The sequence below is a fragment of the Dermochelys coriacea genome, chromosome 2 (assembly GCF_009764565.3).
Source record: "Dermochelys coriacea isolate rDerCor1 chromosome 2, rDerCor1.pri.v4, whole genome shotgun sequence".
Taxonomy (NCBI): domain Eukaryota; kingdom Metazoa; phylum Chordata; order Testudines; family Dermochelyidae; genus Dermochelys; species Dermochelys coriacea.
Genome location: NC_050069.1, coordinates 110,215,082 through 110,359,260, shown reverse-complemented (window position 1 = coordinate 110,359,260; position 144,179 = coordinate 110,215,082). Strand labels below are relative to the sequence as shown.

The 144,179-nt window shown below is 44.2% G+C and overlaps 1 protein-coding gene and 1 long non-coding RNA gene across 4 annotated transcripts; one reads left to right on the top strand and one right to left on the bottom strand.

Moving 5' to 3' along the window:
• Positions 1-58,564: 58,564 nt before the first annotated feature.
• MBOAT1 (membrane bound O-acyltransferase domain containing 1) lies at positions 58,565-139,272 on the bottom strand. Of its 3 annotated transcripts, XM_038390353.2 has the most exons (14): positions 138,910-139,215; positions 108,262-108,407; positions 107,451-107,528; positions 102,761-102,856; positions 100,843-100,854; positions 87,072-87,127; positions 83,382-83,436; positions 81,962-82,145; positions 80,119-80,311; positions 72,130-72,233; positions 66,192-66,256; positions 64,568-64,700; positions 62,941-63,092; positions 58,565-60,702 (listed from the first exon to the last, which is right to left on the bottom strand). In XM_038390353.2, the coding sequence occupies exons 1-14, from the start codon at positions 138,997-138,999 to the stop codon at positions 60,570-60,572; spliced, it is 1,497 nt and encodes a 498-aa protein (XP_038246281.1). In that variant the 5' UTR covers positions 139,000-139,215; the 3' UTR covers positions 58,565-60,569. The 3 variants fall into 3 exon arrangements, with proteins under 3 accessions (XP_038246281.1, XP_038246282.1, XP_038246283.1); XM_038390354.2 differs by lacking the exon at positions 100,843-100,854 and having other exon boundaries at positions 138,910-139,272; XM_038390355.2 differs by lacking the exons at positions 100,843-100,854; positions 102,761-102,856.
• Positions 66,845-67,623, top strand: LOC122458750. The gene is made up of 3 exons (XR_006278980.1): positions 66,845-66,951; positions 67,308-67,311; positions 67,495-67,623. It is a non-coding gene; the product is annotated as an uncharacterized LOC122458750 (long non-coding RNA).
• Positions 139,273-144,179: the final 4,907 nt, after the last annotated feature.

Below are 144,179 nucleotides of genomic sequence, written 5' to 3'. Positions count from 1 at the left end.
AACTGCTCCCTGTCCCCTGACTGCCCCCCCAGACACCCTGCCCTTTATCCACCCCACCCCCTTACCATGCTGCTCAGAGTAGCAGGAGCTCACAGCCCCGCCACCTGGACGGAGCCAGCCACGCTCGCCAGCAGGAGTGGCAGCCCAGAGCACTGGCAGCGTGGCACGCTGCGGCTGCGGGGAAGGGGGAACAGTAGGGGAGGGGCTGCAGGCTAGCCTTCACAGGCGGGAGCTCAAGAACCAGGCAGGGTGGTCCTGTGGGCAGATGTGGCCCATGGGCCATAGTTTGCCCACCTCTGATGTAGGGACTGGTTTGGCCCCTGGCATTCCTAGGATTGGGGGAATAGAAAATATATTGGAGCCAATGTTCCATGCCTTTCTCAGCTGTGCCAGGCATAAGCTTGGTGCAACTGAGGATCAAGCACATTGGTTTTAGTTTTTCTCACCTTCTGATCCCCACACATTTAGAATCAGGTGGTACCTAAGACACCTGGATTTATAAGCAAAGAGATTTACGATACAGCCAAAATATAATTTTAAAAACATTCTATAAACAGTTTCTCTGTAACATATTGTGATATATATAGAATACCTAACAGTGTGAAGGTTTTTATTGGCATTCATTTGAGATGGCCTCACCACTCGTGAGTAACGTAACCATCTCAAACTCATACCAATAATCCTTTATGCCACTTCATCAGGCATTCTCACTAGAACTAAAGTATAATCTGTAAAGTAGCTGTATCTGTGTGTGGAAATGCATGTATGTATGTATATCAATATGTTTGCTTTCACAGGGTTTCTAACATTTGTGGGTTTTGAGTAAAACCACTATATTTATTTGAAGAAATTTTTGGCTGAAGCAACTGCTCAATCCTTTCAGCTTATTTCTAAGTTAACATTTTTTTGCCTGAGAATTTCCTTAGTTTTTTAAGTATTCAAAAATTTCTCAGTGACAGTAGTCCGTGTAGGTCTTACATGATGTATGCAGACTGTGCTGGGCCTTTAAGCTATGCAGAGACTCCAACAGACCTTGCAATCCACTAAGGTATGGATCTCACTTTTTTTCAGAAAGTCTCCCATGTTCCTGTCTCGCTCTTCATTTCCCATATCTGATGGCTTCTCCCCTACATGGCATTCCCTCTGCTGCTCCTGCCAGGCCAGATCTACATGTTCCTATCTGTGTGACATTTCCTTTACTATGGCCACCTGCATCTGGGTTATGCATACTTTGAAAAGTTCCCATCAGCTCAGGCAAATGTTGTAAACTGTGCATCAGACTGATGAATGTATATAATGCACACATCAAGATGATGTGTGAATATAATACATATATTTGCTAAGAACACAGTCAGGTTGCACTTTTGTATGCTCATGAAAATAACTTCAATTGACTCAGTATTTCCAACTGGTAACCCCTTAAAAAAACACTCAAAGGCACATCTGCTTGTTAAGCCTAGTGAGAGAAGTGCACTTTTTTTATTTTACAGCAAAGCTGTTTTGGAGACATAAAGAGACAAATCACTCAAAAATGAACTTAGGATAGATATTTAAGCTTCTATATCACCAAAAAGCTGTTTCTAGTTTATCCAAAACTTTGTAGATGAATTCTGCCCTGGACTAGGGTGACCAGATGTCCCGATTTTATAGGGACAGGTTCCGATATTCAGGGCTTTGTCTTATATAGGTGCTTATTACTCCCCACCCGCGTCCCAGTTTTTCATGTTTGCTATCTGGTCACCGGGCCCTGGAGTGAGATGTGATTTGTGACATTCTAGGGTGATTGGTTTGAAATTGGGGTGATGGTGTTGTCAATCAGGCCTGTTATGGCAGGAGTGGTGCAAACACTTATACAATACGAGTATTTTGTAAGCAGAAATCATATGACCTCTGCAATTCTGTGACCATGCCAGTGCAAAGCCAACAACCGAAGTAAGTGCAGGAAGCATTTACTGTGTGGAGGGAAAATCACAGCCTGCATAACACTGACTACTACTGCTGCTGGGCGGTTCTCTGTGTTCATACCTGACTGCGCTGCTATGGCTGCTAGTTTAATCAAAGTGGCACATGACCAACCAAATCAGAAGTGAATGGCAGTCTCAAAATCATTTCACCATATACATAAAAGATAACAAAGAGCAAGTAAGGAAGCATAACACATAATGGAGGTCTTCCTTGATGACAAAGCAAACTGTTTCCAGCTTATATTTACACTTGTGCCAGCAAACTTGTCAAAGGTGTATTCTTTTGTGTTGGACCTTTACTGCCTAAGTGGAGGGAGAATAAAATACATCCCCAAGAAACAAGTGAAAATATTGCAGCTTTGGCAACCAAGGACCTTGTCTGGAGGTTGATATGCGTCAATCAGAGTTTGGGGTTTGTTTTGTTTCATGTGTGTGAGTTTTAACAGAGTAGCCTGTCAGCCCTCGATTTTCAATGATGCAAGTCTCCCCTAACTGATAACACTCTAAATAACAGGTGAGTGACTCCTGGCAGGAAGGAGATTGTCTGACCTCATTGTTTGCCTTCCCCCCCCCTTTGTTCTTCACAAATAAAGGTTTTTTAATAAACTGAAAGGTCCTCTGCTCCTGCCTGATGATAAAATGAAAGGAACCAGTGAGGTATGGTGCAACGTGGTAGCAAAAAAAGAGAAGCTCATCAGAAAATAACAAAGGTGCAAGTTAAAGATAAGGCAGCTGTCAGAGATTAATCCTGCTGGCCTGATTGTTTTCTTTAATACCGAGGCCTGCAATAGCAAGTGATAAGTTTGCTGAGTAATTTGGTTTTTGGTGAGGAAATAAAATTCAGGTAGGCCTCATAATTGATTTCCTTTTCTTTAGGTTTCTAAACATTAAACAACCCCCCCTCCGTCGCCCCCTAAAAAAACCTGCTTTACTACACTTTCCTTTTTTTCAGGCGGGCTTCCAAGCTGCGTGCGCACTGCTTTCCTGGCTGGGCCTGCATGAAGGTTAGGAAGTTAGATTTGAGGGGGAAAAGCACCCTCTCTTTCAACTGCATTCACATGGGAATACTTTTGTTTCCTTCTAAAATGAATCCACAGCTTTTAAACGGAATCAGTCTCCCTGAAGTCAGTTTCACTTTAGTGTCCAATATGCTCTTCATGAAATGCAAGGTAGAGGAGAGGGTCACAAAGTAAGCATCAAAGAAGCTTTAACTTATCACATGCCATCGGTCAGCTATGCATAATTACGACAATTGGCCCAATCCTGCTCCCACTGAAGTCACTAGGAGTTTGGGCATTGCCATTAGTGGAATCAGTACTGCGCCCAGCACATACAAAGGAGCCAGTTGTGCAATCCTTATTGAGGTAGGGGAGCAATTACTCTTGCTGGCAGTCCCATTGAGATCACTAGGATTACCCAGGCAAGTAAAAATAAAATCACCTGAGTAAAGCTTGCACAATCAGACCCAAAGAAACTCTCGATCTCTCCACTAGGCTACAGACAGTAGACATTGGCTATACAGAGAGGTAAAGTTTACTGGATGGGATTTTCAAAAGCACCCATGGGAGTAGGCACACAAGTCCCCTTGAAAGTCAATGGGACTTGTCCTCCAAACTCACTTAGGCACTTTTGAAAATCCTGCCCATTACCTGTAACTGTCCAAAAGTTATCTACAGCAGAGTCATGAACACATCGGGAATGGAGGTTGTTTGTAACTGAAATGTTCCGTAACTCTGAATAAAACCAGAGTTATGGTGGTTTTTTCAAAAGTTTACAACTGAACATTGATGTCATACGGCTTTGAAACTTTACTATGCAGAAGAAAAATGCTGCTTTTAACCATCTTAATTTAAATGAAACAAGCACAGAAACAATTTCTTTACTTTGTCAAATCTTTTTTTAAACTTTCCCTTTTTTTTAGTAGTTTACATTTAACACAGTACTGTACTGTACAGTATTTGCTTCTTTTTTATTTTTTGTCTCTACTGCCTGTTGGCGTACTTCCGATTCCAAACAAGCTATGTGGTTGACCGTTCAGTTCGTAACTCTGAGGTTCTACTCTATTTGATTGCTTGCATATATACAGCACCACATATGGCCACGGAAAGTTCAAAAGGCTTTGCAATCGTCTAGCAATTAAAACTGACAGAGAAAAACTTACACAGGGAAAACCTTTTTTTTTTTTCCCATAAGAATCTGTAGCAATGAGGCAGAGCGACTCTCAGCTGGAAGGACCGTGTGTGTGTGTATGTGCATGCACACACACACATACACACGAGACAGCAGCAGAGTCTTATTTATTGTGACAAAATGAACAGCCCCCAGGATGCTCATTGAGCAGCTAATTTCTCATCTTATCTATTATGTGAATGAGATGGGAAAACAGTTTCCTGTTTTTCACAGATATCGCTAACATGAAAGATACAGAATGAATTCCCTTGAAAGCCATGCAGTCAGATCCATCCTCAGACTCATTAGTTTCCGTGGGAAGAATTAATGCAGGCAGGGCTGCTCATTGATGGGAAACAAGTCTATAAACCTGTCTATAGAAGCAAATGTGTTAACACCATTTCTAAAACAGCTGAAGAGCTTGGCAGACACTTCTCTTTATATACATGTACACATATATATGTTTGTTTGTTTGGGGACTGAAAATACTGTTGCTGTTTCACTGAGGGAAAAAAAAAGTCAGAATGCAGTTACCTTGGTGGAGAAGGGGAATTTCCACTGTGGGTTTTCCTCTAGTGAAGGAATCCTTTATTTCAATTTTGTCAGGGGAAGAACTAGTTAGGGGAAAGATAAGAAATTATGGGCACATTGTTATGAGGTCTCAGCACTCAGGGTGTATGGGCGGGACTTAAAAAAGCCACATGTCCAGGGCATATTTACGTGCCATCAACTTCTGCAGAAGCTCAGTTTTCATTAAAAAATCCTTTTCTCTCGTATATATTTAAAAATAAACTTCCTACGTCTGCAGATGGGCAACTAAGTACTCCTTTTCTTTTTGTAATGACTCTGTGGCTGTTCACAGCTCTCCTGAGCTGCAGCAGAATTATAACTAAGTAGAGTCTTGGCAGCTTTTAGGGTATTCAGTCTATATTACTTTGCTTTGCACCTCCTTGCATTTCCCAGAAGAGGGAAGCATTATTATTTATAATTATTTGTATTACCGTACTGTCTCGGAGCCTTTGGGCATGTCTACACTTACCAGCAGATCGGCACTGCTGCAATCGAGCGAGTGTCGATTTAATGGGTCTGGTGAAGACACGCTAAATTGATGGGAGAGCACTCTGCCATCCATTTGTGTACTCTACCTCCCCAAGAAGCGTAAGGGAAGTCAACCAGGGACACCCTCCCATCAACACAGCGCAACGTAGCCACCACGGTAAGTGGATCTAACTACGTCGATTTCAGTTATGTTATTCACGTAACTGAAGTTGCGCAAGTTAGATCGATTTACCACAGTAATATAGACCAGCCCTTAGTCATGGACCAGGACCTCCCCCCCTTGTGATGGTTGCTGTGCAAACACAGAACAAAAATCTGGACCTAGGGATTACATAAGAGGAGAAGACATCTGTCTCGATGCAGAGAGCAATAAACTTGGAAATATCAGTCTTATGACAACCTTTGTACAGTGACCCCTTTCCCAAAAACAGATATTGTTAGTGACTCACAGTAAATTGTGTAATATAAATGAATTTTTTTGAGTCATGCACAGCATAAGAACAATAGATCCAGAATAAGCAACGGTACCAGGAGAAAAAAGGCAAAGCAGTCACTTCAGAATCATTCAGTAAACTTACATACTGACACAGTAGGCACCCTGTTTATTATTATTTTCCTTAGAGAAGATCGCTTCGGTGCCCCTATCTTATTATTCCCGATCTTACATCAACCATCAGAAATAGAGAAGGCCAGATTCTCAGAGAATGCTGCTGAGTGCCAACAGTTTCCATTGATACTACTGTAGTTGTGAATGGCTCTGAAAAGCAGGCCTTTTCAGAAGTCCTTTACCCAAGATCTACAGACGGGAAGTAAACTTTCTTTTTGCCTTCTTTCTGCCTCTAACACTGCTAGGCAGTATTGGAAAAGACTTAAGGGGGAGATTTTCAAAACCACAAATGGGAGCGGGGCACCCATCTCCTATTGACTTTCAATGAAAGCTGGGCACCTATCTTTCTTAAGCTCCTTTGAAAATCTCAAGCTGAAGCAGAGGCTCAATGGAGGCTGGAACTGAAGCACTGTTCACTCTTTACCATTTCAGGTCAGAGGTTGCAGGAACGTGCCAAGCCAGAATACACATTTTATTTCATGCAGAAATCCACTTCGGGCTCTTTTTCTCAACTGTTTCAAGTGGATTCCTAGGGCCAGATCATGGCCTCACTGGAGGAAATGGTTCTGCTCAGTGTCCACATCTAATTCCCTCATTTTAAACTTTATGCTATGAAATCAGTTATTTTCTGGGCTCTGCGGCCCCTGCCTTGATTGAGGGACAGGCCTTTTATCATAGGTGGATACCTTCCCCACTCTCCCCAAATGCAAATAGGCTGGAGGAAATGGCAAAACACCAGTGAGATTAGTATTTGACCCATACACTTGAAAAAGTTATATTCCAAAGCAACCCTACTGCAGCATACTTCCTTAGCTGATACATTTTCATCTTTGACAGTCACTGGACTAATCCCAGGTTATAAACTGTATCTGGTTCTACTTGTGTCTTGGTAAATATTAGAAACAAATGAAGAGAAGAGGAAGAAGAAAGGGGGAAATAAGGTTAAGGAGATGAAATGAAAATCTCCATTCTGGTACACTAAAAACAGAAACCTCAGTACCATTGCAGCAAACTACCCTGCAAATGTAGGAGAAATGAAAATAAATATATCTTCAAAGTCCAATGAAGACAATTCCAGAGTGTGTTGAGACCTTAACTGATATAAATGAGGATCGTTATCTTCACTATTCAGCTCAGCATAGGACAAGAAGTGTGGAAAGAGGAGGAGATCACTGGGGATGTAACTGTGTGAAGTACAGCCTTGTCACTGGGAAACTGTCCCTTGACAAAGAGACTTATTTGAATGGCCAGTAATACAATCCTGCATGGACCATGAAAGCTGAGAACATCTGCACACCTCAGCTGTTCCAGTTAGTGGGACTTCTTCCAGCTGACCCAGTATAAGGAGAAGGCTTTTTGGATCTCACAGTAACAGAAGGAATGGTTCGTCTCTAGAGGAATTAAATTAGAATGGCTTTGTGCTGTTCTCACATACATACTTCCAGATCGCTGGCCAGCTGGACAGCATTAGAGAGCTGCTAAGGAAGCTTGTTCAGCCTCAGTAATCTTCCTCTCCTGTTCATTACCTACTTGTGCCTTTATGGTCTGTCAATGTCTCAGTGGAGTTTTGATTCAGCACTGGTAGCTCAGAAAAAATGAGTAAACAAGGAGCCTCAGGGCTTACAAAACAAAGCACTTATAACTTATTAAAAGTAAGGCTTTATTTATTACTCAGACTGTGGGGGAATTTGGTGCACATGAAAGTGAAGAATCTATTATACTCCCAGGTCCTTATTTGTAAGAATGACACCACACATCCTGAAAAAATTCCAACCAGTGCAAAATACAATAGTCCATCTTCTTAGCAACACAGGCCTTAACATCATGCCAGTGCTCCACTCTTTGCACTAGCTCCCCACTGAATACAAAAACTAGTTCAAGGTGTCTGTCATTTATGGGATTAATCCCCACCTACCTGAGAGATCACCTCTCCCTCTGTGATTCTCACTTCCCATGACAGTACCATTCCACTGTCAGTCAACGAGGGAGACCTGTGATTGCAGTAGACAAAACGACGTCAAACCTCACCGCATTCAGAACGAAAAGCAAACTCTTTTTTCTTAGCTTTCCTTCAGGAAGTTCTTTTCACACCCACTGCTAAGATATGGGCACTGTAACAGGGTGGCAGGGTTTTCCCATTGCTCCACTCTATCAGTAGATCTTAGAACCCTTTGGCATGGTTCTTTGAGGCAGGTTTGGCTCATTAAACTCCATTCTGGCTATAAGATGTGTGTAGCCCTTGGCTAAAGAGAGCTGGGCACCAAGACAGACAGAAAAAGTATGTCTTCACTTCAGCGTTAACCTCAGCTTTTACTCAGGTGTAGCCTTTAACCCAGCTCCTGTCCACTCAAAGACCTGAGTGCAGTGGTTGTGGTATTGTCTCTTTAAAATTAGTCATGTGTGATGTGTACAGTAAAATGGCTACTTTTAAGTGATCTGTTTTTATCTGCTCCTGAGGCTTTCATGTAGATGTGGAAGCATTGCTCCCATCTCCTCCAGTTCTCAGCAGAATTACGAACTAAAGATAAAGGTGGGGTGGTTTAGCCATGTTCCCATTTATTTTTCTTTTAATGCTGTTTTCTAGTTTAACTGTTTTACTTTGGGTTTCATTTGTGTGTGCTACTCACTGTGTCCTATGTCTCACTGCTCTGTTCCTTTGGCTGGGTTCCGGCTGGTTTGTTGACTGCAGTTTCTTGTCTGTGTCATGTGTTGCAGTTTGCACCATGCACTGACACACTGTGCCCCTGGCAAAGCAGCTGCCACTTGCCTCATGCATAATGTGGTCACTTTTGACACCACATCTTGCTGTCTAACATAGCAGCCAAAAGTGTCTTCTCATTAGTATGCTGCAGCCTCTGTGCTTCAGGAACTCAGAAAGAGACCAGGGCCATAAATTTCAAACTACAACTCTCTAGATTAGTTACATGACAAGATGGCTCCTACAGACTCTGTGCCAAAATACTCAGAGTTTGCATGCTCAGAGTCTGTAGGAGCCATTTTGTTATATAACTCATAAAGGAGAGCTATGGTTCAAATTTTATATCCTTGGTCTTATTCTGAGTTCCTGAAACACAGAGACTGCAGCATACTCAGGAGAAGCCACTGTTGGCTGCCTGTGTTAGAAAGCACAACAGTGGAGCATTACCTGATTTAGCTGGCCCGGCCTGAAGAATAGGCCTAAAGCCCAAGTGATGCTTACCCTTAGGCTGGTGACCCATCCACTTTGCAGTGCAGCTAAACCACTTGTGTGCTGATTGTCCTCCAATGCCTTCCTACAATTCCCTCCCATGCCCAACAGGACAGATAAATTACCCCATAATTCACTGGGAAAGGATCGTAGAGCGGTTCAGTGTTCTGCAGTGCTAAGGACTATACTGCAGTGCTATGCCCCCAGATGTCCCAGAGACACACACATGTAAGTGCAGAACCAGCATAGATGCAGTTGAGTGGACACACTTAGCTATGGCCTTGCAGTACTGCTGTTCACACCCAAGGTAGGACAACCCATGTGCTCACACGGTGCTGATCACCCCCATTTAACTGCCGTGAAGACGTACTCTTAATCACAAGGAACAGGGTTAGGCAGGTGTTCATGGTGGGTTTTGTTTTAAATACAGTTTTATCTGTAAAGTCAGAACAAAAGAGGAGTGGTTTTTTGTCTTTACAACACACATAGAGGTTTAATTTGGAGTCTGATGGGGTACAGGTACAGATCAGGTAAGGCCTGTGCAATTTGACTTTCAATGCTACACACAATGCTACTGACTCTCCTGGGCAGTAATTGTTCACTATGCCAGGGGAGTTTAGGGAAGTGTGGACAAGTCACCTGGAGGTACTCGGATGAAACCACAAAAGCCATTTGCACTTATGATGCAATCAAGATTATGAACCCGAGTCCCGGGTGACTTGATGTGACCCAGCTTTTGAAGCAATTCAAGATACTGCCTCGCTCGCAGGCTCACACATCTTTACTACTTGCACTAACCCTTCTGGAGCATATTTCCGAAGAGATTTGCTGTAGGTGCTATTAAATCCTATTTACCAGCACTCTGTGGAGCTGTTAGCAGACCTTGAAGTTCAAGCCTCTAAAGATCCATAATAATCAGTACTAAAAGATCACAATGATCCAGAAATACAAGCTTGGAAAAGAAGATCCATTGGGACAAATCCTTAGCTGGCATAATCAGCATAGCTCCATTGAAGTCGATGGAGTTATGCTGACTCATAACAGTTTACAGTCTGACTCTACAGACTGGTCCTCACAGCCAGCATGTGATGTGAGGCACTACAGTGGCAGGAACCAACAGGACTGCTGAAAGCAGAACTTCACATTCAGAACAAGGTCCCTACATTGTGACCTCTGTTTGAACGTGACTTTGGTTTAGTTTTAAATATGTGAAAGGCAAATTTGCAGCCTATTTAATGAGAATGAACCACACTGAGAAGAAAGGAAGAAGGGAGATGTCCAGTAAAGACCAGAACACGTTATTTTATTAATTATTGATATAGTTCCATAGAGGTACATGGTAATTTACAAATATAGGAAGACAAGGTTCCTGCCCTGAGGAGCTTTATGATTTAAATTGGACAGAGACAGCACAAACAGGTCTGGAGAACAAGAACATCAAGAGTTAAAATAGTAAAAATTGGAGTGGGGGAACGAAAGGGATATGAACATTCATGTTTCAGGGCACAAGCCAACCTTTAACTAATGGGTTAGGAAGAAATTTTCCCTGGGGTAGGCTATTTCAGAATTGCCTATTGCAGAGGGTTTTCTATCTGGGACTGGCTAGTGTTGGAGGCAGGACCAGCTGTTCTGATCCGTGATGGCAATTCCTCAATAAGATTCAGGTGTGACTAGACTAGAACAGGGCACTGGACTGGGCTCAGGAGACCTGGATTCTCTTCCCAGCTCTGCCATTAACTTGATGTCTGACCTTGGACAAATCTCTTCGCCTTTTTGAGCCTCTGTTTTCCTTCCCATCTTTTGTTGGTCTTGTCTGCATAGCTTATGAACTCTTCAAGCCAGGGACTGTCTCTTGCTATGTGTCTGTATAGTATCAATCACAACAGGTGATCTTGGCTGGATCTCTAGAGCTACTGTAATACAAAATTATAAATACTACCCAGTAAGGATGCATAGAGAGAGAGAGCGAGAGAGGCCACTGGACTTCAGCAAAAGATTTCATCCTCAATGTTGCAATCAACCAGTATCAGCAACATGTATAAAACACTCTGGGTGGGTGTTGTGTATAGACAAAAACATTATACAGACCTTTCAAGCTACCTGTAATACTTGAAGGTTTTTTAAGTTGAAAAATTGCCTTTTTCTAAAAAATTTAAGTTTTTCATTAAAAATTTTAGATTTTTATCAAAATTTTCCAATTTTTGCAAACTTTCCCACTATATTTTTACTATAATTGTTACTGTAAATTTTTGCTTACTAAACTCTGGGTTTTCAGTAAATGGAAACTTTAAAAAATGATTTTGATACAAATTTCAGTAAAAATATTGTGGCAAATTTAAAAGAAAATGAAAAAATAGTCCATTTTGAACCTTGTAAAATTGGAAACAATATCAACATTTCAAAGTTTTTCACAAAATCATTTTCCCATTTTTGGTCCAGCTCTGTTTTTCTTGTTGTGCAGATCAGGCTTAGATGAGAAGAAAATTCAGTTTCCATGATCCATACCAATGCCTTGACTCTCTAAAGATTAACGAATGTGTCACTTATAGTAGCAGGTGATATGGACACCTGTCCAATAGAAACCGGACTGGAAACTATCAACTCATTTCACATCCAACCAACAGATGGTAATAACTATATAAGCATCCTGAGCTATTTTTGGACCAGTGATTTGATTGTAGAGTCTTGCAACCTGACAGGCCCTGACTACAGGTGTTGGCTTTGGGTCGGAAAACAACCTGACACTCTCAGGCTCAGCTCGGTTTGACTCTTCTGATCTTCTCCAGCCTGTGTGGTTGACATGGCAGTGGCCGCTTGCCCCACTCCTGCCAGCCAATGCCACCTTGCTATGCTGTAGGGTGCACGTGTCAGTGAGTTTCAGTGCCTCTTGCTCTACACCACACACACAGAGCAGCAGGGGGCGATGGACCATGGATGTGAGGCACACAGCCGCCACTACGCCAACCCCAGGGGGAGGAGGCGGCAGCACTGACAGCGTTGGCGGGGAAGGATCAGGGTTTGGTCAGAAAATGGCTCACCCTCTTTGGCTTGGGTCGGTTGGGCTGGGATCCAAATAGTCCTCTGCAGATCTCTGCTTGGAGTTGAAAACTTCCATACCATTATTAAATTCTGAACCCAGTGTACTCCCTCTGCCTTTTAAAATCGTTCTATGTAATTTCCAGGGGATTAACTAGGCTTCCAGGCAATGTAATACAAGTCATTTCAGAGTGAATCCATCACTAAGGACAATGGAATTAACCCAGGACTGAATCTGGCCCTCTCTTTCTGCAATATACTTTTTCCAGTGTAGAAAAAAGTTATGGGAGTGAAGTACAATATGTGCTACTTCATTTGTCTACCATATTTTATACAATAACATCAATACAAAAGCCTTCGCACCCCATCTGAAACTACAGATGAATTTCATGTGTGTACAAATCCCACCCATTTGTACACATTTCCTGGCTACTATCCAGAATGCAAACCTGTCTCACTGTGTAGCAGAAACACAGGATAAACAAGAGTAAATAAGTATTGTGTGAAGAATAAGACTACAACACAGCCACCAATTTTACTGTATCTATGGGACTAATCCCCTCAGACAGTTTCCTCCAGTTTAGGGCTACACCAGCAGTTGACATTGTTGAATCTGGCAGCCATTAGACACAGCATAACAATCAGGAGATTCTAATGAGAAATAAGAGCCACGTTCTTCTTCTGTTATCAACTAGAAACAATCTGCTTGATTTAACAATCGTTGTTGTTCAACCAACTGCTCACCCGTCTCTGCTTCCTATCAGCAATCCCCACCTCGCTGTTCATAGGACACACAAACTGCTGAGCAAAATATAACATGGAGAGACAGCCAGCTCACACCTGCTGCTTTTGCCATAGCTCAGAATGACTACCCCCAATCAAGAAATACTTTAGATCCCAAACTTCTGCATGGTAAACAAAATATTTTCTTAATTTAATTATTATATATCCCTGAGAAACATGAGCAATCATGGTAAAAGTTGAGGGGCTAAATTCAGTTTCTGAAATTCAGATGAGTAAGTTTTTCAACCCAAATCAGAATTTCTTAGCATTGTTCTGATTATTTAAATTTAGATTATTTTACAAAATGTTCTAAGAGAAGACTGGAGAGTCAGGGGATTGGTAATGACTGATATGGGGATGGAACCTTTCATCTCTAGACCTCTGATATGAGTTCAACCTACAATGCTAGTAACAAAAAGCCATTGCCTTCTGATGGCTGGTCAGTAACCTGTATGGAAACAATTGGTGGCCTCAGTCCAGTTCCTGACTCTTATTAGGTAACCGTATTGCTAGACCACCATTACAATGACACGAACTGGAATCCTTGTTTGTGGTCTCAGCAAAGAGGTCCAGGAATCAATGATCAGGAAGACTAAACTACTCTCTTGTCACCAGCTGTGTGCCCTCCAGGACACATATTTGCCATGCAGTGTGAGGAAGCTTCTATTGCTACTATGCTGGCTTTGAGAATAAATAGAGGGCTTTAGTCTTCAGGGTTATATTCAGCAGGGAGAAAAAAGAGACTATACTAAATGTAGGTTAGGTGGCACAGTCCTTTCAATCTTGTCTCTCACAGATGTTTGTCATCCTCGAGAAACCTTCTGGAGCAGAATTTACCATGTTTGCATTACCAACAGACCCGACATTAAGGTAACAATCACGTAAGCTTATGCTCAAATAAATTTGTTAGTTTCCACAAGTACTCCTTTTCTTTTAATCAGAAATTAGGGCATCATCATAGGTGTGCAGAGGAGATTTCACAGCCCCCACTCACATTACGCCAGGTACCATTATCTAATGCCATCAGCATTTCACTTTCACACCTACAAGTTTCACACACATAAACACACACACAGAAAAACTGAAATGCAGGAAACTTCCAGGTAAACAATCTTAGAAAAAAATTCCAATACACTAACATTTTCCAATGCTGTTGAATAGGAACTCAAATATAGCCTTGGCATTCGAGTATTGCTTGTTTGAAGCATTCAGATGTGTCTTGTAATCTAGACAATTTTCACTGTTATCTTTTTTTCTGCTTCATCTTATTAAAATGCCTCTACTCCCTTTAAGCTTTCTTTTTAACCTTGAGTGCACAAACAAAATAGTAAGGGACAAAAAAAGCACCCAAAATGCACCCAAAAAAACCAAAAACCCCTTTCTACAAAAAATACCATGAGGTTTACATGGAGCTAAACAATCTCTGTGACTGGAGGAATTTACAGAAACACACACAGTAGCCCCATAAAACTTACCAGTAAATAAGCCTAGACTTAAAGTGAAGTATTATAAATACCATCTCACAACACCCTCCAAGAAATAGATAGATTGTATTTTATCTCCCTGCCAGTTTGCAACTCTAAGACATTTAAATACATGTTATAGCTAACATGTTACTGGGCTGACATTCTGCTAATTATTTTCACTTGCACATTTTAACCCCCCCCCCCCGCCTCCGCCAAAATAGAAAGATGAAAACTCTTTATTTTATCTGTCAGAACAGGAATAAGAAACAAAAAATGGGGTCCTATGCTCTGCTTTTATTATTTTTTAACTATATCTTGTCATTTTGTTTCTGAATTTTAGTACTCTTCAAAATTCTTTAGGAAGTACTGCCACCTCCTGGACTACCTGCATAGCAGCAGCATCTAGAATTGTATCAGGGAACACGTAGTCCAATTTACATTGATTAGTACAGATGCAGGTTTGCTGTGGCCTGTTTTTTAATTATGCCTGCACAACATCAATATTTTACAGATATCTTTTACCCAGACAGCATCAAAGTATTAATTAGAAATATAATGATACTACTAATAAATAATAATAGTAATAGTATAATACGGAGTACTTTGACCCAATTACGTGAGCCCTTCATTAGGAAAATATTTAATCCCCTCTGACAAGTATGGCCAGATGTCTGGTTTTGATTTTTTTTTCTCATCTCAGACTTCCTACAGCCCAGAGTAACTGTTCCAGATCTCACAGTAATATAAGTACATCTTCCCCTTCCTTCAAGAAGAGACATGTCTCTTCTATCTTTTCTTTCCTTTCTACATGCAATTCTGATTTTGTTAGGTTACATTTCCCCATATTTTCCTTGTGTTCTATGAAGCCTTGAATATCTTTGTAGTGCTTTCTACTGATGAGAGTAGAACTGATCAGATACTAATAGTATGGGGTCCTGTAAGCACCTAAATAAATATATGAGTTTGAGCATCTGCTGCTGTCACTGAACCACAGCACCTATAAAATAATATTGTATTACGCCTCCCTTCCAGTCTGTAGGTGACAGAATGGCCATAATCCAGATTAGGCTTCAGGTTTGGGAACAAAATGTAGGATTGGAAGATTAAGGTTATGTTGGGCCCTATGAAATATAGATCAAAGCATGTATGGCAGAGGAATGAGGATAGCTAGGAGCCTCTCTTTTACTTTTATCATCCACCTATTCAGCAATGCTCTCTGTTAGTCACACCCCAAAAAGGTGCAACACCCACACTTTGAGCCTTGACTCTGTTTCCTTTCTGTTGAAACCCTGAGCGTAGGCTGGCATGCTACTATATATGCAACGGAATACAATTTTTTTGTTGTCTTGGGGAACATTATTTCTTAGAGTAGCTAGCAGGTTCTCAATTCCCACCCCTGCAAATCAGCTTCTCTGCTAGCTCTCCACATCACATTGCACCCACTGGAGTAGATGATGTAACGTCCTGGATGTACGCAGTGTAAATGGATGAGAGAATGATGTTGCCCTGTGATGGCCAGCCCACAAAGAGGATACTATACCTCCTACAACTTTTAGTTCCCTTTCAGTTCAAGTGGCAGAGGCCTTGCATTGGAAGAAGTAGGACAAGAGTTCTAAATCCAGCTTCACTCGTGTGTGTGTTTAGGGGTAGGTAATAGAACAGTCAGTGGCAATATAAATTTTGAATTCCTAGCTTCACTGTTGATTTATAAAGCACAACATGAAACATCAACCAACTAGCACCAACTCAGTGGATTAAATATAACATGATAGCTGAGATGACTAAAAATAAAATGTACATTTTTAAAAGCTCTCTTTTTTGGAGTTGTTTAGCCTCTGGTATGGACACACACACATGTTTGTGCCCCATTGGCACTGAGCTAATCCGGGCCTGGAGGTGCTAAATTGATGCATAGTACTGCAGGCACCCAGGGGCAGAATATCTAAGGAAGAAATGAATTAATCATTGCTGCGCCACCATGCCAATCCGCATAAAGACCATTGCTCAGAGCAGCAATGATAACATGAACAATTCTAACCTTCCCACTGACCACACACAAAGAATCCCCCAGACGCTTCATGTCATTGTGCACTCTCTGTCTGTATGTGTGCGTGAGTGTGTATGCACCCACACACATGTGGGTCTTTGAAGCAATCCTGTGTTTCAAAATGGGTTTCAGATAGTTATAGGGTACGCTGAGGAAAGAAAAAGGTCTGCAATCATTATAAACGGACGTTCTCAGCAACAACAACAAAAAAAGCTTTCAGGGAGAAACAGAAAATAATGTTTTGCAATTACAGTCCACAGCTGCTGCAGTTCCAGTTTTCTTGCTATACACAGGTGCAGCCATTATAACAATGAATAGCACACATTAAAGGTGCCATCCATAGGGGAAATAATACGAGAGCTGAAAAGGTGTTTTCATTTGCAGCCTGATATTAGGAGAGGAAAAAATATCCAATAAAATAAAGCATTTCACAGCCAGCCCTTCTGGCTCAGCTGCCACACACCAGACCCATGTCTCAGCCTAATCTCAGGCTCTGAGGTAAGTGCTGGGAATGGGTCAGAGGTGATTCCTTCAGCAGCTGCGGGAGAGTGAAACCTAATGACTCACTCCCAGCCCAAGGGATGCTTGAGAGGCAATAGCCAGGCTAGTCCTAGTGGAAATATTTGATGTGAAAACTTGTCCCATTTTTCATCATCAAAAATTTTGAAATTCGGAAGTTTTTCCAATCACTTCTGTGTCAGGCCCTGAGACTCCTCTACCTTGCACCAGTGTTACTTCATTCACAGCTATGGAGTTGCTCCTGGCTAACACAGGGGTAACTAAGGAGAGAATCAGCCCAAGCCCACCTTCCTGCCTGTGGAATGTGTATAGGAAAGAGGGAGGAAACTTACTGAGTGAAAGAAAGGAAAGCCAGTATATGAAGGGTGCCTGAGAACTCTACATGTCTGGCTCACCATTGTGTAATCACTGACACTGGGCAAAGGGCTGTGAAACATTGTCTTTCTGGTTTTATATCCATTTGGCTCTGGTGTAAATGGTGACACCAGGGACAAAGCAATGGTGAATTGAGCCTCCTACCTGCAGCTTATTCTGATTCCTTAAATCCCTGCCTCCCAGGCAGTGGGAGAGTCCTTGATACACATACTAAGGAAGAGAAAGCCCACGGGCTTCAGCACCACTCTATCAGCAAAAAAATGATTTCCAGAACAGTTTACCTTACACATGGTGGCCTCCATTAGATGCTGGAGACATTAGTAAAGAGCTTAAAAGTGTAAACACTAGAAAATGGGAAGGAAGGGGTTAATCAGCACATTCTTGAAATCTGCCACCCCTGGTGCCTTGGTCAGCAGCAATGCAGCCTAAGCTAGATTTCATTGATGGTTTGTTTGTTTTTTATCACTTAGCATACAACAGAAGCAGTTTACACACTTCAGGATATATCCACATGTGCAGCTCCTAATGAGACATACTAGTCATGTTTGTGGAAGGGAGAAATAATCAAAGACTTTATTCAACCCCTTACAATCAATAAATAAATCAATCTGGTTTTTTATTCCCCCTGTGTTAATTATATCTTTAATTCATGAGTACCTCACAAACATTGACAGGTTCCTCTGAATAACAGCCCTGTGAGGTAGGGAGCTGTTATTGTCCCCATTTTAGACATGCTAGCTGTCTAACGGCACAGAAAGATTTAAGTGACTTGCTCGAGGTCATGTAGGAAGTCTGTGGCAGAGCTGAGAACAAATACCAATCTCCTTAGTTTCAGAGTAGCAGCCGTGTTAGTCTGTATCCACAAAAAGAAAAAAGAAAAGGAGTACTTGTGGCACCTTAGAGACTAACAAATTTATTAGAGCATAAGCTTTCGTGAGCTACAGCTCACTTCATCGGATGCGAATACAGACTAACACGGCTGCTACTCTGAAACCTGTCATTACAAAAAGAAAAGTAATACTTGTAGCACCTTAAAGACTAACAAATTTATTTGAGCATAAGCTTTCATGAGCTACAGCTCACTTCATCGGATGCATGCAGTGGAAAATACAGTGGGGAGATTTTATATACAGAGAACATGAAACAATGGGTGTTGCCATACACACTGTAACGAGAGTGATCAGGTAAGGGGAGCTATTACCAACAGGAGAGAGGGGGAAAAAAAACCACCTTTGTAGTGATAATCAAGGTGGGCTATTTCCAGCTGTTGACAAGAGTGTGTGAGGAACAGTAAGGGGGGGGTAATAAACATGGGGAAATAGTTTAACTTTGTGTCATGACACATCCACTCCCAGTCTTTATTCAAGCCTAATTTAATGGGTCCAGTTTGCAAATTAATTCCAATTCAGCAGTCTCTTGTTGGAGTCTGTTTGTTACTCCAGTGTCTGAACTGCAAGACCAACCTATCCAAGACACTACATAAACATAATTAGGGTTAGTGACTTTTGTGAAAGAGACACTTTAAAGCTAAATCTAAAAGCCTGTGTGCATTTGATTCCCCTTGGGGTTTTGGAGGGGAAGATGGGTTTGGATTTTATTGCAGATAGTTTCAGAAACTATATAAGTAACAACTGAAAACCCGGGCTCTGGAAGCAAACGGAGGAAACAGTTAACCACACAGCATCAGCCAATCTGCAAAGCTGTATTCTGGACTCATGAACAGGCCCCAGTTCACCAAGGTAGGCAGAACCAATGCCTTTTTACAGGCCTTAAAAGTGAGGGAGGCATTAAAATTAATTTGAAACTTCACAGGAAGCCAGCATAATGAAAACAAAAGTGGATTGATGTGCTGGCTGGCATACCCAAGCCCTGGGAAAGATCTCAGGCAGCTGAGTTCCAGATAGGCCGGTGCCTGCTGGAAAAAATACTGCTCAAGGAAACCTCACAGACAAAGCAGCAACATAGAAGAAATTATAACCATTAATATAGAGCCTGACGTGCTAAGAACATCACAAAAGATAGAAAAGACACAGGTCCCAATCTTCCATTGCCCTGCATCGCATGCAGTCATTTATACCAAGGTGAGCATAAAATGCTACTAAAGCAGAATTGCAGTTTTGTACACCCCCTTTCACTCACTCTGTCCTGGTGCAGATGACAACATACTGCCCAGGGCAATGGAGAATCAAGCCCACAGTCCCTGACCTCAGGAGCTCGCCATCTGTGTTTGGACATAGACAAATGATAACAGACAAAGACAGAGTAGGGAGAAGCATGGGACCCTCTTAGAGAAGCAACCACATTTACCTGGATGAACCAAGGTTTGGGAATAAGAGTAAATCAGGGGCACAGACCTGCTACCAAAGAAGAGATATATAAAAGGGTTACAGAGGCTACATTTCCAAAACACACGAGTCAGCCACCCAAAAATTATGACTTAAAACAAAAAAGATTATATTGTGGTTCTTTGGTGTGTCTTTTGATTTTTGTGCCTCCCTTCCCTCCCTCCCTCAGTGTGTGTGAGAAAGAAAGAGACAAATCCAGTTCACCTCGTTTTATTGGGTCAGGTGATTCTGGACCCTGCTGCAGGTGTTTTCTCTGGGTGCCTGGCAGTGCCAAGCTTCCAGTCTCCCCAAACCTTAATATTCAAACTAATTATTTCCGTGTCCCCCAAACCCAGATCTGTCCAATCCCTGCCCAGCAATTAATTCTGCTCCACCAATTCCCAAATCAGTCCTGCTCCCTGCCCCTCTCAGCACTCAAATCAATTCTGCCCCCCACCCCAGCTCTCACTGCAGCTCCTTCAGCTCTTCCCCCCATCTCCCAAGCCAGGGACAGATCCCTGCTGCTCCTTCCCAGATGGGGTGTTGCTGGGGGATGGAAGTGGAGGAGCTGTCCTATTGCTCACAGGAAGGGAGGGAGCAGAGCTGCTGCGGTCTTCCTGATCCCCCATCCCCTCCTGTGAGAATGGTGCCTGCTCCTAAGGGCCCTCTGCTAGCCTCCTGAAGCAGCCCTGACAGGCTGCTCTACCTCAGGTGGTGGACAGATGGGCAAAGCACTCAAGCAGAGGGAGGGTTGTCCCCAGGCAGGGTTGAAACTTCCCAGAGGACTGGAGATTTGTGTCAGCCCAAGACTGGCTCCAGCCCTGGCCAAACTCAGTCACTTGTGAGAGTTGGCAACACTATCCAGTGGCGCTAGTCCTGCTTTACACTGGTGTGTGTTAGAATTGGGCTCAGTGCCTGTTACTTGTTGTCATGCTTTTATTAACTTGTTTACATGTAATGAAATGATTTGCTGGAGCTAAGTGGGATACATTGTAGGAAGCTGCTCTAGCTTGTACAAGGTGGCTTCCCAGAGCCACCTGGGTGCTGCTCTGCAGCCTACAATACTCAGAATGCAGAGTTCGTGGGCCACAGCCCCAGCATTTGCCCGACACCGCCCCTCTGACTGGCCTGACATTGGTGGAAGAATCTTTGGGGAATGCCTCGCTGGGGAGCTCCAGTTACACCAGCAGCATAAAGGGCCTGGAATGCAGCCGAGAACTGGGGCCACTGTCTCCATTACTGAGCAAAGAGAAGTGTGTGTCTTCTGCTACATGCTGGAACTCTGAGAACAAAATAGGTACTGTTTCTACACAGGCAGATTGCTTAGCCCGTGTGCAGAAAGCTATAGCATCCATTTCATGGTTCCATACATCGCAACAATGAAGAGTAGCATTGGCACCAAATTTGGCAAGTTGACAAAATTTCCGATACATCAGTCAGTGACGTTACCATGGTGTAAGAGAGAGCAGACTCAAGCTGAGTAGCCAATAAAGCCGGATTTGATTAGCTAGGAGCTCCTGCCCCACCAGCATAATTGATCCTGTATATGGGAAAAATGATTTAATGTTGCAAAACACTGGGAGTCTTCATGCTGCTTTTCTAAATGACCAGACTTTGCTGCCCTCTAAGATTTTTGTAACATAACATATATATAAATACATTAAATACTTACAAGTTGGATGTTTACCAAGAAGCAATCATAATTAATTTAAAACATCTACATAATCTTATAACCCTTGTCCTTCCATTCATCTACCCTCCTATTGTGTGTTGTCACATGCTAAATCTTCTCTTAGACGCCAGAACGGCAAATGCTTTCACATCTGGTTAACTTTAACCATCTGACTGATTGGCCATTGATTTTGAATTCCTCATGCGCTTAAAGTTAAGTATTGACACAGTCAAAATTTAGGTTGCAATATCTTAAGGACGTGTGCCACATTCACCATTGTCCTGTCCCTTTATGCCAGCGTACAGTGGGCCAAAAAATGAGTGTGAGGTCCTCCCAAATGAGAATGTAAGCATTCTGTACTGGCAAATGCTTGCACTGTGCTCAGAGCAACAGTGAACTGGGATCAGTCTCTTCTATATGTTCTGTAAGGCACCTCCTATACTTCAAGTGCTGTAATTTCTCCAGAATTTAGGTTGTAACCAGCTTCTATTTTAAAGATTTATTTTATACTCCCTATACATTTTTGCTTTGGAAAACTTGTTTGGCCTGGAAGTTGCCAGATTTGCATTGAATGAAGGGGAGACTTTTTCTGCAAGGTCTGATTATTGGATCTTCTTCTCAGGGTAACGCAATTGAAATCAGAGTGTCCATTATTATATTATATACACCAGGTTAGAAAGGTCAAGCTGATTTGCTGACTCAAATTTCCCTTAGTAAGTGTAAGTGTAAAATCTACTTACATTCTGATTTGTACATGATCTTTGTTTTTGTGTGAAGTCCGGAGCAGTTGAGTTTTGCATGTTGAGGTTTATTACCACAACAGATAGGATTAATCAGAAACAGATCTGGTCAATCTGTGGATGGGAAAACCTCCAAGAAAAACACAAGTGCTAGAAGAAAGTGGCAAGAGGACCTGACCTCTTTCCTCAGGGTCAGGACTCAGCCAATGCCCAAACATTATGCTGCTGGATGCATTATTCTTTGGCTGAAATAAAAACCTAAGATCCTGATACTGTGTGATCATTATTAATCCCATGGCACTTTTCTCAAGAGGAGGGGAGCTCTCGGGTCCTAGTCAAAGTGTTGTTCTGGTAGCTATATTCTACCTATTCAATTCTTCCGCCTATAGTTTCAGCCAGATATAGGTATTCCTCACTTCTTGTTTTTCAATTGTACTGTAACTTTGTTATGCATTGTTAAACAGATGCCATAGTTCCCTCCAGAGGTGGCTGCCTTCTAATGATGGCAAAGTAATTTCTATATATTTGAAGTCTGGGATTAAAGGTCCTATATGAATACACAGTAAAATGTGTTATCACTCTATAGTAAAGCTATGTCTACACTTAAAATGCTACAGCTGCGTCTCTGTAGTGCTTCTGTGTAACCACTCATGACATCAATGGGAAGGGGTTCTCCCATTGCCATAGTTTAATCCACTTCCTTGAGAGGAGGTAGCTAGGTCGATGGAAGAATTCTTCAGTCGACCCTGCGCGGTCTACACCAGAAATTAGGTCAGCTTAACGATTTCACTCAGGGGTGTGGATTTTTCACACCCTTGAACAATGTAGCTGGGTCAATTTAACTTAGGAGTTTAGACCTGGCCTAAGATACTATATTATTGCTATGCCCCCTTTGGCCAAAGGTTTATAACAAAATTTAAATGACCAGTGCCTGACGGAACAAGGTAACCCTCATTCCACTAAAAATACCAAACCAAAAGACCTACATATTGGGACAAAATATTAGACATGGAATTTTTGAAGTAAAAGTGGGAGGCTTGATATGCACAAACCAGCATGCTTTTCCGGCTCAGAAGTGTCTATAGAATCACAAAAAGAAAAGGAGTACTTGTCGCACCTTAGAGACTAACAAATTTATTAGAGTATAAGCTTTCGTGAGCTACAGCTCACTTCAGTAATGTAGGGCTGGAAGGGATTTTGAGAAGCCATCTAGTCCAGCCCCCCGACACTGAGGCAGAACTAAGTAAACCTCAATAACCCCTGAAGAGGGGTTTGTCTACATTCTTCTGAATCGTCCAATTCAGGGGTTCCACAACCTCCCTTGTTAACCTATTCCAGTACTATCCTCATAGTTAGAAAGCTTTTCCCAAGAACTAACTAAATCTCATTTGCTACAGATTAAGCCCATCATTTCTTGTCCAAAACAGTTGATCACCACCCTCTGCAAACATATTTGAAGACAGTTATTGCTTCCCCGCTGAGTCTTCTTTTCTCAAGACTAAACATGCCCAGTTTTTTCAACCTTTTCTCATAGGTCAGGTTTTCTAACCCTTGTAGCATTTTTGTTACTCTCTAGATACTTACATAGCTATTTAGCAAGTGTTACTAGCTAGATACTTAAATGGCTCTTGTCACCATAGCATCTGAATGCCTCACAATCACGAGTGAATTTTACCCTCCCTACATCCTTGGGAGGAAGAGAAATATTATCCCCATTTTACAGATGGCAAATTGAGGTATATAATAGACTAAGTAATTTGCCCAAGGTCACTCAGCGACTCTTTGGCTATGCTAGGAATTGAACTGTCTCTTGTGTAAAGGCCACTTCCCCATCCATTCATGGCAGAGAGACACTAAGTTGGATTTTCAAAAGCACCTAAGTGAGCTAGGTGCCTAATTCTCATTGAAGTCCCAATAGGAGTTAGGCACCTAACCTGTTTAGGCACTTTCGTAATCCAACTGAGTGCCGATCTGCATCTTTAGGTGCCTAAATACCATTACACATCTGGCCCTATCCCACCCTTCTGTCTGCTAATTCAGCCTAATGTTAGTGTCTAAAACCAAGGAGCAACCTGAAAAGCACAAGTGTGCAAGGCTGTTCCTTTGCCCTCACAAAGATGACAAAATTCTATACTATGGCCATGGGAAGCAAATTATTTTTCCATTCTGAGGCTATTTTAACATCAAGCATTGACAACCAGAGTTCTGGGACTGAGGGAATTAGTCTTCCTGGACCGCGTGTTTACCAGAGAAGAAATTAAGCTCAAGAAATGTTCCTGCTCCTTCTCCTAGCCGCCTCCCCCCACACCTCATATCTCTTGAATGCAGTTTTTCAAATAATTTAATAATATTCACTGGGACATTAGATTAATTGGATTTTAATTCCAAATGACTATGAAAGCAGAGAAACGAGTCACCAGTCCATGCTAATGAGAAGATCTATTAAGGACCCTTCTCTGATAGCCACACAGAGCAGGGTTATAAATATTTCATATTCAATTAATTGAATTTTGCCCCTGTATTTGATGCTGCCTTGGAACATTAATCAACTGGGACCAAAGCGAGAAAAGAAGGAAAAAAATCTAAGAGAAGCTGGAAGGCTCTTTAAACAATATCACACGCACCCCAGAAAAGTCCCCGAATTTCCACACTGCGTGTAGATTACAATGGAGGCTTTAATACTGGGTGCATCCAGTTCCACACAGTGGATTAATTAATGTTAATTAATCAGACGGTCATTTTATGAAGGACTGTGTGCAGGTTATTTGAATCCTGCTGCAAATAGATTTACAGGAATAATTGCCATGTTGAATGACCCTGTATACCTAGGCTCATTAAATTGGCCATCAGTCAAAAAGTCTAATTGAAGCAGGCCAGTAGCATGCCATTGGGACTGCATGGCTTTCTGCAAACCAACCTACACTGCAGAAGCTCACTTCCTGCAAGGTTTAGACAGTGCTACTTTCTATCCATTAGGCAATTTGGACCATGCTTTGCTCTGCCAGTGTAATATCTTTTCACGAAGGAGAAAGGAAAGAAGAGGCCCCCAGCCCATCATTTCTTTCCATCATTTACGAAAGAGAACAGGGAACTGACAGGTTACTAACTCTCATGATTTTTTTTTAAAGGCTTCTAGTTCTTACGGTTGAAAAGAAAAGTTTGAAAACATGTACCCTAAAGGCAAATAAAAAGAACCCAAAGTTTAATATGTTTTACATTTCAGGATTTCTAAGACAATCTCATAATTTGGGTGGGGAGGTGACTCATGTCTTTAAAAACTCTGGGTTGGAAATATTGGAACTGCACGAGAGTCACTTTTATAGTGGCAGATGGATCTTTCTGTGGTCAAACAAGAGATGGTCTTGTAGTTAAGATACTGGCCTGGGACTGCATTCCATTCCTGGCTCTGCTGCAGATTTTGTGCATGACCTTGGGCAAGTCTGACTTAAGCCTTAAACTTCTGAGTGATAGGAATTATCTCTTACTCTGAGCATGCACAGTGCCTAGAACAATGGGTGCCTCATCTCATTAAGGCCTCTAGGAGTCAACTAACACAAATAATGGCCAGTTTTCAAAACACATGGGGCCAAATCCTCAGATAATGTAAATCAGCACCATGAAGTCAGTGGAGACCCTGATTTACACAAGCTGAGACTTTGGCCCACAATTTTCTGAAACCACTGTACACCCAAACATGGAAACTGACATGGAAAACAGAGAGAGAGAGCAGTATTGCCAAGCTGCAGTCACGCAAAATTCATGAGTGAGACCCCCCCACTAAATCATGAGATTGTTTTAAAAATCATGAGATTTTAAAAATAGGTAGGAGCTCTGTTTATTTGTTTCTGGCCTTTGAACCTTAATGGGTCACATTTTCAAGCTTTTCTCCACAGCTATGAGGGCTAAAACCTTAGTATTTATTTAAATGAAGGCTGACATTCTATTGGAGTCATATGACTCTGGAGTCTAAGGCTTTAAGAAAAAACACAAAATACTGCAAGACTTGTGATAAAAATCACAAGCGTTAGCAACACAGAGAGATTCATTCTCAATAATTATTTTTTAAAAGTGTCAAAAGAGCTGGGAATTAGGAGTACACTACAAAATTCCACATAGAAAGGAGAGAGAGAGAGAGCGAGCAAGAATGAGCAATGATATGTAGAGTAGGAGATACAGCTTTGCAATGCAAATTAATTGAGTAAGAGACCATGAACAGATACATGGAGATCTCTCAGTGCGTTTACACACACACACACACGCACACACACACACACACACACACACACACACACACTTTGATGCCCACCAATTTCCTACTTCCAGCTATAAAGAACCATTGGAGATGAAAGTACCAGGTATATTTCTCTAGGATGCCAATGAAGAATATTTCCTCATGATTTCCCCAAGGAAGCAGATGGAGTGACTGAGTAAGAAGGAAAGATTAGAAGAACTAAATTCACAGTGTATAACTTGATTAATAAGCGGAGGTCCAGCAATGCTGCTAATACTCATGAGTGTTATGATTTGGGGGACTTGCGGGAGGCCTATTGTGCTTCTGAGATAAGACAAAGGCAGTTCAGGAATTTCACGCATGCCACTTTCGGTTTTCCCTTTAGGCTGCCAGAGATCGCTGTGCAGCAGGGGGCACCCGTGTGTGCTCTGAGCAGGGCACAGCCCTGGAGCAGGCATAGCATTTGGGACAGAGGTGGGCAAACTATGGCCCGCGGGACCCATCCGGCCCACGGGACTCTCCTGCCCAGCCCCTGAGCTCTGGCCAGGGAGGCTAGCCCCCCGCTGTCCCCCCGCCCCCTGCAGCCATGCAGGCAGCGCTCTGGGCGGCGGGGCTGTGCGTTGCTGCAGGGCAGCGCGGTGGCGTGTCTAGCTCTGGCTGGGCGGCGTGGCTGCCAGACATGATGCTCTGAGCAGCATGATAAGGGGGCTGGGGCTGGGGCCTTGGATAAGGGGCGCCTAGGGGACAGTCAGAGGACAGGGAGCAGGGGGCGGTTGGATGGGGGTGGGGTTCAGGGGGGCAGCTAGGAGCAGGGGTTCCGGGAGGGGGCAGTCAGGGGACAAGGAACAGGGAGGTTAGATTCTGAAGGGGGCAATCAGGGGGCGGGCTGTTTGCGGAGGCACAGCCTTCCCTATCCAGCCCTCCATACAGCTTCGCACCCCGATGTGGCCCTCAGGTCAAAAAGTTTGCCCACCCCTGATTGAGGAGGCACCAAAGTTATTCATGGATTTGCAAAGAGAGTTTCAGCCAAAAAAAACTATTCCGACATTTATTTTCAAATTAACATTTTCTGAAGGAAAAGTCAAGTTGATCTGACCTTTTCAAAATGTTTCATTTTGAACCAAACAAATCTGAGGAGAGGGTGTTCATCCTGGCAAGAAAAAACAAAAAATAAAAATCAGTTTAAGTTCGAAACAAACTGATTTTTTTTGCAGGCACGAAACCACAAAAATAAACTGTTTGTTCAGCTCTAAATGGGACGATATTAAGGAAAGGAAAATTTAGGCTAAGTATCTAGGAAATTTCAAAAGGGTGTGATGTACTGTAATTATTTTTTTTATAATTAAAGCATATATGTGGAGCTCTAAATGTGCACTGCACTTTACAAGCACATATACCCAACAGTGAAGTACTTTTCCAAAGGAAATAGTGGGTCCTCATAACTTAAAACTATACAGGACACAATACAACAAACCATATGGTAGGAACCAATCCTTCACTGACAGCTGAAATGGCTTAGATGTCAGTCTACCCTTTTCCATCTTGAACGTCTATGTATTCACCCCTAGATGTCGCTGCTCCATATATTTGCAGAGCAAAGACTCATTGGGATAATAAACCTGATTCACACAACATTAACGCAGTTCAGGTATCAAGAGTTCTAGTGAATCTGCCACATGTTTTAGAAGTATAAAAAATTATCTCCCATGTCAATGACATGTCTACTGCCAGACAATCTAAATCACAATACACACAGAACAGCAGTAAAAAGCACAGGGTCTGGCCACTGTCAGGGGAGAGTTCACTGCTGAAATGAAAGAAGTGGCGGTTAATGATTAGGAGAAGGAGAAGAAAGGCTCTTGACACGGAATATGGGATGCTGAATGAAAGTACAAAATTAAGAGAAGACAAAGGAAGCAGATGTGAGAGAAGATAAAGAGGGAACATAAGGAAAAAGGGAATCTTAGGGTGATGTGACAGCCAAGGTGTAAGTGGGGCTGGAATGCATGATTTTATTATACATTGAGTATGTGACTATTTATTTTTTTAAAATGGCCTACAATCATTATGAAGTGCCGTGTTAATGCAGCAGGATGCAGATACAGAGTAGGAGACGTGATGGAGGGCATTTTGGCGGCAGCTAGTGGCCCTCAGAAGATGGCAGTGGCAGATCTTGGAAAGGGGATTATGCAGGCTAGATGCTGCCATGGCAGAGTGGAGACAGATGATGCTAGGTGTGATAACTGTGGATTCCCTCAATGGGGACTGTGCTTGTGGTCCTGCACCAGAACCACCAACATGGTAGGACTGCATTGTCACGCGGAGCTGGGCTGGGCTGGGCCAGAGGATGCACCAGAACTTTGCATGAGGAAGGCCACCTTCATGGAGTTGTCTGAAGGCCCTTCACCATCAGGACACATATAGGAGGGAGGCCATGCCAACCCAGAAGCAGGCTGTGATTGCAATCTGGAAGCTACTGTAGTTCAGAGTCTAACCAATTTTACATTGATAAGTCAACCGTCAGTGCTGTGGAGGTTTGTGAGATGACTATCACTGTGTTTACCCAGGGGTGGTGGACATTGCTAATGTTCCCAAAATAATAGCTGGTTTTGACAGAATAGTGTTCCTGAACTATGCTGGGGCCATTGATTGCATTCACATGCCCATTGCTTGCCCACCACAAGGAGCTCATTACTATGTCAACCATAAAGGATACTGCTTCTTAATTGTTATGCAGGCCTTAGTTAACCAAAAAGGTTGGTTCATGGACCTCAAATGTGGGATGCACTGATAGCGTGAATGTTGCTAGAATGTTCAGGAGATCTGGTGTTCTCCTGTTTCACCAGAAATGGGCTCAAGACACTGTTAGTTTTCAGGCCTTGTTCAGACAATCGGAAAGTGCACCTCTGATAGCTGGGGCTGGGTCCAGGACAGCAAGAGAAGCCTTGCGTGCCCACATCCTTGGATTACAGGGGGAGACGCATGGGGAAATGTCATGCTGTGTTGGGGAAATATCACGCTGTGTAGTGTTTTAGTACACATCACCATTTGCTATTGCTTTTACGTGGTTGTGTGTGACCTATTAAAAGCTTCGGATAAAATTTCATGCCTCTTCCTTTTTTCCTCAGGCACTCACACATCCATGCAGTGTACAATCACAACCTTTGTTAAAAATAAATTATCAAAGTAATAAAAAGTACTGTATTAAGAACCAATACAGGCAGCCCAGCTGCCAGGAGGTGAAGTGTGCAAATGGCAACAAAATTGAAAAGAGCTATGTGCAAGAAAAACTAACAGTGGTGCCAATCAGTACAGTCTCACTGGTAATGGAATTGTACATTGTCAGCATGCCTTGTCCCCTTATCCCACAGTGGCCCAGAAGTTAAGTGAACAGGGTACATCTGCCCAGGCATACTTCCATGCCAGGAGAGCATTGACTGACTCATAGCCCACCCTGCCCCAGAACTGTCCCAGGCCTACCATGGCTGCAAGACATGATAGTGTAGATAAAAATCGACTGATGCGAGATACTTCTGTTGCTGTCAGTCATGCTCCCTCATCCTCGGCCATGCTCAAGGTAGTCCACCACCAGTTTTGTCTCCCTCTCCTGCTCCAGCTGATGTGTGTGGAACTCAAGGTGCTTGGCTGGCCTACATCCAAAGTCATTATGAATTTCTTGCAGGAGGTCGTCCATGATCTTGTTTCTTTTCCCTGATAGTTCAGGGTTTTCTCCCCAGTAGGCCTTGGAGACTGAGTCACCCTAGCATAAGTGGAAGGTCCTGCCAAGATAATAAAAGAATAATTTGTAATTTTGACCCTGGAAAGAAATAAAAATTTCCCCTTTTACATTCTGTATCACAGCAAGGCCATAAGTTAATGAGTTTATGTACTTGGTTGCCCTTATTTTATCTCAACCCATTTTCCTAGTTAGAAGCAGCTGCATGCCAGGTTACCAGTCCTCAGAGACTATGGTAGGTATTTCATATTTCATCTATTTAAAACATTTTAAGAAATGTTTTGTGGGCCTGATTGGGGGATTATGATCTTAATACTATTTCAGACAGCAGTAGCATTGGAAGGTTGCAGGAGATTCCCCCAGACTGGAAGAGGGAAGAATTTTTCCAGGCTCTGATTTAAAAAAACAACAACACACATCTAGGAGATAGTCATCACATGGTGACTGATCAGCAAATCAATGTCTGGAGTGGGCTAGTAAGCAACAGGGGCAGGCATGGGAAGTTTGCCCATCAATCACCTTGAATTTCTCCTGCATGAAAAATTCTCGAGCACCACAGCAAGGAGTGACAAAAAATTCGGGCAAACATAAACAGAATGCTGAACTAGCATGCAGAAGATTGATAACAACAAATCTGCTTTTACACAAATGAGTCAGACAGCATGCTGCTAACCAAAAGCACCAGGAGGCCAAACATAGTAAACACCAACAGACTTTTTCCACTTAATATGTACTACAGAAAATGAAAAGCAAGAAATCAGAGAGAAAAAAGGTAAAGAGTGATACCTAGGGCACTGGTAACTAAAACCAGACGAAGAACCACATCCAAGGTGCAGGCATGAAATGTAATCAGTAAGGCCAATACCAAATTGCAGGATAGAGTTTAAAAGACTCCCATAACCTCACACTAGGATCTACTCAACAAGTCTAATCTAGAAAGGTGGTCAGATCTGGCAATGTATACTTGTTTCATTTGTTGGACACTGCAAAAGGAAGACTTTTTAATCTATCTATTTTCAGAATAGAATAACTCGTTATTCTATCTGGAACATTGATATTGCTTTCCAGGGTGCCGTTATGAGACTTCACTGTTAAGGTAGCTCTAAGGAACCATTTGTACTCCAGATGCTATAGCTAAAAAAGTAGAGATGTACTCCCTCAGTACAGACCTGTGCAATTAGGTGGCATATTTTGGAAGCTGAATCAGAAGAGCTGTCTATGTGACGCAGCATGAAGCATGTTACACAGTGGTATGGGGACATCTGAGTATTTAGGATAATACAAAAATGCAGTTTTTCATCTGCAAATGTCACCATCACCATTATTGACACTAGTGGTATTAATTAGTTAATATTTGCAACATGCATTGAAGGTGTGAAGTGCTATATAAGTATATGCTAAATACTGTTAATGTAATTTTCCCCTCTTCATCCAGCACCATTCATCTCACGCATTAAAGCTGATTGGCTGACTGAGATTGAGTGAACTAGGACTCAAAAAGGTATGTCTACAAGGCAGAAATTGTCTTGAAACTGATTCAGCAAAAACAAATCAGACCACTTGAAACTGCCTAATAAATTCACTAAAACTTTCATCCATTTTACATTGCTTCACTCACAGTATTACCATGTCCAAGTAACTTAAAAATTGCTTTGAAAAAAAAGTTGGCTTAAAGCAATTACTTTGCAAGACAAGGTTAGTTTCAAAACATTTGGTGAAAACTGGAGTCATGTTGCTGTTTTTTTCAGTCCACCATGTTTATTGACGTACCTTCTGCTGCTGTTTTATTCAGCGTATTCATTAATAGATGAGTTCAGGGAAGATGAGGGATCACAGACGAGCAGAATGAAATCACACACCCACATTGAGTGGGGAGTGTATTCTCAGCTTTCAGCTAACGGATATACAATATCAGTTCCTAGTTTAGACCTTTCAACTATCTGTTAGGTGCTGCTTTCTAAAATGAACCATGCCAGGATGGTACATGAAGCAATGAAAAATGAATGGGGCTCAAGTATTATAGAAGGATGAAAAACATGCTGCCCACCATCACATACACTGGAAGTGAGCTGCCAAGTGCCTTTGCCTTTAAGAAGCTAAACTGCACCATCTTAATAAGAAACAAGGCACTTGGTTAGACTCCCCATTAAAGAAAATTGATCAACTGTCACAGCTGTTCACTGTGCTAAGAGCATAACAGGTTCAAATGCAAATGCAGGAGAAACCAAAAACAGGGAAGAACTTCTTTGCTTACAGTCCGAAGGCTCTTTAGCCAGCACCAGACCAGAAGATCTTTCTGTAGCTTCTTCCAGAGTCATACACCATGCTTGGTCAGGCTGTTCCTCTGCCCGTCTCAGTCTTGTCTACACTACACACACTGCACTTCTGCTTCTCTCTCTCTCTCTCTCTCTCTCTCTCTCTCTCTCACACACACACACACACACACAGAGTCAAAACAATTTCCAATGGAACCCTCTGCTCACCTGGTGCTATTTTCTGAGCATTTTGCCTTGTTTTAGTTTACGGCCCTTCACTGTCTCTTACAGCTGTCTTAAATGAATGTGTTCACACCCATCATTTTAACAAGGTTTAACCTAATCTCAAAACAGGCATCTCATAACATACTGCACAACAGTGAATAGGTTCCTCTGTTGACCTGACACACACACTATGCCATTTTTTATCTTTAATTAGCATCCACTCACATCGTTTGTTAATCAGATAACAGACAGTTGCACAGATGGTTGTCATTTTTCTGTAGAACAAAGAAAAAACTGAATAACCAAAGCTAAACTTTTACAATATGGAATCAAGTAAACCTCACTGCTTACAGTACCTTCAGAATACCTTTTGCATATCAATGGAAGTTTTGCCTGGATAAGGGCTGCGAGATTGGGCTCATCTCTGAGCTACCAGGTGACTAGCATTTTTTATTCTGAATTCAGAGATCCTCATGAACCTTGAAAATTCAGGCAGTAGAGGGAAATAGGTTAACTTGATCTCCTAACTTCAGAATTGATTAGTTTATCTGATCAAAACTGAATCCAGTGCAAAATCTGCAAGATGTTCTACATTAGCTCATGGAAAATAGGAACTAAGCTCAAAATAAACTTTTTCTTTTAAATAAAACCCAGTAAATGTGTTTCAAAGAAGCAAAGTATTCAACATTCAAAAAAATTTCTGGACAAGCATGCCGCTAGACTCTTTCCCTCACAATTTGGGCCATTTTAGATGGCCCAGGCTGAGTCTCGCTCTCTCTCTCTCTCTCTCCCCGTCAAGTTCTCAGTAATGGCTGGTTCAAGCTCAAAACACTCTCAGCTCTGTCCCCGGTGCCTCAAAACACATTGGCTCCATTACCACAATGGTAGTCGAGTGAAGCAGAAAATAACCAACACCACAAGTTTCCTGTACAAACTAGACCAATGGTTTTCAACCTATTTACCATTATGGGCTGCATATGTGGTCCACAATGTGTTATCTAGGCCGCAGCGTGCCCCCTAGAGCCTTATGCGCAGTGCCTCCCACCCAGAGACCCCTCCACAAAGTGGGGCCAGGAGTGGAGCCCCGGGCGGGAGGGGCCCTGGACCCCGCTGTGCAGGGCCAGGCAGCAGTCCCGACACTGGACTCAGCCACTTGGGGCTGGGTGGCAGGGCAGCCCGAACCCTGCTGGACCTGCGGGGCTGGCCAGGCAGCAACCTTGGACCCCGCCTCACACCACCACGCGGGGCCAGCCCATGACCCCTGCCACACTACACCCGGCCCAACCAGGCAGCCCAGACCCCGCAGCATGGGGCGGCCAGGCAGCCGGTAACCTGGTCCTGTGGCTTTTAGCACACAGCTGGGCTGCAGCTGTGTGCTAATTGGGCCACATGCGGCCTACGGGTTGAGAACCACTGAATTAGAGAAACACACGCTTCCCTTTAGATCAATGAATAAGACTGTGACCATATTCCCTTTTGTGATTACTGTAGTAGCTTTCACATCTAACTGTCCCCCATAGCAAAACATTGCAAAAATTCTTCACATAGAAAACATGCGAAAACCACTCTGACTGCAGTATTTGCTTGGTTGGATAGCTGCAAAATCATTCCTGCTTGATTTGCTGGGGGTCACCCACTAACAACCAGCCAGGGTATTTGAGTTTCCACTTATACACAAAGGCCCCTATTCACAGAGGTCACTAACAGGCATATTTCCACTTTACGTAATTTCAGCATGAGATTAGATGGGTAGGCAGTTTTTTCCAAGAACAAATTCAAATACTCTATATTATCATTGCCCTCTCTGGGAGGGAAGAGAGCAGTTGTCTGATGGATATATCTGAGAATTCATTTGAAACACATACTGGATTTTTATTGGACTATGACTGGGGGCATTATTTTTAGCAATTTTTCAGTTTTATGTAGAGGTAAAAAAATGGGTGGTTTTCAGAGCTCTCTCTTTTATATACTGTAAAGACAATATACATTACATTTATTATATACATTACTCATTACAGCAGAATATACAGTAATGAGTCATCTCATTGTAATGAGAATGTTCCCTAAAGCGCTTTAACTTAATACTATTTCAAACAGCACTGCATTAAAGTGCACTGGGAAACCCTTTGTGTGCACCAGCAGGATCTACCTGAACCAATTAATGTGAAGACATCAGTCCACTTTAGAAATCACACCCTTTCTGACAAAGCTCTGTCCTTGCCTCCGTGGATCCTACGTTTCCTGGCGGATTTTGCTAGCCTCAGAGATTTTGCTAGACTGTGACCCTGCACGTAACCCTTCCTTCTCTAGAGACAAGGGTCACAGTCTACTGAGCCATTTTCATCATAAACCAGCGGGGGAGGTGAGGAGAAGTTATCCTTCCTTGCATAGTCTCTGTTGTCTCCCAGTCTCAGTGATTAATTAGGGGGCAAAGGTGGGGGGGGGAGCCAGGGCCCACCCTCTACTCTGGGCTCCAGCCTAGGGACCCTAATAATATCCGCTATGGTAGCTGACCTTTTGGAAACATGACATGTGCAATTCCCTGGGCTACTTCCCCCACAGCAGCCCTCACTTCCTCAAGCTCCACTTCACCCTTACCTCAGGGCCTCCTTCCTTGTGCCTGATATGGTGTGTACTACTCAGCCTCTCCAACAGCACAACTTCCTCCCACAGCTCCTGACATGCACACCCACCTGACTAACTGGGAGGCTTTTAAGTAGTTTCAGCCAGCCCCTGATTGGCTTCAGGTGTCCCAATCAACCTAGCCTTCTCCCTGCCTTCTGGAAAGTTCTTAATTGGCCCCCGGTGTCTTAATTGACCTGGAGCAGCAGCCATTTCACTTACCCTGGTGCCAGGGATTTGTGTAGCCTGGAGCGAATCTCTCTCTCCCACACTGGCAAATGGCAAATTTGGGAGATTCTGTAAATTCTGAGAGACCTATGTGCGGGCATTGGCGAGGGTAGTGGGGCCCACGGCCATTGTGGCGGCCTCCAAAATGTATGGCAAGGTCGTCTTCTTCTTAGCATCGGAGGCCGCCGCCCAGGAGGCGGTGAAGAAGGGCCTGGCGGTGGGGGGCGTGTTCGTCCCTTTAGAGCTGCTAGAGGACCTGGGCGTCCGCCTGGTCCTGACCTCCGTCCCTCCCTTTCTCCCCAATGCTGCCCTGTTACCCGCCCTCTCTACCTTGGGGAAGCCCATCTCTGTCATCAGCCCTCTCCCATTGGGCTGCAAAGACCCCGCCCTCCGTCACGTCCTCTCGTTCCGCCAGCAAGTGCAGCTTCAACTGCTGCCGGCGGCGCATGACGGAGAGGCGCTGGAGGGGTCCTTCCTAGTCCCCTACCAGGGGGCCCATTACCGGGTGCATTATTCCACCGGGGAGGCCCAGTGCTACCTCTGCCGGGCGATGGGGAACGTCCGGAGGGACTGCCCCCTGGACCGGGAAGAAGGGGCATCCAGGACCCCTGAGTCCCGGCAGGGCACCGGCCCCGTCATCGCCGACGCCCCTGGCTGCCCGGTGCCTGAAACCGCCCCTCCTCCTTGCCAGTCCACCATTGCTCCCGCTCAGGCCCAAGGGGCACCTCCCCCACTATGCCCAGACGAGCGGGAGAACCCCACCCCCGCTGTTTGCAATCTGGCGAGGCCTGTGGAGGAGGGTGCGGTAGGGACACCGCCAAGCATGGGAGAGGGCCCGCCCCAAGGGGAATATTCCCTCCCTTGTGCTGCCCCACCGTTACCCCCTCGAGTCCCTGAGCCATCGCCTCTGCCCCCTGACACAACCCCTGCTAGCCAGCCCCCGGATGATGCCATGGAGGGCTGGGCCCTAGTCCAGGGGAAGCGGGGCAAGTGGAAGGCTCGAGCTCCGCTCCTCCCATCTGATGCGGAGGCCCCCCGGAAGACAAGAAGGGGGGCACCGATTCCGAGCCTTCCGCTCTACCCACAGGTGTGTTCCATCCACCAGAGCCGGCTGGGGAAGACGTGGCAGCACTGGAAGGCGGTATCTCCCCTCCACAGGAGTCCCTCCCCTCCAAGACCCCCGAGGCACCATCTGAAACCCCAGTGTGCCCCGAAGTAACCGTCGCGTCAGGTGCCGGCAGGGAGAATCCCGGGGTAGCGGAAAACAATTTCCCATCTATATTTGAGGAGATCGAGGCCCTGGGTCTGACCCCGGTCGCCCAGGGGGAGGACGATCCTATGCCAGCGGGCCTCGATCTGGGCGACTTCATTCCAGCCCCCCTTTCCCCATACTCCCTCCCCGTAACCGTTGCTTCTGCTCCCACCTCCGAGGAGCCCCTGGACTCCTCCATCAACCCGGCTGCAGAGGGCACCCCGCTGAGAGCCGCCGAGGCAGTTGAGGCGACGGCCAGTGCCACGCGGCTGGAACCTGAGCCACCAGGGGCATCCCTCGCTGGTGAGGAGCATTCGACCTCCTTTCCGGGAGAGGACCCTACAGAGGAAAGTCCACCTCCTAATGCCGTGGCTGCCAAATCCACCAGAGAGCTTGCGCCCGGCATCAGTGAGAGCCCTCTCCCGACCCAGACTCTCACCTCTACCCCTGCCCCTGCCCTTCTCCCACCTACCTCCCGAGATATTATTGCCACCCCTGGGACAGTCTCCTTCCCCTTTCCAACAGATGACTCCCAGGGAATGGCCTTTGTGTTTGCCCGTCCCGACCCACCAGGGGCTGCTATCCTCCCTCCGCCGCCCCCTATCGCGCCAGCATTCAGGTCAACCCATCAAGAGCCCCGTCGGGGGTCCGCACCCTGTCTGCCCATCTCGCTGGGCCAGGGGGCTGTACCAAGGGCCCCATCAGGGAGCAACCAGACCATAACCCCAGCCCCCCATGCGATGCGAGAGGAGTTGCGGGAGTTCCTAGAAGACGTCCGTGGCTCCCGCAACAAAGTCCAGCTTGCCCTCCAGCGATGGGGGGACTTTAATCAAATCCTCCGGGCCGCAAGGGCCCTCATGGGGGAGGGGAAAAGGACCGGGAGGCAGGGTGCCGCGGCCTACCAGCGGGTCCGCCACTTCCGTGACTCCTTACTCACCTACGGGGTGGGTCACGGACTGCTGCGCGGCCCGCCGGGAGCCACGAGCATCCCTGCCGGCGAGGATCCCCCCCAGCCCTCCTCATGGCACCCTTTACCATCGCAACATTGAACACCCGTGGCTGTAAGATGGGTCTCCGCAGGTCCCAGGTGCTCTCCTTCCTTCGAGAGGGGAGGTACTCTGTGGTTTTCCTGCAGGAGACCCATACGGATCCGACCGCCGAAGACAGCTGGCGGCTGGATTGGGGGGACAGGGTCTACTTTAGCCACCTCACAGTTCATACGGGTGGAGTGGCGACCCTGTTCTCCCCCGACCTACGGCCCGAGGTGCTGGGGGTCGCCGAGGCTGTGCCGGGTCGCCTGCTGCACCTCCGGGTCCAAATGGAGGGGCTCGTAGTCAACCTCGTCAACATCTATGCCCCAGCAGCGAGCCCAGGAGCGGCTGCAATTCTATCAGCAGGCATCCGCCTTCCTCGGCACCTTGGATCCTCAGGAGTGCCTGGTCCTGGGAGGAGACTTTAACATCACCCTTGAGGAACGGGACCGCTCGGGGACCGAGAAGAGCCCGGCCGCCGTCGCCGTCCTCCAGGAGATAGTCGAACACCACTCCCTGGTGGACGTCTGGCGCGACCACCACCCGGATGACACTTCCACGTTCACCTTTGTCCGGGTGGAGGCCCATCGGTCGCGCCACTCCCGGTTGGACCGCATTTATTTATCACGCTTTCATCTTACACGAGCCCACTCCTCCAGCATCCGGCCGGCCCCATTTTCTGACCATCACATAGCCACCGTGACAGCCTCCCTATGCACGGAGAGGCCGGGGCCGGCCTATTGGCATTTTAACAACAGCTTGCTGGAGGATGCGGGCTTCGTGGCGTCCTTCCGGGAGTTCTGGCTGGCCTGGCGAGGGCAGCGGCGTGCCTTTCCCTCGGCACGGCGATGGTGGGACGTAGGGAAGGTGCGCGCTCGGCTCTTCTGCCGTGACTACACCCGGGGCACCAGCCGACGGAGGGATGCAGCGATAGAGCAGTTGGAACGGGAGGTCTTAGAGCTGGAGAGGCGTCTGGCCGCCAGCCCAGAGGATCCACCCCTCTGCGGAGCGTGCCGGGAGAAGCGGGAGGAGCTCCGGACCATCGAGGACCATCGGGCCCGGGGTGCCTTTGTTCGATCCCGCATCCGTCTCCTTCGGGAGATGGATTGCGGCTCCCGCTTCTTCTACGCCCTGGAAAAAAAGAGGGGGGCTAAGAAACATATCATCTGCCTACTGACTGAGGATGGCACCCCCCTCACGGATCCGGTGGAGATGTGCGAGAGGGCGAGAGCCTTCTACGCAAGCCTATTCTCCCCGGAGCCGACCGATCCTAACGCTTGCAGAGTGCTGTGGGAGGAGCTCCCGACGGTCAGTGTGGGCGACCGAGACCGGCTAGAGCTGCCTCTCACTCTGGCCGAGTTCTCGGAAGCCCTCCGTCGCATGCCCACCAATAAATCTCCGGGCATGGACGGGCTGACCGTGGAGTTCTACCGCGTGTTCTGGGACGTCCTGGGCCCAGACCTAGTCACCGTCTGGGCCGAGTCTTTGCAGAGCGGGGTCCTCCCTCTTTCGTGCAGGCGAGCCGTGCTCGCCTTATTGCCGAAGAAGGGGGACCTCCGCGATTTACGAAATTGGCGTCCCGTCTCGCTCCTCAGCACGGACTACAAAATCGTGGCAAAAGCCATCTCCCTGAGGCTAGGGTCCGTGCTGGCGGACGTGGTCCACCCAGACCAGACCTACACCGTCCCGGGCCGCAGTATCTTCGACAACCTATATCTGGTCCGGGACCTATTGGAACTTGGGTGTAGGGATGGTCTGTCGTTCGCCCTCCTGTCTTTAGATCAGGAGAAGGCGTTCGACAGGATGGATCACGGGTATCTAATGAGCACTCTGCAGGCGTTTGGCTTCGGACCCAGGTTTGTGAACTTTCTCCGGGTGCTGTACGCTTCCGCAGAGTGTCTGGTAAGGCTCAACTGGACCCTGACCGAACCGGTCAGCTTCGGGCGAGGAGTACAGCAGGGGTGCCCCCTCTCAGGCCAGCTGTACGCTCTGGCGATCGAGCCCTTCCTCTGTCTCCTCCGAAGGAGGTTGACAGGGTTGGTGCTGAGGGAGCCGGAGCTGCGGCTGGTCCTGTCGGCGTACGCTGATGACGTGCTCCTCATGGTCCAGGACCCGGGCGACTTGGTGCGGGTGGAGGCTTGCCAGGCCATCTATTCAGCAGCCTCCTCTGCACGGGTTAACTGGGTCAAGAGCTCTGGCTTGATGGTAGGGGACTGGCGGCAGGCAAGCTCCCTCCCACTCGCGCTTCAAGCCATCCGGTTGAGCACGGGTCCGCTGCTCTATCTGGGTGTTTACCTTTCTGCCACGCATCCCTCTCCGCCGGAGAACTGGCAGAATTTAGAGGGCGGGGTGATAGAGTGGTTCTGGAAATGGACAGGACTACTCCGGTGCCTCTCCCTTCGAGGGAGAGCGTTAGTGCTTAATCAACTAGTCCTGTCCATGCTTTGGTACCGGCTCAACACCCTGGTCCCTGCTCCGGCTTTCCTGACCAACCTGCGGACATCGATTCTGGAGTTCTTTTGGTCAGGACTGCACTGGGTCCCTGCAGGGGTTCTCCATCTACCTGTGGAGGAGGGAGGGCAGGGCCTCAAATGTCTGCTTACTCAGGTCCATGTCTTCCGCCTCCAGACCATGCAGAGGCTCCTTTATGGTGCAGGTAGTTCGGCGTGGAGCATACTGGCGCACGCCTTCCTGCGCCGCTTCCGAGGGCTCCGATACGACCGGCAGCTCCTTTATCTCCATCCGAGAGGTCTTCCGCGAGACCTCTCCGCGCTGCCGGTCTTCTACCAGGACCTCCTCCGGACCTGGAAACTCTTTACAACGAGCAGGTCCGTGGCGGCCACCGAGGGGGCAGATCTCCTCGCGGAGCCCCTGCTACACAACCCCCAGCTCCGTTTGCAGGTGGCAGAGTCCCGCTCGGTGCGCCAGAGTTTGGTCCTGGCAGAGGTCACAAGAGTCGGAGACCTCCTGAACTATGACCGGGGAGACTGGCTGGATCCCCTAACCTTCGCTCAGCGCATGGGGCTTTCCAGACCTTGTACTCCCCGACACATACTTCAGGAGGTAAAGGCCGCTTTGCCGCCCGCTGCTCGGGTTTATCTTGACCGGGTCCTGCACGAGGGCACGCCCCGCCCACCCACTACCCCAGGCCCGCCGTACCTTTTAATTGGACCCCTGCCCCGTGGACCCAACCGATCCCTTCACCCCTTCACTAGAAGCCGGCTGCACGAGATGCAGCCGGTCTGTTTTCAAACCGTGCCAAGAAAACATCTCTACACGCTCGTGCTCCACACCCTTCATGCCCGCACCCCCGTGTCCCGCCCCGATACAAAATGGCGGGACCTCCTGCCACCTTTGGAGGGTGAGGAGCCCCGGTGGGCCAGCCTATATTCCATCTTAGTCCCAAAGCCCGCCGGGGATGTCAGTTGGCGGCTCCTTCAAGGAGCCGTGAGCACGGGCGTGTACTTGGCGCGGTTCACCACAATCCTAGACACCTGCCCCTTTTGCGGCGTGAGGGATACCCTGGCACATGTCTACCTGGAGTGTGCCAGGCTGCAGCCCCTATTCCGGCTCCTCACCAATATCTTATTACGTTTTTGGTTGCACTTCTCCCCTCACCTTCTCATTTATGCACTCCCTATCCGTGGCCCCACAAAGTCACGGGATCTCCTGGTCAACCTCCTCCTGGCCCTAGCTAAAATGGCCATCTACAAAACCAGAGTGAGGAGGTTGGCCGATGGAGTCTCCTGTGACTGTAGGGCCTATTTCCGATCCTCGGTCCGTTCACGTATCCGGGCAGAGTTCCTCTGGGCGGCGTCCTCTGACTCCCTTGACGCCTTTGAGGAGCAGTGGGCGCTGTCCGGGGTTCTCTGCTCGGTGTCCCCGTCCGGTTCCCTTCTTTTGACCCTTTGACCGCACTCCTGTCCCTGTTATTTTATTAGTTGTCCCCCGGAATTTTTTGGGCATCTAGGTCCTGTGGATCCCCCTTTTAGGCTGGGGGGGATCCTTTAGCAGTGGACGGGCCTCGCCCGCCCACTTCCCGGATCCCAATAAGACTGCTCTCCCAAAGCCTTTTAGCTTGGAGGGAGGTGGGAAGCTACTTCTCCTGCTGCTGCTAGGACCTAAGCTCTCCCTGCTGCTCCAGCTGCTCCCCTGGGTGGGCCAGACACCACCCCCCCGTTCTCTGCTATCTGGTTGCTGGACCCCCCATTCTCGGGTGCTGCTACTGCTGCAACTGCAGCCCTGGGGAGGGGGGGCTGCTAGCCCACTCCCCAGAGAGGAGGAGTGAGGGACCCCAGCCACTGCTGTTGTGGACACCATCACCACCACCACCTGAGAGGGGTCCTTTTTGCCTGCCTGGACCACCACCTGGAGTTCCTGGAGCTGCTGCTGCTGCAGAGGCCGCTGCCTGGAGCTGCTGAAGCCCCGAGGAGGAGAAGAAGAAGGATCATCTGCCAGTGGGGCAGCACCTAGAGACTTTGCAGACCACCGTGGAGGGGGCCTAAGACTGAGTAATTTTCAAACTGTGCTCTTGTGGTGGGGGTCTTGACTGTGTTTGTAGGGACACAGGGGGTGTGGTGTGGAGCTGCCCCCCGAATCCATCTGTGTGTCCCCCCAACTCCCACCACTACTACCACCACCTGCTGCCCCTCCACCACCCCACTGGCTGTATACCATCTGCCTCAGCTCCTGCCTCTGGACTCAGCTGCTTTGCTTGGCTTGCCACGCCCTATTTCCACCCTTTGGGCCAGAAGCAGCAGCCAGCTAAAAAGACTTGTGCAAGTGCACGTGGGCACATGTGCCCCCCCCTGGACTGTCTATCCCCCAGCTTTGCCCTTTACTACCTGTCCCATTTGCCACTTGTAGCTTTGCCCCCCCTTTTGTCCCAGCCCCCCGTACTAGCTTCAGTTTGTTTGCCTGCCCCGCCCATTTCCTTCTGCAGCCTTTGATTGTTTGCCCTGCCCCGGCCTCTGAAGCTAGCCCCTTGGTTTCCCTGTTCTACCTCCAGACCGCTTAGCCCCTCGCTCCGTGTGCCCATGCCCCCTCCCATGCGCTTGTGCAATTCCCCATTTTAGTTGCAACCCTCTTCACTGCACCCCCAAAGTTGTTGAATCCCCCCCTCCCCTAGTGCACCAAGAGGAGCCGGAATTCCACCTTGTGTCGGTGACTGACCCTAACCCCTGATTGCCCCCCGTCCAGCCCACCCCTTTTGGCGCCCTCCTCCCCTGCCTGCAGCCTAGCGGGAAGGAGTGGTCGAACTGCTTCCCCTCTCCCCTCCTCCTTCTGGTGTCCCCCCTTCCCAACTTGCTCATGATGGCGGGGGATGAGATGGGTGGGACCCCTCCAGCAGCCCGAGCTCCCCCTCCCCCGCCTACCCCTCCGTCAGCCCCCCAAGCTTCTACCTCCGCTGCCGAACCATCTGCCACCGCCCCCGCTGGGGCACCACCAGCGATGGGCACCGGGGTGACCTCCACTGCTGCCACGTCTCTCACCCCCTCAGATTCGGGGGGAGCCCCCCCCAGCCGGCGGGAAGGGCCAGGGGAAGAAGAAAGGGAAGGGCCCCGCTAAGAAGACCAGGCCCTCCATGGCAGGGGCTGCCCCCAATGCTCCGGCCCCACCGCCGGCTGGGGCATCCCTCCCCGCTGTTCCCTCCCCCAGCTCTGCAGGTGTCCCTCCCCCAGACCCGAGAGCATACGCCCAGGTGGCGGCAGCCCCACCGCCTGCTGCTACATCATTTCTCCAGCCCACCGCCTCCGCTACCATCTATAGTGGCCAGAGCCCCTTTCCCACCATGACCAGGAAGCATGGCGTTCGTTGCCTCCTGGTGCCCGCCTCACCCCATGTGGAATCCTATGTGCGGGCGTTGGCGAGGGTGGTGGGACCCACGGCCATTGTGGCGGCCTCCAAAATGTATGGCAAGGTCGTCTTCTTTTTAACATCGGAGGCCGCCGCCCAGGAGGCGGTGGAGAAGGGCCTGGCGGTGGGGGGCGTTTTTGTCCCCTTAGAGCCGCTAGAGGACCTGGGTGTCCGCCTGGTCCTGACCTCCGTCCCTCCCTTTCTCCCCAATGCCGCCATGTTACCCGCCCTCTCTACCCTAGGGAAGCCCATCTCTGTCATCAGCCCTCTCCCGTTGGGCTGCAAAGACCCCGCCCTCCGTCACGTCCTCTCGTTCCGCCGGCAAGTGCAGCTTCAACTGCCACCAGCCTCCCGTGACGGAGAGGCGCTGGAGGGGTCCTTCCTAGTCCCCCACCAGGGAGCCCATTACCGGGTGCATTATTCCACGGGGGAGGCCCGGTGCTACCTCTGCCGGGCGATGGGGCACGTCCGGAGGGACTGCCCCTTGGCCCGGCAAGGAGGGGCATCCGGGACCCCCGAGCCCCAGCAGGGCACCGGCCCCGTCATCGCCGGCACCCCTGGCTGCCCGGTGCCCGAAACCACCCCTCCTCCTTCCCAGTCCACCATTGCTCCCGCTCGGGCCCAAGGGGCACCTCCCCAACTATGCCCAGATGAGTGGGAGAGCCCTGCGCCCGCTGCTTGCAATCTGGCGGTGCCTGTGGAGGAGGGTGCAGCAGGGACACCACCGGGCATGGGAGAGGGCCCACCCCAAGAAGAATCTTCCCTCCCTTATGCTGCCCCACCATTACCCCCTCGAGTCCCTGAGCCATTGCCTCTGCACCCTGACACAACCCCTGCTAGCCAGCCCCCAGATGATGCCATGGAGGGCTGGACCCTAGTCCAGGGGAAGGGGGGCAAGTGGAAGGCTCGAGCTCCGCTCCTCCCATCTGACGCGGAGGCCCCCCGGAAGACCAGGAAGGGGGGCACCGATGCCGAGCCTTCCGCTCTACCCACGGGTGTGTTCCATCCACCAGAGCCGGCTGGGGAAGACGTTGCAGCACTGGGAGGCAGTATCTCCCCTCCACGGGAGTCCCTCCCCTCCAAGACCCCCGAGGCACCATCTGAAACCCCAGTGTGCCCCGAAGCAACCGTCACGTCAGGTGCCGGCAGGGAGAATCCCGGGGTAGCGGAAAACAATTTCCCGTCTATATATGAGGAGATTGAGGCCCTGGGTTTGACCCCGGTCACCCAGGGGGAGGACGATCCTATGTCAGCGGGCCTCGATCTGGGCGACTTCACTCCAGCCCCCCTTTCCCCATGTTCCCTCCGCCTAACCCTTGCTTCCGCTCCCACCTCCGAGGAGTCCCTGGACTCCTCCATGAACCCAGCTGCAGAGGGCACCCCACTGAGAGCCGCCGAGCCTGTTGAGTCGACGGCCAGTGCCACGCAGCCGGGACCTGAGCCACCAGGGGCACCCCTCGCAGGTGAGGAGCATTCGACCTCCTTCCTGGGAGAGGGCCCTACAGAAGAGAGTCCACCTCATGATGCCGTGGCTGCCAAATCCACCAGAGAGCTTGCGCCCGGCCTCACTGAGAGCCCTCTCCCCACCCAGACTCTTACCTGTAATTCTGCCCCTGCCCCTATCCCGTCCGCCTCTAGAGGTGTTATTGCTGCCCCTGGCACTGTCTCCTTCCCTTTTCCAACAGATGACTCCCAGGGAATGGCCTTTGTGTTTACCCGTCCCGACCCACCAGGGGCTGCTATCCTCCCTCCACCACCCCCTATCGCCCCAGCGTTCAGGCCAAACCATCAGGAGCCCCATCGGGGGTCCGCACCCTGTCTGCCCATCTCGCTGGGCCACGGGGCTGTAGCAAGGGCCCCGTCGGGGAGTAACCAGACCATAACCCCAGCCCCCCATGCGCTGCGAGAGGAGTTGCGGGAGTTCCTAGAAGATGTCCGTGGCTCCCGCAACAAAGTACAGCTTGCCCTCCAGCGATGGGGGGACTTTAATCAAATCCTCCGGGCCGCAAGGGCCCTCATGGGGAGGGGAAAAGGACCGGGAGGCAGGGCACCGCAGCCTACCAGCGGGTCCGCCTCTTCCGTGACTCCTTACTCACCTACGGGGTGGGTCACGGACTGCTGCGCGGCCCGCCGGGAGCCGCGAGTGTCCCTCCCGGCGAGGATCCCCCCCAGCCCTCCTCATGGCACCTCTTACCATCACAACATTGAACACCCACGGCTGTAGGATGGGTCTCCGCAGGTCCCAGGTGCTCTCCTTCCTTCGGGAGTGGGGGTACTCTGTGGTTTTTCTGCAGAAGACCCATATGGATCTGATCACTGAAGACAGTTGGCGGCTGGATTGGGGGGACAGGGTCTACTTTAGCCATCTCACAGTTCGTACGGCTGGAGTGACGACCCTATTCTCCCCCGACATACGGCCCGAGGTACTGGGGGTCGCTGAGGCTGTGCCGGGCCGCCTGCTGCATCTCCGGGTCCACATGGAGGGGCTCGTAGTCAACCTCGTTAATATCTATGCCCCAGCAGCGAGCCTGGAGTGGCTGCAATTGTATCAGCAGGCGTCCACCTTCCTCGGCACCTTGGATCCTCAGGAGTGCCTGGTCCTGGGAGAGGACTTTAACATCACCCTCGAGGAGGGGGACCGCTTGGGGACCGAGCAGAGCCTGGCCGCCACCGCCGTCCTTCAGGAGTTTGTCGAACACCACTCCCTGGTGGACGTCTGGCGCGACTACCGCCCGGATGACACTTCCACGTTCATCTTTGTCCGGGTGGAGGCCAATCCGTCAAGCCACTCCCGGTTGGACCGCATTTATTTATCACGCTTCCATCTTTCATGAGCCCACTCCTCCAGCATCCGGCCGGCCCCATTTTCTGACCATCATTTAGCCACCGTGACAGCCTCCCTCTGCGTGAAGAGGCCGGGGCCGGCCTATTGGCATTTCAACAACAGCTTCCTGGAGGATGCGGGTTTGTGGTATCCTTCCGGGAGTTCTGGCTGGCCTGGCGAGGGCAGCGGCGTGCTTTTCCCTAGGTGTGGCAGTGGTGGGACCTAGGGAAGGCGCACGGCCAGCTCTTCTGCCGTGACTACATCCGAGGCGCCAGCCGACAGAGGGATGCGGCGATAGAGCAGTTGGAACGGGAGGTCTTAGAGCTGGAGAGCCGTCTGGCCGCCAGCCCTGAGGATCCACCCCTCTGCGGAGCATGCCAGGAGAAGCTGGAGGAGCTCCGCACCCTTGAAGACCATCAAGCCAGGGGTGCCTTTGTCGATCCCGCATCCGTCTCCTTCGGGAGATGGATCGCAGTTCCCGCTTCTTCTACGCCCTGGAGAAAAAGAGGGGGCTAAAAAACATGTCATCTGCCTTCTGGCAGAAGATGGCACCCCCCTCATGGATCCAGTGGAGATGTGTGTCAGGGCGAGAACCTTCTACGCAAGCCTTTTCTCCCTGGATCTGACCGATCCTAATGCTTGCAGAGTGCTCTGGGAGGAGCTCCCGATGGTCCGTGCGGGTGACCGAGACCGGCTAGAGCTGCCTCTCACTCTGGCCGAGTTCTCGGAAGCCCTCCGTCGCATGCCCACCAGTAAATCTCCGGGCATGGACGGGCTGATCGTGGAGTTCTACCTCGTGTTCTGGGACGTCCTGGGCCCAGACCTAGTCACTGTCTGGGCCGAGTCTTTGCAGAGCAGGGTCCTCCCTCTTTCTTGCAGGCGAGCCGTGCTCGCCTTACTGCCGAAGAAGGGGGACCTCCGCGATTTACGAAATTGGCGTCCCGTCTCACTCCTCAGCATGGACTAGAAAGTCGTGGCAAAAGCCCATTACTGGGTGCACTATTCCACGCGGGAGACCTGGTGCTACCTCTGCCGGGCGATGGGGCACGTCCGGACGGACTGCACCTTGGCCCGGCAAGGAGAGGCATCCGGGACCCCTGAGCCCCAACGGGGCGCCGGCCCTGTCATCATTGGCGCCCTTGGTTGCCCGGCACCCGTAGTCGCCCCTCCTCTCACTCAGTCCACCACTGCTCCCGCTCGGGCCCAAGAGGCACTCCCCCTAGCACGCCCAGACAAGCGGGAGAGTCCCGCCTCTGCTGTCTGCAGTCTGTTGGGGCATCTAGAGGAGGGTGCGGCAGAGATACCACCGAGCGTGGGAGAGGGCCTCCAGGGGGAATCCAGAATCCAGGGGGATTCTTCCCTCCCTCATGCCGTTCCACTGCTACCTCCCACAGTCCCTGATCCATTGCCCCTGCCTACCAACACAACCCCAGTTAGCCAGCCCCCTGATGATGCCATGGAGGGCTGGGCCCTTGTCCAGGGGAAGCGGGGCAAGCGGAAGGCTAGAGCTCCGCTCCCTTCCATCGATGTGGAAGCCCTCGGAAAACCAAAAAAGGGGGCACCAAGGCCGAGCCCTCTGCTTTGCCCATGGGCGCGTTCCATCCCCCAGTGCTGGCTGGGGAGGGCGTGGCAGCACGGGAGGGCAGTACCGTCCCTCCACTGGATCCCCTTCCCTTCAAGGCCCCCGATGGAACCCCTCCTGCCCCGTTCCCATCTGGACCCTCTGTGAGCCCCGAGGCGAGCGTCACTTCGGGCATTGACGGGGACACCTCCGCGGCGGTGGAAGGGGAGCTCCCCTCCATTTACAAGGAGATCAAGGCCCTGGGTCTGACCCCGGTCACCCAGGGGGAGGACGTCCCTCTGCCAGCAGGCCTCGATCTGAGAGACCTCACCCCAGCCCCCCCTTCTCCATGCTCCTCCTCCCTAACTGCTGCTTCTGCTCCCGGCCTCGAGGGTTGCCTGGACTCTTCCATCTGCCCAGGCGCGGGTGGCACCCTGCTGTCGGCCACCGAGCCCATTGAGGCGACGGCCGGTGCCGTGCGGCTGGGACCTGGGCCCCACAGCCTGTCCCTTGTGGGCGTGGGGTAACCGACCTCCTTCCCGGGCGGGGACCCCACTGGTGATGCTGTGGCTACTCCACCAGCCGTGGTGCCAGAGCCCGGCATCGTGGAGAGCCCACTTCCAACCCCCCAGTCCCTAGAACTCCAACAAGGGCGCCAATCTCCAGTTGCATGGCTCCTGGAGCCCAGGATCCTGCCTTTGCCCCTTTCCCTGCCTCTGCTTCCAACCCCTGTCCTGCTCCTACTCTGGATCCCTGCCCTGCCCTTGTTGTCAACCCCGTCCCGGTCCCCTCCACCTCCCGTGATGTCATTGCCACCCCTGGGGCCACTACCTCTTTGCCCCCAGAGGATAGTCCCGAGGGAGCGGCCTCTGTATTTCCCAGTCCTGACTCACCAGAGGCTGCTATCTTCCCTCTGCTGCCCCAAGTTGAGCCAGGGTTTGAGGGGACCCATATGGTGCCAGCCCATCGGGCACCACGTTAGGGGTCTGCTCCTTGCCTGCCCGTCTCAGAGGGCCACGGGGCTGTGTCGGCGGTCCCTCCGAAGCAAAGCCGGGGGCTAGTGACACCGGCCCCCCATATGCTGCGAGAGTAGCTGTGGGAGTTCCTCAAGGACGTTCGTGGCTCCCGTAACAAGGTGCAGCTCACTCTCCAGCGATGGGGGGATTTCCATCTTATCCTACGGGCCGCGAGGGCCCTCATGGGGGAGGGCAAAAGAACCAGGAAGCAGGGTGCCATGGCCTACCGGCGGCTCCGCATCTTCCGTGACTCCTTACTCACCTACGGGGTAGGTCACGGACTGCTGCGTGGCCCATCAGGAGCCGCAAGCATCCCTGCCGGCAAGGATCCCCCCCAGCCCTCCTTATGACACCTCTTACCTTCGCAACATTGAACACCCGCGGCTGTAGGATAGGTCTCCACAGGTCCCAGGTGCTCTCCTTCCTTCAGGAGCGGGGGTACTCCGTGGTTTTACTGCAGGAGACCCATACGGTTCCGGCCGCCGAAGACAGCTGCGGCTGCTGCACCTCCAGGTCTGTATGGAGGGGCTCATGGTTAATCTTGTCAACGTCTATGCCCCGACATCGGGCCCGGGGCGGCTGCATTTCTTTCAGCAGGCGTCCGCCTTCCTCGGCGCCTTGGATCCTCGTGAGTGCCTGGTCCTGGGAGGGGTCTTTAATACGACCATCGAGGAGCAGGACTGCTCGGGGACCGAGCAGTGCCCGGCCGCTGCGGATGTTCTCCAGGGGATAGTCAACCATCACTCCCTGGTGGACGTCTGGCATGACCACCACCCAGACGACGTCTCGACGTTCACCTTTGACCGGGTGGAGGTCCATCGGTCGTGCCACTCCCGGTTGGACTGCATCAACTTATCACGTTTCCACCTTTCACAGGCCCACTCCTCCAGCATTCGGCCGGCCCCGTTCTCCGATCACCACCTAGCCATCGTGATGGTCTCATTCTGCGCGGAGAGGCCGAGGCCGGCCTATTGGCACTTTAACAACAGCTTGTTGGAGGATGTGGGCTTCGTGGCATCCTTCCGGGAGTTGTGGCTGGCCTGGCGAGGGCAGCGGCATGCCTTTCCCTCGGCACGGCGGTGGTGGGACCTGGGGAAGGTGCGCGCCCGGCTCTTCTGCCATGACTACACCTGGGGCACCAGCCGATGGAGGTATGCGGCGACAGAGCAGTTGGAACGGGAGGTCTTAGAGCTGGAGAGGCGTCTGGCCGCCAGCCCCAAAGATCCATCCCTCTGTGGGGCATGCGAGGAGAAGCGGGAGGAGCTCTGGGCCCTTGAGGACGACAAGGTCCGGGGTGCCTTTCTTCGATCCCGAATCCGCCTCCTTCAGAAGATGGATTGCAGCTCCCGATTCTTCTACGCCCTGGAGAAAAAGAGTGGAGCTAAGCAGCATGTCACCTGCCTCCTGGCGGGGGATGGCACCCACCTCACGGATCCAGCAGAAATGTGCGGGAGGGCCAGGGCCTTATACGCACGCCTTTTCTCCCCGGATCCGACCGATCTAATGCTTGCAGAGTGCTCTGGGACGGACTCCCGATGGTCAGTGCGGGCGACCGAGACCGACTAGAGCTCCCTCTCACTCTGGCCGAGTTCTCGGAAGCCCTCCGTCGCATGCCCACTAATAAATCTCCGGGCATGGACGGACTGATCATGGAGTTCTACCGCGTGTTCTGGTGTTGGGAGCCGCGAGCATCCCTGCCGGCGAGGATCCCCCCCAGCCCTCCTCATGGCACCTTTTACCATCGCAACATTGAACACCCACGGCTGTAGGATGGGTCTCCGCAGGTCCCAGGTGCTCTCCTTCCTTCGGGAGGGGGGGTACTCTGTGGTTTTCCTGCAGGAGACCCATACGGATCCGACCACTGAAGACAGCTGGCGGCTGGATTGGGGGGACAGCGTCTACTTTAGCCATCTCACAGTTCATATGGCTGGAGTGGCAATCCTGTTCTCCCCCGACCTACGGCCCAAGGTGCTGGGGGTTGCCGAGGCTGTGCCGGACTGCCTGCTGCACTTCCGGGACTGCATGGAGGGGCTCGTAGTCAACCTCGTTAACATCTATGCCCCAGCAGTGAGCCCGGAGCGGCTGCAATTCTATCAGCAGGCGTCCGCCTTCCTCGGCACCTTAGAACCTCATGAGTGCCTGGTCCTGGGAGGGGACTTTAACATCACCCTCGAGGAGCGGGACCGCTCGGGGACCGAGCAGAGCCCAACCGCCATCGCCGTCATCCAGGAGATAGTCGAACACCACTCCCTGGTGGACCTCTGGCGCGACCACCACCCGGATGACACTTCCACGTTTACCTTTGTCCAGGTGGAGGCCCATCCGTCGAGCCACTCCCAGTTGGACTGTGATAATTTATCACGCTTTCATCTTTCACGAGCCCACTCCTCCAGCATCTAGCCAGTCCCATTTTCTGACCATCATTTAGCCACCGTGACAGCCTCCCTTTGCGCGAAGAGGCCGGGGCTGGCCTATTGGCATTTCAACAACAGCTTACTGGAGATGCGGTTACTTCGTGGCGTCCTTCCGGGAGTTCTGGCTGGCCTGGCGAGGGCAGCGGCGTGCCTTTCCTTCGGTGCAGCGGTGGTGGGACCTAGGGAAGGTGCGCGCCCGGCTCTTCTGCCGTGACTACACCCGGGGCGTCAGCCGATGGAGGGATGCGGCGATAGAGCATTTGGAACAAGGAGGTCTTAGAGCTGGAGAGGCATCTGGCCACCAGCCCCGAGGATCCACCCCTCTGCGGAGCGTGCCGGGAGAAGCAGGAGGAGCTCCAGGCCCTCGAGGACCATTGGGCCCAGGGTGCCTTTGTTCGATCCCGCGTCTGTCTCCTTCAGGAGATGGATCGTGGCTCCCGCTTCTTCTACGCCCTGGAGAAAAAGAGGGAGGCTAAGAAACATGTCATCTGCCTACTGGCAGAAGATGGTACTCCCCTCAGATCTGGCGGACATGTGCGGGAGGGTGAGAGCCTTCTTCGCAAACCTTTTCTCCCCAGATCTGATCGATCCTAACGCTTGCAGAGTGCTCTGGAAGGAGCTTCTTACGGTCAGCGCAGGTGACCAAGACCGGCTAGAGCTGCCTCTCACTCTGGCCGAGTTATCGGAAGCCCTCCATTGCATGCCCACTAATAAACCTCCGGGCATGGACGGGCTAACCGTGGAGTTCTCCCGTGTGTTCTGGGATGTCCTCGGCCCAGACCTAGTCACTGTCTGGGCCGAGTCTTTGCAGAGCGGGATCCTCCCTCTTTCATGCAGATGAACCGTGCTCGCCTTATTGCCGAAAAAGGGGGACCTCCGCAATATACGAAATTGGTATCCCATATCGCTCCTCAGCGCGGACTACAAAGTCGTGGCAAAAGCCATCTCTTGCGGCTAGGGTCCATGCTGGCGGACGTGGTCCACCCAGACCAGACCTACACAGTCCCGGGCCACAGCATCTTCGACAACCTATATCTGGTCCGGGACCTTTTGGAACTTGGGTGTAGGGATGGTCTGTCGTTCGCCCTCCTGTCCTTAGATCAGGAGAAGGCGTTTGACAGTGTGGATCACGGGTATCTCCTGAGCACTCTGCAAGCATTTGGCTTTGGACCCCAGTTTGTGGGTTTTCTCCGGGTGCTGTACGCCTCCGCAGAGTGTTTGGTCAGGCTCAACTGGACCCTGACCGAACAGGTCAGCTTTGGGCGAGGAGTACAGCAGGGGTGCCCCCTCTCGGGCCAGCTGTACACTCTGGCGATCGAGCCCTTCCTCTGCATCCTCCGAAGGAGGTTGACAGGGTTGGTGCTGCAGAAGCCGGAGCTGCGGCTGGTCCTGTCGGCGTACGCTGATGACGTGCTCCTCGTGGTCCAGGACCCGGGCGACTTGGCGCGGGTGGAGGCTTGCCAGGCCATCTATTCGGCAGCCTCCTCTGCGCGGGTCAACTGGGTCAAGAGCTCTGGCTTGGTGGTAGGGGACTGGTGGCAGGTGAGCTCCCTCCCACCCATGCTTCAGGCCATCCGGTGGAGCACGGGTCCGCTGCTCTATCTCAGCATTTACCTTTCTGCCACATATCCCTCTCCACCGGAGAACTGGCAGAATTTAGAGGGCGGGGTGATAGAGTGGCTCCAGAAATGGACAGAACTACTCCGGTGCCTCTCCCTTCGAGAGAGAGCGCTGGTGCTTAATCAACTAGTCCTGTCCATGCTCTGGTACCGGCTCAACACCCTGGTCTTGGCCCCAGGTTTCCTGGCCAACCTCCAGACCTCGATTCTGGAGTTCTTTTGGTCAGGACTGCACTGGGTCCCTGTAGGGGTTCTCCATCTAACCCTGGAGGACGGAGGGCAGGGCCTGAAATGTCTTCTTACTCAGGTCTATGTCTTCCACCTCCAGTCTCTGCAGAGGCTCCTTTATGGTGCAGGTAGTCCGGCATGGAGCATACTGGCGCACGTCTTCCTGCGCCGCTTCCAAGGGCTCCGATACGACCAGCAGCTCCTTTATCTCCATCCAAGAGGTCTTCTCGAGACCTCTCCGGGTTGCCGGTCTTCTATCAGGACCTCCTCTGGACCTGGTAACTCTTCTCAACGACCAGGTCCGTGGCGGCCACTGACGGGGCAGATCTCCTCGCGGAGCCCCTGCTACACAACCCCCAGCTCCGTTTGCAGGTGGCAGAGTCCCGCTCGGTGCGCCAGAGTTTGCTCCTGGCAGAAGTCACAAGAGTCGGAGACCTCCTGGACTACGACCAGGGAGACTGGCTGGATTCCCTGATGCTCGCTCAGCGCATGGGGCTCTCTAAATCTTGTACTCCACGGTGCATACTTCAGGAGGTGAAGGCCGCTTTGCCGTCTGCTGCTCGGGATTACCTCGTCCGGGTCCTGCACGAGGGCATGCCCCGCGCACCCCCTACCCCAGGCCCGCCGGACCTTTTAATTGGACCCCTGCCCCGTGGACTCAACCGACCCCCTTACCCCTTCACTGTAAGTCGGCTGCATGAGATACAGACGCACTGCTTTCAAACCGTGCCAAGAAAACATCTATACATGCTCGTGCTCCACACCCTTCATGCCCTCACCCTCGTGTCCCACCCCGATACAAAATGGCAGGACCTCCTGCCTCCTTTGGAGGGTGAGGAGCCCCGGTGGGCCAGCCTATATTCCATCTTGGTCCCGAGGCCTGCCGGGGATGTCAGTTGGCGGCTCCTTCATGAAGCCGTGAGCACGGGCGTCTACTTGGCGCGGTTCACCTCAATCCCAGACACCTGCCCCTTTTGCGGCGTGAGGGAAACCCTGGCACATATATACCTGGAGCGTGCCAGGCTGCAGCCCCTATTTCGGCTCCTCACCAATATTTTATTACGCTTTTGGTTGCACTTTTCCCCTCACCTTCTTATCTATGCACTCCCTATTCGTGGCCCCACGAAGTCACGGGATCTCCTGGTCAACCTCCTCCTGGCCCTAGCTAAAATGGCCATCTATAAAACCAGAGTGAGGAGGTTGGCCGATGGAGTCTTCTGCGACTGTGGGGCCTATTTCCGATCCTCGGTCCGTTCATGTATCCGGGCAGAGTTCCTCTGGGCAGCATCCTCTGACTCCCTTGACGCCTTTGAGGAGCAGTGGGCGCTGTCCGGGGTTCTCTGCTCGGTGTCCCCGTCCAGTTCCCTTCGTTTGACCCTTTGACCACACTCCTGTCCCTGTTACTTCATTAGTTGTCCCCCGGAATTTTTTGGGTATCTAGGTCCTGTGGATCCCCCTTTTAGGCTGGGGGGGTATCCTTTAGCAGTGGACGGGCTTCGCCTGCCCACTTCCCGGATCCCAATAAGACTACTCTTCCATAGCCATCTGGCCTTGCCCCGTCACACCTTGTAGAGCGAATTACTGTTTCAGGTCGACAAGCTGTTAGATACACAACAATTTCTGGTGTTTTTCTGGGGAGTATTAGATAAACACTGATTTATTTGTTTTTTGTTCTTGTTGTTTTGTTTTAAAATCAGAGTGCTTTACCAGTGCTTAATGGTTAAAACTGAAAACCAAAAGCTCTAACTATGGCTGTGGAGAAAATCAGACACGAACAGCTTTGTGTTAGAGTGGAATGGCTCTCACAACATCCTGTGTAAGTAAGTGTGAGGTGCACTGTTTCAAGATGCCTTTGGGAAGTTTTAATACGTGCTGAACCACACTACTCAAGCAAATGCATTTCCTTTAATATTGTCTTCAATATTAGTCAAAAAATTACCAGCAAATCAAGCCAATGTTGAATTGTGCTCACAAATATGAGATACATAGACAGGAAGGTGGTAAGTGCCTTAGACCAGTGAAATCCTGGCCCCATAAAGTTAATGGGAATTTTTCTATTGACTAACTGGTGCCAGGATTTCACTCAATATTTCTAAAATAGAAGATTGATCCATTTTTTAGTTATTGCACCCAGATAGTTGCTGTGTTACACAAGCACTTATCAGTAGGGGGAAATTTAACCTACAGCCTCCTTTCACTTTAAAGGATTTTAAAATCTGAACTATGTGCAGCATACACATGCAAAAAGGAGCACTTATAACAGGAAAGAAATATGCATCACTTTTCTCCCATAGCATTCTGCCTTCATGCCCTGGCATGCTACAAGAGAGCAAACAAAAGTGGGGAGGGGAAAAAGGAAACATGCATATTGAATAGTAAATGAAGTACATTTGTGCTTCTAATATAGTGAGGAAATTGTTTCCGAAGAGTTAATTCCTTCCAGAAATACCAGTTCCACAAGATTTTTATTCATGAGGCTATTTTTTTTTAATGTTCAGTTTAATGAACTTAAATGTCAATTTCTGCCATTTTTCCTCCCTCCTCCTCCTAAGCATATCCCAGTTCTGTGCTAGGTTTTATGTAGAAGAACGTGCTGATGAATAGCAGTTGGAATTTGGGCTCCATCTAAGTTATTCATGAATAAGAACACTTGCTCATCCTCTAGGATCTAGTTTCTCTATCTCCATTTCAGGACTCCATATTTCTCTCTCTCTCCTACAAGTATCATCTGTCTCTGTCTTGAGGATTTCTTTACAATATCCATCTCTTTCTGCTTCCAGCACCAAACTGAACCGAAAGAGTGATTACAGGCTACTGAAATATGACTTAGATCATAAACCTATTTAACAGCAGTATTTTTAAGACCATGCTCAATTTACATCCTTCTAATTAGAGACCAGCAATGCAAAGCCAATAACTAGGTTCAACAGATTTTCCAGAATTGTGCATTAATGATCTGATTCTCTACTGCCTTGCATATCATGCAGTAATTTACACTTGTGCAAATGGGGCATAAATTGCTAACAAAGTAAGAATTCTCCACTTATTTATACCAGTGATAGCCTTTTACATTGATTTGGCACAGATGTAAATGACAACAAACTTGCAAGGCAATGGAGAATCGGATCCTAAATCTGTAATCTGAAAAGAGAAGAGAAGACAGAAAGCATTGTATTTATAAGGCTATTTCCAGGGCCAATAAAAGTTCCTTTCAACATGTATTAAAAAGGCAGATCTTACAGAACTATAAATCCACAACTGGGTTAGCCATATCACATTGGTATGCTGAGCTAAGTGATCAGGCTAGTCTAGAGAGAATAACACAGCAGAGAAAAAATTGTTTAAATGATTTCCAAGACATCTGCTCATTCTTTTTGCTTTGCAGCTCTTGGACAAAATTCATGCAGCAAGGTTGCTTGCTTGTAATTCAACATTTTGAAAAAAACAATACAATTTTAATTCAGGAAACATATCCAAGGTAATCTCAAACCCACATGAACATTTTTCAGTAGAAGTGAAACCCCAGGGTTGAAGTTTTAGTCATGGTGCTGCATGTCTGAGGATGGACTATGACAGGAGAATGATGGTTTACGCACTAGCAAGAATACAGTGAGAAAGTAGTAGCAGATAAGCATTAGAGTTAAGCAGCTTTTGCTTCATGAAGTGCTGAAAAAACTCGATGTGGTATATAGCATGCATCCAATGCTGAGTGAGATAAGGAGTATGGAACAGAGACACAGGGCCCTGAAGAGAGAACCCATTCCAAGGAGCATCAAATAAAAACCAGGCAGTAGGCCAACTGTCAAACTTCTTATTTATTTTTGAAGGACTTGGGATGTTAAACTAACCTGTTTGGAAATGTTTACTCTGATCGAAGCCCAGTGCTTCCAAAAACTTTACCAGTTCTGTAAGCATTTGCATTGATTCCCCCCCAATCAATTTGGTGACACGTAATTTACTAAAATACTTTTTCTATATTCCAGTTATGTATAAAGCATCTCTCAATATGTACACAAAGCTTAAAAAAGGTAGACCCTCATACCAAGTATGTATCCAGGAGGGTCAGGCAGGATGGTAAACCTAGGCCACTGCCTGTGACCCTGCAGCCATGCTGTTATATTTAGCATGCTAGATCAAGCATAGAGAGCATATGTATGTCTAGGGAAGCACGCTCCCAGCAGCTGTATGGACATATTCATCCCTGGATCAGCCCTATGTACTTACATCCTCCCTTTCTAGTGGGTCCTGGGCTAAACTCCCTCTAAGCTGCGTGGCTGCGCAGCTTCCTATTAAGCACCGTGCAGGCTGCAGGGCTGCAGTCCCAGACTTGCTGTGGCACCTAACCTCTCCCCAAACCTGCCACGGCTGAGGGACAGGTACCCCCCCGAGGCCCCGACTCAGCCTGGCCTGGAACTGCCGTGGGCAGGGGACAGGTGCCCCCAACCCAGCCCAGCCCCAAATCTGCCACAGCCAGGGGACAGGTGCCCCTCCTCCAGCCCTTACCCAGCCCAGCCTGGACCTGCCTTGGCCGGGGAACAAATGTCTCTCCCCCTAGCCCAGGTGCTGCTGTGGGGAGAGAAAACTAGTGGGGAGGGCATCCTTTCTCTCCCCACTGTAGCCCCGGGGAGCCCCACTGAACCCCAACCCCTCATCCTCGGCCCCATCCCAGAGCCCACACTGAACCCCAAACCCCTCATCCCCAGCCGCACCCTAAAGCCCACACCCCCAGCTGGAGCCCTCACCCCCCCGCACCCAACCCTCTGCCCCAGCCCTAATCCCCCTCCTACACTCCGAGCCCCTCAGCCCCACCCCACATGTGAATTTTGTTATGTACACCAATATGGAGGTGATGTGTGACACATCACCTCCATATTGGTGCACATAACAAAATTCATTCCACACATGGGTGGGAAAAATTAGAGGGAACACTGGTGGGGCCAGCTGCAGCAGCCCTGTCAGTGCAGCAAATTTGGAGTCATACTGCCAAGCAGCAGGAAGGTGAAGATCTGATGGGTATCCAGAAACCACACAAGGACACAGGGCCTCTGTAAGGATTCATCTTGTCTTCCTCTTATTGGCTGGTTTTTGAGCTAGGACCTTTCTTACTTCCACAAATGTCACCCCCTCCCTGACAGAAGAATGCCAAGGAAACTTTGCAAGAACTTTCTAATTCCTGTAGGGGTCTGATCTAGCTATGTAGGAATAGATTCACCACACCACAGAAATTTCACAGCAAGTTCTTAAATAAAAAGATGTAATACTGAACAACAGAACAAAAAAAATGACAAAAAATAAACCAATTTAGGGATGAATCCTGCTCCCATTGAAATAAATGGGAGTTTTTAGCATGGATTTCAATAGCAGCAGCATCTGAACCACACTGTGTTTGTAAAATACAAGACTGAGAGATGTGATTAGTTCCCACCATATATGTAATGATCTTTCACCTTGCTCCATGAGACACAGGCTCATTCTCTCCAGATTTTCATACTTCCCTCCCATTAATAAGGCCACACAGTGACAAAAAACAGTTTGTTTATTCAAATCAATCTTAGTAATCCATCTCTTCTCCAAAAAAAATCACCAAATAAACTTTCCCATGAAATAGACACTATACTAAAAGGCTGTTGAGGATTCGGGAGATGGTGCTGGAGGGGAGAAAAGCAAAATCAGTCCATCAAGAAACAAAGTGTAACTGTTTACATTCTTCAGTTTTGGTTTCTTACATTTTTCTCCCCAAAGTAAGGATTCTGCAGAATTTTAATTTATTCTGATACAAAAATTAAAATAAAATAAATGTGGTAGACTCTTTGTTCACTTACACTTCAGACAGATGAGGAAAATCAATGGTATGTAAGGGAACTGCTTCATTTCTAAATGATTCTGAGAAAACAAACTTAGAAAACATTTAAAAATATTTACAGATTTGGTGCACATTTTCATGTGTTCCTTTAAGAGGTCCACTCTGACTATATTTAGTTTTTAAACTTACATAGCACTTTTCATTCTGTTCTCTTAAAGTGCTGTGTAAATGTTAATGGAACCTCACAACATTCCTGCGAGGTAGGTAAGTATTATTATCCCCATTTTACAGATGGGGAAACTGAAACATAAAAAGGTTAAGTGACTTGCCCAAGATCACACAGTGAGTCAGAAGCAGAGCAGCTGATTCTCAGTCCCTTGATCATATCACAATCCTTCTCTTGTATAGTACTCTTTTAATTTTATTTTTAATGGATTGTTATCCTTGTGTGAACAAAATTCCTACTTGCCAATACATAGTATTATGAGGAACAAGTTGATCTATTTCCAACCCTTCCTCCAGCTTTTGATCTGTGACTGACAGTTTTAAAGCACTAAATCTGCAAGGTTTCCCTATTGCTACATTATATTGATCATAAAAGTATCACATCAAAACATATCACTCCAAAGCTGCAGGGTAGTGCTGAACATCAGTCACATCCCAATTATCTTTGTCTCTCAGGCTTGGTCTAAACCTAAAACTTAGGTGTGTGAAAAATCCACACCCTTGAGAGACGTAATTAAGATGACATTACCCTGCTGTAGACACCACTATGCTGACAGCAGAATTCTTCTGTCAACCTAGCTACTGCCTCTCAAGGGGCTGTATTCACTACAGCAATAGAAAACCCCCTTCTGTAGCTGTAGCAAGTACCTACACTACAGTGGTTAGAGGCAGTGCGGTAGCTGTGCCATTGGAGCACTTGTAGTGTAGACGTAGCCTCAGCTAGAGAAGTTTTAATCTGCATATCATAGGATATTCTGATTTTTCATTTTTTTAATATTATATATATATATATATATATATATATATATATTATATTTTAGTTTGGCCAATCCAGTGGCTGATGTTCACAGAAATCTACTTGAATGGTTTCCAAGTCTCTAATTTTCCCTCACACCGGCAGGTGTCACTGAGAGCAATTAGGAGTCTCCAAACTGCTGAACTCAGGCAGCAGGTCCCTGCTTCAGGACCACATGAGAAGCACTTGCACCCTGCGCTGTGGCCCTCCTCCTCGGCTGGAGTCAATGCCAACAGTCTCAGGAGCCAAGGTTCTGTGGTTCTACACCCTGGAACCCCTCTGGCCATAGCCAGGATAGGAAGCCAAAGACTCAGCAGCCTTGAACACCAGTCTGCTAAGCTGCTGATCTGACTCTTGCTAGGGTTTTTTTTAATGATTAGTTTCTTAATCTCAAAATTTTTGTTTATCAAATGTACATTTCTGTAAAAGATCAAAAACATCTGTACATGTGAAAAAAATTAAATATATAAAAACATGCCATAAAAATAGTCCCTGTAGTTATAAAATCAAAAGCACTGCTCCTCAAGCCTGTAAATCTTTGTTACTAGGTCATCTGGAATACATTCCACCAAGCTCCAGTCTGTCCTTTCCAAAGCATTTTAAATTAAGCAATAACAATGCCATTGTCTTTTTATTTTCTCCCTTTTGTTTTTGGTATGACACTTCACTTCCCAATATCAGTGTTTTTTCTTTGAGGTATCATTCTTTCTTGTCTTTAGCAGAGCTGGGTGTCACTTGATTCTGAAGCTGCCTCATGATGTGGTCTTGAGGTTTGATTGGTAGGACCAGCAGCAACAGGAGGCTTAGAATGTGCATGTGAAAGTACATTGACCTAGCAACGACAAGAGAAAAAGGAAATAGGCTTGTTTGTAACATATAAATGCTACAAATTGTATTAGTTCAGCACTACAACCAGCTCCATCTGATTCAAGAGGTTTAGACATAAAACAAAGCACCTGATAGTCTTATATATCACAGGCTTTTATGCCCTGGGATTTTACAAGGATTTTACAGCTGTATGTCACACTATAATATGGCAACATCCAACACACTGAAGTCAATGGAAGTTTGGCATGGATTTCAACAGGGCCAGTATTTTCCCATATATTGTAACATCAGACAAGGGGCCAAACCAAAAACCCTTTTCCCTAACCCCAAACTTTGACAATTCAGGTGAAATGGACTCAGAGGTGAACTACCCATGATTATGGTTTGAGAAACCCAACCCTGGCCTTCTCAGCTTATCTCCCACTGTTCAAGAATATGCAGGGATACATTCTCAGAAAGCCTCCCTTCTGTGCAAGTAGAAGCTTGTTCCTGAAAAAATGGCACCAGCAACTAAAGGACAGAAGAGTTTCCAGCCAAACTTCTGGTTGCTTATCTGAAATTAATTAAAACTCTGAACATTTTTTAGGTTTGCTGTTCATTAATAAAATAATAAAATATAATCAATCATCATCATAATAAAATACATCATGATTGGAGAGACAATGGCACAATGTTAAATAAAGTAAAGACATCTTCCCTATATTTACTTCTATAATTGATAGTGTTCAGGGTGAACAGCTAGTTAAAATGGAAAATGGGACACCTATTTTGATGGGCCCATAGCGTATGGGTTGAGGAAGGCCAGAGAGCTGTGCATGGGTCCAGCTCCTGACCACTTAGGCATATCCTGGAATGGCCTAACTTTTCAGTGCCCCTGCTATGCTCCTTCCCTCATAGTTCTAAAATCCCTGGAAGGTGCCTGAACACACAGATGTGTCCACAATGTCCTACTCCAAAGGCACAAGGTGTCCCATCAGTCACCTTACACGCAGCTCAGTCGCCTTGTTTGAAAATCCCATGAATTCATACATTACCTTCCTGTGCTCAGTCAGTGAAACACACAGAAATGTGTAGGTACCATCTATAGTCAGAGCTGTGTTAAACTTAAACTGACAGTTTTTCTTTCGCATGTATTGCATGGTAACAGCGATCTCTTTAAAAGTATTTATTAACGGAATTTAGGTTAAGATGTTGGTATTTTGTCACCTCAAATGGCCTTTGGTGGCAAAAAGGGCAAAATTTTGCACCTTGAGCAAATTCATAAGCATTCATGAGTTTGTCACATTCAATATTTTTACACTGAGATAGCCCTTATCTTTTTTTATTTGTTGCTGTTGCTAAAGACAGAACAATGAGACATTAAAATGGCAGCCAGGAATGAATCTTGCCAACATTGATACAAGCTTCAGATTGGTGTTGGCATTTTAATAGTTTTGTTTAAGTAAGGAGAAAACTTATCTAAACATTTTCATTTTTTTTTAAAAAGACAGCATTCAAACCCCCTCAAACAGACTCACTCACAGCAGCTCTTTTGACTAACAGTTTTCAGTCTTTTATGACAAAGTAATGGAATGTCTCTTTTTTCAGCCAAAAACTGTTATTCTGTGTTAGACAAGGTTGACCATAAAATGGAAGAAAAGTAAAATAATTTAGTCAAGTCTCTTTTTTCAACTCATTTTATGCTTCACTAAATATAATCTTCAGAATTACCCTTTTATCTCATTTTTAAAATACTTACAGAAGTAACTGCACATAAAATAAGAGTGCAAAGCAACAAAATTATTTTAATACACAATGAATCAACCATGTATCTTTATCTCCTGCTGTTCAATTCAGAATCCCTTCTCATGAGCATTTTACAACTGGAAGTTAGTTGTTTTCTCACCTAGACATTTCCCAATATAAGGTTAATTTCATTCCTACCCACCCCGTCCTTTGGTCTTGTTAATAATTGGCACTGGGATGCTCTGAACAGGGCAGCAGCCAACACATGGAAAGTCAGGTCAAATAAGAATTTAAAAAAAACCCCTAAACTAAACTGAGAAAGAAAAGGAAAATTATTCTAGCATGGTTAAATGAATTCATCAAGTTATACAGATGAAATCACTCCTGATGTTATTAAATAACCTGTTGGATTCCCTCCAAATGATGGCAAAATTCTAATCAGCTCCCATCACAGGTTGGCTTATTAAGGTCTAAGGTATAAGGTCTAAGGTATAAGAGTTAAAAGGAGGAAACTTACTTGTATAACTTAATCGTGGGCTCAATAGCCAACATAACAAAAGGTGCAACAGTATAGCAGACAGCCAGTTGAGTGACAAACCATGTGACAATGTCATAGATCATCTTGAGTGGCTTTGAAGAGAGGAAGTAATGTCTGTAATTGTTCCTTATCTACAAATCAGGGAGAAGAGGATTAAAAAAAAAACCCCTCAATTTCTTAGTAAACACATGCAGACTCACTTCACATCTATAAAACTCCTCATTCATTATTATTTGTATTACAATGATACCAAGAGGCCTCAACATACCACATACTTATGCTCCAAAGAATTTACGGTTTGGATAGACAGAACAGATTAAAAGTGGGAGAGGAAATGGAGGCACACAAATGCCCAAATGACATGCCCAGGGTCCCACAGCTGGTCAGTGATAAAACTGGGAATAGATCTCAGATCTCCTGAGTTCTATGACCACTGGACCAGGCTGTCTTTCCAATGGGCATCTATGGGCAATTTTGTTCTTTTTTGGATGAATCAGACGGCTGCTTATATTTACTGCTTATAAAATGTACAACAGAGAGGAGTTACACGCTCTAGCAGTTGCTTATGCCTGCAAGCATTTTGGATTTCTACAGATGTTGATTTATTTGGAGGGGGTTTTTTTTATGTTTTTTGGGGGGGGTATTTGTTTTAATCTGTGGAATGCATCTTCATAAGGAAGGGTCAAATTAAGTGCAAAGTATTATTGTGGTACAGTATTATGGTAACTATTATTGATTGAGAGCTCTATTCACTTATGGAACTTTGTCAAACTGATATAGATATATACCCAAGGTCAGACTATGGGTAAAAGTGATGATGCTCTCCAGTCTCTTCACAGTGGATGTCTCCACTAGAATGACCAGCACTGATACAGTTAATAATGCTGTAAAATTAAATTCTCATCATTAGGATCCAAAGTTAATACTCTTCTGCAACAAATGGGGCCAGTTCAAAGTTCTCAGACATACTGTTTTGTGTGATCTATCTGCAGATTTAGTCAACAATGCACTGCGGTCCCATTCAGAATTCTTTTTTTGCAACCATAAAGGGCAGAAGCTTTTCTTTTTTAAAAAAATGAAAGTACATATTCTGGAGAAACTGGTGTGGTCTACAAATACATGCCTATACAGCCTGCAGCCAACTGTTGGCTCAATCCAGTCTACGAGGTCTGTACTTTACACAGAATAATCACAATACACAGATGAGATGGAGGCTCTTTCTACCTGACCAGGTCAATTATGCAACAAATGAACCTATGCACAAAGTATATGACTGACCACTAGCATTTTGCATGGCCTCTCACCTCTCTCTCTATGACTGTAGCCAAGTCCAGCGTCACAATACCTGCTAAGCTGAATCAATAGGAACAATGGCTGGTTGTAATTATAGGAAGCACCTACAATTACTGCAGTATAGATCAATGTTTCAGTGAGGATCATCTCAAAGGAAAAAGGTGTTACGTGGATTCATCCCTCGTGTACAGTCAACCGTGTTATACCAGGGATGAAAATGGCTCAGTATGTCTAAGGTACATAAACGCCCAGCACTGAAAGCTTTACAGTAATCTAACATAAGCCTCTGAAGAGAACAATAAAGGCTACGTACTGCTCTGGATGCTAATGTCATAAGGATTCCGGTAACGAATGTAAAGTAATATCCAGGATAGACACCATGCCACAGGGCTGACAGGATAAATGTTAAGGCTGTGGGGTACCATGGAGCCCTGTCATAGCAAACACTGGGAAGAAATGAAACAAACAGAAAACAGCAGATTGAACAAGTAACAAATATTCATTGCACTGCAGATCTCCTTGAATCTTAAAGATCCATTTCTGATCTCCTTTATGTATCAGGGGCCCAGTCCTGCAAACCTTCATTTACGTGAGGGTCAACTGGATTACTTGCACGAGTAAGGCATTCTCTCGTGATTTAATTAATCATCATGGAATTTAAACTTGTATATAGCCATGGTAAATGAGAACCCACCTTATGCCATATTATTTATGCCCTCTCTATATATAACATGGCATAAGGTGGGTTCTCATTTACCATGCCAGCATTTTCCCATCTAGAACTCTGTATGTATCCTGAGAAACTTGATAGATATTCAAGAGTGGGTGGGAGTTTGAAAGCAACATACTCACAGTTCCTTTTCTATTTCAATATTCTTTAAGCAGAATATTATCAGCCGCTGCCCGTACCCTACAACACAGCCAGCCAGTAACTTAGCTAGTGTAAATCAATGGACCTATGCTGACTTACACTAGCAGCTAAGGAAGACATAGATGAATGGTTCCGTGTGCGTAGTTCAGAAACACAGCAACAGGACCCTAAGAATCTTGCAACATCTGAATTTTAACTCAAAATGCAATGGTCCTAAGAAATGATCATGTTTATTTACCCCAAAATATTGTTTACTTCACTCACGAAGAACAACAGAAACAAATTTTTCAGATCCATATTTTTACACCAAAAACAGTTAAGACAACATTATATAAACTCCTGTATTTTGAAGGTCACATCAGTCGACTTGAACCAGACTTTTCACATACCAAAGCATTGTTTTCACAGTACCAGAGACAGGACTGAGCTACGAAATTTGGATTAATATTACTATTTACACTAAGCCATAGTGATGACAGTGTGAAATCAAATTCCCTAGCATTGGTCAAAATTTACTTTGTGCATCTCAAATTGGCATATTATAAACAAGACCTAAATTGGCACCTGAAATATGTGGTGACTGGTGCCTCTGCAACAGATTATATTGAGGCTACGAAGTTTGAATCAGGACCCAAGGTTTCCCAAAGTTCCAAATGGAGAAGGAGTTTAGACCCAATTCAGGCCCATCTCCAATAGTAATTAATCAATTTCAAGTGCAAGGGAGAGAGAGATAAAATATGATAAACTCCTAGCAAAATAATACAGATGGGTAACAAAGACAAAATATGGACAGTGAGAGGTGCTATAAAATTGTTATTTAGGAAGACCTGTATTCACTTGTGGCTTTGCTGCTCTTGAGTAAATGTGGTCATTCCAAACATGTAGCAATAAAAACTTCAGAGCACCAAAAACATTGTAGCACACAAGTTCTTACAGACACGGAGAAATGAAAGAGACCGAGAGGCTGTTGTATATTTATCAGATTGACCAGTTAGAATTACTAGCCAACCGTACCACCTAAAAGTAACTGGGTCTCATGAGCAATTGACTGTTTTATTGTTCTTACCGCTTTAGCCAGGCAGCTGTCTGAATATTCCAGTTTTCAATATAAATTTTGAAACTTGTTGCAGTCTAGGAGAGAGAAGAAAGTTAACATCTCACACTGACTTTGAAATGTACAGGACAATGTCAGTCTATACTTGGATTTTAAACTGAGAGGTTTACATGCAGTATACTAGTAGTAGTAGCTAGCTACAGTCAAGGATGTGTCAACATTTCCATTATAAACATTTTTTGGGGTTTATAACTCAGCCATAAGAACTTACTCATGGCTGACACTTGCCACTCACTTTAAAAATCTCACTTTTTATTATAAAACAAAATAACAGTGTTTGGCTATCTTTCAAATTATGGAAAAAGCCAAAAAAGATTTTCTAATTTCAGATATTCATGCCACTCCCAATCCTTCAACTTACAAACAACTGCTTTTTAATCTTTAAACCTTGCAGTCCATTAGGTGGACTGGAAATTCCTCGAGTGCTATGAAAACAAAAGGTTTCTAAAATAAATGCCTTATTGGGGGTAGGGAGACAGGTAAATGAACTTGTTCTCAAGAAACAATGGAAAGTATTTTTAGTACATGAACTTAGGGCTAAATCTTCAGCCCAGAGTGCAGCTTGAGAAACTGAGCCGGGCAGCAGGGAGATACCAATGGGGAAAGGGGAGGCAAGTCTACAGAGCAGTTACAGAACCACTCTGCAGTGACTACTTCAATCTGTTGACTCAATAAGCCCTTTATGCTCCTCTCATGGTTGGAGGACCACAGGGTTCCCTCCAATAGCAGATCCTCTAGCCCTGCTCAATTCCACCTCTGCCCATGCCCTGGCCCCACTTGTCCTCTGCTTGCTATCTGAGACCAGAAGCTTCTGAGGAGCTGGACTCCACATTGCACAGTAGATGAGTAACAGCAGTGCAGCTTCCCAGTGATGCATTGGATCCACATCAGTTCTGTTACCAGGATCCATCTGCTGCATTGTCTGGGTCCACGCCGGATTTGTTCATTTTCGCAAACATTGCCACTACATCGACATGGTTAGCACCTCTGCCCCATTGCACTTTATCGTGACAATAATCAAAAACATTTCCTAAATTACACATCGACAGTTGGCTGCAAAATTTCCAGAAATGTTGACAGGTCTCCAGAGAATCTCAATGTGAAGGAAGAATGGAATAATTAAGAGATTCCCCAAATGAACTGTGATCCATTAAATCACAACGTATCCAAAAGAGCCTTCTACAATCTATCAGGTCACCAATACACACTTTAAAGAGAGCATCTAAGTCAATATTGCCATGAGTTCATAGAGCAGCAAAATAGCCTATAGTGGAAATTAAACAGCCAGAAACCATACTAGAATGGGTTTACGGTAAAGAGACAAATTAGGAAAAGCCAGGATATTCAGAGTTAAGACTGAAAAAGTCCAATTGTAACTCACCTTCTTGTGATTAGATGTCAGAGAGCTCTCCAAATAATGGGTGATCTAATATACCAGACAGGCTGCCATACTTTAGCAAAACTGGCTGAGTTAAGCATGGCATTTCAGCTTTGCTTTGTCGTTTAGGTTCATGTCAGAACTTGGAGCTTATTTATTTACTGTAGTTTCCTTGTGGCTTACTGTAATGAGAAGTGTACCCTTAAGGGAAACTCACTCTAGAAACAACTCTCCAAGTGAATTTTGGATCATTTTAATGTGTGCTATATTCTCAGTCCAGTTTTTCCTTTGTAATAAGTTGATAACCTAACACTCTGAACAAACCTTGAAGGTTTGCTTTGTTAATAAAGAGAAGACCAGAGAAGTCTCTTTACTGCTCATTGCTTGAATGCACTCTAAAGTGCAGCCCAGACTAAAAGGAGTGAAAGTCTCTCTCAGAAGTAATCCGACAGCACCAATGAAAATGCTGTAAAGTAGTTCTCAATATGGGCTCTCTAAGGGAACTGCTGCTTTCTAGTTGCAAACATAAATCACATAAGGAGGTGGCTTTCTGCACCAGAGCTTCATAGATTCCAAGGCCAAAGGGACCATTGTGATCATCAAATCTGACCTCCTGTAGAACACAAGCCATAGAATTTCCCTAAAATAATTCCTAGAGCAGATCTTTTAGAAAAACATCCAGTTTTGATTTAAAAATTGTCAGTGATGGACCATGCCCCTGGTAAATTGTTCCAAGTACAATTAGTTCCAAGTACAAGTTAAGTACTCTCACTGTTAAAAAATTATGCCTTATTTTCAGCCTCAATTTGTCTAGCTTCAATTTCCAGACATGGAGCATATTATACCTTTCTCTGCTAGACTGAAGAGCCCATTGTTAAATATTTGTTCCCCATGTAGATAATGAAGTCACCCCTTAAACTTCGCTTTGTTAAACTAAACAGATTGAGCTCTTTGAGTCTATCACTGGAAGGTATGTTTTCTAAACCTTTAATCATTCTTGTGGCTCTTCTCTGAACCCTCTCCAATTTATCAATATCCTTTGTGAATTGTGGATACCAGAAATGGACACACTATTCCAGCAGCAATTGCACCAATGCCAGTATAAGGTCAAAGGGTTCTTCCAAAGCTCACAAGGTCTTCTAAGAGAGACAAGGGAAGTGTAAACTGGAGTAGGGCAGGAGAGGGCCCAAAAGGAGTACTTGAGTGCTTTTGCACCTCAGTCAAAAATCCTGGAGGTTAGAGCAATCTTCATCAGTGTTCTAAGAGTTAAATTAAAATAACCCTAATTGACAAACACAACTTAATGGCATTATAGTACCAGTTAGAGAAAGGAACTGTATTTCCTTGCTTCTATCAATGTTGTCCTTTTTCACTTGGCAAGCATTGATTTTTTCCCTCTGTGTTTCCAAGAAAGCAGCCAGTCAAGCTGGCTGTCAAAATGGAATGCTCTCTGGCAGGGTTCTCCTCAAACCTTCCGTTACAGATATTGCAGCCACATGCAGTATCTTTTGGGGACTACTGTATTAACTTTGTGAAGGTTATATGGATCATTGTGAGCTAGGAAGTGTATTCCACTCCATGCAGAAAGGTTACAAAAGCTCCTCCAAAAACTAAAAACACTGGGGCATAATTACTGCAGTTCTTCGGACTAGAAATAGCTCCAGAGAAATACCACCCCATGGGGTGGTTTGCATATACTGGTTCAGGCAGATTCCAGAGGCAAAGAGACACAGAAAGAGCCTTTGATGTAAAAGGCTGAGTTTATCCTGACAGAAGAGCCTTGTTTTTGATTCAACAAACAGACACGAGCCTTTTGTCCAAAGGGGACCCCGCCCTGCTGAAGAGTTGGAAGGATTCTGACGTGCCAGACTCCCCCCAGGTACCCTTAGTATGTATTAGACCTTTTTATGTTTTCATCCTTAAATGTACTCTGCTCTGAAGGATCCATCTGAAACATATAATCCCTGGCCATAGCCCCTGGAGAAAAATCAAGTGCGGAGGCTGGACCTTTGATCAGACCTGCTAAAGAGAATCACAGTGACCGCAAGGGGGCTGCTAGCCTAAATCCCTGGTCAGAAGGGAGACGGATGTGGGCTCCTGCTCAGAGAGAGGTTCTGGCTACAGCCTGAGCCCTGAGAGGGCATTCTTTGGGCAGACCATAGAGGGGATCAATGATGAAGTTACCTCAAATCTTTGATGCCTTCCACACATACTTAGTCTTTCATTGTGCCTAAAAGACTTCAAGACACTTCCTAATTGACAGTCTGCTACCTGCACTGAGTGTATTTTCACCTGGCCATGATCAAATGATGCCAGCAGCAGCCACATTTAGCACTCGGCTCAAATGCAGAAGTGCTTTATGCACGTAAGTGGCTCTTACTATTTGACATGTATTGTACAGTAGTACCTAAAAGAATCTCTCAGGAGGGGGTTTCCATGGTGACAGGTGACATACAAATATTCAGGAAAATGCTGTCCCAGCCCTGAAGAGCTCACAGTCCCATTAAAGGCAAGGTGCAAAATGTGAGCATTATAAACCAAAGGCAAGAAGGAAAAGGGAGGACTAGTAATGAGAGGACACTTATTTAGACTAACATCAAGAGCAATTAGGTGCCTTCTGAATCATTTATCTCCTCCCCCACCATAATCCCCAAGTCACCAGCTTATAAAAAAATCAGCCTTTTAAAATTTCCTAATAAACCACAATCCCATGGGCCTGTTTAATATTTAACCCTGCCTGCATCACTCTGGGGGAAAAAAATGAGCCTGCACCTTATGGCCTCCCGTCATTTCATACCTCCCTCCATCCACCAGGGCCTCCCCATGGGACTCTTCCTACAGGTTGTGCTGTTAGAGGAGCCTTCTCCATAAGGAAAACCAGACCAGACAGCATCAGTTCAAAGGGAAGTTCAAAATGGAAATGAGGCTGTGACATCACAGGGGTCCTGGAGCTGATATGGCCTCATTGCCCCTATGCTGCCAAGGGAGTCCCCTCTCCAGCCCCTCCCCCATAGCCCATATGACCCAGAGAGGGGAAGGGTGTAGGAGGTCTACAGGATAGGAGAATGGGTTAAAGTACTGGGGAACTCACAGCTTCTCTCGCTTAGCGACATTCCTCCCCAGCTTCCCCTCCTCTCTGACTGATACTGAGCACTCCCATTCCTGTTTTCAATCTATTTTAGATTCCCCACTCAGGTCCTGGGGGCAAGGGGGAAGCTGAGTGCATTTCCATCTGCAATTGGCTGCGAGTGCTTCTACACTTGAGCTGTGCATCCACTGTGGATGCTGCAAAAAAGGAGCAAGGAAAAATACTCCAAGAGCGATGGATGCAAGCTCGGGCAAAGGCTAAGACAAGCATAAAAAAGGGAAGACGAAAGGGAGAGGGTATAGTGATGGTTTCAACTTTTCCACTGAGAATTATAGAGGCCCCTAAAATTTAGAGATGGGTTACCAGAATGTATCTTTTGATAGATCACTAAGCTACAATGCAGTTAACTCATTGGTTTCCTCTGCTTTTCCTTCTAAAATAATAAATCATGAATTGTAGATGGAGAGCTCCTGTTATTCTATGAAAATAAATCTGTAGGAGGAGAAATTGGGAATGGCCTATTCCAGACTCCTAGACATTTTCTCATGCAATTAGCACTCAGAAGATATTCATCCTAGGCGACAAACTAACAGGAAATACGTTGGTCACACTTTATGGTAAGGGTACCTTTATAAATATTTTGTAAGGGACTAATGGATGTTAAAAGCATGCCACTGACATGAAGAACACAAAATGCATCCGATGAAGTGAGCTGTAGCTCACGAAAGCTTATGCTCTAATAAATTTGTTAGTCTCTAAGGTGCCACAAGTACTCCTTTTCTTTTTGTGAATACAGACTAACACGGCTGCTACTCTGAAACCTGAGAAACAGTGTGGTCTAATGGAAGGGAACTGAGCTAGGAGTAACTCTTAATTCTATTTCTGTCTCGTTCACTGACATATTCTTTAAATTTGGGCAGGTCACCTCACCGTTCTGTATCTGTTTCCTCTTCTGCCCTTTGTCTGTCTTTTCCATTTAGAACATACACTCTTTGGGGCCTGCCCTATCTCTTACTGTGTATTTGTACATCACCTAGCACAGATGAGCCCTAATCTCAGGTGCGTCCTCTTCCTGCTATTGCAATACAAATACTAAAAATAGTAACAACGGATTGTTACAAGCACATAAATAGAAGATGCTATCATGGTTATGAATCATTGTTATAAGCAATCTATTGACCTGCTGAACTCTACAATAATTAATAGTTTATTAAAACTTTGTTTATTAGCTCTTTAGAAACTATTTACAAATGTAACTTTCCCATGAAGTGTGACCAATACAATTTATATGTCCAAAAGATAAAATTCAAAATCACTAATTCTAGACACACCTTTGACAGAGAAAAATGTATCCCTGTTACTAATGAACCACATCATAATCATCACTCCATAATTATACCAAGATTTTGTTTCTTTTAACTCACCTCAATGTTCCATATATTTAAGTTGGATAGCAGATCCCAATGGAAATTGCCTTGCTCATCAACACCACTGAACCCATAGCCAGCTGCATTGTTGACTGCATCAGCTGTAACATCAATGCAAATTATTCAAATTAGACTGTGGCAGGCGTCATTTATTTTTACATGTCTGTCGAACACTGAACACAATGACAATGTTCAATAAACAATAAGAAAATTCTTAGGGTGGAAAATACAATCTAGTAAAGGACAATGAACAGAAAGGGTTTTTCTAATTATTATGAAACTAAAACATACATATACCATGGTTGCATTAAAATTAGGGCTGTCAAGCGATTAAAAAAATTAATCGCAATTAATCACACTGTTAAACAATAATAGAATAATATTTATTTAAATGTTTTTGGATGTTTCCCACATTTTCAAATATATTGATTTCAATTTCAACACAGAATACAAAGTGCACAGTGCTCACTTTATGTTTATTTTTATTATAAATATTTGCACTGTAAAAATAAAAGAAATAGTATTTAGTGAACTGAAAAATAAAAGTACTGTAGTACAATCTCTTTATCATGAAAGTTGAACTTACAAATGTAGAATTATGCACAAAAAATAACTGCATTCAAGACCAAAACAACGTCAAACTTTAGAGCCTACAAGTCCACTCAGTCCTAGTTCTTGTTCAGCCAATCACTCAGACAAACAAGTTTGTTTACATGTGCGGGAGATAATGCTGCCCGATTCTTGTTTACAATGTCACCCGAAAGTGAGAACAGGTGTTTGCATGGCACTGTTGTAGCCGGCTTTGCAATATATTTATGTGTCAGGTGCGCTAAAGATTCATATATCCCATCATGCTTCAACCACCATTCCAGAGGACATGCGTCCATGCTGATAATGGGTTCTGCTCAATAATGATCTAAAGCAGTGTGGACCGACACATGTTCATTGTCATCATCTGAGTCAGATGCCACCAGCAGAAAGTTGATTTTCTTTTTTCGTGGTTCGGTTCCGTAGTTTCTGCATCAGAGTGTTGCTTTTTTAAGACTTCTGAAAGCATGCTCCACACCTCATCCCTCTCAGATTTTGGAAGGCACTTTAGATTCTTAAACCTTGGGTGGAGTGCTGTAGCTATCTTTAGAAATCTCACATTGGTATCTTCTTTGCATTTTGTCACATCAGCAGTGAAAGTGTTCTTAAAACAAACAACATGCTGGGTCATCATCCGAGCCTGCTATAACATGAAATATATGGCAAAATGCGGGTAAAATACAGAGCAGGAGTGTTTTCTCCCCCAAGTAGTTCAGTCACAAATTTAATTAACTAATTATTTTGTAACAAGTGTCATCAGCATGGAAGCATGTCATCTGGAATGGTGGCCAAAGCATGAAGGGGCATATGAATGTTTAGCATATCTGGCATGTAAATACCTTGTGCTGCTGGCTACAAAAGTGCCATGTGAATGCCTGTTCTCATTTTCGGGTGGCATTTTAAACAAGAATCAGGCAGCATTATCTCCTGTACATGTAAACAAACTTGTTTGTCTGAGAGACTGGCTGATCAAGAAGTAGGACCGAGTGGACTTATAGGCTCTAAAGTTTGACATTGTTTTGTTTTTGAGTGCAGTTATGTAACAAAAAAAAATATCTACATTTGTAAGCTGCATTTTCAGGATAAAGAGATTGCACTACAGCACTTGTATGAGGTGAACTGAAAAATACTATTTCTTTTGTTTATCATTTTTACAGTGCAAATATTTGTAATAAACATAATATAAAGTGAGCACTATACATTTTGAATTCTGTGTTAGTGAAATCAATATATTTGAAAATGTATACAAACGTCCAAAATATTTAATACATTTCAATTGGTATTCTGTTGTTTAACTGTGTGATTAAAATTGCGATTAATTGCGATTACTTTATTTAGTTGCGATTACTTTTTTTGAGTTAATCGTGTGAGTTAACTGTGATTAATCGACAGCCCTAATTAAAATGTATTGATATTTGCCACATAGTGCAGTATCACAGATGCAACCATTTCCTTGTACTTGTTGGGGGGAACTACTGCAGTGTCTCAAATTCAAGTTTCTGTTTTTTTATTAAGATTTGGTGAACGTTACGTTTTAGTGATGACTTTTGAACACCCCCTATACAAAGTTCTATGCTGATCTCACAGCTCAGTGCCTCACTTAATACCAGACTGTCTCTGCACATCAAATACTGAGATGTACAAATAACCTACAGAAATGGAGGCCTGGTTCATGTCAGGTTGGACACTCACCCAGCCCATCTTCACACACTATGTTCTTCCTAGAAGACTCATTGTTCTTCCTTATTCAGGAAGCGCAATGGAATTCCATGGGCAGCAGCTCTTGCTGCATTCTTTCCCACGGAGCCAATCAGAGTTCTGTCTTGCTCTGGGACCCCTCTGATAATTGGGTCTGATTTCAAAGATCCTGCTTTTAATCTGCCTCTGTCAAAAGCCCTTTCTCTGTGCATACTGAGAAGACAGGAGGGACTCATTACCTCTAGGTCTCTAATTACAGCCAAGCCTATAAATATTGGAAGGAAAAAATGAAAGTATAAACACTGCTAGATTTTTCTGCCTAGTTCCATTATAAATGACAAGCCTGATCAAGAAAACTGAAGATAAAGCTGAGCTTTTCATTTTTATAAAATGAAGTCAGCATTTCTGTCTCAAGATTCAAAATTGGTCTTGGTCTCTCTTACAAGTGTTATGAGATTAGGTACAAATTCAGGGATAATCCCGAAGTACAACTCAGAGATGCAGGCTAATCTAAAAGCAGTATTCTAACCAGAAAAATATGGACCTTTCCCCTAACCTTCCACTTCACTGACAAGCTCCTGGAAACAGAGGCTTCCAAGTCTTGGTTTCTGATCCTAACAATCTAAAAACAACCCTGCTTGTTGTTATTGAACAAGAAAGTGTCTGCTACTAGATCAATAACAAGTGCTCACCGCTGGTACCAGATTGCTAGAACTAACTAAGAAAATTTATATTTAGTCCCTTCTTGCCTTAATGTCTTCTACTGTTCAGGCTTTCTGTATGCTATAATACCATAGGCCCAAATCGTGAGATGAACAGCCAGCCCAGGTTGCTGGCTAGGTGTTAAGTATGTCTGCAGGAAGGTCACAAATGTCCTTCCACAGGCTGTGGAGTTGACATGCCTGTAGACAATGGCTGAAATAGCCTCTTTGCTGCCAATGTATGCACAGGGCCAAGAACTGGAAGATCTGTATAGCCATAAACCTTCTGGCCCCATTCTGCCCTCTATGCTGCAGCCAAAGAACCCCTTGAAGAACTGTGCTCCATGCAGTAGGGAATCAACTCCCACACATACACTTAAACTACAATGCTACTTCTTGATCCCAACAGAATGTTGAGACCTTTAGTCTCCACAGGCTGCAACGCCTAATTAAAGGCAAAGGTGGATAAAACCTCCATTCCAGTGTCTAGTTAGCCCCAGTGCAAAAGTGGTTTGGATGCAGCATAAAGTAGTCTGGAGAGCAGAAGAATTGCCACCTTTCAGTCATCAAATTACTGGTAAAATCCTGGACCTACTGAAGTCTAATGGGAGGTTTGCCATTAACTTTAGTGGGGCCAGAATTTAACTCTATTTGGTTAGTTGCTTATGTGGGATCCACCCCATCTATCAGATTGTGAAATTCAGGTCTAAATGGTTTTTACTAATATGTATTTTAAGTCTCAGTCAATTTTACAGCTAAGTTCCAGTGTTTAATGCTCCCAACCAGAATGCTTGAATTTTCTATCTTTTCATGAATCTGGAGGAATTCTGCAATGTGCCTCACACAATAACATGACTGTCCTTTTCTGGAAACAGCAACTGCTTATTAGCAGTTTTAGTAAATGATTATATAATGCCCTATTCCACACAACAGACAGCTTAACTGAAAAGGGTGGGGAGGAATCATGCCATTTTGTTGCTTGGATCTGCAACATAGATAATAGAAGCCTTGCCCACCACTAGACAGAGCATGCTTTCCCAAAACTCACTTACAAGATCTTTCCACAGTCTCCAAGATTAAGTCATGTCATAAATCCAAAGGCAGTTTTTCTCTCTAATAATGTGTTTCTAGTTTACTACCCACATCTTTCCAGTTTTCTAATAATCTAAATCTATATCCAACTAAAATAAATTATTTCTCTGAATTATTTATTATCCCAAAGCCGTTTCTATTCCACATATACCAATCCCGACTGTTTTCTTCCACTTATTATTTTCCTGCACTTTATCACAGTTCTAGTCTGAATGCTCACAGTCCCTTGTCTAGCCCCTTCCATGATGCTCTTCTTCCATGTCCAGGTATTTGTGCCTCTGTGTAGCAGCCTCCAAACACTGGTGTGAGGTGGACAGGAATATGATCCCCACTTTTACATATAAGGAAGCTTTTGGTGATCTTCTCTATTCAGCAAACACAGTCTTTCTCACTCTTTCATTTCAGTATAGCCTGCCAAGGGATCGCCTCTGACACACAAATGAAGAAGATTAAAGAAAACTATATGTGAGGGTGCGGGCAACAGAGTGTTAGTCCGAAGTTATTTTTGGACACCAATCAAATTCACTCTCAATATTAAATAAACTGATAGCCAAAGAAACACATTTCCCACCCTAAAATCCAAGCCATTTACTACTTTCTTTTCTATAGGCCTCTCTAGCCTGCTCCCTTCTGGGAATGTTTGATTCTCCCTTTCCTTACAGAAGTGTTTTAGATCCCCCTATCTCCTCCTAAGATTTCATCCCTCCCTCTCCCCACACCATTATCCATCCTATGTTTCCTTTGTGTGTGTTCCGCCTCATTTCCACATATATACCTAGCAGCAACACTGAAAGGACTTGTCTGTGCTCTTCCTGTGGACCACTAGAAGCAGAGACTGACACCCACTAAGTGACATCAGTCCCACTTGGGAGCTGTTGTTCCAGTCAATGCTGCTGAAAAGGAGGTGGTTTCTACCCAACCACGGAGAAAGATGGTATCCATTTTTCAGGGGGGAAAAAAGAACCTTTATTTCAAATTCTCACTCGGTAAGAATGGTCTGAACAGGGTTTACCTGTCAACACAGTCGAAGAGTTGGTAGACAGTGATCTCAGGGTAATGGTATGTACAGTGCTGCACTGGGATATGAGGGCTAGTCTAATATTTCGCAACACAGGCTACTTTTCTTGATTGAACAGTCAGGAAATCCCTTTGCTTTTACTCTGCCTGGGATCTGCCCAATAGTCCTAAAGGCCAATGTCATTTAATGGAAGGAAGTGGTATGTGGTTTAGAACCAAAATTTAGGTTTTGTTAAAGGAAACAATTTTAGGTGCGTGAATTGGGAGGGGGGGTCTTCTGTGGGCAGTTTACATAAAATTTAATATAACTGTTTTTTATTTCCTTTTAAAATATCATTGGAAATATGGTTTGGTTTCAAACATGCCCTAGCTGTGTTTGTACTTCAGTAGGGTAGCACTGGAATAAGGTTGTAAAAGAACAAGCAAGAACAAATGGTCTATTTTCATTATCCAAGAGTAAAGCGGGGGGGGGGGGAACCAATATAGTATGAAATAGTAAGGATGCTTTACACTTATAAAGTTCTTTCCATCTGAGCATCTCAGTGAGCTTCACTTCAGCTAATTAATTTAGCCTCCAAACACTGATGTGAGGTGGACAGGAATATGCTCCCCACTTTTAAATATAAGGAAACTTAGCCACAGTAATAAGAGCTTGATTTTAAAAGGCTGAAGCCCAAGGTTTGTACAAATTCTTTGGCTGCACAAATTCCTCTAAATATGCACTAGGGCAAGCAAATGCCCAATTTATAGTAACAACTGGTGTGCACAAACACATGCAGACAATGGGTCTCAACCTTCTGAATAATCATGAGTGACTTGCTCAAGTTTATACAAGAAGTCTCAAGCAGAGCTGGGAACAGAGTCCTCCTGAGTCCAAGCCCAATGCCTGACCTACAGGATCAATCTTCCTCACCCTAATTGTTGGAAAGTAAATTGTATTAAATGTTCTCCAATTCAAAAACTTAAGGTGTTACTAAGTAACACAGAGAGTTTCTTAAAAGCCTTGTATGTTTAGAATAGCTCAAGGTTTGTAAGAGACAGATACTGTCTCGCAGCAATTGTTTGCCCCTATTATTTCCTTCTCTCAGTGTTACCTGATATTTTCCTCTTTGCTGAATTTTCTCTCAATAAAGACAAAATTGGAAGAAATATATTGAATATAGCCTTGCAAAATTGTTACAAGTAGAACAAGTCAGAGTTACGAACACCAGAGTTACTAACTGACTAGTCAACCACACACCTCATTTGGAACTAGAAGTACACAATCAGGCAGCAGAAAAGAAAAGAAAAAAAAAAGCTAATACAGTACAGTACTGTGTTAAGATAAACAAAAAAAAAGGGAAAGTGTAAAAAGAAGATTTTGGCAATATACGGAAACTGTTTCTGTGCTTGTTTCATTTAAATTCAGATGTTTAAAAGTAGCATTTTTCTTCTGCACAGTAAAATTTCAAAGCTATATTAAGTCAATGTTCAGTTTTAAACTTTTGAAAGAACCATAACGTTTTGTTCAGAGTTACAAACATTTCAGAGTTATGAACAACCTCCATTTCTGAGGTGTTCATAACTCTGTGGTTCAACTGTATTAACATTTATGACTGGCCAAAGCCCTTGACTATCCATTACCATAGTAATGGCTATCCATTATCATAGCAACAACTGTTGATAATGTAACAACTTTATTTGCCATGAAAATTTGCTTGCTTCAGGTGAGTGGATGAGAAGAATTTTACAAGACTGATTAGCCAGGAAGTTTTACACCTGAACAGCTGACACCGCTACTCCTCGTCCTATGCAGGTGTGCTCTCTCTTCAGTATAGCGGACCAGACTCTTTTTCTGCCTTATGGCTGCTCTGTACCCAAGTGAATGGGGAGGGCAGGGTTAGGGGTCAATTAGCCCACTCCTGACCATCCTTATCTCCGCCCACAGCCTGCTTCCCTTTCTCCCTCGCAAGTAAGGGTGTAGGATTGTCATCCACAGGAGATGTGGACTGAATGTGGCTAGGTCCACATACAGATTTTGTACCAGTATAATTGGCAGTTAGAGGTGTGATTTTTTTTTTAACCAATATAGTCATACCAGTACAACCCCTAATATGGATGTAGTTATACTGGTCTAAGGCGCCTTACGCTGGCATAGCCTATTCCCTAGTATAGTTAAAGCAGGATAACTTTCTAGTTATAGACAAGTCCATAAGCATGGTTGGACAGAGATTCCCAGCTTTGGATAGGCTGGTTCACATCTACAATGGCCTTGTAACTACCAGGGTGATCACAGGCTCCATGAGCCCCCATCTGCCCCACAAAAGTACAGGATTGGGGACAGGGAATACAATCAGGGCACAAAGGATACAATATTTTCTTCTTAAAGTATTAAGAATACCAATAACAGTAATTTAGGTACAATTAACAAGGTGCAAGTGTAAGGGGGAGGTGTTACATACACACACCCATACTCACACCAATGATATTACACATCTAGATTCCAGAGGCCACATACTCCTCACTGAGTTCAATGGAGCTATAATAATTGACATCAGCTGAGGATCTGCCCCCAGGTATAGGGGAGGGGGACATTTGCTGCCAATTGACAACAGTTTTAAAGTAGATCAAACTTCTGGCCTACACTATTTGACAGTGTCCTTTTGAGATTTATAGTCAATATACCCATAGCACCCCAAATCTCTTTCCTTGTGCAACTAGCAGTGCACAGACAGACTGTGCACCCACACTGGTTTCAGTGGGGCTCTGCTCAGATGCAGGGGTGCTGTGGAAATTGCAGGATTGGGCCCAAAATTTTAAAAAAGTAATTGTTTTATGACAATTTCATACACCCCACTGTTTATGTATTAAATTTATCTGGACACAAAATAAGCCATTTAGTCATCCTTACCTAATGTCCATGCAAAGTAATATTTTGGCTTCGATGCTTGCATAACGATATACAGGTAGCCAAGTCTTGACAAGAAGGATGTGTTATTGATAAACTGGCTATCAACAATGTATGTAACAGGATAGGTCTTGGTAAGTGTCAAGAACAAAAGGAGAGATACAAATGTGATACACAGTTTGTATATCACAGCCCCCTGAAAAGCATAATGAATAATAAAACATTGATGTGATCATTTATCAGAATAGACTAAAAGCAAAATAATGCTTCCCACTTACAAAAATAAATTGACTAAAGACCCAATGAGACTGGTAACAGCTAATAATAGCTTCCTTTTCCTCATAATTAATTTGTAACAAGGACCAGCTGGTATAATGAATCAGCTGGTATATTTTCCTAATTAATCTTACAAATAGAAATTAAAGAATTATTCAGAAGCAAAATGGGCCATGTTCCTTCAGCAAAGCACCACACTTGCACTGCTGGATGTGCCCTGAGGAGAACACAGAAGTAAGATGGGAAACAGAGAGTTTCCCCATCTGTGCAGTTAAGCACAGGAACTGATTATTGGATTCCTGCTGGAAGCACCAAATATTCTGATTTCCAGTACAATCAGATTGTTATAGATCTAGGTTCTTCCATCACACTCATCAAGGTGTCTGAAAGTGCCTCTCAAAATGACTTAGAGAGATACTGTCCTGCACCTAACCTAGCAAATATATATTTTAAAAATGTGCAGTTAGTGTCCTAGCACTCCAGAAATCATAATTATAGGCGTAAGCTATGTGAATGATTTGTAACTGGCTTTCATATATCCTTCGTGAGTAAACAGATTCACTCATACATTCATATTGCAAACAGGTGAATCCATAAGAGTAGACTCCGGATATCAGGAGAATAAAAAATATACCATTTATTATTTAAACACTGATGTAACTAACTCACTTTTAGCTCCTACATACTTTTTTTCACATACACTCAATATACACAGAAAAACTTTAATGTTTAATGTTATTTTAAAGCTTAATTTTTTAAAGAAAAATACTAATTTTTCTGTCCTGCATATATATATAATTTATGCAAGTGACACAATGTGGGCCTGATTCTGACTTAACTTACACTGTCAGCAGATTACACCAGTGAGAGATCAGGAGGAGGCCCTGTATACGTACATATTCCACATTACAAAGAGAATATGCAGAACCAAATTCTGCTCTCAGTCAATTACAAAGGTATAAATCCAAAGTCACTCCAATGTAACAGAGGAATCTGGCCCAGGAATGCCACTTGTGGGAGTATCAAGTTAATATTTAATAATACAAAACAAAAATGATAAAGTCCTTGCAATGGATTTATCTTTTTCAGACTTAAAAGATGGCTTCAAAGATACCTTAAGACAGTCATCAGGTTTCCTTGAAATGCATCTGGGCAACTTACAGTATTTAATCAATTATGATTCCTGCATCTAGCATGTCCTCTACGGTACAATAGTTTTTTCAGCTTTTCTCTTTTGTAAAATGTTCTCTCTCTTTTGTCTAAATCTGAATTACAATTCATAATAATCAGAATCTATAGTATGTTCCTACTGTGAACGGAGAGACTTACACATATGGTGGTCACCAATCAATGAGCTGCTATGTACTCTTCTGAACAAAGGGATGATGCCAACTCCCTCCCCCCAGCTTTGTTATCAACACAAACAGCAGAAAACAGATATATTTGCTGGCACAATACCCCAAGCAGTTTTCCTTGTTTGGTTTTAAACTAGATGCCGTTATAGGAGTCAGACATGCAAAGCAGTATTCTCTAGCCCTTTGCAATAAATACTTGGCTTTTCACAACTTACAGTTGGAGAAGGATCAGGAAGTCTGTCATAACCCTTTTGCTTCCAGTTCACTTCTAAAAGTTTCATATGCATATGCCTCCCTTCAATGAAGGCTATATAGTCCTTGTAATTGCTGCAAGGTCCAGCTATGACACTCATAAAATTGAGGAGATAGCTCAAATACTCCAGTAAAGAAGGTCTTATTCTGTCAAAACATCCACACACAAAACAAAACAAGGTAAAATATAGCAAAAAGTTTCATGGGTATTTTTGATAAGTTTTTGAATTACACAGTGTAACATACTATTTAGCCAGTTCCGTCGAGTGTATTTAAAATTTTACAGACAACAGAACCTCAATCATGAGTACTCTACATTTTTACAGCCAGCTGGGTACTAAATGATAAATGGAGACACAAAGCAACGGGTCACTGTAGAAATGTTATATAAACTTCTCTACAAACTTTAGTTTTTCAATAGATGACAATCATAGTTCCATCATCTAATAATTTGGTAAATTTTCCAATGGCTCACAGTTAAACCTTGAAAACTGAGGAACTAATTATTTTGCCTCTAAGCAAAGTTTCAAATGTATTAAGCTCGAGGATCAAAGTTAGTGACTGCTGTAACTTTCAGCCTATTCAAAAAAGATTTAACTTTCATTCCACAATTAGAGTGAAATTAAAACAAGATGGGGGGGGGGAAATGCTTGTAATAGATAAGCAGCATCAGTTGTCTTTTGGTAAACAGTGAAACCTGTAGTATCAAAGTTTGTACTTGGAAGATTAAGAGATGGAGGAGAAACATGCATCAGTATCCAGAAACTGCTGGTAGAGGGTTTAAAAAAACCCAGCAGCATTTGAAGTGTCAGGGGCAAACTTCAGCCTTGCAGTTTTAACATGGACTAGTGCTTTGATGTAACTATTGATAGGGGAGGGTGGGAGTATTCTAATGTGAAAAATAGCAGACCAAAGTGAAAGGGTAGACGAAAACCTGAAGATCCAAAGAGCACAGCTTTATTAAAGGGCCTCGTTCAGCAAAGCACATAAGCAGTTGCTGCACTATAGGCACCCATTAAAGTTAATGGGATTTAAGCATGTGCTTAAGTACTTTCCTGAAACAGGGTCTAAACCCGGCCTTGGAGAAACGAGGGCTCTCTTGGTGTATGGTTCAGTCAGGGGGAAGTGAAGAAGTCACGTGTGGGTGGTTGGGATGCTAACATCACAACAAGAATTACCTTAATAAGTATTACAGTATCCACCTTTGGCACTGGGTGGATTGCAGGCAGTACCTACATTAACAACGATTTTTTTAAAGAAAGTCGCACATGACTGGGGAAAATCTGACTCAGGTAATGACTCAGGGAGGAATTAAAAACCCCACAGACCACTATTACTTAGATGAGGTTAAAGACACACTGAGTGGGAGAAGTAAATTCTTACTTTACGGCAAGCCGATTTTGCTCAGCAGTGAGGTCCTCAGGTTGTCGGCCTATTCCTAGCAAGAATAAATAATAGGCATGACACAATAAAATCAAATTAGACTTTTCCAAAAATAACTGCAGAAAATTATCCCAAGCTCAGAGGTTATATGCTGTCAGCATTTTTTGGAGATTTTAAAGTCACACGCCTTCCTGTGTTTCATTGTGTTACCAACAGTAATAATTTGATTTATTTTTCCATCCTTTAAGTCAAGCATGCTCATCCTCAGAAGACTGCACTGAAGTATTGAGAATGGGTACTTTGGGATCGGTTCCTCCCCCCTCTCCCTAGAAGGCTCTCCTCCTCCTGTGGATCCATCTCCCTTCCTCATTCTCTCCTCTTCAACATGAGCTCTCCCCCACCTCACCTTCTCTGTACCTATTGAAACAGCTTCCCAAGTAGGCAGTGAGCTGCATAATACCCATCAACCAGCATTCATCCCCAGTGACTATTATTATAGCTCTGTACCAGGAAATCCCTGTTCCCAGAAGATGCTGGTCCTCTTTACCACAAGTTTCCTCCTTATTCTTGTTTGAGGAAAGGGGCAATTCACAGCAAGAAGACTTGCCAAGGGAGAGGAACTGGCTGCTGGCATGGGAAAGAAGGGGTTGCTCAGGACTCGACTTTAGTCGAGAGTTCCAACTGAGTTTCCTTCTGCCCAGACACTGCACTCTAAACACTGGCTCAGACTATACCCACCACTGTAAAACAGACACTTGAGTAGTGTGCTTAAACTCTCTTTCTTATGTAAAAATCCTGTATGAACATTATGTTATTTTGAACACTCAAATGCAAAAGTTAATATTAACTATGTAACATTGTACAGCCTGTATATTTCATAGCATGCATTTAACAACAAACACTGACTTATTTAAGTGCACACCCATCATGGATGCACCAGCATATTTACCCTCTTTTTTTTCCTTCTATTTTTGGAGAGGTTGGGGGCAGGGATTGGTTTTCTTTGGAAGGGAGTTGTATGTATTTTCTACAGATAAAGTCACAACTACTTGAAAATGGAAACTGCATCCATTTTATCCACTCCAGTAGTATGACCGGTTTCAGAGTAGCAGCCGTGTTAGTCTGTATCCGCAAAAGGAACAGGAGTACTAGTGGCACCTTAGAGACTAACAAATTTATTAGAGCATAAGCTTTATTCAAGTGACACCATCATAGGACCTAATCTCATCAGCCATGCCATCAGGGGCTCGTTCACCTGCACATCTACCAATGTGATATATGCCATCATGTGACAGCTGCCCCTCTGCCATGTACATTGGCCAAATTGGACAGTCTCTACGCAAAAGAATAAATGGACACAAATCTGACATCGGGAATCATAACATTCAAAAACTGGTAGGAGAACACTTCAACCTCTCTGGCCATTCAGTAAAAGACTTAAGGGTGGCAATTTTGCAACGGAAAAGCTTCAAAAACAGACTCCAATGAGAAACTGCTGAGCTTGAATTAATATGCAGACTAGATATCATTAACTTGGGTTTGAATAGAGACTGGGAGTGGCTAGGTCATTATACATATTGAATCTATTTCCCCATGTTAAGTATCCTCACATCTTTTTGTCAACTGTTTAAATGGGCCTTCTTGATTATCACTACAAAAGGTTTTTTTCTCCTTCTTATAATAGCTCATCTTAATTAATTAGCCTCTTACAGTTTGTATGGCAACTTCCACCTTCTCTGTATGTGTGTGTGTATATATATCTTCTTACTATATGTTCCATTCTATGCAGCCGATGAAGTGGGCTGTAGCCCACAAAAGCTTATGCTCTAATAAATTAGTCTCTAAGGTGCCACAAGTACTCCTGTTCTTTTTACTAGTATGAAAGTTTGTAAGGTAATAAGCACTTACCACTACAATTAATCTGTAGGACTTTTTAAAAAGATTAATTTCAAATTCATCCGTCTTTGCTGTTACCAAGTCTTCCCCCGTCACGTGTCTATTTACACTTGTTAGATATTACCTAAATCCTAGATTACTACTCTCCTGAAGCAGAGACTGTCTCTGTGTTATTTGTTTGTACAGTGCTTAGCGCAATGGGGCTCAGATCTCTGTGTGGAGTCCCCAGGTGAGGTTGCCAGGCATCAGGTTTTCCAACGTAATGCCCGGTTGAAAAGAGACCCTGGTGGGTCTAGTCAGCATGGCTGACCAGGCCATTAAAAGTCTGGGAGGCAGAGCAGCAGAGCTAAGGCTGGCTCCCTGCCTGTCCTAGGTCTGTGCGGCTCCCGAAAGCAACCAGCATGTCCCTGCGGCCACTAGGCGCAGGGCCAGCTAGGGAAGCTCCACGCGCTGTACCCGCCCCGAGCACGGGCTCCGCAGCTCCCATTGGCTGAGAACTGCAGCCAATGGCAGCTGCGTGAGCAGGGCCTGCAGGTGCAGGCAGCACGCAGAGCCGCTTGGCTGTGTCTGCGCCTAGGGCCCACAGGGACATGCTGGCTGCTTCCGGGAGCCACCTAAGATAAGCACTCCCTAGAGCCCACACCCCTCACCCCCTCCTGCACTCCAATTCCCTGCCCCAGCCCTGAGCCCCCTCCCACACCCAAATTCTCTCCCAGAGCCTGCACCCGGCACCCCCTCCCACATCCCAACCTCCTGCCCCAGCCTGGAGCACCCTCCTGCACCCCAAACCCCTCATCCACAGCGTGGAGACCCCTCCTGCATACCACACCCCTCATCCCCAGCCCCATGCCAGAGCTCGCACCCCCAGGCAGAGCCCTCACCCCCTTCTGCACCCTAACCCCTTGCCTCAGACTTGTGAAAATGAGCAAGGGTGAGGGAGAGTGAGTGAGTGAGTGAGGGAGGGAGGCAGGAGGGAGTGGGGGGAGCCTTGGAGAAGGGGCAGGGCAGGGCCTCAGGGAAGGGTGGGGCAGCAGCAAGGCAAAGGTATTCGGTTTTCTGCAATCAGGAAGTTGGCAACCCTAATCACAGATGTAACTGCTAAAGAAATAAATAACAACACTAATTACAATTGCAACATTTGAGCCTTTTATTGTACTGGAGGCAGGCATCCTTCTGGAAAATGATGCCATTTGTGATACTAGCAGTGTCAAATAGACTTGGGCCAGGTAGGCATGGGCCCAGTTTGGGTCAGGGTCAGGCCTAAAAATTAGGCTCAAGCAGACTTCTAGTCTATGCAGACAGTTAGTCTGCAGCAGAATAGCACAGTGTAGATTCATACCCCAGCTTGCCGCAAATTAACTGTTTGTATAGACAAGTCCTTAAACTCATGCCTTGATCTCGCACAGATTCAGGACTGAACATATTAAGTCATTGGGCCTGATTTTGATCTCACATCAGCAAGAATCAAGAGTAACTTGAGGGAAGTCTGTGGAGTTACACAGGTGTCAAACAAATATTAAATTAGATCAGACTTAGGCCCATGGATTCCAAACCAGTGTAATTTTCAATGCCCCGGACGTAATCTTCTCTGAGGTATAAAAGCATCTTTATTATAAAAAGAAGGTTTAGAATCAGGAAAAATGCAGCAAAATCTGTCTGTTTCTCCAAGCAAGGAAGGGCAGTGCTTTGTGAAAAACACACTGAACTAAATTCATCCCTGGGGTAACTCCACTAAAGACAATGGACTGGAATGGAAATGCTCCCTTTAGGATATCAGGAGGCTTATTAGCTTACCATCATGCACTTGGAATGCAAGAGTTGTGATCTTCTGTGTAATAATCATCAGTGGGCTATAACGTAAAGATATAGAAAGCGATGAATGCCTTTTCATAATACAGTGCAAGTCCTTCCATCTTATTTTTATATGGATTATTGGATTGATTGATTGACTGATTGATAGACAGATAATAATACTAATAATCTTACACTTATATAAGGTCTTTCATTTCAAAGGATCCCAATGCATTTAATTAGTCAATGAAATGCAACCACCTCTGGGACAAAAGGTATTGTTATAACAGTTTAGAACAAAAAGTGGAAAATACCACATAAACACCAAAACTGAATGAGGAATTTAAGTAGGCAGAACATAATTATAAACATATAACATAATTATAGGTAGAAACTGGGCCAAAACAGAGAAGTTAACAACCCTACAATAGAGTGCTATGAAATTTTTAATTTCCAAATGCAGTCAGAACCTTACTGTAGGTCTCATCCAAAAGACGGTACCTCAACCAGTACAGCATACACTATACTAAGGGTGTCATTCTGGAATATATAATACCTCAGTATGAAATACCATCACCCTTGCTGCAGCTCATCTGGTTTTAATCTCTTTGGAGTGGGGACTGTGTCTAGCAAACATTTTTAGGCAGAATAAAACTACCACCTAGTTCTTATATGGAGCTTTTCATCAGTAATTCTCAAAGTAACTTATAAAGGAGACAAGCATAATTATTACCATTATCCAAATGGGGAAACTGAGGCACAGAGGGGACGTGACTTTCCCAGGGTCACCCAGTAGGCCAGCGGCAGAACAGAGAATAGAATTCAGGTCTCATGAGTCCCGGTCCGTTGCTCTACCCACCAGGCAATGTTGCCTTCCCATATGAATGTAATTACAATAATAATCATCATGGAAGTTGTATGTGACTGTGAAAATATATAATTACTTTAACAGCATTATTTATCACAGGTATATATGGTGTTAATGATACAGAAGAAGTCTGGACTTAAGACAACATTCCTAGCTTTTATTGTAAATCAGTATTAACAAAGGACAAGTGTTACAGAGGACAAGTTTCCAGCCCCATTGCAGAGTGCTTCTTTTTGCTACAAAGTGCAATGTCTCTACATAGTTTCAGACACCACTGCTATATAAATTATGGTTGAAGTTAATAGGTAATTGCTATTACCAGATTTTGACTGGTATATAGAACTTTCATACATATCTCAGTCAGTACACAAGCATTTTTGGAAAAGAAAAAACCTACATCGAACTAGATGACTACTCTAAACAGCTTTTTGCTAGTTTAAACTGTTTCACCATATTTAACTGGATATAATGAAAGAGGGAACAGCTGAATTTCTTCAGCTCAGTCCCTGCATCTTCCAATCCAATCTCTGCCTGAGGTAGGGAAAATGTTATTTTCCAATGATATCGTTAGCTAAAATAATAAGCAAGTATTACTTTTCTCCATGAATTTTCCAAGAGATTCTGGAACATATTGTTTCAGACTGTGCTAGTAGTTACCTTGCAAATTAAATATTCAAATATTTCCCAATTCAAAATCAGACCTGATGGTTAAGATTAACTATTTGCCTTTTGGTTGCCTCAGTATAAAAGTTTGTGATTTCTAAATACTCATCATGTTGAAAAAAGTGTCTAAGGTACAGTAGAATCCCGATTATCTGAACCACTCAAAAGATGATGTTCACATAATCAGGTTTCAATAGACCAGGGAGTCATGATGGCAGTTCAGTAGACTGAGAGGTTTAGATACTGTAGATTCAGATATCTGGAATTCAACTGTATTTTAAACCCTAAATGTATATCAATATCACTGTCATAATTTTATACACAAAGAATATGCTTTATCCTCATCCTCCTCGACACTGACATCCAAAGGAATCTACAAGCAGGCACAGTTATCTGCACTTAGTGGAAATCATAGAATCATAGGACAAGATTCAAAGGGACCTCGAGAGGTCATCTAGTCCAGTCTGCTGCACTCATGGCAGAACTAAATATTATCTAGATCAGGGACCAGCAACCTTTAGCATGCCCACGCCACTTCCCGCAGCCCCCGTTGGCCTGAAACAGCGAACCGCGGCCAGTGGGAGCTGCGATTGGCTGAATCTGTGGACGCAGCAGGTAAACAAACCATCCTGGCCTGCCAGCGGATTTCCCTGATGGGCCATGTGCCAAAGGTTGCCGATCCCTGATCTAGACCATTCCTGACAGGTATTTGTCTAACCTGCTCTTAAAAATCTCCAATGATGGAGATTTCCACAACCTCCCTGGGCAATTTAACCACTCTGACAGGAAGTTTTTCCTAATGTCCAATCTAAACCGCCCTTGCTGCAAATTAAGTCCATTGCTTCTTGTCCTAGCCTCAGAGGTTAAGAAGAACAATTCTTCTCCCTCCTCCTTGTAACAACCTTTTATGTACTTGAAAACCGTCCTCATGTCCCCTCTCAGTCTTCTCTTTTCCAGACTAAACAAACCCAGTTTTTTCAATCTTCCCTCATAGGTCATGTTTTCTAGACCTTTAATCATTTTTGTCACTCTTCTCTGGATCTTCTCCAATTTGTCCACATCTTTTCTGAAATGTGGCACCCAGAACTGGACACAATACTCCAGCTGAGGCCTAATCAGCGTGGAGTAGAGCAGAAGAATGACTTCTCATGTCTTGCTTACAACACTCCTGCTTATACATGCCAGAATGATGTTTGCTTTTTTTGCAACAGCGTTACACTGTTGACTCATATTTAGCTTGTGGTCCACTTTCCCCAGATCCCTTTCTGCAGTATTCCTTTCTAGGCAGTCATTTCCCATTTTGTATGTGTGCAACTGATTGTTCCTTCTGAGTGGAGTACTTTGCATTTGTCCTTATTGAATTTCAACCTATTTACTTCAGACCATTTCTCCAGTTTGTCCAGATCATTTTGAATTTTAATCCTATCCTCCAAAGCACTTGCAACCCCTCCCAGCTTGATATCAGTCGCAAACTTTGTAAGTGTACTCTCTATGCCATTATCTAAATCACTGATGAAGATATTGAACAGAACCGGATCCATGCGGGACCCTACTGGTTATGCCCTTCCAGCATGACTGTGGGCCACTAATAACTACTCTCTGGGAACCAGTGGTGTAAGTAGAATCTATGTCTTACCGGATGGGGGGGGGAGCACATGACCTCCCCATGTGATGCTCCATGTGACTCCTCACCACCCCACCCCCAGCCCAGGGCCCCCACACTCGCCCCGTCCCCTCCGCACATCCATCCCATGTTACCTGGGGTGGGTGCTCTGTCCTCCTCCCGCTGCACCAGAGACAGGGCCGGGGAGGGGGCAGTACAGCTGCCAGAGGAGCTGTCAGCATTCTGCTTCTTTCCCTGCTGTTGCCTCTCTCAGCGGGGAAAGGAGCAGAACTCCCAGCCCCAGCCCCACCCCCCAGCCCTCTCTTCCAGCAGGGCTGCTGCTGTGGTACACAGACAGAGTGTACCACAGCTCCGTGGAAGGGCAGGAGGCGGGGCTGGGAATTCTGCTCCTTTCCATGCTGGTAGGGGCAGCGGGAAAAGGAGCAGAACCCCCAGCCCTGATCCCCAGCTGCTGCTGTGTCTTTCCGGTACGCTATACTGGTCATAATTAGCTTGCTAGTACGGTGTACTGGAGCGTACCGCCCTACTTGCACTGATGCTGGGAACGGTTTTCCAACCAGTTTTGCACCCATCTTATAGTAGCTCCATCTAGGTTGTAATTCCGTAGTTTGTTTATAAGAAGTTCATGTGAGACAGTATCAAAAGCTTTACTAAAGCCAATATATACCACGTCTACCACTTCCCCCCTATTCAGAAAGCTTGTTACCCTGTCAAAGAAAACGATCAGGTTGGTTTGACACGATTTGTACTTGACAAATCCATGCTGACTGTTACTTATCACCTTATTATCTTCTAGATGTTTGCAAATTGATTGCTTAATTGTTTGCTCCATTATCTTTCCAGGTAGAGAACTTAAGATGATTGGTCTAATTCCCTGGGTTGTCCTCATTTCCCTTTTTATAGATTGGCACTATATTCACCCTTTTCCAGTCTTCTGGAATCTCTCCTGTCTTCTATGACTTTTCAAAGATAATTGCTAATAGCTCAGATATCTCCTCAGTCAGCTCCTTGAGTATTCTAGGATGTATTTTATCAGGCTCTGGTGACTTGAAGACATCTGATTTGTCTAAGTAATTTTTAACTTGTTCTGTTCCTATTTTAGCCTCTGATCCTACCTCATTTTCACTGGCATTCACTATGTTAGATGTCCAATCACCACCAACCTTCTTGGTGAAAACTGAAACAAAGAAGTCATTAAGCACCTCTGCCATTTCCACATTTTCTGTTATTATTTTTTTCCCCTTATTGAGTAACGGTCCTACCCTGTCCTTGGTCTTCCTCTTGCTTCTAATGTATTGTGGAATATTTTCTTGTTACCCTTTATGTCGTTAGCTATATGTTCCTTTCAAATATATGGAAATCGCAGGGCTTTAAGCAGACAAAGCAGCAGACTTCTTCAAAAAAAAAAAAAAAAAAAAAAAACCCACCTCCTTAGGAGAGGCAGTGATTTGCAATGAAGAAGCAGTTCTACAATCATGTAGATTTCTACTGCGATTTCATTTTACTGGGCCTTTCATTTTATGTGTGAACTCTGCCAATTGTTCACATTGGTTCAGCAGCAATTTTTCCTTTTAAAAGTAAACTTTTGTCAGGCATGATTCTTGCTAATGACAAAACTGATGTGTTTTATGCTAATGTTTAAGTAAGCAACTTTAAACCAGAGAATCAAAGCCAAACTGATGTCCCTTTAATTGCCTGCAGATAGGCACCCGCATCTGAAAATTGTAAGCCAGTGAGCTGTACTGCTGTAAGCTATTGAGCACTGAAATGCAAACAATTCAGACGGACTGATTAGAAGGTCATGCACAAAAACAGCCTGCATTAGAACATTACTATGATACATGAATGTAGAGAAAAAAGAATAATTATTTATATCTATAGTAGGTATTTATAGAGTACTCATCATAATATCTAGCAACCAAGTATAATTCTTAAATCTTGCATACAATTTAATCTGAAAAAACTAACATTCTCTCCCTTCCTTCCCAAATTTGAACTCTAAATAAGACAGAAAGATTGACAGAAATGACACTCCTGATGCAGAAAAATACAAGGTATCACACAAAGCCACTTTTGAAAAACAAGTAGGAGTCTTTATTTTCCTCCTGGGTTCAATATGCTTAATATACAATGTCAGCAAGAGAGGGAATTAAGGATGCTAGAGAGGGAAAACAGGGGCATAGAATAACAGCTCATCTAAAGTCTCCAATATTCAAACAAATTCTCAAATTGTCTAGTTTCAGAGTAGCAGCCATGTTAGTCTGTATTCGCAAAAAGAAAAGGAGTACTTGTAGCACCTTAAAACCCATTGTTTCATGTTCTCTGTGTGTGTATATAAATCTCCCCACTGTAATTTCCACCAAATGCATCCGATGAAGTGAGCTGTAGCTCACGAAAGCTTATGCTCAAATAGATTTGTTAGTCTCTAAGGTGCTACAAGTCCTCCTTTTCAAATTGTCTAGTCTATTCTGTAACCTTCCTCAGGAAGGTGGAAAACTGTCTTGCAATGTCCCCTAAGCAGAAATCTGCCTATATGCTGTCCCAGCCAAGAAAAGAATCAATCATTGTGGGCTCTTATGGGATATCAGCCTTTCTCATACTTACATGTGAAAACACATGTCCATAATTCTTTAGTGCCTGGTACTGTAATCTCTCCTCCAGCTGTAAAAGTAGTATGAACAGGTCCCTCTGCCCCCCCCCCCCCACCCCCTGCAGCCACCGACTTCATCTTGATGTCAGCTTAGGAAATTTACAGCTAATACAGAGTAACTGAAAACTTGGCATGTTTCACTTTGTGCCCTGAAATCCAAGTGCTTCACCTATACCATATGCAAAACCCTTCTGGCTTCCAACCTTTGAATCCATATGGTGCACATCCTGGTGAGGGGTACCACATAGATTGCCACTCAGTTCACAGAATGAGAAATCCCTAATGAGATGCCTAACTTGGCACACGGCAGCACGTTATGCAACTTCTGTGTTATATGGGGTCCACTATAACACCTGGACATACCTTCCTCCCACCTAAAATAGTTTCATAGATACTAAGGTCAGAAGGGACCATTCTGATCATCTAGTCCGACCTCCTGCACAGTGCAGGCCACAGAATCTCACCCACCCACTCCTATGAAAAACCTCACCCATGTCTGAGCTATTGAAGTCCTTAAATCATGGTTCAAAGATTTCAAGGAGCAGAGAAGCCTCCCTCAAGTCAACCATGCCCCATGCTACAGAGGAAGGCGAAAAACCTCCAGGGCCTCTCCAATCTGCCCTGGAGGAAAATTCCTTCCCAACCCCAAATATGGCAATCAGCTAAACCCTGAGCATATGGGCAAGATTCACCAGCCAGATATTACAGAAAATTCTTTCCTGGGTAACTCGGATCCCATCCATCTAATATCCCATCTCAGGGGATTTGGCCTATTTACCCTGAATATTTAAAGATCAATTACTTACCAAAATCCCATTATCCCATCATACCATCTCCTCCATAAACTTATCAAGTAGAATCTTAAAACCAGTTAGATCTTTTGCCCCCACTGCTTCCCTTGGAAGGCTATTCCAAAACTTCACTCCTCTGATGGTTAAAAACCTTCGTCTGATTTCAAGTCTAAACTTCCTGGTGGCCAGTTTATACCCATTTGTTCTTGTGTCCACATTGGTGCTGAGCTGAAATAATTCCTCTCCCTCTCCTGTATTTATCCCTCTGATATATTTATAGAGAGCAATCATATCTCCCCTCAACCTTCTTTTAGTTAGGCTAAACAAGCCAAGCTCCTTAAGTCTCCTTTCATAAGACAAGTTTTCCATTCCTCGGATCATCCTAGTAGCCCTTCTCTGTACCTGCTCCAGTTTGAATTCATCCTTTTTAAACATGGGAGACCAGAACTGCACACAGTATTCTAGGTGAGGTCTCACCAGTGCCTTGTATAACGGTACTAAAACCTCCTTATCCCTACTGGAAATGCCTCTCCTGATGCATCCCGAAACTGCATTAGCTTTTTTCACAGCCATATCACATTGGCAGCTCATAGTCATCCTATGATCAACCAATACTCCAAGGTCCTTCTCCTCTTCCGTTACTTCTAATTGATGCGTCCCCAACTTATAACTAAAATTCTTGTTATTAATCTCTAAATGCATAACCTTACACTTCTCACTATTAAATTTCATCCTATTACTATTACTCCAGTTTACAAGGTCATCCAGATCCTCCTGTATAATATCCCGATCCTTCTCTGAATTGGCAATACCTCCCAGCTTTGTATCATCTGCAAACTTTATTAGCACACTCCCACTTTTTGCGCCAAGGTCAGTAATAAAAAGATTAAATAAGATTGGTCCCAAAACCGATCCCTGAGGAACTCCACTGGTAACCTCCCTCCAACCTGACAGTTCGCCTTTCAGTAGGACCCGTTGCAGTCTCCCCTTTAACCAATTCCTTATCCACCTTTTGATGTTCATATTGATCCCCATCTTCTCCAATTTAACTAATAATTCCCCATGTGGCATGGTATCAAATGCCTTACTGAAATCTAGGTAAATTAGATCCACTGCATTTCCTTTATCTAAAAAATCTGTTATCTTTTCAAAAAAGGAGATTAGGTTGGTTTGGCACGATCTACCTTTTGTAAAACCATGCTGTATTTTGTCCCATTTACCATTGACTTCAATGTCCTTAACTAATTTCTCCTTCAAAATTTTTTCCAGGACCTTGCATACTACAGATGTCAAACTAACTGGCCTGTAGTTACCCAGATCACTTTTTTTTCCTTTCTTAAAAATAGGAACTATATTAGCAATTCTCCAATCATTCAGTACTACTCCTGAGTTTACAGATTCATTAAAAATTCTTGCTAATGGGCTTGCAATTTCAGGTGCCAATTCTTTTAATATTCTTGGATGAAGATTATCTGGGCCCCCTGATTTAGTCCCATTAAGCTGTTTCAATTTTGCTTCTACCTCAAATATGGTAATATCTACCTCTATATCCTCATTCCCATTTGTCATGCTACCATTATCCCTAAGATCCTCTTTAGCCTTATTAAAGACTGAGGCAAAGTATTTGTTTAGATATTGGGCTATGCCTAGATTATCTTTAACCTCTACTCCATCCTCAGTGTTAAGCGGCCCCACTTCTTTTTTCTTAGTTTTCTTCTTATTTATATGGCTATAGAACCTTTTACTATTGGTTTTAATTCCCTTTGCAAGGTCCAACTCTACTCGACTTTTAGCCTGTCTCACTTTATCCCTACATGTTCTGACCTCAATTAGGTAGCTTTCCTTGCTGATCCCTCCTGTCTTCCACTCCCTGTATGCTTTCTGCTTCTTCTTAATCACCTCTCTGAGATGCTTGCTCATCCAGCTTGGTCTACAACTCCTGCCTATGAATTTTTTCCCCTTTCTTGGGATACAGGCTTCCGATAGCTTCTGCAGTTTTGATTTAAAGTAATCCCAGGCCTCCTCTACCTTTAGATCCATAAGTTCTTCAGTCCAATCCACTTCCCTATCTAATTTCCTTAATTTTTGAAAGTCAGCCCTTTTGAAATCAAAAACCCTAGTTGCAGGTTTATTTTTGATAATCCTTCCATTTAGTTTGAACTGAATTAGCTCATGATCACTTGAGCCAAGATTGTCCCCTACAACCATTTCTTCTATGAGGTCCTCGCTACTCACCAAAATTAAATCTAAAATGGCATCCCCTCTAGTCGGTTCAGCAACTACTTGATGAAGGAATCCATCAGCTATCGCATCTAGGAAAATCTGAGCCCTATTATTATTACTAGCACTGGTCCTCCAGTCTATATCTGGGAAGTTAAAGTCTCCCATGATCACGCAGTTTCCATTAGTATTTACTTTATTAAAAACATTAAAAAGGGCTCTATCCATATCCAAATTAGATCCCGGAGGTCTATAGCACACCCTAAGCACTATCGTAGGAGAGGCTTTACTAGTTTTCTTCCCCAATGTAATTTTTGCCCACACGGACTCTGTCTTATCCATTGCATCGCTTCTTATTTCTTTACATTCTACCTCATCATTGATATACAATGCTACTCCACCCCCTTTACCTTTGTTTCTGTCTTTCCTAAACAGCACATACCCTTCAATACCTGTAGTCCAGTCATGATTACTATTCCACCATGTTTCTGTTATCCTTAGAATATCTGGTTTCACGTCCTGCACCAGTAGCTCTAGTTCCTCCATTTTGTTACCTAGGCTCCTCGCATTGGTGTATAAACATCTTAATTTTTGCTGTTTGGCCTCGCTCTACCCTATTAGACACAGTCATTCTACAGCCAGTATAACCTATTAGACTAGTATCCACGCTGCCCTCGCTCCTTATATACATTCTCCTACCCACGGCTGTATCCTTTCTTACTTCGTCTTCTTCCCTCTCAATGCTAAAATCTGGCGTGGAAATTTCCTGGACATCTCCCATCCATCTCCCCCAAATTCCTAGTTTAAAGCTCTCTTTATCAGTTGTGCCAGCCTCGATCCTAGAAGTCTATTTCCTTCCCTACTCAGATGAAGTCCATCCCGAGAGAACTGTCCTCTGTCCGTGAATGCCTCCCAGTGGCCATACATCCCAAAGCCCTCCTTATAGCACCACTGCCTAAGCCATCTGTTGACAGTCATAATCTTGTCACACCTTTGTTGCCCTTCTCTAGGAACAGGAAGGATCCCGCTAAAGATCACCTGAGCCTCAATTTCCTTAAGCGTCTTCCCCAGCCTAGCATAGTCTCCCTTAATACTTTCCAGCGAGAATCTAGCCGTATCTGTAAAGTTCTCTGCTTTAAAACTGAAATGCTGAGTCAGGAGATGCTGGTTATTGAGATTTCAAGCCTAGTAATAAAATAAAATAGACAGTACAGCAGAGATCAGCAGTCTCTCACTCTTGACACATAAGAGCTCTTTCAATATGTCCTTGAAGATCAGCTTTGCAGGTAATTCCAGCACATTGTGCATAATATCTGTCAGCCTCCACTGTGCGTGATTAGTTGCCAAGTTAGACATCTGATTTGGATATCTGAAGTATTAAAAAGAAGCGTTGCCAACTCTCAGGATTTTATTTCAGGTGTTACGATATTTGATTTTTTTTTACACCCCAGCTCCCTGAATCATGTGATTATATGAGAACCTCAGCTATTGTTGTTTGTTTGGTTTTTAAAATAAGCTCCGAGCCCTACTGATTGTAGAGAAAAGCTTGAAAACATGAGTCCTCCAAGGTCATGAACAGAGCTAAAATAAAAAGAACCAAAAGCTTACTTTTAAAATCCCATGATTACTAAGTCAGACTCAGGATTTTTGAGCACTTAGGAGTGGCAATACCGAAGGAATAAATTGCTATTTTATTTTATTTTTTTTAGCTTTCAGGTAAGATCTAATTACAAATGGCACAAAAATGTTGACGAAATTAGTCTGTCAAACATGGTGCCCATGTCATGCAAGGTCAAACGTTTCTGACATATAAGTAGTAAAAATGTGACTCAGTTTGAGAAGGCTGCAGGGGGGTGCACAAAAATAGACCTTAATAAAATCAACTGTATACTCACAAGCCAAGGTCAGAACCTATTGTTTTGTTCAAAATGTTGACAAAATGTTGACACAGTTTATTGAAAAGGGGCGAAGAAGTAGGTAGACTTTAAAAGAAAATCACAATATTCTATGGAAATAAAACCTACAGATGATACTTACATTTACAGAGGAAACCTAAAAAAAAGACATTTAAATAAAGCCATTTATTCCCAAACCCCAGATCATTTGAGCTCTGTTAACTGTGACTAAAAAGAGCTTCTCATGCTTTGTGGCTGCAAACTAAAGGATATTATCCCACAATGCCTAATCTGTGAATATCATACAAAATAAAACACCAACACTATCACTAAAACCAGACAAGAGAAACAGAAACTTAATTTCCCCATGCTATGATTTATTTCTAATAATTTTGATACTTGTTGTGAATTTTATTTCCTTGGTCTGGACATCATTGTGGAAAACTTCACACGATCAAGAGCTCTGTCATAAAAATAAAGGGAAGAGTAACCACCTTTCTGTATACAGTGCTATAAAATCCCTCCTGGCCATAGGCAAAACCCTTTCACCTGTAAAGGGTTAAGAAGCTAAGATAACCTCTCTGGCATCTGACCCAAAATGATCAATGAGGGGACAAGATTCTTTCAAATCTGGAGCAGGGGGAACAAAGGGTTCGTCTGTCTGTGTGATGCTTTTCTGGGAACAGATCAGGAATGCAGCCATACAATTCCTGTTAAGTTAGTAAGTAATCTAGCTAGAAATGCATTAGATTTCCTTTTGTTTAATGGCTGATAAAATAAGCTGTGCTGGAGGGAATGCATATTCCTGTTTTTGTGTCTTTTTGTAACTTAAGGTTTTGCCTAAAGGGATTTTCTATGTTTTGAATCTGATTACCCTGTAAGGTATTTACCATCCTGATTTTACAGAGGTGATTCTTTTACCTTTTCTTTAATTAAAATTATTCTTTTAAGAACCTGATTGATTTTTCATTGTTCTTAAGATCCAAGGGTTTGGGTCTGGGTTCACTGTACAAATTCGTGAGGATCCTTATCAAGCCTTTCCCAGGAAAGGGGATGTAGGGCTTGGGGGAAAATTTTGGGGGAAGATGTCTCCAAGTGGGCTCTTTCACTGTTCTTTGTTTAAAACGCTTGGTGGTGGCAGCATACGGTTCAAGGAAAAGGCAAAAAGTTTGTACTGGGGAAGTTTTTAACCTAAGCTGGTAAGAATAAGCTAAGGGGGTCTTTCATGCAAGTCCCCATATCTGTGCCCTAGAGTTCAGAGTGGGGAAGGAACCTTGACAGGCTCTCATAAGATTATCCAGATTATCTAAGTTTTTTATTATTGTACTAGAAACTCCATATCAGCATCTCTTGCTGTATTTTGTTACTTCTGTTTTCAACAGAAACCAGGAAGTGCGATAGCATGCAGAATAAGATACAAAGCTGAAATTTATACACCTCAAATCAGTTTCCAGTTTGTTTCATATTTAGGAAGAAATTCAAGTCATTTCCTAACTTAAAATCAGAACCACTTACTTCACCCATCCCCAATTCTAAACAATATGTTCAGTTGGTGGCGTCATTACATAACTATTCTTTACCGTTGAAAGTTTTCATTCAGAAAAATGTTTCTTTCTGAGGGAAGTGCGTGGGATATTAATGGGATATCAAGCTTTTCAACTCTGATTCATTGGTTTGAATTTAAGCTGGTTGGTAGTTACCACCCCGGTTCTTTATCAGTTTATGTGTAATCAGTTAGGGGTGTCCAGTTTCAAGTGCACAAATACTAAGCAGAGTAGTCAAGCAATGAATGAGTGTGGAGTGAATGAAAAGAGTGCTATCTTCACACTACAGAACAGAGGCTTATTGGCAGAGCCATGTCTTGCACTGATTGCTACTACCCATGTTGTACCTGGTCTGTGGATTCATAGAGGACTTCAGTCCCCAAAACTGTCATCCCATCACTTCCAATGCCAAAAAAGAATTTTCTTTATATATTTCCAAGGAAAACAAATGTTTCCATCTAACTTTTTGGAGTGCTTAATACTTATGTACTTTGTTCTTCATTGATATAACAGTAAAAGCATACATCTAGGTCAGTTTCCATTGTCAAATATATTTTCTTTTTACAAATTGGCTATTCTACCATTGTTGCTAACTTTGGGGACTGAAATAAAACCACCAGGAGGAAAGAAAACACAGCCAAGCATTAAGCATTAAAAGATAAATCACTGCCTTCAGTGATGCTCATTGCTAAAAAATTGCTTATAAAGCTTTTCTAGATTTCACATTTGATTATGTTAATTTTTAGGGTGGTTTGCTAGAAACGCTGCCACTTTTTCCTTTGGAGTAAAGTTAGTGTTGATTAAATGTTTTAGCCCAACAGCCCTGGAGAATGAAGTGCTCCATTTATCTATAGCAGAAATATGGCACATGCAGTAAAAAGTGCAAGGTTGTGTATCTGTCAGCCAAAAAGCCCTGACTTACACATGGAAAACACCACCTTTCAGGGTGAAAAGGTGGGTCAGTCTCCAAGCCAATTGCCTCTCATATGAGACTATTAATAAGGGTGATAATTGGTGCCAATTTTATGATGATTTTTGTGCTGTGAATTTTTCCACTAGGAATAGTGCAGAGGCTCCTAGCATTTCACATAAGGCACCTGTGTTACCCACAGGCCTTCAATGAATATTCTTCAAATGGTAGTGTTTTTTGCTTTAACAAACTGGTTGAACTCAAATCCATAACCAAAAAAAATGAGAAGCACCCTGGCCCCAGTCCAGCAAAGGATTTAAGCTTGTGCATAATTTAATGTACATGAGTAGTCACACTGACTTCAATCATACTGTTCACGTGCACAAAGTTAGGCACACGTTTGAGTGGTTTGCTGGATTGGGTCCCATGCCCATTATCAGCCTCCTGAGCTATCATATTCCTTTGATTTTTTCTTTTTAAACTAATCCATTTCTGGTAAAAACTACAATACTACTGCACTGACAATCTACGTATGCTATAAAAGAAAATGCTGTATTATTAGTAGTACCATTCTTACAAAATATTAAAAAACACCAAAAATCAACTCACCAGCATAATCCTCTTAGCGTAAAGAAGAAGGAAAAAAATATGTAATTGGGGTAAGAAAGAGTTAAAAAACCTAAATAATCCTAAGAACAGTTTATAAATGCCAAAGCAAAGCATTCAGAAAAGGACTTATAATAAAACATGCATGTTTCACTCTTTCAAAAATGGGATAAACAGCTTTGCTGGTAGCTGGCCCTTTAAAGCTGGAACAAACAACCAGCTACGGCTATTCTGGAAGCTCTCTCCCTTTCAGAGGGAGAGGGGCAGATGGAGGGTGACCAGATGTCCTCATAAAATCGGGACTGTCCCGATATTAAGCAGTTTGTCCCGTGTCCTGACTGAAGTACGGTCAGGACGCCATTTGTCCCGATATTTTGTTTCGGGCATGTCTTTTTTTTTTTCCCCCTTAGGTGGCAGTGATAGGCAGGGGGTGCGGCTTTTTAATTGTTACACTCACCTGGCACATCCGGGTTTTCGGCGGCAAGTCCTTCAGTCGCCGACAGACTTCAGCGGCGGGTACTTCTTTCTTCGGCTGCAAGATTTATTTCCTGCCGCTGAACGTGCCAGGTGAGTATAACAATTGAAAAGGTGCTCCCCCTGCAGCAGTCCCGATATGTTGTATTTAGCATCTGGTCACCCTAGGCAGAAGGCTCCTCTCATATTGTTTTCCCAGCTTGGCAAGAAAGGGCTTTGGGATAATCCAAGGACCAACTCCTCTAGAGTAGAATCAGAATGAGGAAAGAGAAGGCTTGGGGCCACCGGGACTGGTCTGTTGCACTATCAAGAAAGGAATAAAGAGAGCAACAGTCTATCCCACCCAACCAGACAAACTTAAGGAAGAAGCAGCTTGGACCAACTTGGCTTGCTGCTTCCTTGGACACTGAGGGATTGGCAGATAGGAAGATAACCTGAGACCCACTATACCACCAAAGAGTAACTTTGGAACTTACTCCCCAACCCCACTCAAGGTGGAGAAGCAGATAAGCAGACCCTCCCCACCTCTGGCAAGGTGCTGTTGTGCAAGAGCACACACAGGTACACCTCACTGGCTAATGGAAATACTGAGTCACTCTAACATCATGCATTATTTACTTTGAACAAGTACTTCTTGAAAGATTAAGTAAACAAGATTGCAAAACAACCCTTTGTGGCATTCTTTTAATTGTATTAAATTACAGTCCTAAAATAATTTAATTATAATAATTATTAGCCAATATATATATGGTAGGCTTTGTGTTAATATAAGTATTGGGAAGTTATGTTAACTGAATGTATTATACTCTCCCTACAATTCTGTCCTCCCATGTCAGGTATCCCATAAGACCATGCATTAGTTGAAGTAAGCTTTGGCTTAAAGGAGATAGGAAAACAGTCTGGGTCGGGACATATGAGTATTTTACCATATTAACAGGTAGGGAGTTATTCTCACAAGCCAATACTGAAATGTCCCAAAGGAAAAGGACAACACATATGAATATTCTACCCTGGCATAAACCTAAGAGGTTCCTTCACGCCCCTTGATACCTCGAGCGTATGCGTTCAGAACAATGAGATAAGGGGTACATCATACTGAAAAAACAAGGTAGAGGGCAGATTGGTTAAATCTAGTTTCAGATGATGTGCACAGTACCTTTTACTTTTCAACGGGTAGGGGATAAAAAGATGGCTTTAGAAGTGTAAATTTGGGAAGCACACCTTCTGTGTAAAGTGAATGTAACAATGCTACATGAGGTGGCTTTCCAGAACCTGGTATTGTATTGAAAGTTTTTTCCTGTTCTATATTATTATTGGCTTATATCAATAAACCTGAGTGATATTAGTTAATTTGCCTCTTGAATATATTTCATAATGAACCAAAGTGTGATCAAGCAATTGACTATACAATTTATCAACAGACATAGTATATGAGCTGGATACTCACCCAGAGAAATCTGTAGTGAGAATACCATAATTAAATATGTAAATTCGGCTAATGTGACACAATGTGAGGTATCCCATGGCTACCACAAAGGAGTACCTAAACATAACATACAAACAAACAGAACAGTTACCCACCGAAGCAGAGTCAAGACTTTACATTCAGTTCATACAGGCAAAACAAAAAACGAGGGTAAATTAATACGTCGGGATGATAATCAAAATTGAGACACTCAAAATTACTAGTCACTTTGGAAAATTATGTCCTAGAATTCAAGTGTTTGAAGTCAGATAACATTTAACATACTGCTGAGAGTATCCATTCTATATATATACACACACACACACACACACACACACCCCAGAAATACTTCAGACTCTCATATTGCAAGTTTGTAGAAAACAGGGAGAGAATATAATTATGCTTTAAGAGTACACTGTAGCTGTACATTGTTTTCAGTAACATTTGGAGGACAATTTATTTTGGCTTTACATGCTCAAATAGGCTGTTATGCAAAGTTTTTCACACAGGAAGTATTCTTTAACTAGGGTTTGAAAAGTCCACTTTCTGGTTTGTGTCCTGAGTGAGTGTAAAATTAGGTTAGGCAGAATGGCTAGTGGCACCCCGTATTCTGACATTCTAATGGTTTAAGGCAGTGATACTCAGACCTCAATGGTTCAGGAGCCAAATTGGCAATCAGCAGCACCCAAAAGAGTCACAGTAGTGTGAATTCATTGTTTCATTAAATATGAATAGTACTATAGTAAAACAGTATGAGAGGGGAAATATTTCACACTACTGTGGCTCTTTTGGGTACTGCTGATTGCTAATTTGGCTTCTGAACCACAGAGGTCTGCCATATATATAATTCTCACAGCAAATAAGTTAATAACTTAGTACAAGTTCATAACTTAATTGGTTAATAACATAGTAAAAGCATCTTGATTGGTTAATAATTAAATCACACTGTGTTTTGGTGTCATGTGCTGCAAAGATATGCAGGAGACACATTAAAGAAATCATGGGCCACATGGGAATGTGGCTCCTGGGCCGCAGTCTGAGTATCACTGGTTTAAGGAATGCAGTGTGGCAGATCCTGGGTACAGCACAAGGAGGGGTGATCCTCAAATCCTATTACTTCCTCTGCCTCTCCTCATTATCCCCATCCATAACAGAACAAGAAAGAGGCTGCCGGCAGAGGTAGGTTGCCAATGAGAGCCTGGAGACAGAGAAGAGCAGGAAGGAGACCAACAGAACCAAGATTAGCAGAGCAGAAGGAAGCAGCAGAGCAGAAGGGAGCAGCAGAGCACCAGGAGGCTGAAACATCAAACTGAGAAGAGAACAGCAGGTGATCCTAAGAGCCGATCTAGAACTAAGATCTTCAGGGTCCAACACCACAACAGCAAAACCAGCCAACTGGAGACCAGGACCACAGAGCCCAAGGGGGCAGGCAGGAAACTAATGATAGGGAAATCAAGGCCTTCACACCCAAACAGCAGTGGCACAAACTGACCAGCAGAAGACCAGGCAGGCAGATTGGCAAGTGTGAGGCTGTAGCCACCAGGCCCAAGTCAGGACAAACCAGAATGGGGAACAGAACAGAACAGATGATAGATATGGCAAAAGAACTGGCCAGCCGGGGGGGGAGGGGGGAAGCAGGCCTTTGTCCGTTTAAGGGAGGTGTGTTTAGGCTCACCAGTGACTAATTACTTACCACCCAGGTGATGGGTTTCAGGTGAGCGATCAGGTGACAGCCTGCAGGCTCACCTGGTTCTCAGATAAAAGGTCAGCAAGTAGCATCATTAGGCAGAGCGTCCTGCAGGCAGCAGGACGGCTCCTGTAGGAGACCCAGTGTTAGGATGAAAGTCCTGGAAGGCAATTTTCCACACCAGCTAGTTGTAAAACCTGGCTGGAGACACCTGTTGTATGAGCATGGCAAAAAACCTTATGTGGAAGAGGCTTTAGGAGGAGCCAGGCAGCAGGACCTTATTTATCTGTTTTAAGTATTTTAAAAAATAAACCTATCCCTGGGTTTGACCCACTACAGCCCTCCTGGCTCAAACCAGTAGAAGAAGACAGAACACCAACTGTGTCGGGGGTAGGCAGCCTATGCAGAGACTGGACTAATGGGGAATAGGAAGGGTGCAGATTAGATTCATTCATGTATTCATACTTTCGTTATTTCCCTTAGTCTCCTTTTTACCTCACTCCATGAGAAATCTCTCGCCTGAGGAAAATATACTATTTTATAACCCTATTATTAATATTCTTGTACATTGCTGAAGGAATGGGGCATGGCTTGGGGACCCAATGTATTAAAACTGTATGAATAGGCTCAGTCTTTAAACCAGCCGCTGTTGGCTACATTTTTCAAGTCTGTTTTAATCCATAACATTTATCACTTAAGTTACTTTTCATGTTGCCTCAATTAATTTGAACATGCTATGTTTGAGCTACAAAACTATTGCTAAGAGTGGGGAATGGCTCTTTTCCAACTTCCCCAGCCCTGCTAAGATTTTCAGCATGTTCCATCACAATTTCAAACCAATGCAGTTCAAAGTATGACTCACTACTGCACTCCAATAGCCAACAACATTATATAAACTGCCTTCATTTGTGCTGCAACATATTCTATTTTTTCCATCATGAATAATTGGCTAAACAGTAAGAGTGAGAGAAAAATCCTTTAACTTGAATATATGCCAATTTCTTCTCATTCTCCTATGCAGGCATGAATAAATATTGGATTTCTAGCTGTAGATTTGGTTTCTACAACTTGGTCCACTGATCCAGAACAATAGATTGCTCCCTTCTTTCCCCAAGACACAGGCACCAGTACTGATCAAAAAAGAAACAAAGCATATTTTAGCACCTTTTCTCTCTGGTCTCTTTTCACACAGGCAGTGTAGTGCTAGTTATCAACTACATCAGGATTTCTGGGTTCTAGTTCTGGCTCTGCCTTCTGACTGTTCTAGGTGGCCACCTTGGGAAACTCATTTAGGATCAAATTGTCAAAAGTGGCTTCTCATTATACCACTCTCTCATACCCTCTTCATGAAAATCTTGCTTCAGTGCTGCCAGTGCTCTCTGCTGCCTACCCCTGCCTGTCTGGAACAATCTTGGATCCTAAACTGGATGCCTTCTCCTTTACATGTTTTCTGATTCTGCCCAGTATTAGTTGTTACATGCGGGATACTTCATAGAAGAGCCACCACGTACAGTTGCAAATCATTTACCTCTAGCAACAATTAGTACTTTGCACATCACTTATTGAATTTTACTGCCTGCCACAGTAAGGTATTTATAAAAAAATCCTACATTTAAAAATGTACTAGACTGGACACTAGACTCACTGGAGAGAGATCATCTGAAGAACTGACCAGCCAGATGGGGAGATGGCTGATGCACACATAACTATCGTAAACCCTCAGAGAGCCCCTACCAAATGATAAGCAAGCATAGGGATTCCGTCTTCAGGTACAACTGCAGTGACCACGGGCATATGTCTAAACCAATGAAGGCGAGTTCAAAAACTTGCACAAAGAGAGTAGACAAGAGGATATATATTACAAACCAACACTAGACCTAATGGGAGCATTAATCCAATAGTCTAAGCAATGCCCAAGTCAACCCAAAACAAAAAAGTGGAATAACTCTCAGGCTGCCAGCTGGCATGTTCCTCTGCATTACTTACATAAACCAGTTTTTCAGGTAACATTACTACCTCCATATCTTCAACTAAGAGCTCAAAATAACAGCAAGTGAAAAGCAATTCCACATGCAGAGAAAGAACCGCTCAGCGTGCTGAACACTAACGAAGAACTATCACTTGAAGATCTCTGAGACAATACCTTATCTGTGATTATGTTTTGCAAAATATTGCAAATAGAACTACTCTACTGCCCTGTAAATCTCTTCTACTGATGCTTCCTATCTTCGTACAAGAATCAGCTATGGTTTCAACAGAGTCTGCCAATTCTGATCGAGGTACCATCTGCCCAATAAGGTTTAGTGAGACACTAAACATACACCTGGCTAAGGTAGTTTCAGAAACTTTAGGTACCTTTCTTTTTGACCCTAGCATAAGGAATAAATAAAATCCGACAGTCTATAACTTTTACTTTTGGGCTGGTGATGGTTTAATGCTCTCTTGTCATCAAGGCAATGGCATTTCCTGTATTTGCAGTTATGGAAAGCTCTGTGTCCAGTACCAAAATACTGACTTGTTTCACAAAACACTGATTTTGAACTGCCTGTGATCTTATTCTGACTGCCTAACTCAGGGGTAAATGGGAAATGCAAAAAAGCCAAACAGCAAGAGGGAAAAATGAAAAGCAGGGGTTTTTAAAACTCATCCTCCAGGACACTATACTGAAGAGAGTGTGCCTTGACATAATCTCCAACAACAACTTAAAGACAAGTGGTCTCCATGTAAATTGCTGAAGCTGCAGGAGGTGAAACTGGGCAAAGTACAAAACGCCTTCCCTCTCTTTGGTAGGCAGATGTGATACACTAACTAAAAATCCACAAAATTTAGAAAATACAGTGGATACTGTAGTTAAATCCATAAAACTGCTGCAACTGAGTGGAAGTGGTGAGAACAGAGAGATAAGGTACAAAAATGAACTTCTGTGTTGCTGCCAGCCTCTGGATGGAACAGGGTAATTGAATTCTTGTCCCCATGTAACTTTACCTGTGGATGTTGGGAATACTCGCAATATTCATGATGCCATAGCTCATCATCACCAGTACAAAAATATGGATTGAGTACCTTGAAAACAAAAAGATAAACATTTAGATAGATAGTCTCAGAGTAAGACTGCAGGGGCTGACGGGAAAAAAAATCCCTTTTCTGCCATGTAAGCTAACTAAATTTGAAATATAGCCAGTAAACTTGGAACTACCCCACAATGCATTTTTTACAGAGTGACTAAAACAGTGCTTCGAATAAGAATCTGTCAACCAGTTTGGGTCTAAAATGTTCTTTTTTTAAAATAATCAAATTGAATACTCAACAATGGATGCGTCTCCTCTAATGAAGATATATGTTTATGTCTTCTTAGGCGATGGTGTCTCTTTGATGCCTGCAGTAAACTTGCCATAGATAAATACAACATACATCTACAAGAGAGACAAGGTGGGGGAGGGAATATCTTTTATTGGACCAACATCTGTTGGTGAGAGAGACAAGCTTTTGAGCTACATAGAGCTCTTCTTCAGCTTGTCTCTCTCACCAACAGAACTTGGACCAATAGAAGATATTACCTCACCCACCTTGTCTCTCTAATGTCGTGGGACCGACAGGGCTACAACAACACTGCAAATACACATTTGCAAGTCATTACAGTTTGTTCTGGGGCTTTGGGGAGGTGTGGTGGTGGTTATTTTGCAGGACTGCAACACACAAGTTGTCTCGGGACTGAACACAAATGATCTAGGAAAACTGACATGAAATAAAACATAATTGCTAGCATAATTTGTTTATCTGAAAGTTAAATACTCACCATCCAAAACAGAAAACAGCAAAGTATATTCCAAAGAGAGTGGCACATACATGACGAACAACAGAACTGACATTGCTGGGGCTCAAATAAATGCGAAACCAAAAAGCAGCCAACAAGGCAAACAGCTGACAGGCTACAAAATTGACCTAAAACAAAAACAAACAAAAAAAGAAATTTGGAATGTTACTTGGCCATAGGCTTCATTGCTGGAGATCATAACAGCTTCCTTTTGTGACTCTGAAAAAAGCTATATAGAATTTCTCACCTATGACAAGAAACCAGGGTAGATCCAGAAGAAAAAAGAATAAAGGGGTTGACCTTGTTTCATGGGCAAAGCTCCCAGTAAAGTCCCTTTGAAATGGGAGCTTTGCTTGACTAAGGCCAAAAGGATCAAACCCTATGGGCCAGAGAGTGTGTCATTTAACAGTCCCATCCAGGAGTAACAGCAGCCCCTGCATGGCTGTTTTTTATCCTTCCACACAGATGGGCAGGGGTGGAAGTGGGTAGAATCTTGCTTCTTCCCACCACTCACCATAATGCACCAACCTCCTTGAGGCCTCTCCTCCCGGTCCATGCCCAAGCGGAAGAGGCTGGAAACAATAAAGCCCATAATATGGAGTTCTGCTAATTAAAACAGAAATTAGCCATGGTAATGGGAACTGCCAACCTCAAGAGTGAGACTTGTGAGTGCAGGAGACAGAGCCCTCAAGTGGAATTCACTCTCAGAATAGCCACAAGCCTCCATGCATTCAAAGCAAAACACAAAACTTGCTTCTTCCACTGCCCTTCCCCTCAATTCCCCCCAAAAACCCCACAGAGTTAAAACAAATAAAGCTCTTTTGTTCTTTCTAATAAATGTGTAAGGTGCTCAGATACCTCAATGATGGACAGGATATGGAAACCCAGACAGATAAAATTAGATTTACTTTATTTTGCTGCACTCCTTTTCTTGAACATTCACCTCCTCAGGCTCTTTGGCAACGTACTAAGCTGTGAATCTAGACCAAGTTAGCATATCACATTGGGAAATCCTTTGAACTAAGGCTGCCTAAGCGCTGCTGGGTCTGACTTATTTTCCACATGAAAGTCACATATTAAATAAACAGTTCAGGGATGTTGTCTCTTACGGTATGTCTACACTGCAAAGTAAGCCCTGAGTTAGTAGAACTCAAGTTAGTAGACCCTGGGTTTGTTAACATAGGGCTTGAGCATCTACACTCATTTGTAACTTCAGGTTAGGAATTGTTGAACCCTGAGACCCAACCTGGGGCTCCAATATCTACACCTCATTATGCATGACCAACTCCAACCACCCATATCCCAGCCTTCCTAGCATCTACCAAAATGTGGCCACTCTAGCCCTTTCTTTGTGGTACAGTGTGGGGAAATTTGACTGTCCAGAGAACAAAGAAAGTTGGCCTGTGTGGTTGTGAAATACTTTTGACAAACTCCCAGACTCTGAGTCCAATAGGGCTGCATCTACGTTGCAAATTACTGGCTTGACTCAGGCTCAGACCCTCCATCCCCAGGGGGTGCTAGGATCCTGTTCCAAGCCCTGGGCTAGCACTATTTGTGTGTATACAGAAGGGGGGTTAGGCTTGAGCCTCAGTTTGACCCCTGGGCTTACACTGCAGTACAGACATACTTTTAAGGTCTTTGGCATGGCAGAGCACTTTCATATTCAGCATGATCCTGCTGCAGTGAATGCCTTCTGTAAATATTTGTTGGTTCAATTATTAAACAAAACTATTTATTTCAGTATTGATAAAATGGATATTGCTGCAGGTCTAAAATTCAAAACATGTAGGATTTCAGACTCAAGTTCTTTGGAGCAGAGCCAGTCTCTTCTTGTGTCTTGTGCAACCTAGTAATACAGTCAACACTTAAACAATAAAAGGCATCATATGAGTTCGACTCAGGAGTAAATAGAGGAGCCTTCTCCCACCATGACAATACTTTAAGCCTGTCTGAATAAGGGAATTACTCCTCCCATCTGTATCAAGCATTAAAAGCAGATGTAAAGAGCATCTCAGAGAAAGTCATTTGCAGTGCACAACAAGATGACTTTATTGGTCCTATAAAACCCAGGAACTATTGTACAAATTCTTGAGCTCAGGCTTCTGTCACATTATGTATTAACAGACTGTTCAAATTTAGAGCACCAACCTCACATAGTCAGGCTTAGCACAGTGCGGGGGGCCCAATGAGATCTGGAAGCAGAGGAGGACATCTGTTCCACAAGTCTGCAAAGAGCCAGTATAGCCACTCCATGGCCACTGCTACAGCCCAAAGGCTCAAGTTGTGCCCCATGTATGTGGGTATACCTACTTGCCAATGTACTTGCCCTCAAAGCCTGCCCCAACCCCTCTCGTTTGGGGCTGTACATAGGTAAGCTTTGATGGAGCTAACCTGCATGGCAGGCTGGAATGCTAAGCCACTATGCAGGCTCCTCAAAGCCCACCCCACCTACCCACAATGGACAGAGAGGGAGAGAACATGGACTTTGACCTGTGTATCTGTTTAAAAGTCAAAACAACACCACCCCGTTTTGTGGGAGCAGTAGTCATGGAAAACTCACCAGCAAAGGGAAACAACAAAAAACACAGTATTTACATTTACCCACTCACTATTTCATTGACCATTTGATCCAAGATCTTGGCTGTGGATCTTTAGACCTTCAGAGTCACAATTCCCTCCCTGTGCTGCTTTTGGGGCAGTACAGCTACATGTTGCTTCTTACACTGGGATAAAAGCAAACTCTAGCCCTAACTTTCATTCTACTTTCAATGCTTAAAGGCAATTTCTTTATAAGAAGCTCCAGTGCCATAGATCTAATTTACATGGAGAGTGATAATCTTGGAATTGTAATTTTCACTTAACCCTCTTGCCCTGAATTAAACTAACAGTAGCCTCCAGCACCATGATTACAACATGCCATTAATGCAGGAAATCTAATTTAGAAAGCTAACAATTTAGAAGTAATTTACGGTATCTGAAAAGGAAGGTTAGAGTGAGGGAATCAAAGAAGAACAAATTGAAATAGCTGCGCCCTTGAAAGTCATTTTGAAAGTAAGTGACTAAGCACTACTCTAAAGGGAATGAGAAAGCAGTATAAATTGGCATGGTTTTCAAGATCAAACACTTGTTTTCTAACTGTTTCACAGAAGCAGAAGGATGTGGTTTACAATGCTAAGAAACTGCCTCTTCACTGACTTAGGGCACACTCACCCCTACCCTGGTCATCTCCTCCTCCTTCTCACCGGCTATGACCCAAACGCTAATGCGCATTCAACATCCTTTCCTCCACATCTTTATCCAACTTATAAAGACACTCCAGAAAGAATATGCTGTATTTTTGTTTCATTTTGTTTAGTGCTAATGGGCATAATCATCTAAATCTGTTCCTTATAGGTTTTCTATCAATCAAGAAACCAGTGTGCATAAATTACGCTTGAACCATTTTCTTCTTCTGCATCTTGGGCAATATGTAATGTGATGCCTTAAATATATCCATGGTTTTTCACCCCCTAACTATTCCATGATAAGACATAACACTAAACATTGTTTGTTTGCAATTTTATTAGAGAAAACACCCATGTAATCTATAGATATATAATTTATTTATATTTAATGCAGTAAAACCTCAGAATCACAAACACCTCTGGAATGGAGGTTGTTTGTAACTCTGAAATGTTTGCAACTCTGAACAAAACGTTATGCTTGTTCTTTCAAAAGTTTACAACTGAACAGTGACTTACTACACCTTTGAAACTTTACTATGCAGAGGAAAAATGCTGCTTTACCCCTCCCCTCCCTTTTTAGTAGTTTACTTTTAACACGGTACTGTACTATATTTGTTTCTCCCCTACCCCACAGCTGCCTGATTGCGTATTTCCAGTTCCAAATGAGGTGTGTAGCTTACTGGTCAGTTCATAACTCTGGTGTTTGAAACTCTGATGTTCTACTGTACCTACACGGGTATGTACAACATGGTGTGGTATAAAGGTTTCATTCACATTGCAGGATCAGGGCCTTAGTTACCATAAGACTGATTTTCAGAGGTCCTGAATGCTCACAGCTCCCACTGATTGCCAGCGGGAGTTGCAAGTGCTCAACACTTATACAAATCATTACCCATGAGTTCAGCTGTGCAAGGCTCAAAAAAAACATCTAAACATTTATCCACAAGTCTTTTCTAAACTTAAAATTGTCACAGATTTAAAATCTTTTTTCACAGGATCTTCCAGGGCTTGATGCAAATGCTGGGCCTCATTGGAAAGCTGGGAATCCTTTTCTCAGTGTTATAAAGTTCCCATTTCTAACCATGCAGTGTGGTTTAAACTGCAGCTTTTTATTGTCGAGAAAAATTGGTTTTCAAGCCAGACCGAATCTTATCCATTCTCTTTATGAGGGAAACTAATTCTGTGGTAGAGGAGAATTCTACATCTCAGGAGAAGAGGAAGAGAAACAGTCAACAGTGCATAATAAATTATCACATGCATATCATATGGGGTGTATGTGTGTGTGTGTGACACATATATACGGGGAGGGTTATAACACAATAAGCATATTGCAGTTTATTATGCAGATTCCTTTGGGACCTTTTGCTTACCATACATATTTGAGGTAGTTAAGTAAGGTTGCTATGAAGAACAAACATTCCCCCTAATTTTCAAAACTGAGCACATGCCTATGCTTTAAAGTAACTTTATATGATACAATTTGTGTGCACTCAATGCTGGATCACAAAGAAGGAAAGTTCATTCCTTCTCCCTGACCCCAAAATCTCTGGCTGTGGGAATTGCCACATTGGCAGAAGAGCATAAATCCACCCTCCTTTTGATTCATACCATTTCTGTTGTTGGTGTTGCTAACAGCACAGTGGAAATAATGAATTAGGGGATTCTGAATGTTGACTTAGGAAAATAATTATTCACTTATCTTACAACTGATTCCTTCCGTTTCAAGCCTACAATTATTTGTATATTACATAACCCATCTTTTAACTGCTCATGCCCATTCAATGTTGCCTTCGGATCTTTTCATTTCAAACTTCTTCAGCCTTGACAACATGAAAGAAATTCATTGGCTTTCTACAAAGCCAATTTCTACTGAATAAGAAACAATAAATGAGCCATCAGAGCACACAGTACCCCGCCAAGGCCAGCCTTGGAAAGATACCACCATCCCCTCAGTTTTCATTATTCAACTTGTCTCTTGGTCCATCAATCAGCTGGTGAAAGCAGCAATATAATGCAGCAGCAAGGTATTCTGCCACTGAAGAAAGAGAAGTTGGGGCAACTCCAACCATGCAGTTAATAAAGGAATGGTACTGGATGGACTGCTATTGAGAGCTCCTCAGCCAGAGAACAGTAGCTGCAAAGTTAAGCCTTAAGTCTGGGGAACCAGGTAGATGACAGAAGAACGGCCATACTAGGTCAGACCAAAGATCCATCAAGCTCAGTATCCTGTCTTCCGACAGTGGCCAATGCCAGGTGCCCCAGAGGGAATGAACAGAACAGGTAATCATCAAGCGATCCATTCCCTTTCACCCATTCCCAGCTTCCGGCAAACAGAGCCTAGGGACACCATCCCTGCCTATCCTAGTTAATAGCCACTGATGGACCTATCCTCCATGAATTTATCTAGTTCTTTTTTGAACCCTGTTATAGTCTTGGTTTTCTCAACATCCTCTGACAAGGAGTTCCACAGGTTGACTGTGCATTGTGTGAAAAAATACTTCCTTTTGTTTGTTTTAAACCTGCTGCCTATTAATTTCATTTGGTGACCCCTAATTCTTGTGCTATGAGAAGGAATAAATAACACTTCCTCATTTACTTTCTCTTTGACAGACCAAAGGAATCCTCACTGCATAGTGTTGTCGGTAACTACCAGTGGGGTGCTCTGCTCTTGTTCAATGATGATAACAGTTGGCTGTGTGCATGTTCCCACTGTGTGCTGCCCCAGCTCTGCGCAGAGAGCTAACACAGCAGACCCCGAGAGAACCCTCAAAGACCACAGACTCTAGTCAGGTAAGAAGGAACCCAAGCCAGGTTTATTGTCAAACAAAGCACAGCAATAGTTCCCTATAGACTCTACAGGGCAGACTACGAATTTGTGCTCCCTGGCAATAGACACAGCTCAGTCAGCAGTGGGACACTCCGCTGCCCCTAGGCTGGACAATGATGTGCGCCCCCGGACCTACTTTTATACAGTTGCAGGACAGATTACTCATCATAGTTCAAACGAATCTACCCATCATGTTGTCCTTTTGACCCCGTCTTTAAGATGCACCTGCCTGTTCCTTGTTATGTCTGTGGAGTGTTCTGATGCCATCTTGGCGCAAGTTGCTCTCATTAGCACTTATGTGTGTGTGCATGAGCTTCTAACAACCTTTTTTGCCAACTTCTGTGAGTGGAACCTGCCTCTGGATCACAGCCCAGCTTTGCTTAACACTGCCTGGAAGTACTTTGGTTCAAGCTTCAGGCCTCAGACTGGCCCTCTGATACAAGAGTTTATGTTTCAGGGCCTCCTCTTACTACACATAGCATGGATGGTGAAGAAAGGAATTAAATTTCATGTTTTTTTCTATATTCATTCTATTTTTCCTCATGAACAATTACTTATTGTGTTTGTCATAGGGCCCTGAAATCCAAACTGCATCTGAAAACCTCCTAACCAAATCAAACCAAGCGACCAACAGCCCTCTGTCTAAACTCTGTGAATGACATTATCTAAACATACTCCTATCGATTATATGATTCTCCTGTACTTACAATACTATAGGTAGGTCATCATTACCAAAAAGAGGTCACCTTTAAAGGGCCCAGTCATCCCCACTTTATTTTTAATAAGAGGAGACAGTGATCTGGCAGATGTGGCTGATCAGGAAAAGGGGGAGAAGTGACCACTTCCAGGCACCAGCCCCTGATCCCCAGGTTTCGGAGCCCCTACATGGGCATGTCTGAGAACAGAGAGGGCATATGACCCAAGAGGGCCACTCTCCATCTTATCATTCCCAGACACTCTGTAAGATAAAGCTCACCCCTTTTGCGCTACCCTGTATGTGTTTCCCTTACATTCAACACCCACAGCAGGACGCTTTTAGGGACAGCAGTCAATGGGCAGGGAACCAAAAGGAGGGTCTGAGACAGCAATGTGCAGAGACCCTGGCCTCAGACAGGTGTCCCAAGATCTCTACAGACCTCAGGACATAGGAGGATGTAGTAAACGGAACCTGCTGCCTCTCCCACCAAGAAACAAACCCAGCTTGCCCAATGGAATAATGAAATTGAAACAACGCTAGAGGGAATCCAAAGTTTCCTTTTCCCTGCACAGTGTTTTCCAAAGTAGTGGACAAATTGGCCCCATGACCAGAATAGTTAGTGATTCATCACATTCCTACACAGGAGGAAAGTGACAGAAAGGTATGACAGCTCCATGGAGAAGTAAATAGTGTGTTGTCCTTTCTCTTGAAAATGATCGTTGAAACCACAGAAAAACCTATAAAGGAGAAGAGGGAAAAAAACTTTCCCTTGCTCGGAAGTTCTTGGAACATTTAGAGTCAGGACACAGAAGATTTAGAGTTGGTAATTCCCTGGCTTCACCCTTATAATAAATCACTAGAAATACTCCTGGTCACTGCTTCACGTAGGTTGTATTGGGTTACTCACCTTTCACTTAAAAAAAAAAAAAAAGAGTTTCTTTCCATTGATCCTGCAATAATCCTAGCATATGCAAATCACCCACAATTTTGACCACAAAATACCTTGCTTTTCCTTTATTATTTTTTCCCCTTATACTTGCTCAAAAACTGACCTCACTTGCCAAAATGTAGGAGAACGGACTAGATTGACAATAATTCTCTCCAAACTCAAAATGACAGCACACAGAGGCACCTCTGGATAGAATCTGTACTTCAGTGATCTCTGGCGGCCAAAACAGTCCCAGCAAAACAGTGGCAATTAACTTTCAGGCTGGAGTCTGCTCTGAACTGGCCCCAGATTACAGGAATGCAAAAGTGGCAGTAAGTCACTTTTACTTCTTGCCCTATGGTCCTGTGCTGAGCAGTATTCAGCCAGACCTGAAGATCAGGTTCTAAATCTGTTTTACTGACTAAGCAGGTACAGCACGGTCAGCAGCAGAGCTGCCAGTATGCCTTGATCCTCGGGACAAGCAGGTAATCAATGCTTCAAGACATGTTAATATTGGCCCTGCCTACAAGGGAGCTATTTAGTCCCAGTTACTATGTTGATACCTGTCAACTGGAACCAGCACTGTATCTAGCAAGTAATTTCTCATAGGCCACCAAACAGATGTTCTCAGTGCTCAGGAAAGCATTAAGGATCAGTGATGGTGAATAAGACTAAAGGTTGCAGGGATTCATTCTTAACTCAAATGCCAGGCAGCATTGTCTGGTTAACATTTTAATAAGGGTCCCCCATAGAAATTTCCTCATTAGTCAGAGATATGTATTTCTGCAGAGGAAAAGAAAGAGATTTGGAAATGTAATTATTTGTTTTCTCCATAAGGCTTATTATATACATAACCAAGGGCACCACTTGGCAAACAAATATAATTAAGTGCACTTTGCTGAAAATGTTTATACTTTGATTCTGAAAATTAAACAGAATATTTTGATACCATCGAACAACAGCCAAATTGTGATGTTTGAAATTGGATGTGTGTGCACGTGTCTGTGGAGTACTATTGGGGGTGAGAGTTGGGAATATACCCAAAAGTAATTTCTTAAATATACCTGACACTTCCTGGAATCTGGGCCATTCCAAAGGCAACATATTTTGCTCTTCTGAAGCATTTTTATTAGCTTAAAGGACAAATTCTCTCCGGCAGGGATGATTTAACTCTATCCAGAGAGAGGGTGAACTCCACCCAAAGCAGGGAAATCACCATATCTGCCCCTGCTACTGGGAGGGGAAATTTTAACAGGGGCTGTGTGCACTAACAGGAGCTGTACAGCTTATCTCCATGCACATATCTCAAGAATATTGAACTGTGATGCTGTTTTCATGAGTAAATTCTGCTTTTTTCCTGCTTACAGGGTAAATAATCTTTGTTGTTTACACTCTAAAGTTGAAACAGATGTTCTTTCTGGATTACCTTTAAGAAGCCATTAAAGGAATAATCACTAGTAGGACATGTGATATAGCTGTGGAATAGATTAAATCTGTAGTCATTGGAAATTTAGAAAGGAAAATAATTAAATGAAAAGTAGTCTTGAAAAATCTAACCTGTAACTTAATTCTAGGTTAGAAATCATGCAAGCCTGTATGCTTACCTTTAATGGCTGATTGCTCCACGGCTCTATTTTGCTCTCAACAACTCTTACACTGAACTGCAACTATTCTGTATACTGCACAGATGTTTAAGTAATGCTCAGTTATGAGCAATGATGTTCTGTCACAACCCACTTCTCTCAATGGAAAATACCAGTAACTTCCCTATGATAAATACAAAGGAATTCTGAGATAGCCAGGAATACTTAGAAAACTTCAGTAATTCAGGGGTTTTCTAATCATGACACCTTAAGAGATTAGCTATGAAGCACATTAGTAGCCCAGACTGTAATAATGCCAATGTTTTATACTGATAATAGAAATGTTCATCTTGAAAAGTGCTTTACAAATAAAATAAAATAATAACAATAATAAAAAAAATAATATTAATTCCACGCATCTCTGAAATGCTGCCACCTCTTGTGGCAGATGTTTAAAAGCAATACTACAAGCCAATCCACAACGCAGGATAGAAAGTGAAGAATACTTGAAGGAATAACATAAGTGAAATATAATTATACAAACTGGAACTGTGCCAGGAAAACAGGACTAACACCCTTACTTTTGCAAAAAGTGCTATAGGACTGTTAATGACCCCCCCAAGTGTTAGGGACCTTGATTTCACAAATCACCTGAAAGATGGCATCTCCTGCCTTCCTAACCATGGTGTTGGAACACTGGCTCAATGCTGAATCAGAGGGAATTGTGCTACCTTCACTGGCTTTTCTCTGTCGGTCTCCTTTTAAAGTACTGATGACCAGACTTACCCTGCTTAAATGATGATGTGTAAATTGAAGTGAAATGGTTTTGGAATTGTGAAAAGGAAAAGAAAATTGACAACTCAAGAGGACGTATCTACTTAGAAATGGCTCAAGACTGCATCAGTGGCAGGCAGTCCTTGTTTTTCCAGAAAAGGAGAAGCTTTAATTTTACCCTCTTGGTAGTCACTTCCCCACCTTGCTAACTTAAAATTCATAAGCACCCACGCCTAGCAACCCAAACCAACAAAACACTTGTTATACAATATTTCATTTTACAAAGTTTAGCTAGGTCATGAAAGCCCTTTCTTCACTAGAAATGCATCTGAGTTGCATGAATGGAATTACAATGCCTGCTGAGATAGCCTTTCCCTAAATAACTTGAAGTACCAAATTTGAGTTTTAACCAAATTGTCCATGTTGCATTATAGAAATCCAAATCTGAGCCAAAGATTTAGAATATCATAGTAACCAACATACTTCTGAGAATCAGCATTTTTATCTATATACTTGCTCACCAGTAGAGCCCAACCCATGCCTCCTGATTAACAAGGATTAAAATACTACTACTAGGAAGCAATCAAAAGAAACATTGGGAGGTTTACTTTGTGGTATATACCCTGTAAAAAATCCCTTTAGGTAAAAGGGCACAGAGCTTGGGTGGTGTGACAGGGCCTCCCAGGTATGTGGATCCTCGGTATTCAGAAGCAAGAGACATTTACACTGCCAGCAGCCAACGTGCAGTGCTCTGTTGCCCCTCTTCCCCTCCCCACACCGCCAAGGCAGTCTGGAACCCCCTCTTACTGCTCAGTAGCAATGCAGAGGAGATGTGTTCCAAGCTCTAACTTCTAACTGGTGGAAATCTAGGGGCTCTGCAAGAGATAGTAATGTGAAGAGCAGTCAACCCTGCCTTGCCCCATTCTCAGCCTTCTCCAAAATCCACAGAGCCCCAGAGAATCCCATGTGCTGGACAAACGGTGCCTCCTTGTTCTTTTCCATGTGGTCAGAGGCAGACTTAGGCAGCAGCTGACGCTCTGACCCTTGGAGCTTGACTACACTGGCAAGTTTCTGCACAGTAAAGCAGCTTTTTGCGTTCAAACTGCAGACGTGTACACACTGCCATGCCACTTTGTGCGCAGAAACTCCTCAGTTGCAGCACTGCAAAATAACCCACCTTGATGAGAGTGGTAAGGCTATTCGCACAGAGGGTCCAGTGCTCTATTGCCAGTGTAGACACTTGATTGCTTTCTGCACTGTAATTGGCCTCCAGAGCTGTCCCATAATGCCTCAAGTGACTGTTCTGCTCATTGTTTTGAACTCCGCTGCCCTAGAGACATGCACCCTTCCCCTTTCAAAGCACCGTTTCCGACAGCCATTGAGTGCTGTTTAGAGAGATTGCTATGCAGAGAGCCCAGGGAGGGAGGTGGGGGCTGATGTTGTGGTTTCCCCTTTCCCCTGCCTCAGGACTAGTTGCTTCCTGATGCTGTCTGAACTTAGAAGACAGCATGCGGACACACACTGTCCCCCAAAACACACTGTCTCCCCCCACATACACACTCCTGTCACATACTCTCCCCCTGCCTACTTCAATTGAAAAGCAACTGGCAATGTAGTAGGATGCCCATGGAACAATGGGATTGGGAAACCTGCATCATGTGATGCTGTGCCTGCCCCATGAGGCATTGCAAACTGTTCCCAGTTTGTTCCAAACTGTTCCAAACCTGCCACCAGTTGCACAGTGGGATAGCTACCACAACGCACTGCTGTCTTTGTTGTTGCAAGAGCTGCTAATGTGGATGCGCTCCAGCTTCACAAGGAGTACAGTGTGGACACGCAACAGCAGTTTAATTCCAGCGTTTTAGTAAAAGAGGTATAACTTGTGGCACAGAAACTTGCCAGTGTAGACATACCCTTAAGATTACACAGGTCCTGGCTTGTTATAAAATTAAACAGATTTACCTGGCCATTTCCTATAAGCAAATACCTGGCTGGTAAATACAGTGCCTGAGTGGTCTCTTCACACCTTATAAGGTCTCCAACAAAGCAAAGGGCTTTTATCTTCATAGGAATCCTCAAAAGTGTTTACTTAGCCCTGCTCCTCCATCACCACTGCCACAGGAGCCATAGCAACCAGGCAGCATTCAGTCCTGGTCTACACTACACAGATCCAGATTCAACCCAATTATGTCAGTGTACACACTACAGTCTTGTTCCGCCAATGTAAGTGCCGTACTGCACTGACATCATAACTCCACCTTCATGGAAGGCGTAGAGCTTATGTCAGTGTACTTAGGGCAATGTAGTGTCTGTGTAGACACTGTATTACATACAGGGGCTGTTGGCTGTCTTGTCAATTTCACGGCTCTATGCTAGAAATTGACAAGAAAACCAGGTAGCTAGAGCCCGGCTGCCCCCAGGCTCCCCACTTCAAGCTCGGCTGCTGCCTGGAGGCTCCCCACTAAGGGAGGCAAGAAGCCAGTGGGCAGCTGCCCCACAGTTCCAGCTGGGAGTAAGGAGGTAAAAGCTGAAGAGACCAGGCAGCTGGGCTCCCAGCAGGAAGTCCTGGCTCTCAGCTCCCCACACTACCCCTCTTCAGTCAGTGGAAGCGCTCGTGGTGAGGACGCACACCACCAACAGAAGAAGGGTAGTGTGGACATCAGCCATTGCAGTAATTAATGCAGTGGCTGTACTTAGGGCTGTAGTATAGTCATGCCCTCAGTAATGAAAGGGAAACAGGCAGCCAAGCACTAGCTAGATATCTTGGATAGGTTTTGTCAGGTAAGGGCTTGACACAAGACAAACAGACTGAAGCTTCTTTAACTCCTAGAACCTAGAACTCCTGCCAGCCACTCAAATCCTTGGGAGGATTTTTATCTAAATACAGCCTCCAGAGGATTACCCTCTATGGCTTTTATTTTCTCAAGATTCTTTTGTAAACAGTTATAAGTAATAATGCACTAGCATAGTTGTGCAAAAGAGATCTGCAATGTTTGTTCAGTATTAAGGGTTTATTTCGGACAGCAAGTTGGAGTTCGGCAAGTCAAATATTTCCTTGTAATATCTGACTATGCCTCTCAGACAAGAATACAGCATACACTTCGATTTTCTTTCAGAAATGAACAAACAACATGTATTTGCCCCTCCCAGTTGGGGCCCATTCCTTTAGTCATAACTCAAATTAAATTCCCCAGGCACCAATGGGAGATACAGGTAAGGACTGCACAATCTTTCAAGTAATATTAGGCCCCAGTTCAGAAATGTGCCTAACTTTAAGCATGTGTATGGTCTTATTGATTTCAATGAGATTATTCACATGCTTAAAAAGTTTAACCATCAAGTACATTCCTTAGCTGGGGCCAAAGTTAGTAGATGTAAGCAGAGTCAGGATGAGCTCTACCCTGACATCTGGTGGTGAGTCATGGTGGATTGTGGAAAAGAACTTCAGGGGCTGATCTCATTTGCATAGGCACATCCACCCTGCCTAGATGGTCACTTTGGCTGCTGCAGGAGCCCCAGTTTATCTATTATTGGGACAGGAATAAACTGTTATTATCCTGATTATGTGAATCAAGGACAGTGGAACTATACTCGGCCTTTTGTTATGACTGAGGGACTCACCATCAACTAAGCAGCATTCGCTAGACAAGGGTCATGGGCTCCAAAACCCAGTGAAGGGAGAGAGGCTGGGGACAGGTATTAATACTTGGTGGTATGGGTCCCCTGGTAAGGGCCTTACATGCTAATTGCATATTCTCCTTTCTCCACTGTAGAATATCAGAGCTAATTTTGATTCCATTAGGAGTCTAGTTACAGGCTGCTGAGCTGAATTCACTTTGGACTAATGGTGCACTAGCACTGAGGCTCCTTTACCGGAAACTGAAATCACAAAAGAGCTAAACTTACTACGAGCTGAAATCACTGAGCATTGTGTAGTGGGGGAGCCTGAAGATATATGGCGGAGCAGTTTGGGGGACGGTGAGCAGAGCAGAGTGGCGGGTAGAGCGGAGCAGTTTGTGGGACGGTGAGCAGAGCAGAGTGGCGGGTAGAGCGGAGCAGTTTGCGGGGACGGCTGGCAGAGCAGAGCATTGCAGTTTGCAGGACGGCGAGCAGAATGGCTGGTGGAGCAGAGCAGTTTGTCGAATGCCTGGAGCAGCTCATGGGGGCGGCTGGCAGAGCAGAGCCCCATGGAGAGGTGGGGCAATCAGCTTTGGACCACGTAAGGTGCCCCTTAACCCCTCCCCCACAATCTCCACCCAGGTTGGGAGGTAAAACTCTGCAGATAAACTTTCAAACTCTGGGGCTGCCCTGACCAGGGACAGAGACTTTTGGGTCATTGGACTTTTGGGACTTTGGGTGATTTTGGGTTGTTGGACTCTAGAACCAAAGGGAAATGACACGCCCCAATTTGCTTCACATTGTTTCTCTCTGTTATTAAAAGGCTTTTTGCTACCCTCAGACTATGGGCTTGCGAGAGCGGAAGTATTGCCTCTTGGAGGCGCCCAGCAGGGGAGGTATATGTTTGTCTCAGGTCACTGGGTGGGGGCTCGAGCTAGTTTTGCATTGTGTTATTGGAATGGAACCCCTAGATACTGAACCTGAAATTTATATCAAATTTGAATATATTGGAGATAAAAAAGTATTGGGAGAGGAGTTTGTTATGCTTTAAGTTGCATGAATGATTTTAACGTTTCCTTCAAGTAAGTCTTATCCACAATCATAAAAATATGCTTTAGAAGAGCTGGGACATCTTCTTTCTAAATACTTGGGTTGCCAACTTGAATTCTCTCTGTGTTTCCTTGAATAATAATGCTTTAGACCAGGGATCAGCAACCTTTGGCACATGGCCCATCAGGGAAATCCACTAGCGGGCTGAGACGGTTTGTTTACCTGCAGCATCTGCAGGTTTGGCCAATCGCAACTCCCACTGACTGTGGTTTGCCATTCCAGGCCACTGAAGGCTGTGGGACGCAGCGGCCAGCACATCCCTTGGCCCACACCACTTCCTGCAGCCCTCATTGGCCTGGAGCTGCGAATCGTGGTCAGTGGGAGCTGCGATCGGCCGAACCTGCGGACGCAGCAGTTAAACAAATCGGCCTGACCTGCCAGCGGATTTCCCTGACGGGCCGCGTACCAAAGGTTGCCGATCCCTGCTTTAGACCAATACCATCCAGTTATGACAAAAATTCCTTTTAACGGAATAATTCTGTTTTGATCTACAGTATAGGAATCTTTTAAAAGAGCCCTAAAATAACATGGACAAAAGTTTGCCATTGCTGAAAGGCTAACAAAGTATAGATTTGGTATGCCACTTCAGTTTTTCCTACCATCCCTAAAATCAGACTGAGCTGATTGTATAACTGGTAGTACAGGTTTTTGTCATCAAGTGGAGACAGGAATTTGAGAAGTTCCTGCTTCTAGCTCCATGATGATAAGCCAAATTTTTGGGTTCACTCTGGCTGCTCTGGGCCATTCCAATAGCACAAAGTAGCTGAGAACTAGACTGATCTAGATGAACTTTGAACTTGAGCTGCCCATCCTGCAATCAATCTCCCACACAGCCAGTAAGAAATATATATAAAAAAAATCAGATGAAGCGGTAAAGATCATCCTACTGTGAGGGATGTGACCTTACTAGAAGGTACACAGAAATAGCCACTGTAAGAACATAAGAGCTGCCACACTGGATCGGACTCATGGTCCAATATCCTGTCTCCAACAGAGACCAGCATGAGAAGCTTCAGGGGAAGGTGCAAGAAATAATCAGCCCTTCATTAAGGTCTCAACCTAATCACCAATATGAAGTTTTATGTCCTTCCCAATACTTTTGTTTTTGTTTTTTTTAGCATTAGCTAGTATAACTGGATAGTCTTGTTATCCCTCTTTGAATCCTGATAAGTCCTTAGCCTCAGTGACATCCTGTGGAAATTAGTTCTACATTCTAATGGAGTGTTGTATGGAAAAAGTACTTCCTTTTACCATGACTGAATTCACAATCTTTCAATTTCATTAATTATCCCCACGTTCTTGTTATGAGACAGGAAGAACAGGAGTTCCTGGTCTACCTTCTCTACACCATTCATTATTTTATATACTTTCATCCTGTCCCCTTTCATTAGTCCCCCTTCTAAAGTAACAATCCCAATCCTTTCAATCTTTCTTTCTATGGTTAAGTAAAAAAAAAAAAGTTTCCCATGTAATTGTTCTTCTTTTTGTTTACGTTGATTGCCATAAAAATGAAATTTAAAAAATACAAAACAGGATGTCAATTACTGTCATCTTTTAACTGACACTTCTGAAGAAAACAGTGACAGCTAGCAAAAATATCATCTTCTGAATAATAATACTGTTTCCATAGCTGACTGGAAAAAGCTCTCTCAGAATGTAAAGAACAAGGATGTAAATCGACCCTTGTGTACCAGTTACAGCTCTGTTTGGTTTAAATATTACATCTTGACTTGCTCAACCAAATACTCCCAACTACATGAAGGAGAATTCAGCTGCTCCTTCAGAATGGAGTGTCTTTCCTGAGCTGATCAGCAAAACCACCACCCTCTCCTCCCCCAAAATGCTCTACAAGTCCCACATCTTTTGTGATACCTTCAAGAAATTACCTAACAAAGGTGTTGTTATAAAGCAACTGGGGATAGTCTCCATGTGTTTAAGTGTTTTCAAATACTACATATGTATGTGTGAGCATGCATGACTAAATAGATATAAAAATAATATCATTGAGACATGCCTAATCCTCAGTTTGACCAGTTTTCTTTTATGTTGGACCCCTTCTTCTTACCCTTTGTCTTATGTCTGTCTATTTGCATTTACTAGTTGCATGAGTGATCCTTTCAAGTGTCCTTTTTTTTCTGAACTGCTAACCCTACTTCCTTCCCTACATGGGTCTGCAAGCAGGAAATAGGGCCCACAGTTTTTTTAGGGGAAAAAAAACGTAAAAAGGTTACACAAATAACGCCCCCCCCCCACACAAATTATTTAATCTCTTGGAAGCCTATTAAAGTTTAACAGTGTAGGTAGAGAATATGACTAAATGTTAATATATTGCTTAGACTGTTAAATATACAAAGTAAACATTGAGTATAGTGTGGCCAAGTTAATGTTGTTGTAGGAATATTAGGCCAGATTTTCAAATCAGTGGTTCCAATTTAGCCAGCAGAGAATTATGAGAAAAAAGCATGAATGAGTTGTAGGTGAATAATAGTGCCCCCAATTCATTGTGAGTTCAAAAACTCTATCAAAAATGGAGGCTTCACTTGAAGACTAGGCCCTTCAACTTCCAAATCACCTGACTTTTCTGCACCTAATTTCATCATCCCTAGTGCTACAATAGTGTACTGTTTTTGCATTTAATGCAGTTTGCAGAGCATTTTCAAAGACTCTTCAGAATGAAAAGTGCTATGTAAAGGTAAGATAATTTAATAAAGTGAGAAGCTGCAGTACCAATGGGAGTTGCAGGGAGGAAAAACAGTGGTGGTAACATAATCCTGATCGATGAATCACAGCTCCTCAGACTTGGTGTGAATGCTTACTACCAGCCTCAACAGGCTAGTGATAAGAAATAGTATGTATGTGAGAGATAAAGAAAGTAAACATTGAACTATTCTTTAACACTCCTTGTGTCCATAATGGGGGGGGGGGAACTACTCTTTAAAAGTACAGTTATTTGAAAAGATTTAAACTGATCATTAACCACATCTGTCTAAATTTTTTTTTTAAAAGTACAGTGGAAAAGATATATATGAATGTCAATTCATGGAAGTTGTATTAAAAATGGTTCTTAAAAAATGTCCACTTTCATACGTCCCTACATCTTCCACATTGCTATCCTATGTACACACCAATGCCAAACACAGCCTTGGACAAGAGAACATTAATGGAAAAAAGAGCTCAGGTCTGATTAGAGCTTTCATCATGAGTCTCGGACATGCAACACATGGAAAACGTACACAACCAATGGTTGAAGTTCCTTTCTGGGCCTGAATTAGCTACTTTTAATATTTTGTGTTTAAGCCAAACACTGAAACAACTCCAAACCAGTTTTGTTAGATCATTAGTCCAGATTCCTCAATTTCCATTTCAGCAATTGTATTTCTGCTTATATAAAAACACCCCCTTCACTAAGAAACCTGCCACACTGGCAGGCAGTACAGTGCTAAGTTACACAGAGACCTGGAAATGCTATTGAGGCTCATTCCCAGGGGACAAGGATCACTTTATTTCACACTTCAGAAACCCTCTCTCCCCAGCAATTAAAGTAGGTTTGACTGGCCTAAGTAGAAATCAGCAACCCTCCTCAGAAAAAGGGAGAATGGCCTAGATGTCTGGTCTGGGATACCCAGAATACAAGAGAGTGTTTTCCAGGAAGAAAGTAAAGACTCACTAGGAAAAAAAAAATCCATTATGATGTCACAAAGCTACAAGCCTTCACATATGGCTTTCAATGTAAAAAAATTTATTCTTTCACTAAGAATTATTTTAAGCTGTTTAAGTTCTCAGACCCAGATGTAAAAATGGGCTAAACACAAGAATTCAGTGAAAAATGCAGATATGGAGGTCAGGGTTACATTTAAAATGGAACTCTATAGTCAAAGCCCTCACTACGGTTCAGGGTCTCTCTCTTTTTTCACACCACACGTAAGAACTGTAATACACAAGGGCATCGTGGGTCACGAAGTGTTGGATCATATTAAAGAAGTTCTGTATTAAAGTCACAAATGAGTTTGATTCCCCATGGTTTGAAATCCAGGGTATTACTTGTTAAGAGGTCTCTTGGTCTTTGGTACTGTTTCTCTCCCTCTATGTGTGAAACTTGCAAGCTGCTAATTGTGTTAGTACATTCTAGGACAGAGTCTGTTCTCAAAGCAAGTCTTTGTAACAACAACTACTCGCACAGAGAGACTCAAAGCAATACTCTGTAACAACAGAAACAGCACCCAGACACTCCCCGCCCTTTTGTTGTATTCATCTCGCTTTGTTAACAATTGTGATTAAAATAGAGATAGAGGATGGATGTGGATGGATGCTTGGTGTGGATAATAACTGAATGATCAGGGAAGTGCCAGCCTAAGAATTCAGTGTCCATCGGCTGAAGAAGGCATCAAGTGGAAATAAACAGAGGACCCACGGAGGGCAGACTGGAATCCACCCAACAGCCTCAAGAATGGGAGAACCAAAGAACAAGATAACATCTGGCAGCATGGAGCCGTCAGGAATGTGCCATCTGCTGATTGATTCAGCAACAGCATGATGACGCAATTCCCATAGACTGGCATAGGAAGAAATTCCTATAAAAATAGACTCCAGAAAGTGAGAACTTTGGGTTCTGATTCTGCAAACCAACTTCCAGGAGCATCAGATGTGCATCTGACGAGGCCCTGCTCCCTCCTCATGTTCAGGCCACCTAGCCAGTGGCTTGGCATGAGCAACTCTAGGACTGGTAACTATGATAACAACCTTGCAGAACCTGTGTGTGTGTGTGAATAAATATGAGACTGAATTGAATATTATAGCTATAACTAACTGCTTACTATGATTCTTTCTGTATTCACAATAAATGTGGTATTTTGCCTTTTCCCCTTTAATAAGATCCTGCTGATTTTTATTTTATTGGTATAACAGAAACCCCTAGTAAAACTTCGGAACAAGGGGCAGAGCATTTTCAGCAGAGGTCCCTTGCTCTGGAGTTTCTGGTCACTGGAAGCTAGGATATGTCTATGAGTCCTAAAAGGGAGAGAGTCTAACGAAAGATAACCGCACAGGCCTCCCTCAGGCAGGAAGAAATAATATGGCCAATGAGTTTCTCTCTCCACCCACCCCAAGATGTCTTCCTCTAAAACAACCCACAGGTCTTTGATGTAACTGAGTGAAGATGGGAGAGAACAGTCTGATTCAGAACAGCAACAATGCTTTTTACAGTTTCTGTGTTTGGTGCCTAAATACTGTGGTGATGGTCACGCTATATATAGACATTCTGATCAACCAACTCAGGGCTCCTCCAGCAAATCAAGCAAACTAAAGACTAGAGCTAGTTTTTCAGCTAAATGTTTTTTCATTGGAAAATGCCAATTAGTCGAAACAAACTAAGGAAAAGGTAACTTTCCTGATGCGAAAAATTTATGAACGAAGTTTTGAAATTGTCAAAACACCCTATATTGACATTTTCAAAATGTCAATATTTCTCTTTGAAATTACTTTTTTATTTTGAAATTTAAGTTAATTTATAGTAAAAAAAAAATTAAACAGATATTTAAAGGTCAAAATATTTACTAATGTTTCTACTGACCCAACACAAAACAAAGTTTTGGATTTTTGTTTCATGAAGATGTTTGAGATTTCAAATTTTCATCCCAATTTAGGATGGAAAAAATATTTTAAAATTTTGAAAATTCTTGTAGGATAAGAAAAACATTTCCCCACCTAGCTCTAGTAAGGGCACAATATATTTCAAGTGAGGAAAAAAGTAAAAAAAAGTTTTTTTTAAAGTTTGAGTTTGTCCTTGTAGTTCAGAAGTGGCAAATTCAATTTTTTGTGCCTTCATTTTTGCTTCACCCTTCACCTATATGACTGCAGAGCACTTTAAAAATGCCCTAAGCCACAAAAGCAAGGATTACAGAAACAGAATTTTTCAAACTAACATCATCAATAGATTAGAAGAGCATGACTGGATGCCCTCTTGCTCTGGGGCAGGAAACATCTGATCAAGAGATTTCCCTGTAGTCATTTTTCAAAGTGACCCTCCAAATTGACAGTAAATTGCATAAGATGTGTGGACCAAGTGAAACAATTTACAGAGGAGAGACTGAAATCCACCATGTTGACAAAAGTAAAGTGAAAGATCAGCCAGTGAAATATTCTGAAGAAAGAGCTAAATGAATGTCAGAGGCATTACTGAAGGACAATGGCAGCTTTCGTGCCAGAATATAATTGAACTTCTAGAATGTTAAGCATGCTCTTACAATTTAAGTATGCTTGATAGACTAGCTCGGCAAGAAGGAAGGGATCTAGTAACCTTTGCATGTAAATAGTTTCCAGTAATTTTAAAAGCGATTAGATCATATGGTACATTAGACATTGAAAAGGCTTTCAGTTCCAAAAGGAAATCTAGTTTGTTGACATCAAGTTTGTACCTTGCAGCTTATTTTGTCGCTTTAGATACGGATGGAGGGCTAGATTCATCACTGCACTGGTGGAGACCCTGGCGCAGGACCAGACTTGCACCTCCTTTATCCTGGGACTACTGGGAGCCAGTTTGGCTATGCTATCCTGAGAGCTGCCCATCCATATGGGTCTTGCAGAACCTGTGGATTAGAAGCATAGAAAAGCCACAACCAGGCCTCTTCCTGCACCCAACAAGTCCCCAGTATTGGCATCTCCTGTGGAAGTGGAGTGGGGAGCAGGGCAGGTATAGACAGCACTGTGCTTGTCACAGAGGCCCCTAGACTGAAGTAGGCTGTAGAGTGGTGAATCAGTCCCACTGTGATTAATGTAGAGAGAAGACTTCAGGAAATTCTATACAAAATCCCTAACATTTATTTTTCTAGATCTTAAATAATACAAATGAGAAGGAAAGGAAAGTGCACAAAGTAGGAAAATTTATGAGAGGCTGTTTCCCAATTGCAATTTTGTCCCCTGCCAAAGGGAAAATTTATCAGGACAAAAACTTTGTTTTCAGTTAACAAGGAGATGTAGAAATATTTACTTACATAATATCAAGATGCTAAGAACTCTGAGGCTGAAATGACCTCTGAATGAGAACAATGTACAGATGGGGCACCTATTTCTAAGCCAGAAAGAGGTTTGTAATATTATTACCTTATTATTATTACATCCTTCTCAAACGGATATTGGTGCAGAGTGGAAATTAATCTCTTCCATTCCTCTCTGTCATTTGCTGCTGTTTTCATCACCTCTACGGTGTTGATATTGACTGTTATGCTCTCCCTGATAAGAGCTCTTCTTAAAGTTTCTCTTAGATGTCTTTGTTTCCTCACACCAGTTGGGTTTCCACTTGACAGCTTCATGCAGGAATCTGTTAATATGTCTACACTGCAATTAGACACTCTTGGCTGGCCTCTGCAAGCTGATGGGCTCACAGGGCTGAGGCTAAGGGGCAGTTTAATTGCATTGTAGACAGCTGGGCTCGGGCTAGAGCTGAGGCTCTGGGACCCCATGAGGAGGGAGGGTCCCAGAGCCCAGGCTCCTGCTCAAGCCTGAATGTTTACACCACAATTAAAGAGCCCCTTAGCCTCAGCCCTGCCAGCCATGGGTTTTTAATTGCATAGACATATCCTGTGTGTTGGCACACAGAATACATAGCTCAAATAAATCCACCTTTTATCTCTGATTCTGGTGGAAACAAGCTTCTAGCTGGTGATTTTCTGTATCTCTTTGCCGATGATTAAATCTTTCCAAGAAATGCCCAGAATCTTCCATAGGCATTTATTTTCAAAGGCTTCTAGTCTTCTGTATAACATTTTATAATATTACAGAGGATTATATTGGCCTGCATAGGGAATAACGCTCAGGTGGTAACCTCAGTCCATGGCAGGGAACATAGCCTCATTCTTCCTGTAAAATGTTATATACCTCAATGGCATCATATAAACAATTAAACAATACTTTCATTTTAACTACATTAAAATCGCATCAAAAGCTAGCAAAGTTAAAGTTGTCCCATGAACGCTTAGCTGTACCCCTCTGTGAATATACATGCAGGATACAGTCTTTAGATTACATTAGCACACACTGTTCCTCAAATAACTGACAGGTTTCAGAGTAGCAGCCGTGTTAGTCTGTATTTGCAAAAAGAAAAGGAGTAAATTTGTTAGTCTCTAAGGTGCCACAAGTACTCCTTTTCAAATAACTGACTATCAGACAACTTTTCTATAGTCAGTTCAATGTGAGTCTTGCAATGAGGCAATAAATCTAACAGGGTGAATCTGATTTAATCAAATTGATTTAAATCACTAGTCAGGAAGACTCGATTTAATCATGGTTTTCTACATAAAAGTCCATTCTTGTTGGTTGTTATAACCTTAATACATATTCTTCACAACTCAGAGATAGATGTAGGTTTCATTTTTAGAAGATACACACTACACATTTTTAAACAGTGATTTATTTCGAAAACTTTTCAGACTAGTTTTACAGCTATATCAGAAAATGAATAGATTCATAAATACTAAGGTCAGAAGGAACCATTATGATCATCTAGTCAGACCTCCTGCACAACACAGGCCACAGAATTTCACCCATCCTCTCCTGCGAAAAGCCTCTCACCTATGTCTGAGCTATTGAAGTCCTCAAATTGTGGTTTAAAGACTTCAAGGAGCAGAGAATCCTCCAGCAAGTGGCCCGTGCCCCATGCTATAGAGGAAGGCGAAAAACCTCCAGGGCCTCTTCCAATCTGCCCTGGAGGAAAATTCCTTCCCAACCCCAAATACGGTGATTGTTTGGTTACTTCAATTACCAAATGTAAGTGAAGTAGGTATTTATGAAGTCATTGGAAGGTGAACTACCTCCAGTTAAACAAGTTAATCATTAATATTAACTATCTTTAGATAGGATTTTTCCTCAAAAAGCATTTTATCAAAAAAATTAAAAATCTGATTTTTTTAATCATTGATTTTTATCCTGAAATCTAACAGTGTTACTGCTATTCAAAATAACATTTTTGAATGTTTCGTTTCATTTTCAGAGTGCAGCGCATTAAAGAATTAAATGAAATGTAACAGTTCAGGGCAGACATCTAAACAAATCAGTGATCGATGAACCTCAAAATATGGACAGTTCAGCTTGAATTTCAACAAGCTTACAAAAGGTTCGATTCTTACCTGGTCTCTTAGACCTTTTCAAAAACTGGGCTACAAATGTCACATAAACAGGCTTGTGGATGATAATTCAGCTCACTCTCTTCTAGTCCTGGCAAGAACCAGGAAGAATAGAGGCAAAACTGAAAACAGATAGCTACAGATTTAACTGAAGTTTTCGGAGCTTCCACAAAGATTTGGTATGGGGACTCACTTTACATTTGAGACCAAAGTTTAGGATGATTTATACTTTATCCAAATGGAAAATCTCTAACACACATCCTCCTCACAACTGATGCCTAAGCAGTTTTAGTGGAAAAGCCATTCAAATCACTGTCAGGAAGATGTCCCCAATACATTTTGTTCAGAGACTTAGATGAAAGTGTGCTTGGCCTGTAATCATTTGAGTGAATGTTCCATTTAAACTGCTGCCAAGACACAAATATGAAATCCAGCCGCAGTGAATGAATTCAAGTAAAAAACAGGTGTGTGAATAAGAATGTATAACACACATTGATCTATGGAATGATTGATGTTTTCTGTGTTTCCCAAACTTGGGATGCCGCTTGTTCAGGGAAAGCCCCTGGCGGGCTGGGCCAGTTTGTTTACCTGCCGTGTCCACAGGTTCAGCTGATCGCGGCTCCCACTGGCCGCGGTTCACTGCTGCAGGCCAATGGAAGCTGCTGGAAGCAGAGGCCAGTATGTCCCTCGGCCTGCGCCGCTTCCCGGAGCTCACATTGGCCTGCAGCGGCAAACTGCGGCCAGTGGGAGCTGCGATCGGCCGAATCTGCGGACGCGCCAGGTAAACAAACCAGCCCAGCCCGCCAGGGGCTTTCCCTGAACAAGCGGCGTCCCAAGTTTGGGAAACACTGCCATACATAAAGGGACACAGTCAAATCCTAAACCGTTTGAACTCTGGCTGAAAGATCATCTTGCTTCTCTAGTGATATCACAGAAATTGCAGACAATGGAGGTACTCAACCTAAAAGGCCCCTGGTTTAAAAGGGAGGGGAAGCTGTAGGAGTACATTCTCTCTGAAGCAGCCTTGACACTATAACTCACTTTGCTAAAAGTCACCAAATCCAGGCACTATCAGACTAAGTTGGGGGCACGCTAAAAGGCTCATCAGGGAGGATTAAACTGAGGTTTTGAAATGGGCATTTATGGTGGGTGGAGGGGGCTGCTGAAAAGGGAATTTGGGTTATCAAATAGACTATACTGTGAAGGAGCATTGAGTGGTAACGTTTTTTCTAATTTCAGAGTGGTAGCCATGTTCGTCTGTATCAGCAAAAACAAGGAGTCCAGGGACTCCTCTTTTTTTCTAATGAAGATATTTATCTTTTGTTTGTATTTGTAATATTTGTACATGGGTTAGGCATTGTACATAGATAAAAATACACAGTCAAGTACACTTGCAGACATACATTTAACATACTTGTACAGTGCAGTTAAGCACATCTACTTATATAATTTAATATTGTCTAAAAGATTTCTATTACTCCAAGTCTGCTCTTTAATTTGCTGTATCTGACTCAGATTTACACTGAGGGGCTGTGGTAGAACTGGTGACTCTGAGCATATCAGGTGGAAGTATTCTTTTACCTGATATTACTGGAGGTGTATATTGTGATGATCCAATATTTTTAAAACAGAAATTAGCTATTCTGTTTTGTTCAATATCTTCATAAATGATCTGGAGGATGGTGTGGATTGCACTCTCAGCAAATTTGCGGATGATACTAAACTGGGAGGAGTGGTAGATACGCTGGAGGGGAGGGATAGGATACAGAAGGACCTAGACAAATTGGAGGATTGGGCCAAAAGAAATCTAATGAGGTTCAATAAGGATAAGTGCAGGGTCCTGCACTTAGGATGGAAGAATCCAATGCACCGCTACAGACTAGGGACCGAATGGCTCGGCAGCAGTTCTGCGGAAAAGGACCTGGGGTGACAGTGGACGAGAAGCTGGATATGAGTCAGCAGTGTGCCCTTGTTGCCAAGAAGGCCAATGGCATTTTGGGATGTATAAGTAGGGGCATAGCGAGCAGATCGAGGGACGTGATCGTTCCCCTCTATTCGACACTGGTGAGGCCTCATCTGGAGTACTGTGTCCAGTTTTGGGCCCCACACTACAGGAAGGATGTGGATAAATTGGAAAGAGTACAACGAAGGGCAACAAAAATGATTAGGGGTCTAGAGCACATGATTTATGAGGAGAGGCTGAGGGAGCTGGGATTGTTTAGTCTGCAGAAGAGAAGAATGAGGGGGGATTTGATAGCTGCTTTCAACTACCTGAAAGGGGGTTTCAAAGAGGATGGCTCTAGACTGTTCTCAATGGTAGCAGATGACAGAACGAGGAGTAATGGTCTCAAGTTGCAATGGGGGAGGTTTAGATTGGATATTAGGAAAAACTTTTTCACTAAGAGGGTGGTGAAACACTGGAATGCGTTACCTAGGGAGGTGGTAGAATCTCCTTCCTTAGAGGTTTTTAAGGTCAGGCTTGACAAAGCCCTGGCTGGGATGATTTAACTGGGACTTGGTCCTGCTTTGAGCAGGGGGTTGGACTAGATGACCTTCTGGGGTCCCTTCCAACCCTGATATTCTATGATTCTATGATTCTATTCAAGGCTTGCTTTACTGGGATATAATGATGTCCTAAACACTGTATTATTTTTATCCCCTTTTGCATCTGGTACTCTTGCAGCTAAAGAAGTAGCGCCACAGAATCATGCTCCAATTAATGAAAGGTTTGTTAAATATAAGGATATGTTATCTAATGGAAAAACTTACAAGTAACAAAGAATATATACCATTTATGTGGAGACATGGCAACTCTTTATCACGTATGTAAACCAGCAAACCTTGCTAGCATCTCATATTAATATAATGTTTGGTCAGTAATAGTTTTAGTACTGTATAATTTCTGGATGTGTTGACTAATTAGATGCTCGTTAGAACTCTGCATTATTTTGAAACATAATTCATCTTTTCATTTTTAAAAAGGAGGAAAAAAACTATATAAAAATGTCATTTTCTTACTCTACATATATGCTCCATGCACTTGTTCTAGACTATTATTTTACCTACATACATTTTCCCCCTATTGTTGTTACAGCAGTCAATACAGCTATGAAAGAACATGCCATATTCTACCCTAACTCAGGCTTCATCAACAGAATGGCCAGCTGAGGGCAGACTGCAGAATCTTTATTACGAGTCATGTGAAAGTTAGAAAACAAACACATACAGCTTGATTTTCACATCCCCAGCTCAGCTTGTGGTGTTGGCATTTATCACAGGGTGAAATTCTCTCAGAGGCAGATGGGCCAGGGAAGAGCCGCAATATAAAGAAACTATCACAATTCCATTGTGCTCTGGTTGGTGGATGCACAGCAGGCATGCAGGGTACTCCCAGAGCCCTTTTTAGTAGCAGTGCTGAGCTCCAGACAGGCACTAGGGGAGCAGGATGGGTGTGGACAGATTTCAAGATCTGCACTGAACCCATAGCCACAGATGCATGTAGACTAGAGGATACACAAGGTTAATTTCCCTTATAGCAGGCCAGAACCTGATTTAGAAGCCATGGAGGGACCATTAATATTTTAATAAAGGATTCCCACAAGATGTTTCCCTTTATACGTACAATTTATAATAAACGCTATATTCTTTTAGCCAGAGAGGCAAGTTCTGCATAAAAAAGGGATTAAAAACTGAACAGTCCATATTTATTTTTTCATTTAAACAAAAACCCTCTCCCCCAGCAAAGGAAGAAGGCAACACCACCTGGCAAAGAAGCTTACATTTAGCACAAAGGTTGGAAGTATTTGCACTTTGTTCCTATCTATATTGACACTATTGCAGAGAGCTTAATCTATGTCATTTGAAGTGAGGCTAGGTGTGAAAAGCTCTTGTGGGGAGCTCTGGGCACGTCCTACCTCAGGGAAATCTGAAAATCTTTGACACTTGGCACAAGCTGGTGCATTCCAAAGGCAAAAAAAAAATTAAAAAAAAAAGCAAAAAAAAATCAGATCTTAGAAGTATTCTTATGAGTCCCATGAATCAGTCTTCTTGCAGAAATCATAGAATCATAGAATATCAGGGTTGGAAGGGACCTCAGGAGGTCATCTAGTCCAACCCCCTGCTCAAATATTTAAGCAGATTCCATAAGAGGAAGGCACATCACCCCAATCTTTCTGAAAATTTCTGGAGGAATTATAATTATAATTACAGGGCTTTCATAGCCATCAAGAGCCCCTCTCATTACAGCTGATAGGGTGACCACCCAATTCCTTATTTAAAGGGACACTGACCATTTTACACATTCATTTGAAGCTTATGATAACTGCATTGTATTGTTCTGTTGCCCTAAAGTATACGCTTGAGAGACAAGTATAATGATATGCTAAGAGAAATAGTGTGAAATAAAGTGGTGTCCTTATTTTTCATGTGTTTTTCTCTTATTTCCATCCAACAAAGGTGGTCACCCTACCTGCTACCCCACTCCCTCTCGTGTGTATGTGTGTTTCATTATGTCCACTACAATCCCTATAAAGTTCCCTACACAATGACCATTTAGGCTTTGGACAATGAGGGGGATAAGTGGTGAATTTTGTCCATAGAGAATATAGTCTTTATGTCATCTTCACTGAAGGGAGGAATATAATTTTGAAAGCTATTCACTTTTCAGTCAGTCTATCTAATACTCTTGTATTGTACATTGATGTATGCCGTCCCGGCCAATATGTAGTGTTTGTATATGGTTCCTTTAACACTGTTTTAAAATGTTTCCAGCCCATAATACCTTTAAAAATAAGAAAGGAAGAAAAAGAAAAACTCTTTGTCCTGCCTCTAAAGTAAGCAGACTGGACTAGCAGATATGTTCACAGATAGGTTTACAGGTAGAATTTACAATAAATCCTTTTTTTTCCTGTAGTTACTAAATACTAGAAATACCAATCTTTTAAAAACATTATTTTTAGTAAAAAAAACCCCACATTTTCTGTAAGCATGCACAGATTTAAAGTTGCATGTATAACCTTAGGAGTGTAAGTTGAGGGGGAAGGGAGCAGGGGCTGAAAATTTCTTTTTTATTATTAATTTATAAAAACAATAGCCAAAACGGTGCATAGCTACTGAATGAGTAAAAGAGAACAAGTCAATCTTAATATCCTGGTTTTTGTTGATTTTCAAAACCTACTCTAAATCTTTGTTGCCTTAGTTTATCTCATAGCAGAATCTCAACTACTGAACACATCAGTTTGCTGATATAGCAAACTTCCAGGCTGAACTTCCTCATTGCTGAAAGAATGCAGAAAGAGCAATAGGTGTGTATATGCTTGAAAAATGATAAAGAGAAAAGACCAACCGATGTTTTCTCTATCTGTTAGAGGTCAATTTCACAATGAGCCTACAAATGAACATATATCACGCCATGAGTGCTCTGAACACTCTTGCATTCCTGTAAGATGCTTTTTTAATATTTTTTATTCTGAGAATTGATTACACATCTCAGCACAGGTATTTTGGGGATCAACAGTCCCTTGTTATTACGGAAATCCCTTTCCCTACTCTCCCTTCCAAGTAGGTATAGTCTGGAATAACAGCTGAATTAACTGGCATTTTATGAGCTACAACACTCAACCCCTGTCCCCTGACACAAAATGTATTCAAATAGCTGCTTTGGTTAGTCAGATGCTAAGTGACTATGAGGCAAATACCACCATCACCATCCCCCAAAAAAGTTTTAAACTTTACTTTATTTAGTTCAATACCACTACTTGTAGCAGCATTAATCTCTAAAGAATACTATGACTCTCAACAGTGGAAAGAGCCATGTACAGCTACCTAAGTAATAATAGCTCAAATAAGGGTTAACAAGACAGATAACAGAATTTATTTTTAAGTATGAACAAAAATTGTGAAACTAACAAGACAACTGCTAAACTTCAGTGCTTGATCACTTTGCTTTCTATCACACAGCATCCCCATCTTTCATTAGTACATACCTATTTACCCTGTAAAACCTTCAGCGCAAGAACTTTGTCTTCAGGCTGTCTGTAAAATGCCTTTAACACATTTGATGTTATATAATTATAGTTGTAATTTATAACTAATAAAGCATTCTTAGTTCCTCAAAGTCTACACAGGTTATGCCAGGGTTTTAAAAGTATGTTTTTATGCACGGACAAGAAATATCTTTTAAAATACAAACTGAATTTCAGAATCTAAAGCCGTAAGTGGAGAAAAATAGTAGTGTCTGCTCTGCAATCTGTACACATGTTGTGCCCATTTTCCTTTTTTCTTGAAAAAAAAATCACAAAGGTTCTTGACTTTCTGATCTCTTCCGGCTGCCCTTTCAAATTAACCTTATATGTCTTTTAACATATATGTCCATTACAAGATATCTGATCTGTGCACTTTGACCTTGCATAGGTTTGTTTCTCGAGGTACCGAGACAGACCGCCTTTGCACAATGTCATACGAAATAACTGATCTGTGGCAAACCCCCTCTCTCACATACAGAGCCCTCTGTAAAATATCCCATGCACTATATCTAATAGGTCGCAAATTACTCTTGTACGGCGTGGTCTGACACGCATGTACGGATATACAGATAACCTTGCAAAATAAGCCTTGTCTAGCCCAGATCTCCAGCCCCGTCGCATCATACTGAAGGTTATTAGTTCCTCCCGACGTCTTCTCCTTCCCGTTCCCCAGGCACAACTGGCCCCTTGCTGGGGCACCCCCGGTCCCTGTCATCTGTGTCGGTTTTACCTGGTCCAGCGGGATGCCCAGGAGCTGGCTGAGCGGGTGCAGCAAGGTGGAGCCCGTGGTTCGGTAGGGGACGCCGGGCGCCTCTGCCATCCTGCATCCCTCCCGCCTGGGCCTCCCTCCGCTCCTAGCCACCGCAGCGCCGCGGCCAGCCGGAGCCCCGCACACACACACACGTGCGCCCGGCCAATGCCGCGGCGGCGGAGCTTAGGCTCTGCCCCTCCGGCGGCCGCGGGTTGGTCGCGGCGCCCGCTCCCCGCCTCCTACTCGGCGGGGGGAACTGGGCGGCGGCCGAGGCAGCATCCTCCAGGCGGGGCCGCGAGCCAACAGCCCGGGGCGGGCTCGCGCCCAGACCCCGCCGCCGCCACGCGGAGCCGCCAGTCACTCGGCGCGCTGGGCCGAGGCGGGGCCGGGCGGGAGCCGGCGTAAGTGGAAGCGCGCAGCGGGGGCCGCTGGGTGCGCGCGGGAAGCGAGCGGAGCCCCGGGGCCCCTGGCTTCCCTGGGCGCTGGACACGCGCCGGGCTCCTGCCCATTCCCCCCGCCCGCGGAAACGCAACCTCCGCCGCCCCGCTTACTGCGCCCGCCTCTGGGGAAGCACAGACACTCCCGCCCCTTCCCCGCCACACCCGCCTTTTGAGAGCGGGGGCTGCCTGGCAGGCGTCTCTGGGCGGCTTGTCCGCCCCTTGGCAAAATGATCCTGGTGGAGCGAGGGGTGCCCTTCCCTTGGAAACTGGCATCCAGTGCCCCCTGCCCCGCATCCAGTGTGAAACGCCGAGTCATTTAAAAAAAAAAAACCCCAAAACCCGTTTTCTAGGACTAATCATGCCCATCACAACTTTATCAAGAATAAAACACTAGGGGGGTGGCCCTGCCATATAAGATTGTCCCATGCTGTTTATACAGTTTTCTTTTCTTCTCTTGAAGGGTAAATGCTCACCTTGCCGCTGCCCAGGTTGGTGTCTGGCAAAAATCCCTAGGGAATATGGGACCTGTAGAAAATGTCACACAATTTAGGTATATACGGCTGAAGAGTAGTCTTTCAGGATGGGAAATGGTAGAAAAAATGCCAAGGGATTCCATTTTTTAAAATGGCATGGAGAGAATAACCAGGAAGAGCTATCTCCCACGTCTGCAAAAGTTAGTCATTGTTGGTGTTTACTCATACCTACTGTCAGATGACACTTCTACTTTTTGGGAAACAGCTGACACATTATGTATTTTTCTTGTTATTTCTTGTTACTCCTGACCTTATTAATGACACCAAGATTGTACTGATAAACACCATGTGATCCACACATTCAACCCAGAATATAAATACAATTTTCAGCACATCTAGCCTATAGAAATGTAGGGCTAGAAGGGCCCTCTAAAGGTCATCTAGTTCATACACACACACGCTGAGGTAGGACCACGTACACCTACACACCACCCCTGACGTGTTTTTTTTAACCTGTTCTTTAAAACCTCTAGTGATGGGGATTCCACAAGCATCCCTCCCTCAATAAACTTTTCCAGTGCTTAACTATCCTTATAGTTAGTAAAAACTTTCTAAGGAATATAGTTTCCTCTCCAGCTTAAGATAAGCTTGAGTACAGAAGTTCTCAAACTGTGGTCCGTGGACCACCAGTGGTCCGCAAGCTCCATTCAGGTGGTCCATGGATAGTTCCCTCTAAGGTGCGCACCTGGGTAGCCGCACACAAGAGAATGAAGGGCCACCCACCTAATTAGTGGAGCCGCACAGGAGTGGTTCCACTAATTAGGTGCCTGGACCCTGGAGAAGAAGCACATGTAGGTGAGGTGGTGGCCTTGGGGGGAATAAGGGGTAGGTGTGAGGTGGCAGTAGGGTGAGAAGAGAGGTTGCGGGGGGATTTGGGATGTGCAGGGCTGCAGCGGCCAGAGAAAGAAGCAACTTTCCCCAGCTCCGGGGCTGTGGCTGCTGGGGAGAGAGTATATGGCCCTCCTTCCCAGCCTCAGCTCTGTGGCTGCTGCAGTGGGGGAGAGAAGGAGAAACCCCCCTCCTTCCTTGCCCCAGTTCATGGACTACCGCGATGGGGGAGAGAGGCACATTTATCACATTAGAAAGGTAAGACTACTGCTATTAAAATATGAGTTGCTTTTTTTTGTAGAACAAAAAACATTAATTATTAAAGGGTTTTTTATATAGTGCTTTTATCCAAAGTGCTGTACAATAGTTAGCTAACAGTACAAACAACATTTGGAAAGATCATTAAGTGGTCCGCCGAGACCCTCAGCAATTTTCAAATTGTCTGCGGAAAAAAGAGTTTGAGAACCACTGCTTTAGTATACTTGGTCAGACATATCAATGTATATATCAAATATCTTCTAAGTGCTTGGTCTCAGCATCTATTTCCCCAAAGAAATGGCATAGCTTTTCCTCTCAAGTATTGCCTTCTCTCCCATTCTGTTAGCTCTCTAAATCTCAAATGAATCTGTATCAGCCACACTTTAGAATCCTCAAACAGCATATTTGAGGCAAGTCCTGTTAAGTTGTTAAATGTGCAGTCACTCCGTCTGGTTCCCTAAAACAAGAAGTAACAGCAATGCACACACACTCTAACTGTAATAATACATTATTACTATTTTATTATGTATATAGTTATCGGAAGTATGGTAGGCACATTACAGACATATGAGGAGAGTAATTGAAGGCTGCATAGTTTTGCATTGCTTTGACTGGCCAATGAACTCTTCCAGGCTGTCTCATTAATATATAAAGCTTGTCTTTATTCAGACATTTAATCACTTAAATACAATTTGTAACATTCAAGTTAGGTGATGCAATGCTGATCATAACTGACAGAGAGGCAGGATGATCCAGTCATTAGGGTGCTAGCATTGCACGTAGAGGGCTTGAGCAAATTCCCTTCTCAATAAGTCTGTGTGACCTTGGGCAAGTCATTTACTGTCTGTGTGCCTCAGTTCTCCATTTGTAAAATGGGGATACAGTAGAACTTCAGTGTTATGAACACCAGAGTTACGAACTGACCAGACAACCACACACCTCATTTGGAATCGGAAGTATACAATCAGGCAGCAGCAGAGACACACAAAAAAAGCAAATAAATACATTGAGTTAAACATAAACTACTGACAAAAAATAAAGGGAAAGCAGCATTTTTTTCTGCATAGCAAAGTTTCAAAGCTGAGTTAAGTCAATGTTTAGTTGTAAACTTTTGAAAGAAGAACCATAATGTTTTGTTCAGAGTTATGAACATTTCAGAGTTACAAACAACCTCCTTTCCCAAGATGTTGGTAACTGTAGTAGCACTTCACTACCTCACGGGGGTGTCATGAGGATAAATACATTAAAAGTTGTGATGTGCTCAGATACTACAGCGTTGGGGGCCATATAAGTAGTTAAGATAGTCAGATACTAGTCCCAGTAGGATTTACTCACAACTAACTGATTCAACGCTGAATACAACTTATCCTTGTTAAAACTGGAAATTTTTAAAGGAATTTACCTATCTGTAATTTTCATAAATTAATCATGATCCACTTTTATCTGAAAGTGCTGAAAATTCTCTTTCTTAAGACTACAAAGATGTATCTGTTTTACTAGTCTTTTGTTATAGAAAGTTCTTTCAAGTCAAGCTTGACTTTTCCTCTTTAGTACATCTTCTACAATTTTCTGATATCCTTTGCTATGGCTGAACTGGGATGAGCATTTTGTAACAAACCCGAGACTCTAGTATTTGGAATATAAGAACCATTTTCATGGACTTTTAAAATCAAATATTAATCATTCATACTGAACTTTCAGTTTTTCATTTGCTCACTTTACTGGGTATTTTGTTAATGTATCAAAGTATACAATTCCATGTTGTATGTAATACAGACTACAATACATTTCAAGAATAGTAAAGCTCACAAGTAGATGTTTACCACATGCACCCTGTTAATTTCAATTAATACTGTAAGCATGGAGGAATCCTTCTGTAGTTTGTATGTGTATTGTTTGTGACTATCATAATTTCATTACAGATCAGGAGATCATTTTCTCAGTGGGAGGGAAAGAAAAGAGTCTGCAAAATTAACTCAGTCTCGTAGAAGACAAAAGGCCTAATGCTTTTAGAGTGAGTCACATGCTATGAAGCCTATGCTCTGCTCAGTGATTTTGGATTTCTTTAATTTGGTATTATTAAATCCTGATTCCAATTCAGTATTATTTGAGAATATTAAAGATTATTCTTTAACCAGGATAAACTGCAGGGTGCAATCCACTTTTTACACTGGTACAGCATGTCTATGCTTGGGATTTATGCCAGTGCAACTACACCGATGACTGATGCAAAAAAAACAGTGTACACAAGACCTAACAATCACTTCTCTCAGTTGCTCAACTTTCAGTTTCCTGTGAAGCCACAATCACACCACAGGTTCTGAAGTCATCCATAGGGTTTCAGAGCCAGAATTTCTAATATTAAAAAAGAAGCAAAATTTAGAAACCAAATAAAAACACAGCCTGCTTCATGCATCATAATGAAGCCAAAAAGGGCACCGTTCCTTGCCTGGACTTGTAAATGGTAGGACTCACACATTATAAAACAGGATTTTGAACATTGCATACCACCATTTTTTGGCCATTACTGCAGTTTCAGCTACCACGACTGGTAATTATTTCAAGAGGAGAAAATGGTAGCCCAATTCAGAGCCTGAAACTGAGTCAGCCAGGAACCTTTGCAGTGTGTCAGGTTCTGAAAATGTGTCAGCAGAACAAAAACGAACAGCAAGTTCCCCTTTCAACACAGTACTGCATTGTCTAGTTACAGTGTAAATACTTCTTGTGGCAGTAGCCAATGTTCTTGGTAGCAGTATACTCTGTTGGGTATAAGCCAAACTTACAAGCCAAACACATCAATTATTACTCTTCTTCCTCATCATCATACTCTCTCACTTTTTCCCTAAAAAGAAAATATATATCCCCTGGGAAGCTGTTTCCCAAAACCACATGCTATTTTGAGGTATCCAGGAAATTAGATCTGCTGATTAATATGGCTATTTTGCATTTATCAACAGATTTGAATATTTTCCTTTAAAACAGCTTATGTACAGTGTTAATTCGGTAGCCAGATCCTCACTAGCCTGCCTGTAAATGAGAATCACTTTCTGGTGGCAGAGGTTGCAGGTGTCCTGCTCAGGGCACAAGGTCATTTTTACAGCATGTGCCCACATTGTCCTACATCGCCCTGCCCCTAGATATCATTATCCTATGCTAATGACTGTTAACATATGCAAATGATTCCCAGACT

Coding starts and splice junctions, on each gene's coding strand:
- MBOAT1 (XM_038390353.2), bottom strand. CDS start 138,999: ATGGCAGAGGCGCCCGGCGTCCCCTACCGAACCACGGGCTCCACCTTG. Junction 108,408..138,909: donor TGGGCATCCCGCTGGACCAG/GTAAAACCGACA, acceptor TTTTTGTTTTAG/GTCAATTTTGTAGCCTGTCA. Junction 66,257..72,129: donor TAAATATATGGAACATTGAG/GTGAGTTAAAAG, acceptor TCTCTCTCCTAG/ACTGCAACAAGTTTCAAAAT.